At 44.1% G+C, this 144179-nt stretch overlaps 2 protein-coding genes across 4 annotated transcripts; one reads left to right on the forward strand and one right to left on the reverse strand.

The window, feature by feature from the left end:
* Positions 1–3938: 3938 nt before the first annotated feature.
* Positions 3939–49955, reverse strand: ska1 (spindle and kinetochore associated complex subunit 1). 3 transcript variants are annotated; one of them, XM_078552609.1, is made up of 7 exons: positions 49603–49955; positions 34581–34701; positions 26893–27017; positions 20173–20267; positions 14193–14327; positions 13072–13241; positions 3939–6210 (listed from the first exon to the last, which is right to left on the reverse strand). In XM_078552609.1, the coding sequence occupies exons 2-7, from the start codon at positions 34666–34668 to the stop codon at positions 6062–6064; spliced, it is 762 nt and encodes a 253-aa protein (XP_078408735.1). In that variant the 5' UTR covers positions 34669–34701; positions 49603–49955; the 3' UTR covers positions 3939–6061. The 3 variants fall into 3 exon arrangements, with proteins under 3 accessions (XP_078408735.1, XP_078408719.1, XP_078408729.1); XM_078552593.1 differs by having other exon boundaries at positions 26893–27013; positions 34577–34671; positions 49603–49737; XM_078552603.1 differs by having other exon boundaries at positions 26893–27013; positions 34577–34701; positions 49603–49737.
* cfap53 (cilia and flagella associated protein 53) lies at positions 49948–118191 on the forward strand. Its single transcript, XM_078552566.1, has 8 exons — positions 49948–50208; positions 53130–53356; positions 54608–54781; positions 62851–63154; positions 79600–79818; positions 84282–84498; positions 105110–105212; positions 117705–118191. The coding sequence occupies exons 1-8, from the start codon at positions 50137–50139 to the stop codon at positions 117943–117945; spliced, it is 1557 nt and encodes a 518-aa protein (XP_078408692.1). The 5' UTR covers positions 49948–50136; the 3' UTR covers positions 117946–118191.
* The last annotated feature ends 25988 nt before the right edge of the window (positions 118192–144179 follow it).

The raw sequence follows: 144179 nt of genomic DNA on the forward strand, positions 1-144179 counted from the left end.
TGAGATTTTTAAAATCAAGACTGGGAGCCAATGCAGGTCAGGCAACACACACAGGGGTGATAGGGGAACAGGACTTGCTCTGAGTGAAGACATGGATAGCAGAGCTTTTGAAGGCCTCAGATTTATGGAATTTTACAGAATAGCATCTAATACACAATAAACAAAAATATCAAAAGAAAAGACTTGCATTTGTGTAGCACTGGCACAATCTCAGGACATCCTGAAGTACTTTACAGTCAACAAAGTGCTTTTGAGGTGTAGTCACCGTTATGATGTAGGAAACATGACAGCCAATTTGAGCACAGCAAGATCCCACAAACAGCAATAATGACCAGATAATCTATTTTTTGTGATGTTGATTGGGATAAATCGTGGCCAAGATGCTGGGGATAATCCCTTGCTCTTCTTTGCAATTGCGTTAGTGCACTTTTACATCCACCTGAGTGTAGAGGATTTTGGTTTAACATGTCATATGAAAATCAGTGTTGCACTCCTTCAGGGCTGCACCAGACTGTCAGCCTAGACTTTTGTACATAAATGCTAGAGTGGGACTTGAACCCACAATCTTCTGTGGTGAGAGTGCTACCAACTAAGCTACAGCTTAAAAAATGCCAATAGTGTATATAGTGCAGTTGATACTGTTACAGTAAGGAAATTAATCTCAACACAATGCCTCCTATTCTGCAGGCTCAGTATTTAACCGCAACACATGATGTGGTACTGTGATATACCAGGAAGATGGCATGTTCAATCCCTGGTCTATTCTGAATTCTGATCTTAAATTGGTACTTATGGTGGAATATTAGCTTTGCTTGCAGTGTGCTGTGCTTTAAAAAGTGGTGGTTGTTGGAGGGGGGGAACGCGGTGGTAGTGGGAAGAAAAGGTAGTTATTGCTCCTAATTCAATCCAGTAATCCTTATTGAAAGTACATGTGAAGAATTATGTAAGGGTATGGATAGTATCAGACTTCGTGCCCCCTTCCACTCACCCTTTTGATCAGTTGGCCACTCACCATGTAGACTTTGATCAAAAACAGACAGGTAGATCTTCCATCACCTCCAGCATGATCCCACCATCAAGCCCATCTACCCCTCCCAGCATTCTGAAGGGACTGTTCCCTGAACGACAACTTGGTCCACTCCTCAATCACCTCGTCACCTTCCCATGCAATCGCAAGTGGTGTGATACCTTCCTTCTCTCTCCTCACCATCCAAGGCCCCACTCCTTTCAGGTGAAGCAGCATTTACTTTTAATTCTTTCAATTTAGTCTACTATATTCACTGCTCACAATGCGGTTGCCTCTATATTGGGGGGACCACTTTGTGGAACACCACTGCTCAATGCACAAGCATGATCTCGAGCTTCAGGTTGCTTTCCGTTTCAATTCACTATCTTTCTCTCTCATTCACCTTTTGGTCCTCTGAAGGTCAGTTTTCCAGTAAAGCTCAAGGAATAACACCCCTTCCAATTAGGTACTTACAACCTTCTGGACTCAATGAGTTCAACAGTTTCGTACCATGAACTCTGTCCCCCATTTTGATCGTTTTCTTTGCCATGTGCTGGTCTTAATCTTGTTTTTCATGTTTTTTCTTTCAGACAGCTATTCATTGTTGTGATTCTCTCACTCTGGAAAAATGCACTGTTCTTTACTACAACCATTACCACCTTTTGTTCCTTTTCTTTGTCATTTAATCTCTCCCACCCCCTACCCTATCCCAGACTTCCCCTTTTGGTCTTCCTCCCCATTTCAACAGCATAAAACCCATCATATTTCTACCTTCGCAATGTTAACTGTTTCTCCACAGGTGATACCAGACCTGCTGATTTCCAGCACTTCTGTTTTAATTCGAGAATGGAATCTTGGCAAGTTACCAAAACCCAAATTACTGTACTATACTCTAGCGTGAATCACTACCCCTCAAATTAAGCCATAGCATAATTGAATAAAAGCACTTAATGCATTCTCCTGAAATTCCTCTTTGCATAGTCGTCGGCATCCTTCCATATTCGCAAGATGAGGGACATGCAAAAAATCTATTTCAGATGGGGTGTCTTTATGTGGTGCACCTTTGCTGAAAATGGCCAATCCTTGAGAGGAAGGTTCTGCCATAAGTGCCACACACGAAGCTACCAGGTGTTGTTGTGGGTTGTTTTCAGTATTGGCATCTGCTGCCATGCTGCTGTAGCCACTGGTCATCATGGTGCACACCAGTCCATAGGAGGTGTCACTATTTACCTTAGGTGACTCCCAGGTACGATAATTGATATTTAGGGCCTTCATGTCACACTTGCAAGCATCCTTGAAGCAGACCTTTGGGTGCCCTACTGATCGTCTGGCTCCCGCTACCTCACCGAACAGAAAGTCCTCGGGTATACGTCTGCCTTCCATCCTGCAAACATGCCTGAGCCAATGAAGCTGCGTCTTAACAAAACTGGGAGTCTGCCTTTGAGGACAGACGCATTCGTGCTTTTGTCCTGCCAGGATATACTCAATAAACCGCAGACAGCGAAAATGGAAATCATTGAATTTTTTTTTAAAAGCTGTACATCATCTATGTTTCACAACCATACAACAAGGTGCTGAGAACAGCTTGATCCTAAGGATCAGCCAGATGTAATTCCATGTTCATTTCACGAGTTGACTAAAGGTGGTAGCTGCTTTCCCTTTGAGTGTATCAAGTTCCGCAGCAAGGGACAGATTATCTGTCACCATGGACCAGAGGTAGCAGAATCTGCAAATTACTTCCAGTGGGGTGCAATCAGGGATAGAGATGGAACACCTTGTCCCATGACCATGGTTTTCTTGATCCTTATAGTCAGGAAGAACAAGTTACAGGTACGGGAAAGACAATCCATGAGTCTTTGTAGCTGAGTTTCAGTGTGGGCAATTAGCATAGCGTCATCAGCATAAAGGAGTTCTCTGACAGGACATGGTGTGATTTTGTCTTTGCTTTCAATCCAAATAGATTGTTGAGCTTGCCATCTGACCTATTTTGCAGGTAGACTCCTTCCATATCTACAGGGAAGGCAAAGGTCAGGAGCATGGATAAGATGCCAGATTGGGAGTTAGGAAATGGAACCATCGAACTGTACAATGCAGTGCATGTTGTCATGGAAGGAGAAGATAAGACTTTAGACCTTTGGTGGAAAGCCAATTTTCTCTAAAATCTTGTAGAGTCCTCTTCTGATAGTGTTGAATGCCTTGGTGAGATCTATGCAAGTAAGGTAAGGGGTAAACCTTGTCCCTACACTTTTCTTGTACCTGGCATATGGAGAGGATCGTGCCTACTGTGGAATTGCCAGCATGGAAACTGCACTGCGCTTCAGAGTACACTTGGTGTTTAAGTAGATGGAGTCTTTCAAATACAACCATAACCAAAGGCTCCGTGACTCCAAGGAGCGAGATGCCCCTGTAGTTGTGGTCTCTTCTGTCGCCTTTGTTTTGGTATAGTGTGATGAACTTCTGATATGCAACCTACCTTCCAGCAGTGAAGAAAAGGTTATAAATGTGTGGCAACAGATGGGACTTTGTGTTTGAGTAGATTGGCTGGGACTCCATCCTTGCCATGTGACTTTTTGTTTGCTAAGTGATCTATAGCCTTCTCGAGCTCAAGTGATGAGAGTTCTTTGTCTACCCCCTTCATGACAGGAAGCTGCAGAAGATGTCCTTCTTGCAGGAGTACAGCTCACAGTAATATTCAGCCCAGTGGGCCATCTGTTTACTTCTGTTGGTGAATACTTCACCATCTGTCAACTTCAGGGGGCAACTTCGGTGATCATAGGACGAAGCGCCCTCCTAATCCCTTCATACATAGAACAGTATTAGCAGAGCTATTAACCCAGATTAGTACATCTACTAAAATAGCAGAAAGAGGAACTTCAGAAGAAATCAAGCCAGTTTGCCTTCAGGAGGGGATTGAAAATACAGGGTACTAATGTTAAATAATTCACACTGCAATTTTATTTATCTTTAATAAAATCTCAAGCCTCAGGTTATAAAATAAAAAAAGATGTGGAAAATACTTTAACAGATGGAGTTGCATTGCTGTTAGTTACCTGGCAAGCAGCAAAGCTGGAAAAATGTAAACGTTTGATTGACATCTACATATGGTATTAATCAAAATTTCAACACCTTGTTTATACATATACAACATGGTCTACCACCACAGTGCATTGGCACTACTCCATTTTGTCAAGAATTAAAAAAAAAATACACTAGTTGATCTCATTTTCAATGAGAAAATATGTAGGTACTATAACATAGTAGTAGTTACAAACTAATTTACAGAAATGTCATTATGAAGGGTAATTTATAAAATATATTCAGTAATGGATTTTTACTAACTAATGCTATGAATTATTGCATCCAAATAACTTATATTGGATTATAAACTGACAGTAATACTTGTAGATGGGAAAATTAATTTTAAATAAAGAGCATCATTAAAATTGCAAGTTTACAGTTTCTGCCTGCTGTAATTAGAGAGTTTCAAAATTAATTTTTACAAATGGTGACTTGAGAAATAAAATACTCAGTTGCAGTGATTGATATGCTGTATTAATATATATTGATCTACCCATTATTGTGGGTGGAAGCATTGGAATATCCAAATGCAGTACATAAAAGACAATTGACAGAGGATCTCACACCAGCAATAAAGCCCATCTGATTATCCATCCATTAAATTAACTGCAGAAAAATCAGCAGGATCTCTTAGAGGCATGCAATTCTCCCTCCCCAACCTTCCTCTATCCGCTGTGCCTAGGTAATCCAATGCACCAAAGGGCAGTTAACAGGAAAATCTTCCCATTAATTAAGATAAATTGTGGCTGATGGTTACAGATCACTATCCTGTACTAATGTGAAGACTCCAGCTGAGTGTGTGCACTGCTGCTTAGTCTCAGCTTCACTGGGTTAGACTTGCCTGCATCTTAACCTTTTGCATTGTCAGGGCCTGTGAAAGGAGATATGTCAGCTGTGAACTAGTCTCCCTATATTTCCAAACCCTGGCTTTTGGTCACCCTCCTAATCTCTCCCTTGTGGCCTAGCATCCGTCACTTGATATTTTTTTCCCTAACCCCTCTAAAGCACCTTGGGATATTATCTATGTCGAAGGTATTGAAATGGATTATATTGAAATGAAAGTTTCATTGTATTATAAAAAAGCTGCAGAAAGGTTGGCAGTAGGTTATTTTCAAAGATTAGAAATTATTTTCACAGGGGGAAAAAAAAGTACATTATGCACAGACATCAAAGTTTAAACAGAGCACAGCAGACTTAAAAATTTTCAGAGAGCCACACAATTTGAAAATAAAGCCAGGTACTACTGATTTTGCCAAAACCTCTGGGATCATATTGAAGAGCACAGAACAAAGTAAACAAAATAATATTTTAGCTAATTCAACAGCCTTCCTTCAATTGTCTAGCACACTGCTCATAGACCCCTGTCAAAACAAAAACAAAACATCCGATAACTCTAATATGTTGGTACTGAGAAAGTCACTTTCAACTTTGTGATATATATTTAAATTTAAATCCCTGCACAACAGTAGTATTTGGAGAGATTTCATTAGCACTTCAGATGGACATTTTCCTTTTGTCTCTCCTGTGTCTACCCACCCCAAAAGGAGGTTTAAGGTTTGCATCATTTGCAGTTTGTATCAAGTGGACTCAGAGCACTTTAAATAAGAGGGGAGTAAATGCAACACCGTTCAAAACAATGGTGCTGAGAAAACGTCACTTCAGTTTAGATATGTGGGTGGAGGCCTAGGCACAGCCTGTACAGAATGATGACGCAATATTGGGATATCACACAGGGAGAAAGGAAGTACATGTTTTTTAAAACTTAAATATTATATGATTCCTCACAAGGCAGCACTGGTAGGGTACTGGGAGTTAGCAGGCTATCATCGGTTCCTAGATGAAGACTCTCTTATAGTGATGGGGGAGGAGAAAATATTAAAGAATACATACTTTCCTTGCATAAAATAACTGGCACACTTTTTTTTTAAGAGTTTAGGATTCATGCAATCTAAGAATCTAAAGTATTTTACAATCTTCTTAAAGTAGTACATAACGTACAAGGTGACTCCCACGGACTTCCCGCAATCGGTGACAATGCCGCAGAATATTTAAGATTACATGAAATTTCTTATCGACTTTTAGGTGTGTGAAGTCCTTTATGTCAGCTTCCACAAAGAAATATTGACCTGCAAAAGACAATTGGAAGAAAGGACGTAAATTTTCAAACAACCCCTCCAGTTCCAGTGTTAGAATAGTAAGTGTTAACTGAAAAATTTATCTAGAAAAACAAAGCATGTCCATCAAGCTATTTTCCAGAACAGAATAGGGAATAGACTTGCATGGCTTGCTTTTGTATAGTCAGTTAAAAAGTCTAGCTCAGAAAAGCCTAAAAAAAGCAAACTATTTCGTGTGGCACAACAGCTTGGCTCAATTGTTCAAGTCAGATGATTGTGTGTTCAAGCTTCAGGATTTCAGCACATAATCTAGTGTGATATTCCAATGCAGTTACCGGTGTGCTGCATTATTGGATAAGATATTCATGCCCTGCCTCTTTTCCAGCAGTTTAAACGTTTGATGTGAGCACTTCAATTTTCAGAACTCTCAAAATGCAATCTTTGCATCAACACAAGTTAAAGGGTAGGGAAGTGAGTGTCTCAACATTGAGGATTTGAAAGCTACTTTGCTCTTTGCAAAGGACTTTGAAACAAATTACTTTGAATGAAAAGATCTGCCATTAGATTGACCAAAAGAACAATGAAAAATAGAGATAGCAGGTAGACTTAGCAATAATAGCAAGGTCATTTTTAAGCTATGTTAGGACTTGGTGCCATCAAAGACTGTATAAGGCCATTGAGGGATTCAGCAGGGGCAAGATACATAGCTGGTATTATGGCTCTGATTCAGTCTTCATACTGAAGCTGATGCTGAATTAGATGCAGAAATAATAATCGCTAGAATTAGAGTTCTTGAAGCAGATTGTTCTCACAATATTCACTTTACAAGGAATGGAGGCTGTTCAACACAAGTCACTAGCTCAGTGTTCAATTGTTTCCAGGAACTAAAAGAGGCTAAAAGAATCAGGACCAGAAAACTACATATCGATTAGATTATAGCCAAGTTGTTATAATATATTTAGAGATATGTTGTATAACCATTTGGAAATTATAGTTATTTGGACACCCCAGCATAACTTCTGGAAAAGCACCAAATTGGAGGAAGTGTTTGAAAGTTGTTGGAAATCTGGCAGATGTCATCCACCTTGATTTTCAAAAAGCCTTTATTAAGGTGAAGCTTAAAAGATGATTCACTTCTCAGCTTGCAGGCCTGTGATTTTCCTGTTCATTAAAATGATTTGGCGGAGCAGAGGGATTAGAGGTTGGTGAATACACACAAGGCAAACCCCAGCCATAGCTTGCATTTATGGTATATTTGTTTTGAAGTTAAAGTTTGATAAACTTTATATTTTTATTTTGTGCCACCTAGAACAGAAAAATAGAAATTTTACCATAATAGTAAGTTAAGAAACTGCTGTTTCCACAAATAATGCATAGTGCCATGGCCCATGTGCTTATGTTTTATATTGGGGTGATGGTCCCTTTAAGAACTAGGCTTCTCTGAAAGGGGATTTATGGTAAAGCACCTGGGTTCCAGTAACTGATCATGTGACCAGGTTGCCTTGGAGATAAGCAACAGAATAGCAATGTGTCAACCAAAAGTTAATTATCGGGGCAACTAGATTGTGGGTGTGGTTCTCGTTTCAAGCAGGAGTTTAGTTTCTAGTTTAGAACAAACTCAGTGGAGGAAGCATTCCTTTTAAGCAAGACTCAGTGAAATTCTGTGCATTGGCTCTTGTTAAGTGAAGAGCTCCCAACAGTGAGTTGAACTTCTGGGATAGCCAAGCTGAAAGAGAAAGAGCTTTAGATGCAAGACCCCAGAATTAGAACCTGGAGAGTTCTGACCAGAGATGGCTATGCTTAAGACACTAGCAACACCTGTATTGAACAGAGTCTACAACCATAGAATGTTAGAGGAAATTTGAAGGGACAACCTTGCTGGAAGTAAACAGAAGGTCCAAGAAATCTCAACCCTTTTAAGAATCTTTGAAACAGTCCTCAGGCAAAGTGGTTAAACTTCTGATTTCTGCTAAGCATCTGACTTGAGTTATTGGGGGTATTAAGTTAAATGGATGTCGAAGGAAATTTGATTAAAGAAGTTTGGTTTAGAAAAGTAACCGTGTTCATTGTATTTTTAATATCTTTAACGTAACTGAATGTTTAAGATAGAGTGTGGTTATTAGTATTCATGTTCTTTGATTTGGTGTAGTGAAATTCTTTTGCTTTAAACAGTGAACTTTGTGGCTTCATTCTTATAGTAAATACCTGGATTTGCAAATACTAAAAAAAACTAAACACTGGTCTCTACTGAGATCATCATAGTAGTTTACATTATTAAAAGGCCCTATTGTTTCTATTGCATCACCAGAAAGAAATTTCTGCACATCATTCCTAAAGGTATTTAAGCAAAACTCTCAAGTGTTTGTTATATTTACATTTTCAACTATAGCCCATTGCCAATTACCCCATGTCCTCGTAAACTACTATCCATAAGCCAACAAACCTCAGCATTTTAAAAAATTCATTCACGGGATGTGGGCTTCGCTGGCTGGGCCAGCATTTATTGCCCATACTTAGTTGCCCTTGAGAAGGTGGTGGGGAGCTGACTTCTTGAACCGCTGCAGTCCATGTGGTGTAGGTACACCCACAGTGCTGTTAGGGAGGGAGTTCCAAGGTTTTGACCCAGCAACATTGAAGGAACAGTGATATACTTAAGACATAGGCTAGGAGCAGAAATTAGGCCAATCGGCCCATCGAGTCTGCTCTGCCATTCAATCATGGCTGGTAAGTTTCTCAACCCCATTCTCCCGCCTTCTCCCCGTAACCTTTGATCCCCTTACCAATCAAGAACCTATCTATCTCAGTCTTAAATACACTCAATGACCTGGCCTCCACAGCCTTCTGTGGCAATGAATTCCATAGATTCACCACTCTCTGGCTAAAGAAGTTTCTCCTCATCGCTGTTCTAAAAGGTCTTCCCTTTACTCTGAGGCTGTGCCCTCGGGTCCTAGCCTCTCCTACTAATGGAAACATCTTCCCCACGTCCACTCTATCCAGGCCTTTCAGTATTCTGTAAGTTTCAATCAGATCCCCCCTCATCCTTCTAAACTCCATCGAGTATAGACCCAGAGTCATCAAACGTTCCTCATATGTTAAGACTTTCATTCCTGGGATCATTCTCGTGACCTCCTCTGGACCCTCTCCATGGCCAGCACATCATTCCTGAGATACGGGGCCCAAAATTGCTCACAATATTCTAAATGTGGTCTGACCAGAGCCTTATAAAGCCTCAGCAGCACATCCCTGCTTTTATATTCTAGTCCTCTTGAAATAAATGCCAACTTCCATGTCAGGATGGTGAGTGACTTAGATGGGAACACCACCGCCTGGAAGTTCCCCTCCATCTGCAGCCCTTTCCTTTTAGGTGGTAGTGGTCATGGGTTTGGAAGGTGCTGTCTAAAAAGCCTTGGTGAATTCCTGCAGTGCATCTTGTAGATGGTACACACTGCTACTACTGTGCGTCGGTGGTGGAGGGAGTGAGTGTTTGTGGATGTGGTGCCAATCAAATGGACTGCTTTGTCCTGGACGGTGTCCAGCTTCTTCAGTGTTGTAGGAGCTGCACTCATCCAGGCAAGTGGGGAGTTTTCCATCACACTCCTGACTTGTGCCTTGTAGATGGTGGACAGGCTTTGGGGAGTCAGGACGTAAGTTACTCATTGCATAATTCCTAGCCTCTGACCTGCTCTTGTAGCCACAGTATTTATATGGCTAGTCCAGTAGTTTCTGGTCAACGGTAACCCCCCAGGATGTTGATAGTGCGGGGATTCAGTGATAGTAATGCCATTGAACATCAAGAGGCGATGGTTGGATTCTCTCTTGTTGGAGATGGTCATTGCCTGACACTTGTGGCGTGAATGTTACTTGCCACTTGTCAACCCAAGCCTGGATATTGTCCAGGTCTTGCTGCATTTGGACACGGACTGCTTCAGTATCTGAGGAGTTGTTAATGGTGCTGAACATTGTGCAATCACCAGCGAACAACTTCACTTCTGGCCTTATGATGGAAGGAAGGTCATTGATGAGGCAGCTGAAGATAGTTGGGCTAAGGACGCTACCCTGAGGAACTCCTGCAGTGATGTCCTGGAGAAGAGATGACTGACTTCCAACAACCACAACCATCTTCCTTTGTGTAGGTATGACTCCAACCAGTGGCGAGTTTTCCCCAATTTCCATTGACTCCAGTTTTGCTTAGAGCTCCTGGATGCCACACTTGGTCAAATGCTGTCTTGATGTGAAGGGCAGTCACTCTCACCTTACCTCAGGAGTTCAGCTCTTTTGTCCATGTTTGAACTAAGGTTGTAATGAGATCAGGAGCTGAGTGGCAGAACCCAAACCGGGCATCAGTGAGCAGGTTATTGCTAAGCAAGTGCCGCTTGATAGCACTGTTGATGACCTCTTCTATTACTTTACTGATGATCAAGAGTAGACTGTCGGGGCGGAAATTGGCTGGGTTGGATTTGTCCTGCTTTTTGTGTACAGGACATACCTGGGCAATTTTCCACATAGCTGGGTAGATGCCAGTGTTGTAGCTGTACTGGAACAGCTTGGCTAGGGGTGCGGCAAGTTCTGGTGCACAAGTCTTCAGTGCTATTGCCGGAATGTTGTCCATAGCCTTTACAGTATCCAGTGCCTTCAGCCGTTTCTTGATGTCACGTAGAGTGAATCGAATTGGCTGAAGACTGGCATCTGTGATGCTGGGGACCTCCAGAGGAGGCAGGGATAGATCATCCACTCGGCACTTCTGGCTGAAGATTGTTGCGAATGCTTCAGCCTTATCTTTTGCACTGATGTGGTAGGCTCCTCCATCACCGAGGATGGGGATACTTGTGGAGCCACCTCCTCCAGAGAGTTGTTTAATTGTCCACTACCATTCACAACTGGATGTGGGAGGACTGCGGAGCTTAGATCTGATCCGTTGGTTATGGGGTCACTTAGCTCTATCACTTGCTGCTTTTGCTGTTTGGCACGCGAGTAGTCCTGTTTTATGGCTTTACCAGGTTGACACCTCACTTTTAGGTATGCCTGGTGCTGCTTCTGGCATGCCCTTCTGCACTCTTCATTGAACTAGGGTTGATCCCCTGGCTTGATGATAATGGTAGAGTGGGGGATATGCCAGGCCATGAGGTTACAGATTGTGTTTGAGTACAATTCTGCTGCTGCTGATGGCCCACAGCGCCTCATGGATGCCCAGTCTTAAGTTGCTAAATCTGTTCGAAATCCATTTAGCGCAATGGTAGTGCCACACAACATGATGGAGGGAATCCTCAATGTGAAGGTGGGACTTCGCCTCCACAATGACTGTGCAGTGGTCACTCCTACTGATACTGTCATGGACAGATGCATCTGCGGCAGGCAGGTTGGTGAGGATGAGGTCGAGTATGTTTTTCCCTCTTGTTGGATCCCTCACCACCTGCCACAGACCCAGTCTAGCAGCTACGTCATTTAGGACTCGGCCAGCAGTGGTGCTACCGAGCGACTCTTGGTGATGGACTTTGAAGTCCCCCACCCAGAGTACATTCTGTACCCTTGCCACCCTCAGTGCTTCCTCCAAGTGATATTCAACATGGAGGAGCACTGATTCATCAGCTGAGGGAGGGCAGTACATGGTAACCAGCAGGAGGTTTCCATGCCCGTTTGACCTGATGCCAGGAGACTTCACGGGGTCCAGAGTCGATGTTGAGAACTCCCAGGGTAACTCCCTTCCGACTGTATACCACTGTGCCGCCACTTCTGCTGGGTCTGTACTGCCGGTGGGACAGGATATATCCAAGGATGGTGATGGTAGAGTCTGGGACATTATCTGTAAGATGTGATTACGTGAGGATGACTATGTCAGGCTGTTGCTTGACTAGTCTGTGAGACAGCTCCCCCAATTTTGGCACTAACCCCCAGATGTTAGCAAGGAGGACTTTGCAGGGTCGACAGCGCTGCAATTGTCGTTGTCGTTTCAGGTCCCTAGGTCGATGCTGGGCGGTCCGTCCGGTTTCATTCCTTTTTTGTGTCTTTGTAGCAGCTTGCTAGGCCATTTCAGAGTCAACCACATTGCTGTGGGGTCTGAAGTCACATGTAGGCCAGACCAGGTAAGGACGACAGACTTCCTTCCCTAAAGGACATTAGTGAACCAGATCGGCTTTTACAACAATTGATAATGGTTTCATGGTCATTTAATAGATAATGTAATAAAAATTCCAGATTTTTATTGAATTCAAATTCCATCATCTGCTGTGGCAGGATTCGAACCCAGGTCCCCAATGCATTACCCTGGATCTCTGGATTACTAGTCGAGCAACAATACCACTACACCATCACCTCCCCACATAACAACAACTATATTGACTTGTGAAGTTATTTACCATCTCATTCCTACACATCCAGATGCCTTATTTCAGAAACTTAAAATGATTTCCAAAACCATTCCCTGGGTTTAATTATTCTGAACAATGACCAGTGTTGCATGTGATAACTAGGCCAAGATTGACTAATATGATGCTATGGATACCACTTTCTTCCTACTCAGCAAAAACAAAAAAACACTCCCATCTCTTGCTCACCAAATCCAAACGATCTAATGGGAAAACATTTCATCATAACTTGAGCAAGAAAAGGGGTGCTCTATGCATATGTTAGCACTTTAAGCACAACCCTTGTCACGATGGAGGAAGATAATATTTGGATTTCCCGAAGTGAATCTCTCTGAAAGTTATGCTAAATTGAAACTAACTCTCATTAACATTACATCTTCACCCAAACAGATGGTGCTCTTCCTTGCCACTTTTTTAGATGACAGAGGGAAACAAAAAAGGATGCACCATAAGTTGTTTAAAGAAGAGCATGTTGATTCATCTTGTTACTGCACATTATTCTTATTTATACCTTTGGTTTCCTTAGTTTCTTGTTCTTTAAAAGCATGGTACTGGTTCCGAATAGGGTTAGACATGGATTTCATTGGCTGATTTAGGATCTTGTACTTGGCTTTCACAGTGGCGTTAAGCTCCTTAATCACAGCATTGATCTGATCATAAGTCATACGACCTTTCATGTACCTAGAATACCAAAAAAAGTGAGTTGAATGAGAGAGTTAAGTGATAAAACATATGCATGTTTAAAACTGATTAGATGATCAATATACCCTAATAGTAATTTCTATCCAAGATTCCTAGATGGAAAAAAGTGAGACATTCTTGTGGAGTTGTGGGAGTAAAAGTAGAAATATACAAAACATGCTGCTCTGAATCTTTAAGTGATGTTCTAGCAAGAACCAATTTTTTCTCCTGTATTTTTCCAAAGTCCAAGAGAAAAAAGACCAGTAAATTGCTCCTCAGCCTCTACCAATGATACTCTGAACTTGCTTAGTAAGATAATAATTTTAACAGATCTTGAAAAAAAAGTATCTTGGTATGTAAAACTCAAAGAAATTAGAAAAGATAAACACATTAATAATGGTACAAAGTATGCCAAGTGTGCAGGTACTAATGTGTTTAATAACTAACTCTATTGCCAACTCTCAATAACTTAATACTTTATACTTACCTCCTGGTTGTCGCCGCTCCCGCTTGCCTCTTCCCTCCACCATCCTCCTGCTTGCCACTTCCCTCTCCTGAATCTTTGTCCTGAGGGAGGGCTCAGGAGAGGAGCGGTGAGAAAGCTTGTGAGTGGGAGGGTCGAGGAGGGAAGTGGCAAGAGGGAGAGTTGGTAAAGCAGGCTGCAGGAAAGACAAGTGTCCAAAGGGTGTCTAGTGAATATCGCTGACCAAGACATATTCATTAAGGAACTAGACTAGTACATAAAAGAAAAGGAAGGACAAAGATGTGCTAAAGAGGCAGAGATGAAGTAGATGGAATGGGAGGAGCCTCATGGATTATAAACACCAGCATGGACCAGTTGGGTATAATGTCCTGTTGTGTGCTGTATATCTTATGTAACCTTGAATTTAAAGTAATGTTGTACAAAACATCTTTAAATTTGTTTCAGGCTTGAATTGTTATGAAACTTACCCAGGAACATTGTTAAATTCCTCCAATAAGAGGTACTCCATTTCACGAACAAAATGTTTGTTCTTGGTAGAATTCTTATCAGGTTCAGGCTTAGCAGGACCCTCTTGGACCCTTGCATCTTTTGAATCTGCTGTGCTGAAAAATATGCATCAAAATAATTCTGTCAGTGCTAAGTTATAAATTGTACTGGAATAGACATTGATGCTAAGGTTTATAGCAAAGGTACCAATTTGCAAAGGCTTCTCTCAGACTTAATCTAGGTTAAATTGATCTCTTTATGTGATATAAATAAATTAGAACTTGAAAAGTATCAAATCATAGAAAATTTAAGTTAGCAAATACAATACTTTTTAATTATTTAGCTGAATTAGATGAATGTGTTCCCACAAACTAGTTTCCTAATACAGGTACAAGAGAAAGACTGCTGTCACAGAATCTTATTTCAGCTACAAAGAGCTCGGTATCATGCTCAGAGCCCAGAATGCAGGCGGCTGCATGGAGGTAGGTTCTGTTCTCTACAGTGAATGAGGTAAGCAGTCGAGGGAAGCTACTGAAGGCAGCAAGTTGCAGGTGGAGGAGATAAGGGAAGGAAAACATATTACAGGACCCATTTCTCCACCCCCAAAAAATTACATTACAAATGTTGCTTATTTTTCCTGGCAGTTTCCTTCAAACATGCTTCATATGACCTTTCTCCATTCAGTAAGAAAAGTACATTCATGCTTTTCTCAGCTGTATGTATGTATGTATGTACTGTCCTCTGCAAGTGTTTCATTCAGCAAACATACACAAAGTTTGAGAGGCCAATGCAAATGCCTAATAGAATGGTGATACTACTCTATTAATCAAATAGCTCGGGACATCATGGGTTGATCAAGGTCATTCCATTGGCCATATTTATAAGCCACCCACACAGTTACTCTTCATCAAAAAATAATAATAAAATCTAAATGCCAGAAAGGTGGAAATGGAATTTTCAGAAAATATGGTGATACAATCAAGTCAGAGGGAGTACAGCTGCATTAAGTTTCAAGGGAGTAAGGCAAGGCTGGATGGCCTCTACTTTAATGCCAGGAGTATTACAGGTAAAATGGATGAGTTAAGGGTCAGGATTAACAAGTGGAATTGTGATATAGTAGCCATCACTGAGACGTGGCTGAGGGAGGGGCAGGATTGGCAGCTCTACATTCCGGGATACAGAGTCTTCAGGCGAGACAGTGGAGGGGGTAAAAGAGGAGGAGGCATTGCATTATTAGTTAAGGAGTCAGTTACTGCAGTAAGGAGAGATGATATCTTGGAGGGGGCATCGAATGAAGCTTTGTGGGTAGAGCTTAGGAATAAGAAAGGGGCAGCCACATTGTTAGGTGTTTATTACAGACCCCCAGATAGTCAGCTGGAAATTGAGGAGCAAATATGTGCGCAATTTGCGGAGGTGTGTAAAAACAATAATAGGGTAATTATATTAGGTGATTTCAACTTTCCCAACATTAATTGAGATAGACATAGTGTTAAGGGCTTGGATGGAGTGGATTTCTTGAAATGTGTACAGGAGAACTTTTTTAGGTCAATATGTAGAGGGTCCAACAAGGCACGATGCAGTGCTGGACCTAGTTTTGGGGAATGAAGCCGGATAGGTGGCTGAGGTGGTGGTGGGGGAGCATTTTAGTGATAGCGACCACAACATGGTACACTTTAAGCTTGTTATGGACAAAGAAATAGACAAGTTGCAAAAAAATGTTTTGGATTAGGGAAGAGCGGGTTTTAGTAAAATAAGGCAGGATCTGGCCAAGGTAGACTGGGAACAGCTACTTGTGGGGAAATCTACAGAAGAGCAGTGGGGAGCGTTCAAAAAGGAAATGGGGAGGGTACAGTCTCAACATGTTCCCTCTAGGGTGATAGGAAGCAGTAACAAGCCCAGAGAGCCTGAATGACCAGAGATATTCAGGATGCGATGAGAAGAAAAAGAGAGGCTTTTATCCGGTACAAGGGAAGCAAATCAGCGGAGGCATTAGTGGAGTACAGAAAGTGCAGGGTGGAGCTTAAGAAAGCAATTAGGAGAGCAAAGAGGGGATATGAGAAAGCTCTGGCTGGTAAAAGTAGGGAAAATCCCAAGATATTCTAGAAGTATATCAATGGGAAGAGGATAACCAGGGAAAGAGTAGGGACCATTAGGGACCAAGGGGGCAATCTATGGGTGGAGCCAGAGGACATCGGTAGAATGTTAAACGAATACTCCACATCCGTCTTCACCCAAGAGAATGAGGATGAAGGTATGGAACTCAGGGAGAGAGACTGCGAGGTTCTTGAGCAAATTGATATGGGGAGTGACAAGGTATTGGCAGGCTTAAAAGTGGACAAATCTCCAGGTCCAGATGATTTGTGTCCCAGACTGCTGACGGAGGCAAGGGAGGAGATCACAGGGGCTCTGACCCAAATTTTTAATTCCTCTCTGGCCATGGGGGAGGTGCCAGAGGATTGGAGAGCAGCTAATGTGCTTCCGCTATTTAAGAAGGGTTGTAGAGAGAAGCCAGGGAACTACAGGCCAGTGAGTCTCACGTCAGTGGTAGGGAAACTATTGGAGAAAATGCTGAAAGAGAGAATCTATCTCCACTTGGAGAGGCATGGTTTGATCAGGGGTAGTCAGCATGGCTTTGTCAGAGGGAGGTCACGCCTAACAAATTTAATTGAATTTTTTGAGGAGGTGACCAGGTGTGTGGATGAGGGTAGTGCAGTTGATGTAGTTTATATGGATTTCAGCAAAGCCTTTGACAAGGTCCCACATGGGAGACTTATAAAGAAGGCAAATGCACATGGGATACAGGGTAATTTGATAAGGTGGATTCAAAATTGGCTTAGTTGTAGGAGACAGAGGGTGATAACAGAAGGATGCTTTAGTGACTAGAAACCAGTGTCCCGTGGCGTACCACAGGGATCTGTGCTTGGTCCCGTATTATTCATCATTTATATAAACGACATAGATGACTATGTGGGGAGTAGGATTAATAAGTTTGCGGATGACACAAAGATTGGTCGGGTGGTTAACAGTGAGGTTGAGTGTCTTGGGCTACAGGAAGATATAGACGGGATGGTCAAATGGGCAGATAAGTGGCAGATGGAATTTAACCCTGAAAAGTGTGAGGTGATACACTTTGGAAGGAGTAATTTGACAAGGAAGTATTCAATGAATGGCATGACACTTGGAAGTTCTGAGGAACAAAGGGACGTTAGTGTGTGTGTCCATAGATCTCTGAAGGTGGAGGGGCACGTTAGTGGGGTGGTGATAAAGGTATATGGGACACTTGCCTTTATCAATTGAGGCATAGGTTACAAAAGTAAGGAGATCATGTTGGAGTTGTATAGAACCTTGGTGAGGCCACAGCTGGAGTAGTGTGTGCAGTTCTGGTCGCCACATTATAGGAAGGATGTGATTGCACTGGAGGGGGTGCAGAGGAGATTCACCATGATGTTGCCTGGGATGAAACATTTAAGTTATGAAGAGAGGTTGGATAGACTTGGGTTGTTTTCGTTGGAGCAGAGAAGACTGAGGGGCGACCTGATCAAGGTGTACAAGATTATGAGAGGCATGGACAGGGTGGATAGGGAGCAGCTATTCCCCTTAGGGTTGAAGGGTCAGTCACGAGGGGACACAAGTTCAAGGTCAGGGGCAGGAGGTTTGGTGGGGGGGATGTGAAGAAAAACCTTTTTATCCAGAGGGTGGTGACGGTCTGGAATGCGCTGCCTGGGAGGGTGGTGGTAGCGCGTTGCCTCACATCCTTTAAAAAGTACCTGGATGAGCACTTGGCACGTCATAACATTCAAGGCTATGGGCCAAGTGCTGATAAATGGGATTAGGTATGCTGGTCCAGTTCGGCCTCTGGTCAATGGCGATCTTTTAAGGTGTGAATGCTGGGAAACTTGAGTTACAGTGGAGCGATTGAAGATCAAATGAAATGGCTGGGCTTTCATTTGCTTGACAAGATCTTAACATAACTGGTTTGAATGTTACCTGCCATTTATCAGCCCAAGCCTAAATATTGCTCAGATCCTGCTGTAGAGGCTGGCATGGCTGCCATCAGTTGCAGATAGATTACTCTGTATGCTAAAGAGCATTGACTTGGTTTTCAATTTCTATCACAGTATGTTACAATATGGACTGCCTAGCCACTAGAGATCTTGTTACCTTGCCCAATAATGAAGCACAAAATTTGGCCTGAGGAACAGTGCTTCATCTTTCAATTAGACATTTTGCAATGCCTTTTTGGATTCTATGCTGATTTCAACAACTTCAGATAATAACCGCTGGTCCCATTTTCTCAGACATCAGGTGCCAATATTGGTTCTGCTGTTACCATTTACAGTTCCTCAAGACTCATTTTTGCTCAATTGTCCCACAAACTCCTGAATGAGCATTGAGTGAAAGAAACTTGTAGGGTTACGGGGACAGAGCTCGGGAATGGGACTGACTAGATTGCTCTGCAGAGAACCCTATGGACTCGTGGGCCAAATGGTCCTTGTGTGCCGTAACGACTTTATAACACAACTTGTTACCTTGCAATTCATCATTACCTTCCATTTATCAAGTCCCTTTTGTTCTTTCTTACCCCAACCCTTCTTTTCCTTGCTTTGTACATGCTCATAAGCCGTTAAATTTATAACTTCTTCCAGATCTGACAAAAAGTCATTTGACCTGAAATGCTAGTTTTATTCCTTTCTCACAGATGCTGCCTGACTTGCTATGTATTTCTAGCATTTTTCATTTTCATAAGTCTGCACTTGGGGCTTCACAATTTCAACCAGTTAAAGAACAATGCACACAATATATATCTGCAAGTTTTAAAAAAAATTATGCTTGTCTACTTCCCACGGCATTGCCCATTGAGAGTCAAGGCATGTACAGTCTTCAGGTGCAGCAGGATTATAGAACAGAATAATTGCGTCATAGAATGCAGGTGCAATTCAGTTCCAATTTTATTGGATTTTCTTTTTATATTTAAATTGTAAATATGAATATAGAATATAAAAATATTCATGATTCCTTTCTTGGGATGCGAGTATCACTGCTGAGTTTCTCATTCCTAATTGCTCTTGAGGTGGTGGCGGAGAGATGCCTTCTTGAACTGCTGCAGCCCATCTGGTTGTAAGTACACCTGCACTGCTGTTAAGAAGGGAAATACTGAACTTGCCATACTGTAATTAGCTGTGATTGCAAACCCTCCACTCGTGTAATTACAGGATGGCAAATTACATATTGATGTTAATGAAAACTACCTATGTTTTGTTAATAAAAAATTAACCATAAAGGAACATTTTTAATATGTACTGCATCTTAAACTACAGCTGTAAGATAAATGCTTTAACATATTTTATCAATTAAAAAAGGTACAGAATATCCTTCCGTAGCTCATAATTCAACAATATCATGGGATATCATTCCTCCAAATTACAGGTTATCCAGACTTGGAAACATACCATAAATCGCTGAATCAAAATCTTGGAATTCCTCACCTAACAGCATGATAGCAGCAATTCAGAAGAGGGCCTACCACCATCTTCTCAGACCATAAGTGCAGTCTTGTTAGCATTGCCCATATCACATGAACAAAAGGTTGGAAAGAGAAGGAAAAAATCTATGCAAGCTAAGAATTTGTGGTTAGGTTGGCCTTAAAATCTGCAGGGTAATGAGAAAGACATGATGGGAAAAAGTGAGTTCCATATTTTTGGGATCCTGGAAAATTAAAACTGAAGACAGTGTGATGAAACTTGATTTCAACCCTGAGAATGAAAGACATTTAAGATGGTGCCATCTGGAACCTAAGAAGGGAACAGACAATGAAGCAATTTATATTTGAAGAGATGTTTAAATGTCCAAGCAAGCAGGGCCTGGTTGTTAAAAAGAAAACCATATTCCTGTTTGACGTTGGGGGAGGGCGCAGTGGTTGAAAAATTCAAACATTCCTTGGTTAAGGTCAGCTTCACCTACCTGGTTTCAGCAGCTTTCTTGGGCAGATGAATGGGAATATTTTCTAGTAAATGGTGTGCTGTTTGAGAATTTTTCAGCACTGCATTTCTCAGATCCTACGGATATAAATCGGGAGACAAAACTAAATTTAAAAAAGGATTGACAAAAATTGTACTGGCTTCTGGACATTAAGCATATCTAAACTTTCACAATACTGCAACAGTAGAAAATTTAGCAACAATTTCAGAAGATAAATCGTAACGACTAATCAGGCAAAAAAATGATGTTATACTGGCATTGAGCTTTCAGCAAACTAGTTTGATAATTAAAAATTTCATTTACAGGAGCATTGATTGATGCTACACAACATTTATGACTTCCAGGAATTTTACATAAATGGAAACAGCGTCAGTAGCTGCTTGGCAATTCTATGTTGAATCAATTATTCTTTTAGGTGCAGAAATTCTTTTAAGTTTGACAAAGATTATGAACTCAGTTTAGTACTGATTCAGGAGCATATAGGGGCATCTGCTATTTTAACCTGCAGATGTAGTTTTTTTTGAGCCCTTACAATGGAACACAAGAATTCCTCTGATCATTCAGCATACCTGTCATAGATTGTGCACCGAAGTCTGTGCTGAATTGGCCAATCTCTGCCCATGTGGTGCTAAGGGTTCAAAATTTGGTTGCAATTCCTCTGGGTTAAAGAGGAAAAAAGGCCAGATTTAATTTTCTTGATTGCTTTCCAGCTCCTTTCTACAATAGGGCAAAACAGGAATGAATGGCTTTGGCTGAGATAGGTTCTGCAACTGAATAATCAATCCACTTTACTGTAGAGTAACAGACCATATCCTGTCAGGAATGCAAATCTTCAGAAAAGATGGAGAACATCGGCAAGAGGGGGAAAAAATAGAAAGTCGAATAGGATCTCAGCCATGCCAACATAGGATAGCAAGAGGGTCCAGATGCAGCCCCACAAGGGGCGAATATTCTGAATGAGCATAGGGACATCTCAGACTGCTTTCTCTAATGTGCCAGGTAGCTATTATTGCCTCTTAGCTAGGGTAGGTGCATGGAGTACAAGGCTGGAAACAGGGGAAAGAGGGGTTTGAAGAAAAACCCAACATGTTAAAAGCACAGCTGTGCCTTGTTTAGTCAAGAGTTCATGAAAAACACTCTGCTAAACAAAAATAATTTTGCCATGACAAAACATGTAAGAGTTGGTTTATGTTCCTGCCCGGGCAGAGTTTTTAAAAATTCATTTACAGGGTGTGGGCATCCCTGGCTAGGCCAGCATTTAATGCCCATCCCTAATTGCCCTTGAGAAGGTGGTGGTGAGCTGCCTTCTTGAACCACTGCAGTTCCTGTGGTGTAGGTACACCCACAAGGAAGGGAGTTCCAAGATTTTAACCCAGTGAGTGAAGGAGCAGCGATATAATTCCAAGTCAGGATGGTGAGTGTCTTGGAGGGGAACTTCCAGGTAGTGGCAGTCCCATCTATCTGCTGCTCTTATCCTTCTAGATGGTAGTGGGTTTGGAAGGTGCTGCCTAAAGAGCCTTGATGAGTTTCTGCAGTGCATCTTGTAGATGGCACACACTACTGCTACTGTGCATCGGTGGTGGAGGGACTGAATGTTTGTGGAAGTGGTGCCAATCAAGTGGGCTATGTCCTGGGTGGTATCAAGCTTCTTGAGTGTTGTTGGAGCTGCACTCATCCATGCAAGCAGAGAGTATTCCATCATTCCTAGTAGATGGTGGAGAGGCTTTGGGAGAATCAGGTGGTGAGTTACTTGCCACAAGATTCCTAGCCTCTGACCTGCTCTTGTAGCCACAGTATCTTTATGGCTAGTCCAGTTCAGTTTCTGGTCAAAGGTAACCCCCAGGATGTTAATGGGGGATTCAGCGATGGAAATGCCATTGAATGTCAAGGATTGATGGTTGGATTCTCTCTTGTTGGAGATGGTCATTACCAGTGTGGCACAAATGTTACTTGCCACTTGTCAGCCCAAGTCTAGATATTGTCCAGGTCTTGCTGTATTTGGACATGGACTGCTTCAGTATCTGAGGAGTCATGAATGGTGCTGAACATTGTGCAATCATCAGTGAACATCCCCATCTGACCTTATGATGGAAGGCAGGTCATTGATGAAGCTGAAAATGGTTGTGCCTATAGGACACGACCCTGAGGAACACCTGCAGTGATGTCTTGGAACAGAGCTAATTGATCTCCAGCAACCACAACCATCTTCCTTTGTGCTATGTATGACTCACAACCAGTAGAGAGTTTTCCCTGATTTCCATTGACTTCAGTTTTGCTAGGGCTCCTTGACACCGCACTCAGATAAATGCTGCCTTGACATAAGGGCAGTCACCCTCACCACACCTCTGGAGTTCAGCTCTTTTGTCCATGTTTGAGTCAAGGCTGTAATGAGGTCAGAAGTTGAGTGACCCTGGCAGAACCCAAACTGAGCATCAGGTTATTGCTAAGCAAGTGCCCCCTGAGAGCACTGTTTGTGACCCCTTCCATCACTTTACTGATGATTGAGAGTAAACTGATGGGGCAGTAATTGGCTGGGTTGGATTTGTCCTGCTGTGTGTGTGTACAGGACACCTGGGCAATTTTCTACATTGCTGGGTAGATGCCTGTGTTGTAGCTCTACAGGAACAGAGTCACAAAATCTTAACAGCACAGGAGGCAGCCATTCAGCCCATCATGTCTGCACCAGCTCTCCAAATAAGCATTATGACCTAGTGCCATTGGCCTGCCTTTTCCCCATACCCATGCACATTTGAATAGAAACAATCAAGTAATGTCCTCTTGAATGCCTCGATTGAACCTGCCTCCACCGCACTTCCAGGCAGTGCATTCCAGACCCGAACCACTCGTTGTGGTTACACTTGCTTCTTTTGCAAATCACTTTAAATCTGTTCTTGATCCTTTCACGAGTGGGAACACCTTCTCTCTATCTACTCTGTCCAACCCCCTTATGATTTTGAACATCTCTAACAAATCTTTTCTCAGCCTTCTTCTCTCCAAGGAGAACAGTCCCAACCTCACCAATCTATCCTCATAGCTGAAGTTTCTCATCCCTGGAACTATTCTTGTAAACCTCTTCTGCACTCTCTCCAATGTGTTCACATCCTTCCTATAATATGATGCCCAGAACTGTACACAATATTCCAGCTGAAATCTAACAAGTGTCATATAAATCCAGCATAATCTCCCTGCTCTTGTACTCTATGCCCCTATTAATAAAGCCCTGGATACTATATGCTTTATCAACTGCTCTCTCTGCCTGTCCTGCCACCTTCAATGATCTATGCACATGTACATCCAAGTCTTTCTGCTCCTGCACCCACTTCAAAATTTCATCCCTTATTTTATATTGTCTGTCCACGTTCTTCCTACCAAAATGCATCACCTCACACTTCTCTGCATTGAACTTCATCTGGCACCTATCTGGCCACTCCACCAACTTGTCTATGTACTCTTAAAGTTCCACACCGTCGTCCTCAGTTTACAACAATCCCAAGCTTCATAGCATCCGCAAACTTTGAAATTGTCCCCTGCACACCAAGATCTAGATCATTAATACATATCAACAAAAGCAAGGGTCCCAAAAACGACCCCTGAGGAACTCCACTACTAACCTTCTCCCAGCCCAAAAAATATCCATTAACTATTATTCTCTGCTTCCTATTTTTCAGCTAATTTTGTATCCACATTGTTACTGCCCCTTTTATTCCAAGAGCAATAATTTTTCTCAGAAGTCGGTTGTGTGGCACTCCATGAAATGACTTTGCAAAGTCCATGTACACCACATCAACAGCATTACCCTCATCGACCTTTTCTGTTACCTCTTCAAAAGGTTCCAGCAAGTTAGTTAAACACTATTTCCCCTTTAGAAATCCAGGCTGGCTGTTCCTCATCAACCCATATTTTTCCATGTGACTACTAATTCTATTCCAAATAATTGTTTCTAGAATCTTGCCCACCACTGAAGTTAAACTGACTGGTCTATAATTGCTGGGCTTATCCTTACAATCTTTTTTGAACAAGGGCATAATGTTTGCAATTCTCTAATCCTCTGGCACCACCCGAGTCTAGGGAAGATCGAATTGTTATGGCTAGTGCCCCTGCAATTTCTACTTACACTTCCTTCAATATCCATGGATGCATCTCATCTGGTCCTGGTGCCTTGTCAACTTTAAGTACCAACAGTCAATTCAACACTTCCTCATCAATTTTGAGCTCTTCTAGTGAATTTCCTCATCTGTCACCATAGCTTGGGTGGCATCTACCTCCTTGGTAAAGATAGATGCAAAGTATTAATTTAATACCCCAGCCATGACCCCTTCGTCCAGGTATAAATTCCCTTTTACGTCCCTAATCCTCCTTTTACTACCTTTTTACTATTTATATGCCTATAGAAGACTTTAGGATTCCCCTTTATGTTGGCTACCAATCTTTTCTCATAATCCCTCTTAGCTGCTGGAATATGCTTTTTCACCTCTCCTCTGAATCTTCTGTATTCCTCTTGGTTCTCAACAGCTTGGCTAGGGCACAGCAAGTTCTGGAGCACAGGCATTCAGTACTCTTGCCAGAATATTGTCATGGCCTACAGCCTTTGCAGTATCCAGTGCCTTCAGACATTCTTGATATCACGTGGAGTGAATTGAATTGGCTGAAAACTGGCATCTATGGTGCTGGGGACCTCTGGAGGAGGCAGAGATGGATCAACCACTCAGCACTTCTGGCTGAAGATTGTTGCGAATGCTTCAGCCTTATCTTTTGCACGGATGTGCTGGGCTCCTCCATCATTGGAGGATGAGTTGTTTAATTGTCCACCACCATACACGACTGGATGTGGCAGGACTGCAGAGCTTAGAACTATTCCGTTGGTTGTGGGAGCACTTAGCTCTGTCTATTACTTGCTGCTTATGCTGTTTGGCACGCAAGTAGTCCTATGTTGTCGCTTCACCAGGTTGACACCTCATTTTTAGGTATGCCTGATGCTGCTCCTGGCATGCTCTCCTGCACTTTTCATTGAATCGGGATTGATCCCCTGGTTTAGTGGTAACGGTAGAGTCGGGGATATGCTGGGCCATGAGGTTACAGATTGTGGTTGAGTACAATTGTGCTGCTGCTGACGGCCCACATCGCCTCATGGTCGCCAGGCCTTGAGTTGCTAGATCTGTTCAAAGTCTATCCCACTTAGCACGTTGTGTGGCATTATCGCCACGATGGAGGGTATCCTGAATGTGAAGATGAGACTTCGTCTCCACAAGGACTGTGTGGTGGTCACTCCTACTGATAGTACCATGGACAGATACATCTGTGGCAGGCAGGTTGGTGAGGAATCTCTTGCAGATTCACTTACCACCTGCTGCAGACCCAGTCTAGCAGCTATGTCCTTTAGGACTTGGCCAGCTCAGTGTGTCATGGTGCTCCCAAGCCATTCTTGGTGATGGACATTGAAGTCCCCCACCCAGAATACATTTTGTGCCCTTGCCACTCTTAGTGCCTCCTCCAAGTGATGTCCAACATGGAGGTGTCTGGGAATTTTCTCTAAGGTCTGATTCTGTGAGTATGACATTGTCGGTCTGTTGCTTGACTGGTCTGTGAGACAGCTCTCCCAATTTTGATTCAAGCCCCCAGATGTTTGTAAGGAGGTCAACAGGCTTGCTGTTGTTGTTTCCGGTGCCTAGGTCGATGCCGGGTGGTCCATCCGGTTTTATTCCTTGTTATTGACACCCCAAGTACAACGGTAGAAGCAAGTGTGGCTGTTCATGCCAAACTCATTAGAAACACTTCAATTTTTCCCGAATAGTTTGAGGTAATAATTTAACAAAGTCAGAAAAATACGGGTGAAGAACAGAGGTATATCGCCAGTTTTATTTGGAAACTTGGGAAAAAGTCAAAAATTCTCATTTTCAAATCCTCCCAATGGCTCCACTCTGTCATCTCTGTAACCTCCTCCAGGCCTACAAACCTACAACTCTGGCCTCTTGTGCATCACCAATTTTAACTGCTCTACCATTAGCAGGCATGCTTTCAGTTGCCATGCCCTCAGCTCTAGAATTTCCTCCCTAAACCCATCTTCATCTGTCCTAACACAACTCTTTGTTAAATTTTGTTTGATAACACTCCTGTGAAGTGCTTTGGTAATGTTCTACAACATTAAAAAAGTGTTTATATAAATTCAAGTTGTTGAGTGGGGTTAAAATGCATGATCTTTTATTTAAAAGTGGGGTTGAATTACTAAATGGAGAGGGGTTCACAATTTCTAACATTTCGTTCATTGATTTTGTGCATTGAAACAATCTTTCTGGGAGAATTTTGAATTTGGGCTTGAAGCAGAGAATGAGGACCTGTTTTACAAAACTCAACAGGTCTAAATGAGACCATAAAAATTGATATACAAGGAAAACATAAGGGGTGCATTGCAATGCCACACTCTCCTCTGCTCACCTGCCCCACCGCACTGAGTTCCAACTGTACTTTTAGATCAGAAACTCAAAATATGCAGAATTACAGTTGTGAATCCACGTTCTCCACCACATGGTATTTAATTAAGAATTGATGTAAATAATTGCTTGGAATGCTTTTCATTTAACAGAAAATATTCAACTTTATTAAAATTTAACGACTGTTAATAAAAAGAGAGACTATACATATCTGAAGATATTCCTAATTGGCAATAGAATCCAATCCCTTTGCAAATGAATAGAATGGCTTCACCTGAAGAGATTTCAGTTCAGTTCGCTGCTGTAGTATCTGCATCTGAAAAATATCCAGGGTATCCCGAATGCTAGACAATTCTAGCCCAATCTTCTGCAGAACTTTTGTAAGTGAAGGGTCACTACCTAATGACAGAAACATTCACAACTTACATTAAAACTAGCGCGAGGAGAGGGAGCAATGAATAAAATAGCAGAAAAAAAGCATTTCCTCATCAGAAAAATTCACGATCGAACAAATAAAATTGCATTTATTAAGGCCATAGATGTAACAATAAAGCTGTAGGATCAGTAGTAAATGTGTCACTGCTCTGCAGTAAATGAAAAAAATACCAAAGTAGGCAACAAAAGTTGCATAAAAAGGTCAGGATACCGTGTGAGTGAGGTTTGGGCACTAAACCATCTGTGTCATATTTATTTATCTGCAGTGTGTTAAGAGACAGCCAACACGAAAGGGGATCTAAAAATCTTCTACCAGCATGTAAATAAGTAAGTGGGCCGTAAGAAGTAGAGTGGGTGCTACTAGGGCAAAGACAGTGATATATGCTTTGAGGCGCAGGGCAAGGCTAGAATACTTAAATGAGTAACTTGTATCTGTGTTTACTAAGGAAGAGGATGCTGACAAAACTTTGGTAGAAACGGAAATGGTAGAGGTACAGATAATGAATGGGAGTGATAATTGAGAGGCAGGAGATACCAGAAAGGTTGGCTATACTTTGAGTGGATAAGTCACCTGGTCCAGATGGACTAGACTCGGTAGTCTACAGCACAGGAGGAGGCCATTCGGCCCATTGTGTCCATGCAGGTCAAAGATCTGACTTCACTAAGCCCATTTTTCAGCGCTTTGCCCATAGCCCTGGAGGCTATGGCAACGCAAGTGAATATCTAAATATTTAAATATTACAAGTTTCTGATTCAACCACCATTTCAGGCAGAGAGTTCCAGACTCCCACCAACCTCTGGGTGAAAAAGATTTCTCCTCAACTCCCCTCTTAGCCTTCTACTTCTTACCTTAAATCTATGTCCCCTGGTTATTGACCCCTCTACTAATGGAAAAAGTGCCTTCCTATCCACCCTATCTATGCCCTTCATAATCTTATACACGTCTATCAGGTCCTCTCAACCTTTGTTGCTCCAAGGAAAACAACCCCAGCCTATTCAATCTTTCCTCATAGCTCAGACCCTCCAGCCCAGGCAGCATCCTAGTAAATCTCCTCTGCACCCTGTCCAGTGCAACCACATCCTTCCTATAGATAAAAGCAAAAAACTGCGGATGCTGGAAATCCAAAACAAAAACAAAAATACCTGGAAAAACTCAGCAGGTCTGACAGCATCTGCGGAGAGGAACACAGTTAACGTTTTGAGTCCTTATGACTCTTCAACAGAACTAAGGAAAAATAGAAGAGAAGTGAAATATAAGCTGGTTTAAGGGGGGGTGGGACAAGTAGAGCTGGATAGAGGGCCAGTGATAGGTGGAGATAACCAAAAGATGTCATAGACAAAAGGACAAAGAGGTGTTGAAGCTGGTGATATTATCTAAGGAATGTGATAATAAAGGTACAGATAGCCCTAGTGGGGATGGAGTGGGGGGGAAGGGATCGAAATAGGCTAAAAGGCAAAGATAAAACAATGGAAACAATTTAAAAATAATGGAAATAGGTGGGAGAAGAAAAATCTATATAAATTATTGGAAAAAAGGGGGATCGGAAAAGGGGTGGGGATGGAGGAGAGAGTTCATGATCTAAAATTGTTGAACTCAATATTCAGTCCGGAAGGCTGTAAAGTACCTAGTCGGAAGATGAGGTGCTTCCTTCCTATAATGTGGTGACCAGAACTGCACGCAGTACTCCAGTTGTGGCCTAACCAGCATTTTATACAGTTCCAGCATAACCTCCCTGCTCTTGTATTCTATGCCTCGGCTAATAAAGGCAGATTTCCCTTATGCCTTCTGAACCACCTTATCTACCTGCCCTGCTACCTTCAGGAATCTATGGATATGCACACCAAGGTCCCTCTGCTCTTCAGTACTTTCCAGGGTCCTACCATTCATATTGTAAGCCCTTGCTTTGATAGCCCTCCCCAAGTGCATTACCTCACTTTTCCAGGTTGAATTCCATTTGCCACTGCTCTGCCCACCTGGCCAGTCCAATGATATCCTCCTGCAGTTTATGACTATCCTCCTCCCTATTTACCACCCTACCAATTTTTGTGTCATCCGCAAACTTCCCTTAACAAATCCATGCTGACTATCCCTGATTAGTCTGTCTCTCTCCAAGTGCAGATATATTCTGTCCCTCAGAATTCGTTCTAGTACCTTCCCCACCACCGAGGTTAGACTGACTAGCCTGTAATTTCCTGGTCTATCCCCTTCTCCTTTTTTAATAACGGGACAACGTTTGCAGAGCCTCCAGTCCTATGGCACCTCACTTGTGGCCAGAGAGGATCTGAAAATTACTGCCAGGGCCCCCGATATCTCTTCCCTTGCCTCCCTCAACAGCCTGGGGTACACCTCATCCGGGCCTGCGGATTTATCCACTTTTAAGGTCACTAAACCCACTAGTACGTCCTCTCTCTCTATGTTAATTTCCTCTAATATTTCAGTCCCCAACCCTGATATCTATATGTGCGCCACCCTTTTCCATTGTGAAGGCCAACGCAATGTATTCATTGAGGACCGCACTCATGTTTTCCCGGTCCACACACACATTACCTCTATGGTCCCTAATTGGCCCTACTCTTCCCCTAGTTATTTTCTTGCTCTTTATATATTTAAAAAACCCCTTTGCGTTTTCCTTTATTCTACCCACCAACACTTTCTCATGTATTCTCTTAGCTTTCCTTTTCAAGTTCCCCTCTGCACTTTTTATACTCCTCTGAACAGTCTGCCATATTCTCGGTTTCTGCCATAAGCTTCTCTTTTTATCTTAATCCTAACCTTTATGTCCCTTTACATCCAGGGTTTTCCGGACTTGGTCTTCCTGCTTATCTTTACGGGAACATATTTGCCCTGTACTCTCGCCATTTCCTCCTTGAGTGCCTCCAATGCTCTGACACAGTTTTATCTGCATGTAGCTGCTCCCAGTCACTTGGGCCAAATCACATCTCATCTTAGTATAACTAGCCTTTCCCCAGTTTAGAATTTTTATTCCTGGCCTAATCTTATCCTTTTCCATAACTATCCTAAATCTAACTGAGTTATGGTCACTATCTCCAAAATGCTCCCCTACTGATACTGATATGCTTCCACTAGCCCGGGCTCATTTCCAAAGATTAAGTCCAGAACTGCCCCCTCCCTTGTTGGGCTTTCTATGTACTGGCTAAAAAGGTTCTCCTGGATGCAACTTAAGAATGTTGTTCCTTCCCTACCTTGCACACTAAAACTGCCCGTTAATATTTGGGTAGTTAAAATCCCCTACTATTACTGCCCTATTATTCTTACACTTCTCTGAAATTTGATTACATATTTGATCCTCTATCTCTCCCTGACTGCTTGGGGGGCTATAGTACACACCCAACAGCGTGTTTGCCCCTTTTGCGTTTTTTACTTCTACCCATATGGCTTCATTGGATGATCCTTCCAAGATATCATCCCTCCTCTCTGCTATAATTGATTCCTTGATCAATATTGCAACCCCCCTGCTCCTCTTCTATTCCCCCTCTCCTCCATCTGAATACCCTATAACCAGGAATGTCAAGCTGCAAATCCTGCCCTTCTTTTAGCCAAGTCTCGTCATAGCTATGACATCATACTCCCACGTGCCTATCTGTGCCCTCAGCTCATCTGTCTTATTCCTCCGGCTCTTTGCATTCAAATATATTCCATTTAGACTTGCTAAACTCACTTCTTTCTTATCCAGCCTATGTTTCCTCTGCCTTCCAGACTCAATTACAAGCATTTTAACTTCTAATTGCATTTCAGCTTTTCTCCCCTCTGAATTACTTTGCAGGATCCAACCTCCCTGCCAAATTAGTTTAAATCCGCCCCAACAGCATCAGCAAACCTCGCCACGAGGGTGTTGCTCCCGTCCCTGTTCAGGTGTATCCAGTCCAACTTGTACAGGTCCCACCACCCCAGAAACGGTCCCAATGCCCAAGGAATCTAAAGCCCTCTCTCCTGCACCATCTATCCAGCCATGCACGCATCTGCTCTATCCTTCTGTTCCTAGACTCACTACTACATGGCACTAGGAGTAATCTAGAGATTGCTACCTTTGAAGTCCTGCTTTTCAATTTCCTACCTAACTCCGTAAAGTCCTCATTTGTCTTTCTTCCTATGTCATTGGTCCCAACATGGACCACGACCTCTGGCTGTTCACCCTCCCCCTTCAGAATGTCCTGCAGCCATTCCGTAACATCCTTGACCCTGGCACCCGGGAGGCAACATACCATCCTGGAGGCACGTCTACAGCCGCAGAAGCACCTGTCTACTCCCCTCACTAACGAATCTCCCACCGCTATTGCCCTTCCACACTTCATCCTCCCACCCTGAGTAGCTGGACCACCCACAGTGCCATGACTTTTGCTCTGGTTGGCCTTCAGAGGAACCATCACTCTCTCCATTTTCCAAGGCCGATAAACGGTTTACGAGCAAGATGCAATCAGGGGATTCCCCCACTACCTGCCTGATCCCCTTCTTCTGTTTGGTGGTCACCCATTCTCTGTTTGCACTTTCTGAAGTTGCGGGGTGACCGTGTCCTGAAACGTGCTACCCATGAACCTCTCAGCCTCATGAATGCACCATAGTGCCCCCAGCTGCCACTCAAGATCCAAAGCCTGGAGCTCAAGTTGCTCCAGTTGGAGGCACCTCCTGCACACATGGTTATCCAGACCGCCAGGAGCGTCTAGGATTTCCCACATAGAGCAGGATGTGCAAATCATGGGACTGAGCTCCCCAGACATATCTTAACTAAATAGAATATGAGCCCTTGCTTTTATTTTACTCTTACTCCTACTTGAGTATAGACTAGATGCTAGATCCTCCTCTTGCACTCACCTCTAGGTGCTGCTGACTGCCTTACCTAGGGTCCTCCTCTCACACACTCCTTCCAGATTGCTGAGAGAAGTGGGAGTTGGGGGGGTGGGGAAGGAGGTGCCAGAGGATTGGACAATGGCAAACATGATATCCTTGTTCAAGAAAGGGTATAAGGACAGTCCAAGCAACTACAGGCCAGTTAGTTTAACATCAGTGGCGGGTAATGTTTAGGAACAATAATCTAGGGTAAAAAAAATCTCTCCAAATGCCTGTTGCTCGAGTTAATTAAGGATAGCCAGCATGGATTTGGAAAGGCAAATAATGATCAACTAATCTAACTTTTTGATTAAATAACAGAGAAGGTTGATGACTGGCCTTGCCAGTGAGGCCCACACCCCATGAGAGGATTAAAAAAAGGGAATGTTGTTAAAATGTTAAAAAGTGTTAAAAAACGATGTTGGCTATATGGATTTTAAGAAAATATTTGATAAAGTACTACATAAAGGCTAGTTAACAAAATTGCGTCTCATGGAATTGGAGGGTCAGTGACAACTTTGATTAAAAAATTGGCTTAAGGACAGCAAACAGAAGTCGTGGTAAATGGTTATTTTTCAGACCGGAGGATGGTAGACAGTGATGTTCTCCAGGGTTCAGGTCCAGAATCACCGCTTTTTATGCCATTTATAAATACAATATTTGCTGATATCTGTGAAGAAAGTATAATAATTTTCATAATAATTTTGTTTATTGTGAAGTAGGTTTATGCGGGTAAGTATAGTTGGGTCTCTGTGTGATTTAATTACATTTGGATTCAAGTAGACTGCAAGCTTGAAATCATTAAAAGCTAAATGCTTGATATGCTAATGAGTAAACATGGATGCTGGCTTAGCATGTAAGGTGTGACGGGAATTTGCATTTTTCAATTAAAAAAAGGTATTATTTGAATTTCAAAGGGGTCGTTATCTGTTTACAACTAGCCAGATAAGCAATGGCTAAGGAATGTGTTTATTTTTCCCCAAAGGTTACTGACAATATTGGCAATATGGAAGTTTTATATTATGAGGAAGATACAGTTTCAAAGACATATGGAACAATAGAATTTACATATTAAAAAGAGAAACATATGTAAAAGAAGAATGAAAGATGAAAGGCTGTGTGTTAGAAGGCCATGTAAGATCTAACAAGAGTGTGTATGAAAGAGCCTTAATGAAGCCTCCAGCATTTGTGCATAAGTCTTCTATATAACGAAACTGAAGTTTGGGAAAAGCCATTTGGAATTTCACTGTCAAGTGGGTATTGTGTTAACGTACTGGTTCTGTTTCAAATCTAAAATCTATTTTGGACCATTGCCTTAAAGGGAGTGTAACTGGGGTCAGGTTAATTAGGAATTTTACGAGTTATTATAGTAGTAAGTAGATGTAGTCTTATGTATGTACTTGAAATCTTTTGTATTTTGTTAATAAATATTTTAATTTAATTTTTAAAATCTCAAGATCTTGGTGGACTTATTACTTCTGAATTCAGTGTACATATCTCATAATAAATATTAATTGCAAAACAGTTGCGATAGTGTGACCAGGTTTCCCTTGTGGATTCGGTCCACCTGACACACATCATCTGCCACATTATAACATAGCAAACTTGGAGTAGTGGCAAACAACGAGGACTTTATGAATCAATTGCAACAGAGCATAAAATAGGCTAGCAGAATGAGCAGATAAGTGGCAGATGGAATACAGAGAAGTTAAGGTGATGCATTTTGGTAGAAGATATAGGGAAAGGCAATATAGAATTAGCGGCACAATTCTAAAGCGTATTCATGGATAGAGAGACTTTTGGATCCTTTGAAGGTGGCAAGGCATAGAGGGAGTGGCTAGCAAAGCATATAGGATCTTGGGCTTCATAAATTGAGGCATTCAGTACAGAAGCAGGGAAATCATTCTGAATCTTTATAAACCTCCGATTAGGCCCCAGCTAGAGTATCACTTCCAGTTCTGGTCATCACACCTTAGGAAGGATGCAAAGATCTTTTGAGAGGGTGAGAGGAGATTTACCAGAACGGTTCCAGGGATGAGAGGTTTTAAAGGTTAGGTTGGAGAAACCTGCGTTGTTCTCCTTGGAACAAAGGAGGTTGAGGGGAGATTTGATAACACTGTACACAAGATTATGACAGGCTTAGTAAAGGAGACAAAGAAAAACTAAGAAAAACTGTTTCCATTAACTAATGGTACATGGACTAGAGTCACAGATTTAAGATCTTTGGCAATAGATGAAAGTGGAATAAGGGTGAATGTTTTTTTTTAAAAAAACGCAGAGAATGGCAATGACGACCTGGAACTCTCTGCCCATGAGAGCAGTGGAAGCAGAGATGATCAATGATTTCAAACGGAAATTTGATGGGCACCTGAAGGAAATAAACTTGCAGGGTGGTGGAATGGAACTGGCTGGATTGTTCGATGGCTTGATTGGTTCCTTCTATGCTGTAAATAACTATATAACTCTACTCTATTCCCAACGTTTTGAGGCCTTATTCCAAAAATTTATTTACCCAACTTAAGACTACAGAGTGACATACAATTATGCACAATATTACCACTTTTTCAAAGCAATCCACATTTGAAGAGTTTTAAGGTAAACTCAATTTTCAAATTTTATTCGTTAAAGCTTAGCCAATTTTATAATTAAATATAGAGAGCTGAAAGTCACATTCAACCTACACATGTTCTTCAGCTGCATGGATCTTTTGATAGAAGATATCTTGTTGTTCAGCTGAACTGACACATCTTGCAAGTCCATAGATGTCATCCTCTACAAAATCAAGATGAAATCCAATATAACCTAACAATATAAAAAAGGAACTTACTCAACAGCTTTTGTCTTCAGCAGAACTTTTGCTCCCAACCCTGAATATATGATATGATCTTAAATTCACTAACGTCCAGCAACACTTTGCTAGAGCAGGTACTATTCCAAGTTTTTATTACTTGTTTAACATTAAGATATCAGTAACAAGCAATGGACAGGCTAACTCTGGCAAAGTTTCAGATCCAGAATCAAAAAGGGAAACTGTCGCAGGGAGAGAGAATTCTAGTTTACATAAACTGGTTGCTCAGCACCTTGTTGGGCAGCCTCATATCAGCATTTCCCCTTGGCAGAATTCATTATATGAGGTGCAATGACAAGTTTTGAAAATAATTGGGAACACAGCTTTTGACTTTTACAGCAACATCAGCATAATGACTGGGATTTTACAGGCTGTCTTGTATAGATCTTTCTTATTCCATACAGCAGGAGTCAATCATGGTAAAATTGGATTGCATAGCAAATTTAAGCACACTTAGTGCAAATTCGTCACTTTGTACCAGTCAATTATTTTACAAGGTGCATATTGCTCTCAAGTGGCCTAAATTCACACTGCAACAATCAGGTTGAAAAATACATAAGCCTATACACCAGAAGCCCTGTGCCGCAATCTGAAATAAGAGGCAAATTCTCTGTTCAGAGTAATAAGAGTAATAAGGGTATCCGAATACATTGCTGGCAAACCCCAATAAGGCCTCTACTTTAAAAAAAAATCAGTATGTATAAATTTGCACCCAGTGGGTGTCTGTTCAAACCATATGTGACTTATTTAAATATGGCCATGATGTAATATCACTTCAATCAGATCACAGGATTTGTAAACACAACACAGGACTTTGCAAACAGTACGTGTTGAAGTTCAATTGTGGAGAATAAATGCTTTTTGTAGTTCATGACACCGCATTAGAGGTGTGGAATAAGCATGATATGGATTAAGTATGATACCTGGATTGAGAGCATATATAGGGTATTTATAAAAACTAATAAAAGCCAGTGAAACCCTTATTCTCTTCCAAGCTGGTCATTCCCCATCTTCATTCCTTCCAATTCAAGGGGCAAAGAAAGGCTTGACCATACCTGGCACACAATTGTTTTAACAAGAGATGACTGGATCACATCAAGCACCACACGGCTTGCACTACTCTGCCGAAACGGCTTACTACTCCAAATATCATCCTTGAAAGAAAAAAGGTAATCCCTAGCTCCTTTTGTCTACTGTCAGCCATCTCCTTCACCCTCATCTCTAAAAATACAATTACCTCATGGATTTAAATGTCACTAAATTAAAATAATCCATTGTTTCGACCAAATCACTCATCTTTCTGTTTGACTGCAGAACCAAATCTGGCCCATGGTTCCTATTTGAGCTAACCTTAGAACCATAGAACACTACAGCACAGAAAAACAGGCCATTCGGCCCTTCTAGTCTGTGCCAAAATATTATTCTGCTAGTCCCATTGACCTGCACCCAGTCCATAACTCTCCAGACCTCTCCCATCCATGTATCTATCCAATTTATTCTTAAAACTTTAGAGTGAGCCCGCATTTACCACGTCAGATGGCAGCTTGTTCCACACTCCCACCACTCTGAGTGAAGAAGTTCCCCCTAAACCTTTCCCCCTAAAGCCATGTCCTCTCGTGTTTATCTCTCCTAATCTAAGTGGAAAGAGCCTACTCGCATTTACTCTGTCTATACCCCCCATAATTTTGTAAACTTCTATCAAATCTCCCCTCATTCTTCTACGCTCCAAGGAATAAAGTCCTAACCTGTTTAATCTTTCCCTGTAACTCAACTCCTGAAGACCCGGCAACAGCCTAGTAAATCTTCTCTGCACTCTCTCAATCTTACTGTATATCCTTCCTGTAGTTAGGCAACCAGAGCTGCGCACAATACTCCAAAGTTGGCCTCACCAATGTCTTATACAACCTCACCATAACATCCCAACTCCTATGCTCAATACTTTGATTTATGAAGGCCAGTATGCCAAAAGCTTTCTTTACAACCCTGTCTACCTGTGACGCCACTTTCAGGGAATTATGTATCTGAACTCCCACATCCCTTTGTTCCTCCGCACTCCTCAGTGCCCTACCATTTACTGTGTATGTCCTACCTTGGTTTGTCCTTCCAAAATGCAAGACCTCACACTTTTCTGCATTAAATTCCATCTGCCATTTTCTGGCCCATTTTTCCAGTTGGTCCAAATCCCTCTGCAAGCTTTGAAAGCCTTCCTCGCTGTCCACAACACCTCCAATCTTAGTGTCATCAGCAAACTTGCTGATCCAATTTACCACATTATCATCCAGATCATTGATATAGACAACAAACAACAATGGTCCCAGCACAGATCCCTGAGGCACACCACTAGTCACAGACCTCCAGTCTGAGAAGCAATCATCCACTACCACTCTGTCTTCTCCCACACAGCCAATTTCAAATCCAGTTTACAACCTCTCCATGGATACCAAGTGTCTGAACCTTCTGAACTAACCTCCCATGTGGGACCTTGTCAAAGGCCTTACTAAAGTCCATGTAGACAATATCCACAGCCTTTCCTTCATCTACTTTCTTGGTAACCTCCTCGGAAAACTCTACAAGGTTCGTTAAACACGACCTACCACGCACAAAGCCATGCTGACTATCCTTAATCAGCCTTTGGCTGTCCAAATAATTGTATATCCGATCTCTCAGAACACCTTCCAATAATTTACCTACTACTGACGTCAGGCTCACTGGCCTGTAATTACCTGGTTTACTTTTGGAGCCTTTTTTAAACAATGGAACATGAGCTACCCTCCAATCCTCCGGCACCTCACCCGTGGCTAAGGACATTTTAAGTATTTCTGCCAGGGCCCCTGCAATTTCTACACTAGTCTCCCTCAAGGTCCGAGGGAATATCATGTCAGGCCTGGGGGATTTATCTACCTTTATTGGCTGTAAGGCAGCCAGCACCTCCTCCTCTTTAATCTCTATATGTTTCATGACACTATTGCTTGTTTCCCTTCCTTCCTTATACACTATGCCAGTTTCCTGAGTAAATACTGATGCAAAAAAACTGTTTACGATCTCCCCCATCTCGTGAGGCTCCACACTTAGACGACCACTCTGATCTTCAAGGGGACCAATTGTGTCCCTTACTATCCTTTTACTCTTAATATACTTGTAGAAACCCTTCGGGTTTACCTTCACATTATCTGCCAAAGCAACCTCATGTCTTCTTATTGCCTTCCTGATTTCCTTCTTTACTATTTTCTTACATTTTCTATACTTTACAAGTACCTCATTTGCTCCTCGTTGCCTATACCTGCTATACACCTCTCTCTTCTTCTTAACCAGATCGCCAATATCCCTTGAAAACCAAGGTTCCCGATGCCTGTTAACTTTGCCTTTAATCCTGACAGGAACATGCAAACTCTGCACTCTCAAAATTTCGCCTTTGAATGCCTTCCACTTACTGAACACATCCTTGCCAGAAAACAACTTATCCCAATCCACTCTTCCTAGATCATTTCTCATTTCCACAAAATTGGCCTTTCTCCAATTTAGAATCTCAACTCGAGGACCAGACCTATCCTTATCCATAATTAACTTAAAACTAATGACATTGTAGTCACTGGACCCAAAATGTTCACCTACACATACTTCTGTCACCTGGCCTGTCTGGTTCCCTAATAGGAGATCAAGTATTGCATCCTCTCTCCTTCAACCCCAATTTCTTTCCTATCTTTCCCCATCACTCCTCAGAGGTCAACTTGTCCGTGAACCACCTTCTGCTCTTGATCCCATTCCCATTAAATCACTGACTTTCCTTTCTAGCCTCTTGCTGACATTATAAACGGCTTCCCATGCTTCAGGTACTATCCTTCACTATTTAAAAAGCACCATCCTCAAAAAGTCCACACCTGACAATTCTGGCCTTGCAAACTACTGCCCCATCACAAAGCTCCCTTTCTCTTTCAAAGTCCTTGAACATGCTATCATCTTCCAAATCTCTGCCTATCTTTGTTGCAACTCCATGGTTGAATCTCTCCAATCAAACGCTATTCCTGCCACAATAACAAAATGACCTCAATGAAAGTCACATCTGAAAGTCAGCTATGATCATATTGAATGCTGGAGCAGGATTTGCAAGGATTTAAGTATCGCCTGTGTCTTATGTTTCTTAACCTATTTGAATCCTAACTACAACTCTCCATGTTGAAATCATTCTAATAGCTATCGGAATCATTGTACAATTTCCCCAATAGCCTGGTTGTATATCAAAAGGTATTCAAAAGGGGATTGGATTGCTACCTGAAAAGAAATAATGTGCAAGATTACGGGGATAAGGCAGGAGAGTGGGACTAGGTGGAATGCTCTTTCAGAGAAAAAGTGTAGTCGTGATGGGCCGAATGGCCTCCTTCTGCACTGTAAAGATTCTGTGATTCATATGGATCTTCCTTGTCTTCATCACATTGTTAGTACTGGTAACTTCGGCATTTTCATTCCAAGAACAATCTCCCTTGGTAGTTCTGTTGAAGGGTCATGTGGACTCGAAACGTCGACTCTTTTCTTCTCCACCGATGCTGCCAGACCTGCTGAGTTTTTCCAGGTAATTCTGTTTTTGTTTTGGATTTCCAGCATCTGCAGTAATTTTTTGTTTTTTTCTCCCTTGGTACTGTTGTGTGCATTCAATATTCCACATTTTAAGAATTTTTTTTGACAATATGGGGGTCAAATGCACTCCACAGACCTACAACCCATTAGCACAATGTTGCTAGTGAGGGTGCTCACATGTTTCTTCTAATTGCATCTAATTGTGCCATATCTTTCAAATACTGTCCTTACATCCAAGGGCTGAACAACACACGTAAGACCACTAGTGCTGGGTAAGGTTTTGTAATCCTTAATCAGTGCAAAAAAGTCAACAGGCACTTGAAGAGTTTTAAGTTAATTAAGGAGAGCCAGCACTGATTTGTAAAAGGTCATGCTTGGCTAATTTAACAGAATTTTTTGATGAAGTAACAGAGAGGCAAGGAGGAAATGCGGTGGATGTTGTCTACATGGATTTGAAGGAAGCATTTAACAAGGTACCACATAAAAGGCTGTTCAACAAAATTGAGGCTAATGAATAGAATGACCATTGTGCAATTGGATAAAAAATTGGCATAAGGACAGAAAGCAGCAGTTGGTAGATGGTTGTTTTTCAGACTGGAGGGTTGTGCACAGTGGTGCTCCCCAAGTGTCAGTGCTAGGACCACTGCTCCTTTGCTATATAAATGACTTGGATCTTGGAATAGGGTAAAATTTCAATACTTGATGATACCAAACTTGGAGGAGTGGCAAACAGTGAAGATGATAATGAATTACCTGCAACAGGACATATATAAGCTAGCAGAATAGGTAGACAAATGGCAGATAGAAGTGAGAGGTGATGTTTTTTGGAAAAGGGGATGGGGGAAAGAGGCAATATAGACTTAATGACGCAATTCTAAAGTGTGTGCGGGAATATAGGGACGCAGAAGTGCAACGGTCTTTCAAGGCAGCAGGGCATATTTAGAGCACAGTTAGTAAAGCACATGGGATCTTGAGCTTCATAATTAGAGGGATTGCGTACAAAAGCAGGGAAGTTGTGCTGAACCTTTATAAAGCTCTGGTTAGGCCCCAACTAGAGTAACGGAATCCAGTTCTGGTCACCACACATTAGCAAGATGTGAAGGTCCTTGAGAGGGTGCAAAGCAGACGTACCAAAATAGTTCCAGGGATGAGGGTTTAGTTACAAGTTAAGGGTGGAAAGGCTGGCATTGTGCTCCTCGGAACAAAAGGTGAAGTAAGGGGAAGATTTGACAGAGATGTATAAGATTATGACAGGCTTAGATAAAGTAGATGGGGAAAAACCTCTTCCCATTAGCTGATGGTAGCTAGGGGACACATTTAAGATTTTGGGCAGGAGATGCAGGGGGACCAAAGGTAGAACTTTAAAAAAAAAAGTGGTAATGACTTGGAGCTCACTGCCCACAAGGGGAGCAGATGTGGAAATAAAGATTTCAAAAGAAACTTGGATGGAAAACTGAAGGAAATAAACTTGCAGGACTAAAGGGATAAGTCATGGCAGGAGCGCTGAAACCCATGGTGTGCTCCTCGTGGGAAGCCGGGGGCATTTCCAGTGCCCAGGACCAGCATGTGTGCAGGAAGTGTGTCCAGCTGCAGCTCCTGGAAGATCGGGTTTCAGAGCTGGAACGGCAGCTGGGGACACTGTGAAGCATCCGCGAGTCTGAGAGCATCGTGGATAGCACGTTTAGAGAGGTGGTCACACCGAAGATGAAGGGATTTGAGGAAGGAAGGGAATGGGTGACCACCAGGCAGTCCAAGAGGAACAGGCAGGTAGTTCAGGAGTCTCCGGGGTCCCGCTTGCAAATCGGTATTCCATTTTGGAGGCTGGTTCCTCCAGGGAGTGCAGAGCCGAGCTTCTGGCACCACAAGCAGCCTGCCTGTACAGGAGGGGAGGAAGAGCAATAGTAATAGGTGATTCTATAGTCAGGGGAACAGATAGGCGCTGCTGTGGCCGTCAACATGACTCCAGGATGGTATGTTGCCTCCCTGGTGCCAGGGTCTGGGATGTCACTGAACGGCTGCAGGGCAACCTGAAGGGGGAAGGTGATAAGGCAGAGGTCATGGTACATGTTGGTACCAATGACATAGGTAGAAAGAGGGATGAGGTCTTGCATCAAGAATTCAGGGAGTTAGGCAGTAGACTAAAAATCAAGACCTCTTGGGTTGTAATCTCTGGATTACTCCCAATGCCACGTGCTAGCAAGCTCAGAAATAGGAGAATAGCGCAGATGAATACGTGGTTTAAGAGTTGATGCAAGAGGGAGGGTTTTAGATTCCTGGATCACTGGGACCGTTTCCGGGGAAGGTGGCATCTGTACAAGCGGGACAGTCTACATCTGAACCAAAGCGGGACTAATATCCTTGCGGGTGGGTTTGCTAGTGCTGTTGGGAGAAGTTTAAACCAATTTGGCAGGGGGAGGGGACACAGACTGTTAGCAGAGTAGGGACACGTCATAATACAGTAAAACAATCAAGCCAAGGGGAGTACAGCTGCATTAAGCTTCAAGGGAGTAAGGCAAGGCTGGATGGCCTCTACTTTAATGCCAGGAGTATTACAGGTAAAACGGATGAGTTAAGGGTGAGGATTGACACGTGGAATTGTGATATAGTAGCCATCACTGAGACGTGATTGAGGGAAGGGCAGGATTGGCAGCTCAACATTCCGGGATATAGAATCTTCAGGCGAGACATGGGAGGGGGTAAAAGAGCATTATTAGTTAAGGAGTCAGTTACTGCAGTAAGGAGAGATGATATCTTGGAGGGGGCATCGAATGAAGCTTTGTGTGTAGAGCTTAGGAATAAAAAAGGGGCAGCCACATTGTTAGGTGTTTATTATAGACCCCCAGATAGTCAGCAGAGCAAATATGTGCACAATTTGCGGAGGTGTGTAAAAACAATAATAGGGTAATTATATTAAGTGATTTCAACTTTCCCAACATTAATTGGGATAGACATAGTGTTACGGGCTTGGATGGAGTGGATTTCTTGAAATGTGTACAGGAGAACTTTTTAGGTTAATATGTAGAGGGTCCAACAAGGGACGGCGTAGTGCTGGACCCAATTCTGGGGAATGAAGCCGGATAGGTGGCTGAGGTGGTGGTGGGCAAGCATTTTTAGCAATAGCAACCACAACATGGTAAAAATTTAAGTTTGTTATGGACAAAGAAATAGACAAGTTGCAAAAAAATGTTTTGGATTGGGGGAAGAATGGATTTTAGTAAAATAAGGCAGGATTTGGCCAAGGTAGATTAGGAACTTGTGGGGAAATCTACAGAGGAACAGTGAGCCGTGTTCAAAAAGGAAATGGGGAGGGTACAGGCTCAACATGTTCCCTCTAGGGTGATAGGAGTAACAAGCCCAGAGAACCATGGATGACCAGAGGTATTCAGGTTACAATGAGAAGGAAAAGAGAGGCTTTTAGCAGATATAAGGGAAGCAAATCAGCAGAGGCATTAGTGGAGTACAGAAAGTGCAGGGTGGAGCTTAAGAAAGCAATTAGGAGAGCAAAGAGGGGATATGAGAAAGTTCTGGCTGGTAAAAGTAGGGAAAATCCCAAGATATTCTATAAGTATATCAATGGGAAGAGGATAACCAGGGAAAGAGTAGGACCCATAAGGCTGCTGAGGGAGGCAAGGGAGATCACAGGGGCTCTGACCCAAATTTTTAATTCCTCTCTGGCCACGGGGGAGGTGCCAGAGGACTGGATAACAGCTAATGAGGTTCTGCTATTTAAGAAGGGTTGTAGAGAGAAGCCAAGGAACTCCAGGCCAGTGAGTCTCACGTCAGTGGTAGGGAAACTATTGGAGAAAGTTCTGAGGAGAGTATCTATCTCCACTTGGAGAGACGAGGTTTGATCGGGGATAGTCAGCATGGCTTTGTCAGAGGGAGGTCATGCCTAACAAATTTGATTGAATTTTTTGAGGAGGTGACCAGGTGTGTAGACGAGGGTAGTGTAGTTGATGTAGTTTATATGGATTTCAGCAAAGCCTTTGACAAGGTCCCACATGGGAGAGTTATAAAGAAGGCAAATGCACATGGGATACAGGGTAATTTGATAAGGTGGATTCAAAATTGGCTTAGTTGTAGGAGACAGAGGGTAATGACAGAAGGATGCTTTAGTGACTGGAAGCCAGTGTCCAGTGGCGTACCACAGGGATCTGTGCTCGGTCCCCTATTATTTGTCATTTATATAAAACGACATAGGTGGCTATGTGGGGGTAGGATTAGTAAGTTTGCGGATGACACAAAGATTGGCCGGGTGGTTAACAGTGAGGTTGAGTGTCTTGGGCTACAGGAAGATATAGACGGGATGGTCAAATGGGCAGATAAGTAGCAGATGGAATTTAACCCTGAAAAGTGTGAGGTGATACACTTTGGAAGGAGTAATTTGTCAAGGAAGTATTCAATGAAAGGCATGACACTAGGAAGTTCTGAGGAACAAAGGGACCTTGGCGTGTGTGTCCGTAGATCTCTGAAGGCAGAGGGGCATGTTAGTGGGGTGGTGAAAAAGGCATATGGGACACTTGCCTTTATCAATCGAGGCATAGATTACAAAAGTAGGGAGGTCATGTTGGAGTTGTATAGAACTTTGGTGAGGCCACAGCTGGAGTAGTGTGTGCAGTTCTGGTCACCACATTATAGGAAGGATGTGATTGCACTGGAGGGGGTGCAGAGGAGATTCACCATGATGTTGCCTGGGATGAAACATTTAAGTTATGAAGAGAGGTTGGATAGACTTGGGTTATTTTCGTTGGAGAAGAGAAGACTGAGGGATGACCTGATCGAGGTGTACAAGATTATGAGGGGCATGGACAGGGTGGATAGGGAGCAGCTGTTCCCCTCAGTTGAAGGGTCAGTCACAAGGGGGCATAAGTTCAAGGTGAGGGCCAGGAGGTTTGTTGGTGGGTGGGGGGGGGGGGGGTGGGGGGGAAGAGATGTGAGGAAAAACATTTTTACCCAGAGGGTGGTGACGGTCTGGAATGCACTGCCTGGGAGGGTGGTGGAGGTGGTTTGCCTCACATCCTTTAAAAAGTACCTGGGTGAGCACTTGGCACGTCATAACATTCAAGACTATGGGCCAAGTGCTGATAAATGGCATTAGGTAGGTAGGTGAAGTGTTTCTCACGTGTCGGTTCAGACTCGATGGGCCTCTTCCACACTGTGATTCGGAAACTGAGCAGGGGAGTAGGACTGACAGGGTTGCTCCCTGGGGAGCCAGCATGGACTTGATGGGCTAAATGGCCTCCTTGCCAACATATGAATCAGGAGCATTTGATAAGGCCATGACTGATCTGATTGTGGCCTCAACTCCACATTCCACCTACCTCCAACCGTAGATTTTTGACTAACAAGTGAGTCAATCTATCTCTGCCTTAAAAATATTCATTGACCTTGCCTCCAATGCTCTCTGGGGAAAGAGTTCCAAAGATTCACGACCCGCCTAGAAAAAAAATTCTTCTCATCTTTGTCTTAAACAAGAGACCCCTTTTTTTAAACAGTATCCCTTAATCCCTTCTGCCACTTATGTCTCCAGTTTAAAATTGAGCTGCGTACTGGTTATTCTTTCTCCAAGTCATCTTGATAGATCATGTGGTACACATTAGTCTTGTTGATTGACGGAATTTGCAGCTAGAATTAGCAATATATAATTAATAATCACCAGGCTGCTTAATTTCTGAAAAACTAGGGTTAACTTTTACACGAGGTACATGAAAAATTGCTTTTTTTAAAAAATGCCGAAAGTCATGGGGACAACTATTATGAGATCAACTCTTACACAAGTATATATAACAATGTAAAACTTGTGAAAATAGAATTATCCACAAGGGATCAGATTTGATCAAATCAAAGATCTCTTTAGTGCACATTGTATTTCTGATTAAGAAAGTGAAGCAGGGGCCAAAGATCAGCCATAAACATTTAGAAAATATTGTGTGTGTTAAGCAACACCTTTTTAAAAATAAAAGGAACCAAATATCCTAAGAAATAAAGAACAGGTGTAGGCCTTATGTTCCTACCACCCCCCCCCCCCCCCCCCCCCCCCAGCTTGCTCCAGCATTCGATTTGATCATGCCCTATCTTCAGCTTCAACTTCACTTCTTGCAAAAAGTCGATTGATCCCAGCTTGGAATGCACTCAATGAGGAAGCATCCATCACCTTCTGGGATAGAGAATCACGAAAATTTCACAACCCCCCCCAAGTGATGTTTCTCATCAGTCCTAAATGGCTGACCCTTTAGCCCAAGACTACACTATCTAATTCTAGGCTTTCTAGCTAGAGGGAACAGCTCCTCAGCACCTACCCTGCCAAGCCTGTCAGATTCTTAAGTTTCAGTTTTCATCTTGCAACCATCTTCATCTGCTTCACAATGGTCTTCCCTCCATCATAAGATCAGAAATGGGGATGTTCGCTGGAGATTGCACAATGTTCAGCACTATTCATGACTCCTCAGATAATGAAGCAGCTAGGATCCATATGCAGCAGGACCTGGGCAACCTTCAGACTAGGGCTGATAATCAGCAAGAAACATTTACGCCACACAAGTGCCAGGCAATGACAAATCTCCGAGAGAATCTAACCACCTTCCCTTGACATTAAATGGCATTCCCATCATCAAATCCTGTACTATCAGCATCCTGGGGGGGGGTTACAACTGACCAGAAACTGAACTGGACCAGCCATTTGAATATTGTGGCTACACAAGCAGTCCATGTCCAAATGCAGCAAGACCTGGACAATGTCCAGGCTTGGGCTGACAAGTGGCAAGTAACATTCACACCACACAAGTGCCAGGCAATGACCATCTCCAACCATCACCCCTTGACATTCAATGGCATTATCATCACTGAACTTCCCACTATCAACATCCTGGGGATTACCATTGACCAGCAACTGAACTGGACCAGCCATATTAAATAATGTGGGTACATGTGCAGGCGAGAGGCTAGGAATCCTGCGGCAAGTAACTCGCCTCCTGACTCCCTTAAACCACAAGGCATAAGTCAAGAGTGTGATGGAATACTCTCTGCTAGCCTGAATGAATGCAGCTCCAACAACACTCAAGAGGCTTGACCATCCAGGACAAAGCAGCCCGCTTGATTGGCATCCAATGCACAAACATTCACGACGGCAGCGGCAGGGGGGGTGGGGGGAGGCATAGTAGTATTGTCACCAGACTAGTATTCCAGAGACCCAGGGTAATGCTCCGGGGTTCAAATCCCACTACAACAGATGGTGAAATTTGAATTCAATTAAAAAAAGCTGGATTCTGGTGATGAAGCCATTGCTGATTGTCATTAAAAAAAACCATCACTAATGCCCTTTAGGGAAGGAAATCTGCCGTCCTTACCTGGCCTGGCCTACATGCGACTCCAGACCCACCGTAATGTTGTTGGCTCTTAAATGCCCTGTGAACAAGGACAATTAGGGATGGGCAATATTTGGTGGCCTAGCCAGAAACACCCACATCCCACGAATGAATAAAAAAATTCCCTCCACCACCAACGTGTACCATCTACAAGATGCACTGCAGAAACTCACCAAGGCTCCTTCGACAGCACCTTCCAAACCCGTGACCACTACCATCGAGAAGGACAAGGATACCACCACCTGGAAGTTCCCTTCCAAGCCACACATCATCCTGACTTGGAAATATATCACCGTTCCTTCACTATCACTGGGTTAAAATCCTGGAACTCCCTCCCTAACAGCACTGCTTGTGTACCTACACCACAGGAATTGCAATGGTACAAGGTAGCAGCTCACCACCACCTTCTCAAGGGCAATTAGGGGTGGGCAGTAAATGCTAGCCTAGCCAGCAACACCCACATCCATAAATGAATTTAAAAAAGCAGGATTGGGAATTCTGAGCCAAGTAACTCATCTTTTGACTCCGCAAAGCCTGTCCACCATCTACAAGTCAGGAGTGTGATGGAATACTCTCCATTTGCCTGGATGAGTGCAGTTCCAATAACACTCAAAAAGCTTGACACCATCCAGGACAGAGCAATCTGCTTGATAAGTACCCCTTCCACCAACTTAAACATTCATTCCTTCCACCACTGACATTCAATGGCAGCGGTATATAATATAGACGTTGCACTTAGCAACTCACCAAAGCTCCTTCAACAACACCTTCCAAACTTGTGACCTAGAAGGGCAAGAGAAGCAGACAAATAGCAACACCACCACCAGCAAGTTCCCTTCCAAGCCACACACCATCCTGACTTGGAACTATATTGCTGTTCCTTCACTGTCGTTGGGTCAAACTCGTGGAACTTACTTCCTAACAGCACTGTTGGTGTACCTGCAACAGATGGACTGCAGTAGTTCAAGCTTGTGGTTCACCATCACCGTCTCAAAGGCAATTAGGGATGGGCAACAAATGTTGACCTCACCAGCGACACCCACAACCCATGAAAGAATAAAAGATCTCCAGGCAATAAGCCCGTTCTTTTCAATTTCTACTTCAGTACCCTAGCTCATCACTTTGTAGTGTCAGCCTTGGCTCAGTTGATAGCACTCATTTCAGAGTCTGAAGTTCAGGTTAAAGTCCCACTTCAGTGCTTGAGCATAAAAATCAAGGCTAACACTCTAGTACTGAGGGACTGCAACATTGCCAGAGGTACAGTCTTTCGCATGAGATGTTAAAGGGACCATCTGCTTGCTTTGGTGGATGTAAAGGATCCCATGGAACTATTTCGAAGAAGAATAAGGAGCTATCCTCAATGCCCTGGCCACTATTTATCCATCATTCAACATCACAATCAGATTTTCTGGTGATCACATTACTGCTCGAGATTTTGCCTTGCGCAAATTGCTGTCACATTTTCTACATTGGAGCAATGACTTCACATCAAAAGTACTTCATTAGCTGTACAGCACTTTTAAGACATTTGATGGTCGTAAAAAGCACTATATAACTCATTTTATAGTCGAGTGTCCCTCCCATCTGATAAGTTCAGGGCTGCAATTGCTTTATACTTTAGCTGGCCTGTTATTTTAGAAATAGGTACAAATCTCTCCATTTCAGACATCGACCCCTAAAACGTAGGACACAACACAGAACATAACCAGAACATATGCTGTATTCATAACATCTTACAAAAGTCGAATACTGCAGATGCTGAAAATAAAACAAAAAGAAATGCTGCCAATACTTGGCAGGTCAAGCAGCACCCGTGGCGAGAAACCAAATTAATGTTTCAGGTGGATACAAAAGGTCACCCAACTGAAACATTAACCATTAATCTCCACAGATGCTGCCTGATCAGCATAACATCTTAATCGTTTTCTTTTCATTATAACAAATCTGTTTGCAAAGTATATATTGAAACCAAACGTTTTTTGGCGGGGTATTGCAGTAATCTTTCGGCTGCTTCCAGTATTACCTCAAAGTGTTAAAAGTCTTAATTCATCTTGATGATAACAAAGACACTGGATTCATTGTTTATGTTCAGGTGGATGTAAAAATGATCCCACGGCACTAATTTGAAGAGGAGCATGAGAGCTATCTCTGGTGTCCTGGCCAACAATTTATCCCTCAAATGGACACCACGAAAACAGGTGACCAGGTCATTATCACATTGCCCTTTGTGCAAATTCGCTGCTGCGTTTCCTACATTACACCAGTGACGGCTTCGAGAAAATACTTCATTGGTTTAAAAGTGCTTCGGAACATCCGATGGCCGTGAAAGGCGCTGTATAAAAGGCAAGTCGTTTGGAACAGCTCCCAGCAGTGATAGAAACAAAAATAAAAACAAAAAACTGCGGATGCTGGAAATCCAAAACAAAAACAGAATTACCTGGAAAAACTCAGCAGGTCTGGCAGCATCGGCGGAGAAGAAAAGAGTTGACGTTTCGAGTCCTCATGACCCTTCAACAGAACTGAGTAAGCTCCTAATATTACTTAGTTCTGTTGAAGGGTCATGAGGACTCGAAACGTCAACTCTTTTCTTCTCCGCCGATGCTGCCAGACCTGCTGAGTTTTTCCAGGTAATTCTGTTTTTGTCCCAGCAGTGATAGAGCTGAAATCACCAAAGCTGAATCCCGTGTAGCTGAAATCCTTTTATCCAGAAACCTCCACCCCACCCCCGACCGAATAAATACTATATATATATATCTCTATATACATACCGACACCCCCTAGACCAACCCACTAACAGCCTGAGGCCCAGGCCCCCACAGACCTAGGCCCTCGCTCACTTCAGGCTGCGGGGATCTGCGGCTCGGCCGACTCCCATAACCGATTTGAATCATGAGCCAAAAAGAACAACGTCAAAATTACCTATTCGTATAATTTTTAATCTTCTCGCTGATTCCTGCCTGAAGTCAGAAGCAATATCTGCTTGTTAAACACTTTTTTTAAAAGAAAAAAAAAGCAGGTCCGTTAACGGTTCCATCTATTTGAAATTCCCGCCCATCCGGGAGGCCTCTCGCGACGGTATGTTAATCAGGTCTCGCGTCACTGCAGAAACTGGTTTATTTTTTAAAAATTCAGTGCTTCACAGTCGAATTAATTACCAAGTGAAATATCAGAAACATGAATACCGGGTATTTTTCTTAAGCAAACAGTAATTCAAATGCAATAGGATCTGGTTCCATTGCTATGGTGACGCTGCGTCCTCTCCCTGGAAACGCGCGCGGCTCCGCCTGCGGTGGGCGGACGTTTGGGGGTTGCTATGGTGACCGGACCTGCAACTGTTGCTGGGCGGTCGGCTGGGGCTGGTGTTGGTGTTGGAGGTGCTGCTGTTTCTGACAACCCCTCAAATTGATCTCTCTCTGATAGAACAGAGGAGGCCCGAGTGGGAGAAAACTGGCGATGGCGCCTAAATGTCGAAATAAGAATTGCGGCAGGGAGGTGAAAGGCCCAACTCCCTGCTCTGTGGGTTTGGTAAGTGGCACATTGGGGTAACCCGGAGATAAACTAACGCATTCTGTCAATGAGTTACTTAGAAAATAAATAAATAAATGTTGATGGGGTTTGATGCAGGAGAGTAGGGGTAGGCTTGTGTTGGAGCATCAACCAGTTGAGCCTGTTTCTGTGCTGAACACTCCATGTAAATGGCATGTTCCGGACAAGAGAGTGAGGCAAACTGAACTCTTTTATCCTCTTGCCCTCTGTCTGTAAGCAAAGGTTTTCTTTTAATTGCTTTTAAAAATGGACAGAAGTGTGTTTTCCCAAAACCCCAGTTTGTGAGGTCCAACTTTTAAAGTTACTTGCAGCAGACTCTATTTTTATGTTTAAATCGGAAGGTTAGTTTATTCACACATTCAAACCCGGGGGTGTGATTGCAATTTCACACACACGTATACGTTAAGGGGGATAGAAAAGAGGAGATTTGCAACTATGAATAACTTAACAGTAAAAGAACCACAGAAACGAATATTAGTTCGCGTGATTTCCAGAATCTAGAATGTCAAAGTCCAGAGGGGGGATTCGTTCTCGGAGAGTTTCCAGCGAGTTCCTAGCTGAAGACAGCAGTGCAGAGTTTCTTTAAAATGGAAGGTGATGCAGCAAGATGAGATTGCTGTACATAGAATTGGTCTGCTGGGCAGGCGATGATCAGAGGCTTCCGGTTAAAAACTTCCAGTTTTGAGTAAGTTGTCCACATACACGGTGAAAGATTCCTTCACATTGTGAAGACCATACAGGACCTGTATATCGATAGCAATGCTGTGTCCATGTGCTCATTTGAAATTGCTAGCTATTCACCAATGTTCCATTTAAGAAAGTCATAGATATTTGCACTGCAGCACAATATCATGGTGATCTAGACCTGCCACCATTGTGTGAATCAATATTCATTGAACTTATGAACTCGGCAGCCTGCGCAGTTGAGTTCAGTTTTAACAACACCATGTATGCCCAAATAGATAGTGTTGCCATGGGATTCCCTCTAGGCCCGGCTCTGACAAACATTTTTGTTGGGTTCCGTGTATTCGATGGAATGACACCTAACCTCCTACCTCTCGCATATTTCCAATATGTGGATGATATGCTGGGTATGTGTACGACCCCACCCTCAGTGTTTCTTCCAAGTACTGTTCAACCTGAAGGAGCACTGATTCATCATCTAAGGGAGGATGGTAGGTGGTAATCAGAAGAAGGTTCCCTTGCCCATGTTTGACCTAATGCCAGGACACTTCATGGGTTCCAGAGTCAATATTGATGACTCCCAGGGCAACTCCCTCCTAGCTGTATATTACTGTGCCATCACCCCTGGTGGGTCTGTCCTGCCCGTGGATAGGCCATACCTAGGAATGGCGCTGAAGAATTCTGAAGGTATGGCCAAAAAGGTATGTTTCTTTGTGTATGAATAGTCTGTGGAGCAGCTTTTCCAATTTTGGCACAGGTCCCCATATGTTAGAGAGAAGGGGAAGGATTTTTCCACTGAGGGCGAGAAATGTCAGGCCTTTTCTGAGCCCCAAACCTGCCTCATGGGGAAATGGTCACCGGCCCAATTTTCATGTGTTTCCCTCTTAATTGGCCAAGACATGGGCTCGCCATCTAAATAAGGACAGGGCTTAGGCTTTCCAAGCTGGAGGTCAAATCAGAGGCCTTGTAGCTTGAACGGAGCAGCAGGCTGCAGTAGAGTGTACATAAGAGAGAAGACACTTCAAAATTGAAGCCATTCGAACCATTTTAAATATATTAGAAAATGGATATTGCAGCCAGACTACCATGGTGTTGTGTGTGGGAGGGGTGTCCCCTCTACAGGGTGACCTGCAACTGCTCCTGCATCAGGCAGGCTGGGAGGGCCTCTAGACCTGCCAGTAGTCCTGGCCTCATGGTCTGCTGCTGGGCGGCCACCTCCAGGCACCAAAATTGGCCCCTTCTGCCTGGGGGTTATTGGAGGCTGACTGGAAAATCCCATCAGATTCCGTTGTTTGGCCTCCAGTAGGCTTACCGAGTTGTGTCAGCTTCCTCCTGGGTGCAGGCGAGTAGCCTTGTTATGCCACCATCCCACTTTCTCCACAATGGCCTAAGGGCAGGATGGAGCTGGGGAACTGGCAGGCCAGCCAGCAGGGCTATTTTTTTGGTTCCTGCCCGCCTTCGTTCCCGGCCACTGTGAGTTCCAAAACTCTGCCTGAGGACTTTGCAGGGTATACTGCGCTCAGTGTGCTTTTGTCATGTCCGGTGTCTAGGTTGATTCTAGATCCGTCCAGTTTTACTATAGTTTTACTATAGTTTTGAATAGAATTTTGAAACAGCTGAATGCCTTGCTGGGTTATTTCAAAGGACACTAAAGAGTCGACAACATTGCTCAGGTTTGCAGTCATGATTAGGCCAAGCCGGGGTAAAGACAGCAGGTTTTCTTCCCTAAATTCCTCTAGTGAACCAAATGAGTTTTTAATGACAATCTGGTCGTTTCATGGGTACTGTTACTGAGACTAGCTTTTTATTTCATATTGATTTAATTAACTGAATTTAAATTACCCAGCTCCCTTGGTGGAATTAGAACTTGTCTCTAGGCCTTTGGATTACTGGGAACATAACCATTGTGCTGCTATACCAGTTGCCATCCTACGATTATGGATAGCAGAGTCAGATGGGATACAGAAAGCTACAGTCTGGAATGGCAAACAGTATGTTATATAAATTGATATAGCAGAAGTAGCTTCAAATTATGCCAGCATTATGCAGAGACAACCAAACAGGGCTGGATTCAAACCAAGACCTTTAATTTGTTCAACATTGTGCTACGAACCCCTCTAATCAGTTATTATTTGTCTTTTTTTAATGGTGGGGGTTAATGTAAGGTAACCCTGTGATAAATCTTTGAATGTTATTACAAATTTTGTCTTTGGCAGCTAGCGAAATCTTCAGGTAACATCGCAAATTTAGATATGATGAACGTGCTCAAACTGGATTTAATTGCTGAAGATTATGCAAACTTTGTAAAGGACCGAAAAGAGATTGAAAGCCAGAATCGTGTTACACTAGAAGAGGAACAAATGAAATTAAAGAACGACATTAGGTATATGGTCCAAAGGGCTATGGAATTTTACAAACAAGACATAGAACAAAGGAGAGAAAGGTAAATAAAATTATAGAAGTGCTGAATGGATTTTGAAGGTAAAATTAAACCATGGAATTACCAGTACAATTTTTATTTACATATGTAAGAGAGACAGATATGGTTAATGGATTCTGATGAAATGTCGCAGACCTGAAACTGTCTGTTTCCCCACAATGCTGCCAGACATACTGAGTATTTCCAGTATTTTCTGTTTTTATTTCAGGTTTCCAGCATCCATGGTATTTTGCTTTTGTATGAGTAATGGAAACCTATTTTATTTTGCAAAACTAATCTCTTTGAAAAATGAATATATTCTGTACCCATGACATTTTAAGGCAACACTTTATTGTGCCATGGCCATGTAAAAGGCATTTCCTCAAAGTCGTCCATGAGCTAAGAATTTGTGTGAATGTAGCCCTCTTTAATTTGTGAATTATCCAGTTTAAAAAATAAGCAGCAGCAAAGCTTTCGTCTTAAACAGGATAAAGGTTAGTTTATTACAAAAACACTGCTGTAAATTACCTAAGTAAAAGTAATAAAGTTGCTAATTAAATACATACAAAGATTAAATGCAGTTAAGAATAAAAGATACTTATAAAGATGAAATTTAGTTCAGTCCTTTAAGATATCGTTGCGGGCCTGTAGCTTGCAGGTGAATTGTTGGTTGTCTGATTTTTTTTCTTTTTTTTTATGGGATGTGGGTGTCACTGGCAAGGCCAGGATTTGTTGTCCATTCGTAATTGCCCTTGAACTGGGTGACTTGTTAGGCCATTTCAGGGGGCAGTTAAGAGTCAACCACATCTTGTTTTTAAATTCCTTCATGGCCTTGTTCTTCCCTGCCTTTGTAACCTCTCTATACTCTCGTCCCTCATCCCACCAGAACTCTCCATTTCTCCTACTCCAGTCTCTTGTACATCTCCCGTCCCTTTGCCTTCTAGCTGCCCATAATTCATACTTTGGAATTTTCTCCTTAAATGCCTCCATCAACTTACCACCTTTAAGAATCTCCTTTAGACCCATCATTTTCACCAGTCTTTGATCACCTTCTTTGGTTCAGCCAACTTAATCTTTACTTACTTAACTTTACTTATTTCAACTTGCATTTGTTTTTAGCACATAAAATGACTTTGAATTATCATTAGCATGCTGTACGTGGATGTGAAGCTCTCCCATAATGGATACAAATTTCTATGTGTGGAACTTCTTTTCAATAGCAATTGATATGGTCAACAATTGCTCTTAAATGCAATTTTGTTTCAATCTTTTGAGGCTGCGAGATCTTCTGGAAGCTGAAGAAAAGGAATACTTGAACCAACTGTCCCTTATGGGGGAAACGCCTTTAGAGCAACAAGCAAAAATCAGACAGCATATAAAAGACTTGAAGATAAAAAGGGAACGGGAACGACAAAAACTGGTTGCAGAAAAACTTGATCAGCAGTTCAGGTAATATTTTATATTGGACTAAACTCTGGGACTGAGGAATTTATCCTTGTTTTTTAAAGCAGGAAACCCAGCTTTTGTGCAACCTCAAAAACTCACTTAAAAAGTGGAGTGAAATGAAGAGAACAGGACAAATGAGAATGCTAAAATTCACGGAATTTATTCATGTTATTAATGCAGCCGAGTGCCTGCCTAGTGATGGGGACGCCGAGTGGCTCTGTGCTACCTGAACTCTGGGCATGTCTTGGGTTTTAAATCCACTTGTATGTTTTAAGTCATTTACCTGATGGATTGCATACTGAACTGTAATATGGGACGTGTCCCTTACACCAGAAACACAAGAATGCTGCCAGTGAAGGATGCTGGGTACTTTACTGGCCAGAGGATACAATGGACCGGATTTTCGCTCCCAATTCAGGTAGCGGGAGTTGGGAAATACTCCAGCTCGCAGTGCCTACCTTGGGAGAAACTCACCTGAATGGCGGAACTTCATTCGGGAGGGCAGGTGCAGAATGGTACGGGATGGAGATGTGCACGCCATCCCCGAATGCAGATTAGCGGCGGGGGCAGGGGCTGGTGAGTGCCAAGGCGGGCTGCTCAAAAGGCCCATCTCTGTTGTCTGGGACTTTGTCCTAGTTGTTTTGTTAAATATTTGGCTTTCTAAGCCTCACACCCTCTCACCACTCCTCATGCCCCCACCCAGTCCCACTGCCCTTTATGCCAACTTAATGCAGACTGATGCCAATCCATGGCCCCAACCACCCCCATGGTCCACTACAGACCCTATACAAAGTTAATGCCAACCCATGCTGCCTGACTTACCACCCTTTGTCTTTACACCTTACATTCCAACTTGCCCAGTATCCATTCTTGGGCAGACCTCAGGGGCCATCTTGAGAGGTGAAACAAAATAAAGTTCTAAATACCTATTACAGCCTTTACAATATAAAAAAAGCTCTCATTCATTAAAGCTCATTCAACACATTTAAGTCCCCTCAAGAACTTAATCCCTTCAATATATAAATAACTGTATTTATGACCCCATATCAAGGATAGTTAATTCTTCAATAAACTCTTTGAGCTGTCAGTCAAACTGTGAACTTGGAATCCCCTACTGAGATAATGGTAGGTTGTGGAAAGCAGCCAAGCATTAATAATGATATAATGACCGGCCTTAGGATAATGTCAACAAACAGCTATTGTAACAGCCAGAACTCTCTTTTTTAACCTCTCACTGACACACCATCCAAAAACAGTTGGCGTGGGCAGGTGGGTGGGAGTGGGCAGGCATTTTTGAAAAAAATTTTTGGAATGGTGGCAAGGGGGCCACAGCATTTGAGTGGTGGGGGTTGCCCTTTACTAGGCTGACCAGAGTTTGGCTGGCTTTTCCCTAAGCGTCCTGGTGTCCTGACAGTTGTCACCAGATTGCTGAAATGCCTGGGTTTTCAGCTCTGCTGAGGCCCCTCCACTTTAACTTACACCTCTCATTCAATTAAACCCTTGTGTTGCGCTGCACCCTGGGAATCAGGGCCAGCCTGATCGACATCTGCTTCCTCTGGGGAAACTTCCCAGGTACTGATTTTAAAAATAAAATAATATTTAATGATTTTGGATTGTTCAATCAACCAGTGTTTGAAAGCTCCACCTCCCCCTCCCCCGCCGCAGTAACCTTTATTTCTGCTGGAATCCGCCTCCACTCAACAGCCGGGTAGGCAGCCACTCTGGCTGTGAGTTAGTGAGTGACAGGAGGCTTCAGCCAATCAGGAGTGTGCTCATGGGGACCACTGCAAGCCGCCACAAAAGATGTAACTTTGCCAAAATTTCTTCACTATATGTGGAGCCAAGAGATGTAGGTATGCACCAGGAGCGACTGCTGGTCACTGTGGGATTGGAGTAAGATATGAGTCTTATCAGGTAAGGATAACAGGTTTCCTTTCATTGTTTGAATAAATGACATTGCAGCCAACCAATCATATTATTCAACACAAACACAAAAATTGCTGGAAAAACTCAGCAGGTCTGACAGCATCTGTGGAGGGGAAGACAGAGTTAATATTTTGAGTCCGTATGACTCTTCATTAGAACTAAAGAAAAATAGAAATGTGGTGAAATATAAGCTGTTTAAGGGGGGTGAGACAGGTGGGGCTGGATGGAGGGCCAGTGATAGGTGGAGGTAAAGAGATTGCAAAAGATGCCATAAACAAAAGGTCAAAGGGGTGTAGACGGTGGTGATATTAGCTAAAGGATGTGCCAATTGTGACATTAAGGGTAGAAAGCAGGATGAGCAAGTGACAGATGGCCCTAGTGGGGGTGGGGTGGGGGGAAGGGATCGAAATAGGCTAAAAGATGGAATAAATATTAAAAATAATAATAGAAATAGGTCGGAAAAGAAAAAAAAAATATAATAATTATTAGAAAAAAGGGGACCAAAAAGGGGGTGAGGATGGAGGAGAGAGTTCATGGTCTGAAGTTGTTAAACTCAATGTTAAGCCCGGAAGGCTGTAAAACGCCTAATCGGAAGATGAGGTGCTGTTCCTCCAGTTTGCGTTGAGCTTCCCTGGAACATTGCAGCAGGCCAAGGACAGACATGCGGGCATGGGAGCAGGGCGGTGTGTTGAAATGGCAAGCGACAGGAAGGTCTGGGTCATGCTTGTGGACAGACCGAAGGTGTTCTGCAAAGCGGTCACCCAGTCTGCGTTTGGTCTGTCGAATGTAGAGGAGACCGCATTGGGAGCAGCGAATGCAGTAGACTAAATTGAGGGATGTGCAAGTGAAGTGCTGCTTCACTTGAAAGGAGTGTTTGGGTCCTTGGACGGTGAGGAGTGGGGAAGCAAAGGGGCAGGTGTTGCACCTTCTGCGGTTGCATGGGAAGGTGCCGTGGGAGGGGGTTGAGGTGTAGGGGGTGATGGAGGAGTGGACCAGGGTGTCCCGGAGGGAACAGTCTCTACAGAATGCCGAAAGATGGGGTGAAGGGAAGATGTGTTTGGTGGTGGCATCATGCTGGAGTTGGCGGAAATAGAGGAGGATGATCCTTTGAATGCAGAGGCTGGTGGGGTGATAAGTGAGGACAAGGGGGACCCTATCATGGTTCTAGGAGGGAGAGGAAGGTGTGAGGGCGGATGCCTGGAAGATGGGCCGGACACGGTTGAGGGCCCTGTCAACACCGTGGGTGGAAAACCTCAGTTAAGGAAGAAGGCATGTCAGAAGAACTGTTTTTGAAAGTGGCATCATTGGAACAGGTACGACGGAGGCAAAGGAACTGGGAGAATGGGATGGAGTCCTTACAGGAAGCAGGGTGTGAGGAGCTGTAGTTGAGGTAACTGTGGGAGTTGGTGGGCTTGTAATGAATATTGGTGGATAGTCTATCACCAGAAATTGAGACAGAGAGGTCAAGGAAGGGAAGGGAAGTGTCAGTGATGGACCATGTGAAAATGATGGAGGGGTGGAAATTGGAAGCAAAATTAATAAATTTTTCCGGGTCCAGACGGGAGCATGAAGCGGCACTGACACAGTCATCGATGTACCGGAGAAAAAGTTATGGGAGGGGGCCTGATTAGGACTGGAACAGAATCATATTATTCAGTTGGGATAATTCTCGCCGATAGCGAACATCTGTCGGGCGTTCTCGTCCTGTCTCCCCCCACCCCGCCCTCCAATAGGAAGCCCTGTGTGGCTTGAATTTGTGGTGTAGTGTGTGGTGGATTTGAATTGTCACCGGTGAGAGTGAGGGAACTGGAGGAAATTGTGAGTGAAAATTAGCCTCAGGATCGCTAAGGTTGTCATTGACAGGACAGTGATTTTGTGTCATTTTTTAGCTGCCATGCTGCTCATGCAGCCATGAACACATTGTATCAGACTGGCAGTAGAACAGGAGTTCATAGACCTGATACTAATTGACATTCATTCAATGTCAAAGAAAAAAAACCTTTGCACCGTTTTAATGCAGAAGTAAAGTGGATAATTTAAAGCAGCAAAGAATGAACTGAAAATCTTGGAGACACTCAGACAGCATCTTGCATTGAATGCCTCCAGAGTTTCTGTATTGCAGCATCAGCAATATTTTTCTTGTCTCTTTTGGTGAAATGTTAATGATGGCTCTTTGGCAAATATTTAGTATAATTAAAACATGAGGAGGGGGAGAGTGCAGCTATTATTTGGTACCTGTGCTGTTTGAACATTGTTGTGGAAATGTAATTATTGAATCATTTTTCTGCCATTCATCTGTAGTTATAACACATTAAAAAAACTTAAGATGTTAAGACCTGCATAAATTTCCTGCCAACAAAACCCATGTTTTTTGCACAGCAGAGTGATGTTCAGTGTGCATGTGCAGACGGTCATGTTGCATTGGCAGGAGTCAGTGATTTTGTTTATATATACTATCTGATGGGAAGTGTCAAATAAATTGAATTATGTTTTAGATAAACTCCCTTAAATTATGTGCCATCAAAACACACCACAATATTGATCCATATGTGTGGAGGAAAAAATACAAATTAAGCAGATTCTAAATAGAGTTTTGGGCCTAGAAATTTGAAGGTACTCTGCACTAAATCAACTTATAAGCCAGAAGTGTGCTATATTTGAATGGATCAGCTGAAAAGCATCCAGGGTCCACACACAAAACAGGCAAAAACAAGGGACCTAATACCTGTTTGAGGCACCCTGTGCAAAATTAGGTTGCCCTTAAAACGAGGATTACCCAAAGCCCACCCAAGCAGTCCTTAAGTGGACCACTGCAGGCTGCTAGAAAAGACATAACTTTGTCAAAATTTCTTCACTATTTTTGCAGCCAAGAGATGTAGGAATGCACCAGTAGCGACTACTGGTCACCACTGGTGTGGGATTGGAGTAAGATATGGATCATATCAAGTAAGGATAACAGGTTTCCTTTCATTGTTTGTCTTGTAAGGCAGTGCAAAAAGGGTGATATTGCAGCTTCCACCTTGTTGACTTAAATGGACCTGAATATCAAAATCAAAATTCTACCCCATTAGTTCTTCGGAAATACAGCAGCTTCATGATCAATCTTACTGATACCTTTCTAGATTTTTAAAACTGAATTTAAATTCTCAGACTGGCATGGAGGTATTTGAAATCATAGGGCAGAATTTTTCAGACAGTGTCTTGCCACGAAGCCGTTGGCCAGGGACGCATCCCTGCTGTTTAGCAGCAGCCCAGCAACCATTTAACGCTCTGTGGAGGAAGCCCTGCCTCAGAAGTCTGGTTTACTGGCAGTTTTGTTGTCCCAGCAACGCCACCAGGCCCTGAAAAATGCCTAGTCTACCTCAGATTACCCTGAAAGGGCAATGTATCTCAAAAATTTGAGCAACAGGTAAAGCTAGATGTTTCACGCTTTTACTGTGCAGTAGCAACACGAGTGGTACTCACCACTAACAGGATGCTGCCATCAAGCGAAAAAGACGTTTTGCCTATAAAACAAATGAATAATGTGTATATCAGTTTCAGTGTCAGCGTGATGCTAGGCATGTAAGCCCAAAAGACTGGTGGATCATATCAAGCAGCATGTCCCAGCCACTGTTTGCAATGGGCAGTGAACAAACCGTACCCAACCACCCCGTGCTTGCAAAACTCAAAACGTGTCCAACATTAGATGTGATTCCGCAATTGGACAGCATTTGCTAAATAATCCTCAGTTTGCTAAGAACTACGCTGACAACCAAGTTAAGATTGTCGGTCAGGCTCGCAGTGTGGTGCATTTGTGTGTACTGGAAGCTACATACTGCACAGCGTCCTGTTCTTTGCAGACAGAAAGAACATGTACACACATTGCGTCTGTTTCAGCTAAACAAAATAAGTGACAGCCATTCGCTGACTCTATTGCAAGCCTACCTTCATTCGCTGACTCATTCCTCAGGGTAATACCTTGACCAGTCAGGGTCAAGCTGCCTTGTTTAAATTTCAAACAATGCTTGGCAGTTAACTGTCAGTTAACATCACTGGTGCATTCTCCATGGCAAAGCCACTTGCCAACCCATCAGCACTCTCTTCACATCCAGTATAAATTGTTGTTTTCCCCTTATATTAGTATTCTTGTGACGTGCCCTAGTGAGTGCAAGACAAAAAGCTTAGACATGTCTCTTTTTTCAGAAATACTACAATCTAGGGAGCTTTGGATAATTAAAACCAATGCATCTACTATCTCAGCATCCATTGCTTTTAAGACTCCAGGATGAAATCCATGAGTATCTGGGAACTTGTCAGTCTTTAGTTCTAATAATTTTCTCAGTACCGTCCCCTAGTGACCGTAATTGCTTTTAGTTCCTTCCTCCCTTTCACTTTTTGATTTAGTTATTTCTGGGGTGTTATTTGTATCTTCTACAGTGAAGACTGATGTAAAATATCTGTTCAATTCACCCACCAGTTCTTTATTTTCCATTATTAATTCCCTTGACTCACTCTCTAGAGGACCAATGCTCACTTTACTTACTCCTTTCCATTTTAAATAACTGTAGAAACACTTACCATCTGTTTTTATATTTCTAGCTAGCTTCTCTCATTCTCTAATTTCTCCCTCCGAATAATTTTAGTCATTCATTGTCTTTTTTTATATTCTGTTCAACCTTCTGACCTGCCACCCATCTTTGCACTTTTTTTAAGCTCTTCCTTTCAATTTGAAACTATCTTTAACTTCCTTAGTTAGCCACAGATGATACGTCCTTCCTCTGGACTATTTATTTCTCGCTGGAATGTATCTTTGCTGAGTGTTTTGAAATAACTCCTTAAATGCCTGTCACTGCATTTCTACTGACCTATCTCTCAACCTAATTTCCCAGTTCAGTTTAGCCAGTTCTGTCTTCATACCCTCATAATTGCCAAAATTTACCTTTAAAATAAAAGTCTCAGACCTGCTCTTCTCTCCCACAAACTGGATGCGAAATTCAATTGTGTTATGATCACTGCTATGCAGGGGCGCCTTTACTATGAAGTCATTAATTAATCCTGTCTTATTGCACATTACCAGACCTAGAATAACCTGCTGTCTGGTTGGCTCTAGAATGTGCCTCTCTAAGAAACTGTCCCTGAAGCATTCTATGAACTCCTCTTCCAAGCTACCTTTGCCAGTCTGATTCGTCCAATCTATATATAGATTAAAATTATCCATGATTATTGCAGTATCTTTCTCACAAGCTCCTGTTATTTTTTCCTGTATACCCCAATCGACAGTGTGGTTAATGTTAGGGGGCCTACAAAATACTCCCACAAATTACTTCTTACCTTATGCTATTTCTTATTACTACCCAAACTGATTCTACATCTTGATCTTTAGAATTATATCTCCCTCTATTATACTAATATCATCCTTATTTACAGAGCCAGCGAACCACCTTTTCCTAGCTTCCTGTCCTTCTGAAATGTTATGTCCTGTTGAATATTCCGTCCTAGCCTTTGTCATCTTGGAGCCATGCAAATAAAGTTGTAGCTTTTCAGACAACATTTTCCTAGTGAGTGCAACTGAAGTCAAATAATTCTTTGAGTTTGTTCTTGTGGGAATAAGAAGGTTTTTTTCCTATGCTGCCTTGTCTTGATATTGCATGTGATGCTCTTGAAAACACTTGTGGAATGTGCTGTTCTCTATATTTTTCTTTCCAAAATCTGCTGTATGATCATCACACTAAATATGTGTTGTTTTGGAACTCAGAACATTAAAGAATTTCTTATTAGATCTGTAGGCCTTACTTCATTATCTCTGCAACTGTTAGCAATGTTTCTTCTTACTAAAGTCAGTCTTGCCGACACATCCTGTCTGTTGACTTAACATAACTGTCAATATTGTAGTAAACACATACATGATCCTTGGTAGGCCATGTCAAATAGCTCATTTTGCAAAATTCGGACTTTTCTTATGTTGACAATACTAACTAATCAAGGGTTTCAAGTCCATTCTTTATAGTCATTATTAATGCTTGTTTTTAAAGATCTTTATTGAAAATTCAAGTAACATAACCACTATGTTACCATATTCAAGCCATTTATATCAGAAAGTTTAGATTGTATCAGTATAGCATTTCAGCCACTCCACCTGTGTCTGATTTCTGTATATATTTTAGGGAGCAGTGTGAGGAGCTGCAGACAAAGCTATCTCATCAGCGAGAGCTAGAGCTGGTCAAGGGTAGGAAGGTGCAAATAGAGTTCAACAAGAAACTGCAGAATCAACAGAAGGAAGAGGAGCAGATGTATGAAGAGCTGTGGGAGAAGGACCGGCTTGCCAAAGAGGAGAGGATGGAAAAAGAAATGAGAGAGCAAAATGAGAAACAGCAAGAAGTCCTGGCTGGTCTACAGGAACAAATGGCAGAAGCTAATGCTAAACGCATGGATCAGAAACGGCTGATACAAGAAGAGGCAAAAGCTATGGTAAGAAAAGAATATAAAATGACTGAGCAGGGTTGCATGTTATTTCACCTCTTTATTGGTCGTCTTCTCAGCTCAGCCAGCTGAGGTGCCAATTCCCTCATTTACATTTTTTTGTTCTCCATGTCAATTTTTTTTCTCCACTTGTCCCAAAGATGGTGGCCTAGAAATTCGGTATAGGCCAAGGGGGATTGCAGGGTACAATTTTTACAGCTGAATGTCGAGCCCCATCATTTTGAAGGCCTTTGCTGCCAGATTCCTAGGCCAGTAACTCCTTGCTGGATACAGTCATGGATGTTGGGTGAACTTTGTTGCTTCACCTTGGTAGCCATTGTTCAAGTGTGAATTTTTGATAGATTATTTGGTTGTTGCAAATGTCATCCAGTCCACATGTATGGACTTCCAGCATGATAGCAAACAGAAGTGGGAACCATGACCATTCTTCCCTTCCTTAACCCAAACATGATGAAGATAAATCCACCACCACCACAGTCAGCTAATTCAGTGTAGATCAGGAATTGAACTTGGGACATTCTGGATCTATTTGACTTTGCTATTCAGGGTAAACTTCACAGAATTGCAGAATCACAGTGCAGAAGAGGCCCTTCGGCCCATCGAGTCTGCACCGACACGTGAGAAACACCTGACCTACCTACCTAATCCTATTTACCAGCACTTGGCCCATAGCCTTGAATGTTATGACGTGCCAAGTGCTCATCCAGGTACTTTTTAAAGGATGTGAGGCAACCCGCCTCCACCACCCTTCCAGGCAGTGCATTCCAGACTGTCACCACCCTCTGGGTAAAAAAGTTTTTCCTCACATCCCCCCTAATCCCCCTGCCCCTCACCTTGAACTTATGCCCCCCTTGTGACTGACCCTTCAACTAAGGGGAACAGCTGCTCCCTATCCACCCTGTCCATGCCCCTCATAATCTTGTACGCCTCAATCAGGTTGCCCCTCAGTCTTCTCTGCTCTAACAAAAACAACCCAAGTCTATCCAACCTCTCTTCATAACTTAAATGTTTCATCCCAGGCAACATCCTGGTGAATCTCCTCTGCACCCACTCCAGTGCAATCACATCCTTCCTATAATGTGGTGACCAGAACTGCACACAGTGCTCCAGCTGTGGCCTCACCAAGGTTCTATACAACTCCAACATGACCTCCCTACTTTTGTAATCTATGCCTCGATTAATAAAGACAAGTGTCCCATATGCCTTTTTCACCACCCCACTAACATGCCTCTCTACCTTCAGAGATCTGCGGACACACACGCCAAGGTCCCTTTGTTCCTCAGAACTTCCTAGTGTCATGCTGTTCATTGAATACTTCCTTGTCAAATAACTCCTTCCAAAGTGTATCACCTCACACTTTTCAGGGTTAAATTCCATCTGCCACTTATCTGCCCATTTGACCATCCCGTCTATATCTTCCTGTAGCCCAAGACACTCAACCTCACTGTTAACCACCCGGCCAATCTTTGTGTCATTCGTAAACGTACTAACCCTACCCCCCACATAGTCATCTATGTCGTTTATATAAATGACAAATAATAGGGGACCGAGCACAGATCCCTGTGGTACGCCACTGGACACTGGCTTCCAGTCACTAAAGCATCCTTCTGTCATCACCCTCTGCCTCCTACAACTAAGCCAATTTTGAATCCACCTTATCAAATTACCCTGTATCCCATGTGCCTTTGCCTTCTTTATAAGTCTCCCATGTGGGACCTTGTCTTACTGATCCTTTGGAGGAGAATCTTTTTTTAATGTCCTGTGCCCGGAAGATTTTTATTCACTCTTGCTTTTTATTTTTGGAACCTCTTTCCTGCCATCCATTTAAGTCTTTTGAGTATAGGAAATACATTGCCACCAACAAGAAATATTTTGACTCACAATGTAATCATGTAGAATTGTAAACAATTTACAGCACAGAAACAAACTGCTCTGTACTGATGCTTATGCTCCCCATGAACCTCCTCACATTTTAATCCTTGGTCAATCATTTGGAGGTCCGAGCAGCTGTTGTGAGAAAGAGGTGCACCTTAGTACTGAAAAGAGACTGCTTGCAGGAGATTTTGATCTCCTTCCAACTGCAGGGCAGCTAAAATGAAAGCAAAGTACTGTGGATGCTGGAGATCTGAAATAAAAACAGAAGTGCTTGAGTTCCGAAGAAGAGTCACATTGGACTCGAAATGTTAACTCTGTTTCCATTTCTACAGATTGTGCCAGACCTGCTGAGTTTTTCGAGCACTTTGTTTCATTGCAGGGCAGGTAAATTCTGACTGCCAGAGAGGCATGATTGTGAATGTCAGTTAAAAGTGGGATTTGAAATGTTGGTTTCCTGCAACTGTAGTCCAAACTGTATATTTTCTAACATTGGTGCAGTCTAGATTGGAATAATTAATGTCAAATTTTAGATAGAAATACATTTATTTCTGGCCACTTATCTGAGATTGGCTCATTTGCTTAACTTCTGATGCAGATTTTGTTGACGCATGGAGCACTTTTTAAATTCATTTTACAGGATGTGGGCATCTCTGACTAGGCCAACATTTACTGCCCATCCTTAATTGCCCTTGGGAAGGTGGTGAACTGCTTTCTTGAACTGCTGCAGTCCCTGTGGTGCAGGTACACCCACGTGTTGTAAGGGAGGGAGTTCGAGGCTTTTGAGCCAGCGACAGTGAAGGAACAGCGATATATTTCCAAGTTAGGATGGTGGGTCGCTTGGAGGGGAACTTCCAGATGGTGGTGTTCCCATGTATCTGCTGCCCTTGTCCTTCTAGATGGTAGCAATCGTGGGTTTGGAAGGTGCTGCCTAAGGAGCCTTGGTGAGTTTCTGCAGTACAACTTGTAGATGGTACACAATGCTGCCACTGTTCTTCAATGGTGGAGTGTTATGACACAGCAGTTTTTAAAGGTTGAGTTATTTAAAATCCCAGAGGGAACTTTAAACAATTGTCATAACCTATATTTTCAATTGGTATGTTTTGAGTTGCAGCTCTAAAATTCAGGAATATGACCACCAGTTTGCGAGAGTTTTTTAATATCAAACTAAATGAGACATTTATTAATTTATGACAAGGTATTAAACACATACACATGGCTACTAATTACTACTATCATAACTTTTTAACAAATTCCCAAACTAATCTCCACTAAGGCAACAATAACCCATAGACTTTAAGCAGACGTCAGGCAAAGCATTTTCGCCTTACAAATTCAAAATGAGGTTCCTTTCAATTCCTTTGCGGACAGTTGTAGGGTTACAGCTGCTTTGATGCTACATGCCTCTGCTCTGCACACACAAAACTGCTTTATGTTATACCCAGCAATTCTCTTTGAATGTAAATTCTCATTGTATCACCAGGCCCTTTGAACTCCTTTCATAGTACCAATTTTATTAATAATATAAACATATTGCTTGGTCTCTCCTAGCTAGGTGCAAGATTTCACTCCTCTTCTTGAATGCTCTTTTCAACAAAATGCAAATGTACCTCTACTTGTGTTTTCATCTCAAAACTACTATACATCAAAGCACCCAAGCTAGCTGGCTTTAACCCAATTAACACGCACAGATCAAACCTCTATTTAACAAAAAGTAATTTCCAATAACCTTATATACATTAATAGCTTCATGACAGGAGGGAGTGAATCTTGTGAAAGGGGTGCCAATCAAGCAGGCTGCTTTGTCCTGGATTGTGTCAAGCTTCTTGTGTTGTTGGATCTGCACTCATCCAGGCAAGTGGAGAGTATACCATCACACTCCTGACTTGTGCCTTGTAGATGGTGGACAGGGTTTGGGGAGTCAGGTGAGTTACTTGCTGCAGAATTCCTAGCCTCTTACCTGCTCTTGTAGCCACAGTATTTATAGGGCTAGTCCAGTTCAGTTTTTGGTCAATGGTAAACCCCAGGATGTTGATAGTGGGCAATTCAGCGATGGTGATGCCATTGAATGTCAAGGGGCGATGGTTCGATTCTCTCTTGTTGGAGATGTTCATTGCTTGGCACTTGTGTGGTGCGAATATTATTTGCCACTTGTCAGACGAAGCCTGGATATTGTCCAGCTCATTTGGACATGGACCACTTCAGTATCTCAGGAGTTGTGAATGGTGCTGAACATTGTGCAATCATCGGCGAACATCCCCACTTCTGACCTTATGATGGAAGGAAGGTCATTGATGAAGCAGCGGAAAATGGTTGGGCCTCGGGCACTACCCTGAGGAACTCCTTCAGTGATGTCCTGGAACTGAGATGACTAACCTCCAACCATTTTCCTTTGTGCTAGGTATGATTCCAACCAGCGGAGAGTTTGCCCCCTGATTCCCGTTGTCTCCAGTTTTACTAGGGCTCTTTGATGCCACACTCCGTCAAATGCTGCCTCACCTCACCTCTGGAATTAAGCTCTTTTGTCCATGTTTGAACCAAGGCTGCAATGAAGTCAGAAGCTGAGTCACCCTGGCGGAACCCAAACTGAGCGTCAGTGAGCAGGTTATTGCTAAGCAAGTGTTGCTTGATAGCACTGTTGATGACCCCTTCCATCGCTTTACTGATGATCGAAAGTAGACTGATGGGGCAGTAATTGACCGGGTTGGATCCGTCTTGCTTTTTGTCGACATGCCATACCTGGGCAATTTTCCACATAGCCGGGTAGATGCCAGCGTTGTAGCTGTACTGGACAGCTTGGCTAGGGGTGTTGCAAGTTCTGGAGCACAAGTCTTTAGTACTATTGTTGGAATATTGTCGGGGCCTATATCTTTTGCAAGATTTCAGTTGTTTCTTGATATCAGATGGAATGAATCGAACTGGCTGAAGATTGGCATCTGTGATGCTGGAGACCTCCGGAGAAGGCCGAGATGGATCATCCACGCTGCACTTCTGGCTGAGGATTGTTGCGAATGCTTCGGCCTTACCTTTTGCACCGATATGCTGGGCTCCTCCATCATTGAGGACAGGGATATTTGTGGAGCCTCCTCCTCCAGTGAGTTGTTTAATTGTCCACCACCATTCATGATGCCATGATGTGGCAGGGCTGCAGAGCTTAGGTGTGATCCGTTGGTTGTGGAATCACTTAGCTCTCCATCTACCACTTGCTGCTTATGCTGTTTGGCACACAAGTAGCCTTGTGTTGTAGCTTCACCAGGTTGACACATCAATTTTAGGTATGCCTGGTGTGTTAATCAGAAGAAGAGGTTGTGGTGGAAGCATTAAATCCAGGCTGGTCTTTTGCTTTAAGCTGGTTTATTTTCAAGACAATGCCTCAGTGCTACTGACTTCCAAGTAGCTTCCACACAAAGTGTTCCAGCTCTATCTTTTTCTTCTATTTGGATGGGATAATCAATGCCCATCACCTGTTTAACTAGCAATTGGTTTTAACAAGGTGATTTCCATATTAACATGGTGCTGCTCCTGGCATGCCCTCCTACACTTTTCATTGAATCAGGGTTGATCCCCTGACTTGGTGGTAATGGCAGAGTGGGGGATATGCCAGGCCACGAGGTTACAGTTGTGGTTGAGTACAGTTCTGCTGCTGCTCCTGATGGTCCATATCGCCTCATCGATGCCCAGTCTTGAGTTGCTAAATCTCTTTGAAATCTATCCCATTTAGCAAGGTGGTAGTGCCACACAAGACGATGGAGGGCATCCTCAATGTGAAGACGGGACTTCGCCTCCACAAGGAGTGTGTGGTGGTCACTCCTGCCAATATTATCATGGACAGAGGCATCTGCGATGGGTAGGATGGTGAGGATGAGGTCAAGTATGTTTTTCCCCATTGTTGGTTCCCTCAACAACTGCCGCAGACCCAGTCTAGCAGCTATGTCCTTTAGGACTCTGCCGGCTTGGTCTGTGGTGATACTACCGAGCCACCTTTGGTGATGGACATTGAATTCCCCCACCAGAGTATGTTCTGTGCCCTTGCCACCCTCAGTGCTTACTCCAAGTGATGCTCAATATGGAGGGGTGCTAATTCATCAGCTGAAGAGGGACAGTAAGTGGTAATCAGCAGGAAGTTTCCTTGCCCATGTTTGACTTGATTCCATGAGACTTCATGCGGGCCAGAGTCAATGTTGAGGATTCCCCAGGGCAACTCCCTCCGGACTGTATATCACAGTGCTGCCACATCATCTGGGTCTGTCCTGCCAGTGGACAAGACATAGACAGGGATGGTGATGTTAGAGTCTGGGACATGATTCTGTTTCACTCATCTGGCCCTTGAGGCCTTGATCAGAGGAGTGCGAGTGAACAGGCATTTCCTGTATCCCAGGGATGGCTCCAGGAAGCACACCAGCTTCACCTCTCTGGCCTCGGAGGCCATAGCAGAGTAGATAAGCATGGCTGGCAACCGTGCCCGAAACTCCATCCAGTGCAGGAAGAAGATGAATGATCTCATCCACTCTGCCAGGGTAAGCTATCCTTCTACTCCCTCCAATATCAAACTCTCATCATGGCGTCATGAACTCAAAGGCCTACTCTCGTCAGGGATCCCACAAAACCATTAGAGGGGAACACATATCACCACTGATTGTCTCATGGAAACTTTCACATCATCACCATCTCATCTATCAGGCTGCTCGCACTCCATCCTCAGCCCCTTCTGGGAGGGCTCACCACATACAGCTAGCATGCATCTTTCCCAACTTCAGCTCCATCCCTGCTCAACACGTTTCTTTCTTTTGTTTTCAACCAGGGCAAGCTTGCCCAGAACAGAAGGGAAACAGCGCAGACTGGAGGAGACATGGCCGACATCAGTGTCCTCAGTGAATTCGAGGAGGCTGCAGCTGAGATTGCTGGGGAGGACAGGGATCGTTACTGTGGGAAAGGGGAGATCAAATTGTCTCAGCAATCTAGTATGGATCACACCCCCATCAGTTCATCACATCCTGGAAATCACAGTGAGTGACAGGCAATCTTATAATCCTCTTGGTCACCAACTGTAACCCTATTTTCTATCTTACAGGCACCAGCAGATCGAGATCCACATGATTGCCCACCATAAGTCCGAGCCCCAGACCATGTCAGAAGAGGAAGCTGAGGAAGAACCGTCACTGTGCTCACCCGCACCCTCCAGAGACACACACCTCGGTTGGGTATAGCTCTAGATTAGGCTCTGACTCACCTACTGGAGAACACCTCACTGACAGATCCCCGCAGCATTCAGAGGCAGGGACAGCCCAGGTATCTGGCACTTGGAGGGCTGCTGGAGACCAGCCATTTGCTCACTCCAAGTCAGATGATGAGCCTCTGCGAACGGCCGCCAACTCAATGCTGGAGATGCAACAACATGCGGTGGAACATCAGGTAGAGATTTGGCAGTCACTCAGCAGACTAGAGCGAAGGATGGAGGAGTCCATCTGTGTTCTCCCTGTAGTGGTGCCGATATGTGAACACCTCGTGGTACAGATGACATCTTAGAAGGCCCCTCAAATGCAGCCATATGGGTAGAACTGAAAAACAAAACGGGAGCAATCATATTGCTGGGAGTGTACCATAAGCCCCCAAACAGTCAGGGAGAAATAGAAGGGCAGATATGTAGGCAAATTTCAGAAGTGTAAAAATAATAGGGTAGTAATAGTGCGGGATTGCAACTACCCCAACATTAACTGGGCTAGTCATAGTGTGATAGGCTTAGAGGGAACGGAATTCTTAAAATGCATCCAGGAGAGCTTTTTAAGGCAATACGTAGAAGGTCCTATAAGAGGGGCAGTCCTGGACTTAATTTTAGGGAATGAAGCCGGGCAAGTGGTAGAGGTATCAGTGGGGGAGCATTTTGCAGATAGTGATCATAACTCTGTTAGATTCAAGGTTGTTATGGAAAAGGACAAGGATGGGCCAGAAATCAGAGTTCTAAATTGGGGGAAGGCCGATTTTAATAAGAGCAGATACGATTTGGCCAGAGTGGACTGGGAGCAGCTACTTTTAGGTAAATCTGCAGCAGAGCAGTGGGACGCATTCAAGAAGGAAATAGGGAGAGTACAAGGCCAACATATTCCAGTAAAGACAAAGGGTGGGACCAACAAATCCAGGGAATCCTGAATGTTGAGGGATATACCGGATTGGATGAAAAGAAAAAGGGAGGCTTATGGCAGATACCGAGGACTCAAAACAGTGGAAGCCCTAGAGGAGTCTGGAATGTGTAGGGGGGAACTTTAAAAAGGAAATTAAGAGAGCAAAAAGGGGGCATGAAAATACATTGGCAGGTAAAATAAAGGAAAATCCAAAGTTATTTTACAAGTACATTAAGAGTAAGAGGATAACTAGGGAAAGAGTAGGGCCTATTAAGGACCATAGTGGTAATTTGTGTGTGGAGCCAGAAGATGTAGGTAGGTTTCTAAATGAATACTTTGTGTCGGTGTTCACAAGTGAGAGAGATAACGTGGATATGGAAATCCGGCAGAAGGACTGTGTTATAATGAAAGAGGCAAGTGAGGCAAGGGAGGAGATACCAGGGGCGCTGGCAATAATTTTCAATAGCTCTCTGGCCACAGGAGAGGTGCCAGAGGACTGGAGGACAGCCAATGTAGTACTGTTATTCAGGAAGGGAGGAAGGGATAAACCAGGGAACTGCAGGCCAGTCAGTCTAACCTCAGTGGTGGGCAAACTATTGGAAGCAATTCTGAGGGACAGAATTAATCTACATTTGGAGAGTCAGGGATTAATCAAGGACAGTCAGCATGGTTTTGTTAAGGGGAGGTCATGTCTGACCAATTTGATTGAATTTTTCGAAGAGATGACCAGGTGTGTAGATGAGGGCAATGCATTTGACGTAGTCTACTTGGACTTCAGCAAGGCTTTTGACAAGGTCCCGCATGGGAGACTGATGACAAAGGTAAGAGCTCATGGGATCCAAGGCAATTTGGCAAATTGGATCCAGAATTGGCTGAGTGGCAGGAAGCAGAAGGTGATGGTCGAGGGGTATTTTTGTGACTGGATGCCTGTTTCCAGTGGGGTTCCACAGGGATCAGTGTTGGGTCCCTTGCTGTTTGTGGTATATATGAATGATTTAGACTTGAATGTAGGAGGGTTGATCACTAAGTTTGCAGATGACACGAAAATTGGTGGGGTGATAAATAGTGAGTAGGATAGCCTTAGATTACAGGAGGATATAGACGGGCTGATCAGTGGCAAATGGAATTTAATCCAGATAAGTGTGAGGTGATGCACTTGGGCAGGACAAACAAGGCACGGGAATACACGATGAATGGGAGGACCTTGGGAAGTACCAAGGATTAGCGGGGCCTTGATGTGCATGTCCACTGGCCCCTTAAGGTAGCGAGACAGGTAGGTAAGGTGGTCAAGAAGGCATATGGGATACTTGGCTTTATTAGCCGAGGCATAGAATATAAGAGCAGGGAGGCTATGCTGGAACTGTATAAAACACTAGTTAAGCCACAGATAGAGTATTGTGTGCAGTGCTGGAATCCGCATTATAGGAAGGATGTGATTGCACTGGAGAGAGTGCAGAGGAGATTTAGCAGGATGTTGCCTGGACTGGAGAGTTTTAGTTATGAGGAGAGATTGGATAAACTGGGATTATTTTCCCTGGAGCAGAGGAAATTGAGGGGGGATATGATTGAGGTGTATAAAATTATGAGGGACACAGATAGGGTAGGCAGGAAGGAACTTTTCCCTTTGGTGGAGGGGTCAATAACCAGGGGGCATAGATTTAAGGTAAGGGGCAGGAGGTTTAGAGGGGATGTGAGGAAGAATTCTTTCACCCAGAAGGTGATGGGAATCTGGAACTCACTGCCTGAAAGAGTGGTAGAGGCAGATACTCTCATAACGTTTAAGAAGTATTTGGATGTGCACTTGTGATCCCATGGCATACAAGGCTATGGGCCTAGTGCTGCAAAATAAAATTAGAATAGTTAGGTACTTGTTTGACTGGCGCAGACTCGATGGGCCGAAGGTCCTTTTTCTGTGCTTTGGACCTCTACGACTCTATGACCATGGGAAAGTTGGCGATCACTACATTGGTCCAGCAGATTTTGCCAGATTTGCGCTCGGCCCTGGGCTCCATGTCCACTCATCCTGGTGGACACCATGAATGGGTAAGCGACAGGGGAATGAGGCAATTTGACCTCCCTCCAGGCAAACCATCTCCTTAAGGAGCCAGGGTGGGGCCCTTGGGCACCCACAGGGAGGATGAACATCAGCTGTGCACCCCCGGGGCGGCCTCCACTCCTGATTCTCCAAGGGTGTCCTGCTGCTCAGAGTCCCCTCAGCCTGTGACTCCATCTATTCCAGCAGCTCAGGCTGAGGAGAGTGCATCTGCCCTTGAGCAGGAGACCCTTATCAGGCTAGGACTCTGCAGGCCTTTGGCCACCAGAGGAGGTCTACCAAGGTCATTGCAGACATCAGGACATAGCAGTCAGCAGGCTGCCTCCACCTCTGCTGCAGATGTTGGGGCTGCACCCAGGCATCGTGTTAAGGTTGGGAAAATTAAGTGATATTGAATTCACTTTTGGGTCACAGGTGTGCCACCTGTTATGACCTGGCAGATGATTTGTGCCAGGCAGATCAAATTCACGAGGGAAACTTCACCACACGGTCACAACTGTTTTGGAATTTGTATTTTATTTCGAGATGCATGCCTTGAATTCAGAAGTAATAAGACTACCGCAACCTCCTGAGGTTTTTAGAAAACTAAATTAAATATTTATTAACAAAAGAAAATATTTCAAACACATACATAAGTCTACAAATTACTGTTATAATAACTCCTAAAACCTCTAATTAACCTGGTTTCCAGTTACACCCCTGTTAAGGCAACAGTGAAAACAACTAGATTTAAACAGACCCAGGCAAAGCGACACAATACCCTGGACAGTCACATTCAAAATTAGTTTTCTCATTTTCGGTTCCTACAGATAGCAACTTGATGCACAGAGGCTGGAGGCTTTTCACACTTGTGTTAGATCTTAGAATGCCTTTTTCTATTACACATAGCCTCATCTCCTTTATATATGTTTCTCCTTTTTTATTGCAAATTCCATTGTTCCAATACGTCTTTGAAACATTACCTTTCTCATAATATAAATCTTTTCATAGTGCTAATTTTATCAGTAACCTTTGTGAAAAATAAACACACTGTTTGGCTTGGCTTCTTCTGGCTAGATGTAACATCTTACCATCTCTTTGAAATTCAAACTACTCTGGTTTATCTAACAATGCAAATGTTCCTCACACCTCACATTCTAAAATTTCAGCCATGTTTATGTATTTAGTATTTCAAACCTAGCTTCTTTTGATAACTCAACCTCCAGACCAGCTGTCTCCAATTCAATTAAATCTTCCCCCCCTCCACACACACACACACACACACACACATACATACACACACACACACACACACACACTAGCACACACACATACACACAGAGAAAGTAATCCAAACCTCTCTATTACCCACTTTTACAATAAATCACAATATTATGAAAATTATTATATTTTCATGACACACCACACTGAAAATTTTGCACTTTTGTAAATGCATTTTATGTTTATGTGAATGGCTTGGTTGACTGAAGGCATTGTAATTATGTGGCCTGAATTTCACGCCTGTCGGGTACGTGAGTTCGGTGGGCCTGGAAGTAAATGTGGAATCCACTCCCGGACGACATCATGTTGGGAATGCGATTTCAGGCTGGCTGGCCAATTAAGAACTGCCCAGCGTGGAACCCGTCTTTTGAGATGGCTGCTGTTCTGGGCAGGGGCAGGAGCTTGTTGGGTGCCAGGTCCAATGGGGACCCAGTGGTGGTTTTAAAAAGTCGGTAGCTCCCTGAATGCTGCCAGGTGTTAGGGAGGAGCCCAAAATGTAATCAGTTCTAACTGTTCTGTTGTAATGGCCTCAGGACCTGGTGGGCCTGCCAGATGGGAGGGAAAGTCTGGTGGGCACTTTGACCCCCATTTCTCTGAGTGCCAGAGCACCCTAATGGAGGAAGTAAATGCCAGGCGGTACATTTTGATGCCACGGGATAGCAAGAAGAGGCCACCGCACCTCACAAAGAAGGCCTAGCCAGAGGTGGCAGCCAAGGTGAGTGGGCATGACGTGGTGTGGATCACATGGGTCCAGTGCCACAAAAGGTTTAATGATCTGCGCTCGGCAAGGGTGAGTACCGAGTTGGCATGGTACTGTTTGGGGGTGCGTTGACAGGTGGCCATTTCTCTTGGCGCTCAGGGTTGTAAGTGTGTGTGTGTGTGCCAACTTGCACTGAAGGCTGCACCGGCTAAGGCTGGGAGGTCTGCCTGCTTGGCCTGAGTGCATTAGAAGGGTGAGGTGTGCTACTCTGATGCGTCCCACAACCTGGTTCTCAGTGGGGCTAGATCAGGCTGGGATGTTGCTGCAGGGATAGGGAGCAGTAATGAATTCTCATCTGCCCTTTCAGGAGAAGAGAAGTCATAACTCCACTGAGTGGACAAGAATGGTGGTGGGGTGCCCAATACACTCACCCTCACAAGCTACAAGATGGATGCCCTAGAACTGGAATGCCACTGCGGATCTTGGTCCACCAGTCATGGAAAGGCAAGGGTCTCGGAGGAAGTTAAGTGCATTGGACAGATGCGAGAGTGGCGCAGAGTGCAAACAATGTAGGGTCGTCTCATCTGAAGTGAAAAGTTCAAAGCAAGAGTGCCCATTGATCCTCCAATCACGATGACACTATGATGCAGTTTTTCATTGTTACGCCAGCCCGCCTAGCATGCACATTTACTATGTGGCGATTGATACTACTGACATGTTGTCTTCCTCCCTCAGATGCGCCATCCTCCAGAGGCTTCCAGGACCCCAAGGACCCTTCCTTGACAGCCAAGATGCACCTGCGCCACACCCTCTCTCTGAACCAGGGATTAGCACAGATACATGCATGTCAGTGGGCATTAGTTCATTGGCTCCTATGTTAATGCACAGTGGAGAGGGCACAGTACACTTACATGAGGAGCTGGCGGAGGCATAGAGTGCCCAGCGTGCCAGTAGTTGGAGGATTGCTGGAGATCAGGATGATGCTGAATTGGAGACAGATGATGAGCCTCTGGAGTCGCCAATCAGGTGGCAGATGCTGGATGTCCAGTGAGATGCGCGGGAAGATCTAGTGGAGATCCCTGAGAGTCTCCGTGGCATGGTGTCTGTCATGGAGGAATCCATGTGGAGCATGAGCACTGCTTGACCTGAGCACTAAGCACACAGCCACCTCCATTGAGAGAGTGCCAACTCTCATAGAGAAGCAGCTCCAGGAACAGAATCAGGGGTTCCTGGGGTTGCACTCAGATCTGCAAGCCCTCACATTGTGAGAGATGGATGAGGCACGTAGTCTCTTTGCTAGGTGCCCATCCATCATTGGCAATCAGGGAGGTCCAAACCAACCTAATGCTGGCGAAAGATCTTCCTGTTGTCTCTGCAGGCTCCTCACAGGATTATGGCAGGAGCTCCTCTGCCCCTCTGCCAGTGACCGTGGCATCTGATGAGGCCGCAAGGACTGAGGAGTGCCCAGCCATGGTGGTGGCTACTCAGGCTCCTTCAGCCAGAGGACGACCATCAAGGTCATCTGGGCCAACAGGACAGCAGTGTCAGCAGGCTGCCTCCATTGCCACTGCCAGCGATTAGTGGGGGCACCAAGACGCAGCTCTCACAAATGTAAGTTTAAGGCACTGTGAGCACAAGAGGATTTTTCATTTCATCAGTGTTATGTATTTTCTGGTGTGAATATTAAGATTAAGCATTATTCCTACTGAGCACACAGCGCTTCCCCCTTCCTGGAGTGGGAGTACACTGTGCTCCTGCAGCTTGGCCCGCTGCACTTGTCTGACTGTTGACTGTGAGGTTCTCACAGCCTACTCTCTGACTGCTTTCCACTGAGCCCCAGGATTGTCTCGACTCTCTGACTCCTGACTGGAAGCCCCAGACCAAGGACGTTTACTTTCACATCGCTGTCATTGCCCTGATACACTGCCTGCCTTCAAAATTAACCCCCAAGTACTTTCCTATTCTTGAATCTGTGTCTATCCCCTCCCATTCTTACATGTGGTATCCCTTCCACCCACTTGTTGGGCTCCAGCTTCCCACCCCTCGGTCTACTCCTTGCCTCCCCCTCCTCCTCCACCACCTTGCGAAGTCTTCCTCCCCCCACCTTCCATCATGCCCCCTTCACCCCCAACCCCTTGCAAAGCCTTCCTTCTCATTGCCCCTCGTTTGTTCACCCTTCCCCGTCCCCAACCCCTTGTATGGCCTTTCTTTCCCATTGCCCCCTGTATATTCACCCTTTCCCAACCCTGTCCCTAGTCGAAGTGCTGGTTTCTGAATGCTCAGCCCTGCCTGAATACTACTGCACAGTGGTGTCCTTCTGGACAACGGTGGCACCTATTGGGAGCATACCACCCCTGTACCCGCCCCCGGTCGCAATACTGGTCAGTATCTGAAAGTTGAGCTCTGCCTGAGAGCCATTGCACAGTGGTGCCCTTGGCCAGAATTCTCCAGCCCCTCACGCCGGTGGGATCTTCTGGTCCTGCCAATTGTGAATGGAGCTTTCAATGGCTCCCCGGCCCAGCCGCGAGGGTGCTGGAAAATTCCGGTCCTTGTGACTGGAGGCAACTACCAAGAGCAGACCAGCCCTACAGCTCCAGCAGTGTGGCATTCCACTTGCATCGCAATGAGAGCAGCGCAGCGCTATGGAAAGTAGGCTGTTTATGTTGCACTCACCTCTAAGTTGTGAGTGAAGTGAGGTCCGTGTGCACGCCACCCTTTTTTTTCAAATGAGATTCAGACCAATGTAATTTCCCACTGGCTTGATGTAAGATTGAAAGGTGGCATGTGAGCTGGCAAGAAGCTGTTTTAATGAGCATTCATGAGATGGTAATGAATGCAAATGGCATTCTCGCCGCTAAGCAGCTGGATACTCGACCTGCCATTAACCCGCCATTGGGAGAATTGTAAATTATTTTTACGCCAGCGGGCTTCTGATTTTTGGCCTCCCACTAAATTCTCCGCTTCCGCCCGCCACAGTCAGTACAGGAAAATTCCACCCAATATTACTGCTAATCAGGCATTTTATGGTATAATTGGAACTACTGGTCCAGCTTACATAGGAAGAGAAGCTGCATTATGCAGTAATCACCTGCCAAAACAAAGAAGACTCTCTCTGCCTTTACATGCAAATGCGAAGATATCAGAGGGTGGGCAGAGACATCTTTGTACAGCATATATGCCTAGCAACTCTTCGTTGTTCATTCCCTTTTTCCAAACATAGGGCAATTCCCATTAGTGACAATAATAGTGTGGGGACAACTGTGAGCAATAAGTTATAACAGTTGGCACAAGGATTCATGAGAACGTAAGAAACAGCAGAAGAAAATAAGAAATATCTAAAATACACAATAGCACTGTGCCCTTTTCAAAACATTCCAAATACTTATCAATTCTGACTGTTCATTTCACATGGTCTTAATTCATATTTGATACCCTGCATGTCAGGGCAATGGGGAATAACATGCAGGTGTCTCTAACCCCAAATTAAAACATAAATGAAGTGCCCACATTTTTACTTCACTGATCCACTGGAAATAAAGTGCAGTACAAAACAATTATAGTTGCAGCAAAATAGACTCCTGTCTGTCTGTGCTCTGAGCTGCCTGATTTTCACTGGTTGAATATGAGGTGGGCCTGGGCTCACCGATCTAGTGAGAGATCAACCAGACAACTTTCGTAGAGTGCAATTCACATTATTTTATTTGTTTCTTCAAGATATCATTGTGGAATAAACACTGGTAATGATTTTCATCCAGAAGAATAAACAAGCAAGGATGATTTCTAAAATAATGTCCCTGAAACTATGTGGGCTGCAGTTGCAGCATTAAAGCCTGCATTGTGACTACTGGTGCCCGCCAGCTGGTGTTGTCAGCTTAATATGCAAATATCCCACCCCAAAGACACATGAATTCGTTCCACCCACCCATACAATCCAAAAAATTACCTTAAAAGGTACATCTGATAGTCCAGGATGCTCCCCCAGTCTTTGATGGCCACTTCCGCTCTGGCCTCCAATCTTATGTTGGGTTTCTTATGGGCCAGGGAAATGGGAACTCCTGGTGTAGGAAATCCTTGCTCCAGCCCCAATCACCCTGATATGGCTGGCCTAGTAATGGGAAGGCTGAGGCTCCGGATCTTGCAAGGCTGACTAGAACTTCCAAAAAAATATGGGCAGAGAATGCTGCAAGTAAGTACTCAGCAGGTCAGACAGCATCTAAAGAAGGGAAACAGAGTTAACTTTTCAGGTTAATGAACATTCATTATTCTGATGAGGTTTGTCTAAGTTATAGTGGAAACCTACTGGACCAGATGAGAGAATTTGCTATCAATGTCTTTTAAGTTTTTTCGAAGGATCCTAAACATATCCAGAAGCAAAGAAATTGTTAAGAGCTTAGTCATCTCTCTTATTGGAGCTGTATACTTGTCACAGAAAGAAAAACAACGTCTTTCAAAGTTGGAAGATGAAAGGCTGGCAAGGGAGAAAGCTCAGAAACAGAAGGAATTCCGTGTTGGTTTGAACAGAACAATGGCGCTGAAGACAAAACGATTAGCAAAAGAGAAGGAAGAGGAGCAGGCACTTGATACAAAGATAAAGGAACAAACACTGAAGGAAAGTTCTGATGATGCCAAGGAGCAATTGCAGAAAAAGGTAACAGCTGCTTTATATTGTACCATAATATATAAAAAGAAAAGATTTGCATGTCTATCGTACTTTATTACGTGTTGTGTTATCTCAGTACCCCTTTAATTTCTCCTATTCATTATTTTCTTATTTAATATTTATAAGGACTTGATACTTAATAGATACAATTTTGGGTCCCTTTGGGGTTAGTGTCTACCTGATTTATTTCATCCCCTTACACACTTATCCTAAATACTTCTCTGTAATTCCTCAGGCTCCACCCTCCGCACTGGTTGTGAGGCCTCTAATTCAGTTGTTCTCTGTGGTTGTTTTGGAAAGTTCCCTGTCACTCCAACTGCACCTACATTGTATTTCTGCTTCTTGGGCCTCTAGAGGAGAGTGCAAGAGGAGGATCCTGGGACAGACAGTAAGCAGCACCTAGAGGAGAGTGCGAGAGGAGGTCCCTGGAACAGGCGGTCAGCAGCACGAGAGGATCTAGTCTATCTAGAGGATCTAACGTCTAGTCTATACTCAAGTAGCAGTAAGGGTAAAATAAAAGCAAGGGTCCATATTCTGTTTGGCCAAGATATGCCTGGGGAGCTCAGCCCCATGATTTGAACATCCTGCACTTTGTGTGGAATCCTATTCGCTCTTGGCAGTCTGGATGACCATGTGTGCAGGAGGTGCCTCCAACTGGAGCAACTCGAGCTCCGGGTTTTGGAATTTGTGCGGCAGCTGGGGGCACTACGGTACATTCACGAGGCTGAGGGGTTCATGGATAGCAAGTTCCAGGACGTGGTCACCCCACAGCTTAAGGAAGTGCAAGCAGAGAGGGAGTGGGTGACCGTGAAACAGAGGAGGGGGACCAGGCAGGTAGTGAGGGAATCCCCCGAGTGCATCTAGCTAGCAAACCATTTTCTGGCCTTGGAAAACGGTGAGAGTGATGGTTCCTCTGTGGAGTTCAGCCAGAGCCAAGGCTATGGCACTGTGGGTGGTCCAGCTGCTCAGGGAGGGAGGAACAAGTGTGGAAGGGCAATAGCAGTAGGGGATTCGTTAGTGAAGGGAGTAGACAGGCGCTTCTGCAGCCGTAGACATGCCTCCAAGATGCCTCCCGGGTGCCAGGGTCAAGGATGTCACGGAACGGCTGCAGGACATTCTGAAGGGGAATGGTGAACAACCAGAGGTCGTGGTCCATGTTGGGACCAATGACATAGGAAGAAAGAGAAATGAGGTGCTGCAAGCAACTTTAGGGAGTTAGGTAGGAAATTGAAAAGCAGATCTTCAAAGGTAGTAATCTCCAGATTACTCCAGGTGCCACGCAGTAGTGAGTATAGGAACAGAAGGAGAGAGCAGATGAATGCGTGGCTGGAGAGATGGTGCAGGAGGGAGGGCTTTAGATTCCTTGGGCATTGGGACCGTTTCTGGAGGAGGTGGGACTTGTACAAGTTGAACGGGTTACATCTGAACAGGAACAGGACCAACATCCTTGTGGGGAGGTTTGCTAATGCTGTTGGGGTGGATTTAAACTAAATTGGCAGAGTGAGAGGAGGATAGAAGAGGAGGGGGAGTATCAATATTGATCAAGGAATCAATTATAGCAGTGAGGAGGGATGATACCTTGGAAGGATCATCAAATGAGGCCATATGGGTAGAAGTAAAAAACGCAAAAGAGGCAAATGTGCTGTTAGGTGTGTACTATAGGCCTCTGGACAGCCAGGGAGAGATAGAGGATCAAATGTGTAATTAAATTTCAGAGAAGTGTAAGAACAAAAAGGCAGTAATAGTAAGGGATTTTAACTACCCAAATATTAACTGGGATAGTTTTCGTGTGCAGGGTAGGGAGGGAGAAAAATTCTTAAGTTGCATCCAGGAGAACTTTTTTAGCCAGTACACAGCCCAACGAGGGAGGGGGCAGTTCTGGATTTAATATTCGGAAATGAGCCCGGGCAGGTGGAAGGTGTATCAGTAGGGGAGCATTTTGGAGATAGTGACCATAACTCAGTTAGATTTAGGATAGTTATGGAAAAGGATAAGTTTGGGCCAGGAATATAAGTTCTAAACTGAGGAAAGACTAATTTTACTAAGACGAGATACGATTTGGCCCAAGTGGACTGTGAGTAGCTACTTGCAGATAAAACTGTGTCAGAGCAGTGGGAGACATTCGAGAAGGAAATGGTGAGAATACAGGGCAAATATGTTCCTGTAAAGACAAAGGGGGGGGACCAAGTCTGGGCAACCCTGGATGTCAAGGGACATAAAGGTTAGGATTAAGAAAAAAAGAGAAGCTTATGGCAGACACCAAGGGCTCAATACAGAGAGCCCCTGGAGGAGTATAAAAAGTGCAGGGGGGATCTTAAAAAGGAAATTAGGATAGTTAAGAGAGTGCATGAAAAAGCATTTGTGGATAGAATAAAGGAAAACCCAAAGGATTTTTAAAAAATATATAAAGAGCAAGAGAATAACTAGGGAAAGAGTAGAGCCAATTGGAGACCATAGTGGCAATCTGTGTGGACCCGGAAGAAGTGGATACAGTCCTCAATGAATAATTTGCATCGGTCTTCACAATGGAAAAGGACGACGCAGATATAGACCCCAAGGCGGAGGACTGTGACATATTAAAGGAAATTAACATAGAGAGAGAGGAGGTACAAGCGGGTTTAGTGGCCTTAAAAGTGGATAAATCCACAGGCCCGGATAAGATGTATCCCAGGTTGCTGAGGGAGGCAAGGGAAGAGATATCAGGGGCCCTGGCAGCAATTTTCAAATCCTCTCTGGTCACAGATGAGGTGCCAGAGCACTGGAGGATGGCTAATGTTGCCCCATTATTAAAAAAGGGAGGAAGGGATAGACCAGGAAATTACAGACCAGTCAGTCTAACCTCGGTGGTGGGAAAGTTACTAGAAAGAATTCTGAGGCACAGAATATATCTGTACTTGGAGAGACAGGGATTAATTGAGGATAGTCAGCATGGATTTGTTAAGGGAAAGTTGTGTTTGAAAAATTTGATCAAATTTTTTGAGGAAGCATCCAGGAGTGTTGATGAGGGTAATGCATTTGATGTGGTCTACATGGACGTCAGCAAGGCTTTTGATAAGATCCCTCATGGCAGACTGGTCAAAAAAGTAAGAGTCCATGGGATCCTAGGCAAAGTGACACGTTGGATCCAAAATTGGCTGAGAGACAGGAAGCAGATGGTGATGGTAGAGAGATGTTTCTGTGGCTGGAAGTCTGTTTCCAGTGGAGTTCCGCAAGGCTTGGTGCTGGGCCCTGGCTGTTTGTGGTGTACATAAATGATTTGGACTTAAATGTAAGGGGTATGATCAAGAAGTTTGTAGATGACACGAAAATTGATAGGGTGGTAAATAGTGGGGAGGATAGCCATAAACTGCAGGAGGATATCAATGGACTGGTCAGGTGGGCAGAGCAGTGACAAATGGAATTCGACCCAGAAAAGTGTGAGGTAATGCACTTGGGGAGGGCTAACAAGACAAGGGATTACAATATGAATGGTGGGATGGAAAGTACTGAAGATCAGAGGGACCTTGTTGTGCATATCCACAGATCCCTGAAGGTAACAAGGCAAGTAGATAAGTTGGTTAAGAAGGCATATGGGATACTTGCCTTTATTAGCTGAGGCATAGAATACAAGAGCAGGGAGGTTATACTGGAACTGTATAAAACGCTGTTTAGGCCACACCTGGAGTACTGCGTGCAGTTCTGGTCACCACATAATAGGAAGGATGTGATTGCACTGGAGAGAGCGCAGAGGAGATTTACCAGGATGCTGCCTCGGCTGGAGGGTCTGAGCTATGAGAAAAGATTGGTTAGGCTGGGGTTGTTTTCCTTGGATCAGTGAAGGTTGAGAGGGGACCTGATAGAGGTGTATAAGATTATGAGGGACACGGATAGGTTGGATAGGAAGGCACTTTATCCATTAGTAGAGGAGGGAGGCCATAGATTTCAGGTAAGATGTAGAAGGCTAAGAGAGGGGCTCAGGAGAAATCTTTTCACCCAGAAGGTGGTGGGAATCTGGAACTCATTGCCTGAAAGGGTGGTTGAGTCAGAAACTCCTGTAACATTTAAGTATTTAGATATTCACTTGCATTGCCATAGCCTCCAGGGTTATGGACAAACGTTGGAAAATGGGATTAGTGTAGTCAGATCTTTGTTGACCAGTGTGGACACGATGGGCTGAATAGCTTCCTGTGCTGTAAATGTCTATGAGCCTATAACAATGCTGCCTGCTGCTCTAGTTGCTCAGGTGCTGTAGTTCTGTTCCTTGGGCTGGCCACAATGTTATCTGATGTTATGTTTTATGTAAGAAAGATATCTCACACAGTCATAGTTGGATTCTATCTATATCTTATGACAATAAGTGCACATATATGCCACAAGTGCTTATATCAGTTGTTTTGTAGCCCATTGGAGAGCAAGGGGAGAAATCTAATTTTGCTCTTAACTCTCCTAATTTAAAAACAATTCTTTTTTAGCTGGACCTCCAGAGAGAACTGCAGACTTATCGAAAATATTTGGCTCAGAAAGCAGATGACGATAAGCGTAACGAAGAGGAAGCAAACCGACTGATTGAAGCGGATATGGAGAAAACTTGGGCCAAACGCAGTGAACAGATGCGTCTAAAGAAAGAGGCTCAAGATCGCCACAAGAAGGAAGTGATGGAAACACGCAAGCTTCAAGTTCAGGAACTTTGTAAGTAATTTGTTTAGCCTTTCCCCAACCACTTATTCTTCTGTCAAATTATATGCTTTCTTCTGTTACCAGGAAGATGGGCTAGGCAATCTAAAACTCCCACCCCACCCAACACTTCACAAATTCCTGTCCAGGGTAAACTTAAATCACCCTTCATTCCCTGACACCTGCTTCCATGCCAGAAGATCACTGGAGTCCTATGTGAAGGATTGATAGCTGCGCTTGGAGTGGTGGAGATGTTAGCTACCAATTGTGGCACGAAAAGGACAAGGAGGGCAGGGTGGTATACAGTAAATTGCACTGACCTTGTAAGGCTGGCAGTTCCCACCTTCCTTCCACTGGCAGATTTCTTGAACACTGCGAAACCAGCATGGCAACTGTTAAATATGTATCAGGCCCACAGTTCCACTGTGGGAGCCCAATTTACCGATATGAATAAAGTGTTCCATCTCCGGTAAATGCATGGCTCAAAGATTTGTGTGGGAGAAATGGGTTTCGATTCATTGGCACTGGCACCAGTACTGGGGAAAGTGGGGGCTGTACCAGTATGTTCTCCACCTGAACCGTGCTGGGACCAGTGTTCTGGCAGTTCATATAACTAGGGCAGTAGAGAGGGCTTTAAACTAAATATTGGGTGCGAGGGATCAAGTTTGTGATAAAATAAGTACAGAAGACAAGAGAGCAAGGGAAATGATGATCAGAGTGTGGCAGGAAGGGACAGAGTGTACAAACCTAAGTGTGCACCTGTAGATAAGGCTAGAAGTTACAAAAATAGTAAAAATACAGAACTAAAGGCTCGGTATCTGAATGGAAGTAGCATTCGTCACAAAACAGATGAATTGTTCGCGCAAAGAGAAATAAATATGTATGATCTGTTAGCCATTACACAGACATGGCTGCAAGATGACAAAGACTGGGACCTGAATTTTCAAGGATACATGACATTTAGGAAGGACAGGAAGCTAGTAAAAGGTGGAGAGGTAGCTCTGTTAATTAGTGATGACATTGGTACAATAGGGAGAGGTGAAATTAGTGCTGGAGATCAAGATGTAGAATCAGTTTGGATGGAGATGAGAAATAGTCAGGGTAAGAAGTCACTTGTCGGAGTGTTTTTTAGGCATCCAGCAGTAACCACACTGTAGGACGGGAAGAAATAATGGGAGCTTATGGGAAAGGCACAGCAATAATCATGTGTGATTTCAATCTACATATAGATTGGACAAATCAGATTGGCAAAAGTAGCCTGGATGATGAGTTTGGGACAGTCTCTGAGAGGAGCGCATTCTAGAATCTTAAATTTAAGTAAAGCAAATTATGAGGGCATGAAGACAGAGCTGGCTAAAGTGAACTGGGAAATTAGATTAAGGGATGGGTCAGTAGAGATGCAATGAAGGACTTGAGATATTTCAGAATATTCAGAAAAGATGAAGTGAGAAGAAAAGACTCTTAAGGGAAGGACGCACCATCCGTGGCTAACTAAGGAAGTTAAAGATGGTGTGAAATTGAAAGAAAAGGCATATAATACTGCCAAGATGAGTGGCAGGTCAGAAGATTGACAGTGTATAAAGAACAGCAAAGAATGACTAAAAGATTAATAAGGAGGGAGAAATTACAATACGAGAGAATGCTAGCTAGAAATATAAAAACAGATAGTAAGAGTTTCTACAGTTATTTAAAATGGAAAAGATAAGTAAATTGAGCTTTGGCCCTCTAGAGAGTGAGAATGGGGAATTAATAATGGAAAATAAGGAAATGGCAGATGAACTGAACAGATATTTTACATCTGTCTTCACTGTAGAGGATACAATAACATCCCAGAAATAATTGTGAATCAGGAGGTGAATGGGAGGGAGGAAGTTAGAACAATTACTATGACCAGGAAAAGGGTACTGAGAAAATTATTAGAACTAAAAGTTGACAAGTTCCCGATGAGCTTCATCCTATGCTCTTAAAAGAAGTAGCTGCTGAAATAGTAGATGCATTGGTTTAATTTTCCAAAACTTCCTAGATTCTGGAAAGGTCCCATCAGATTTGAAAATAGTGAATGTGACTCCTCCATTCAAGAAAGGAGGAAAGACAGAAAGCAGGAAACTATAAGCTAAAAACAAAAAACTACTGCGGGTGCTGGAAATCCAAAACAAAAACAGAATTACCTGGAAAAACTCAGCAGGTCTGGCAGCATGGCGGAGAAGAAAAGAGTTGACGTTTCGAGTCCTCATGACCCTTCAGCAGAACTGAGTAAAGTTAGGAGAGGGGTGAAATATAAGCTGGTTTAAGGTGGTGGAGGGGGGTGGGTGGGGGGGGGGGAGAGAAGTTGGGGTGGGGGTGGTTGTAGGGACAAGCAAGCAGTGTTAGAGTGTTAGGAGCAGATAATCAAAAGATGTCACAGACAAAGGAACAAAGACATGTAAAAGGTGGTGATATTATCTAAGAGGATGTGCTAATTAAGAATGGATGGCAGGACACTCAAGGTACAGCTCTAGTGGGGGTGGGGTGGAAAGACTGACAGGGCATTACAGTTATAGATTTAAAAATAATGGAAATAGGTGGGAAAAGAAAAATCTATATAAATTATTGGAAAAAACAAAAGGGAGGGGGAAGAAACGGAAAGGGGGTGGGGATGGGGGAGGGAGTTCAAGATCTAAAGTTGTTGAATTCAATATTCAGTCCGGAAGGCTATAAAGTGCCTAGTCGGAAGATGAGGTATAAGAAGATGAACAATAAGCTAGTTAGCTTAACATCTGTCTGAGAAAATGCTGGAATCTATTATTAAGGAGATCATAGCGGGGAAATTAGAAAATCTCAATGCAATCAGGTAGAATCAATGTGGTTTTCTGAAAGGGAAACCATGTTTGGTTAATTTATTGGAGTTCTTTGAGGAAGTAACAAACAATGTGGATGAAGGGAAACCCATGGATGCACTGCAGTTAGATTTCCCGAAGACATTTGACAAGGTGCCACATCGAATGTTACTACACAAAATAAGTGTTCAAGGCTAACATATCAGCATGGATAGAGGATTAGGTAGCAAACTGGAAACAGAGAGTAGACATAAATGGGTCGTTTTCGGGTTAGCAAGATGGTGAGTGCCATAGGGATTAGTGCTGAGTCCTCAACTATTTACAATTTATATCAATGACCTGGATGAAGGGATGGTGTATATATAGTTGCTAAATTTGCTGATGACACAAAGCTAGGTAGGAAAGTAAGCTGTGAAGAGGACATGAGGATCCTGCAGAGGGATTATAAATCGGTTAAGTGAATGGCCAAGAATTTGGCAGATTGAATATAATTTGGAAAAATGTGAACTTGACCACTTTGGCAGGGAAAATAGAAAAACAGCATATTACTTAAATGGAGAGAGATTGAAGAACTCAGTAGTACAAAGGGGTCAGGGTGTCCTGGTACATGAGGCACAAAAAGTTAGCATGGAGGTACATTAAATGATTAGGAAGACAAATGGAATGCTGTCGTTTATTGCAAGGGGAATGAAATATAAAAGTAAAAATGTTTTGCTACAGTTGTACAAGGAATTGGTGAGACCACATCTCAAGTGACTTGTGACTTTGGTCTCCCTATTTAAGAAAGAATATAAATGCATTGGAGGTAGTTCAGAGAAGGTTCACTCGACTGATACCTAAGATGGAGGGGTTATAAAATGAGGAAAGTTAGGACAGATTGGGCCTGTATCCATTGGTGATGCATCTGCCTATGACAATATTAGTAGGAGTGACCACCGCACAGTCGTTATGGAGACATAGTCCCACCTTCACATTGAGGATACCCTTCATTGTGTTGTGTGGCACTGCCTCCGTGCAAAATGAGATAGATTTCGAACAGACCTAGCAACTCAAGACTGGGCATCCATGAGGCACTATGGGACATCAGCAGCAGCAGAACTGTACTTGAATACAATCTGTAACCTCATGGCCTGGCATATCCCCCACTCTATCATTACCATCAAGCCAGGGGATGAACCCTGGCTCAATGAAGAGTGCAGGAGGGCATGCCAGGAGCAGCACCAGGCATAAAAATGAGGTGTCAACCTGGTGAAGCTGCAGTACAGGACTACTTGCAAACAGCATAAGCAACAACTGATAGACAGAGCTAAACAATCCCACAAGCAATGGATCAGATCTAAGTTCTGCAGTCCTGCCACATGCAGTCGTGAATGGTGGTGGACAATTAAACAACTCACTAGAGGAGGAGGCTTTATAAATATCCCTTTCCTCAATGATGGAGGAGCCCATGCGCTCCTAGCCAAGCTGTTCAAGTACAGCTACAACACTGCCATCTACCTGACAATATGGAAAATTGCCCAGGTATGTCCTGTCCAGAAAAAACAGGACAATTCCAACCCAAGCAATCACCGCCGCATCATTTTACGCTCAATCATCAGCAAAATTATGGAAGGTGTGATCGGCAGTGCTATCAAGTGGCATTTACTCAGCAATAACCTACTAAATAATGATCAATTTCGGTTCTGCCAGGGCCACTCAGCTCCTGACCTCATTACAGCCTCGGTCCAAATATGGATAAAAGAGCTGAACTCCAGTGGTGAGGTGAGAGAGACTGCCCTTGACATCAAGGCAGCATTTGACTGAGTGTGGGATCAAGGAGCCCTAGCAAAACTGGAGTCAATGGGAATAAGGGGGAAAACTCTCCACTGGTTTGAGTCATACCTAGCACAAAGGAAGATGGTTGTGGTTGTTGGAGGTCAATCATCTCGGCTCCAAGGCATCACTGTAGGCGTTCCTCAGGGTAAGCGTCCTCGGCCCAACCATCTTCAGCTGCTTCGTCAATGACCTTCCTTCCATCGTAAGCTGTTCGCTGATGATTGCACAATGTTCAGCACCATTTGTGACTCCTCAGACCTGAAGCATCCATGACCAAATGCAGCAAGACCTGGACAATATCCAGGCTCGGGCTGATAAGTGGCAGGTAACATTCATGCCACACAAGTGCCAGGCAATGACCAGCTCCAACAAGAGAGAATCCAACCATCGCCCCTTGACGTTCATTGGCATTACTGTCACTGAAATTCCCACTATCAACATCCTGAGGGTTACCATTGACCAGAAACTGAACTGGACTAGCCGTATAAATATTGTGGCTACAAGAGCAGGTCAGAGGCTAGGAATTGTGCGATGAGTAACTCGCCTCCTGACTCCCCACCTATAAGGCACAAGTCAGGAGTGTGATGGAATACTCTCCACTTGCTTGGATGAGTGCAGCTCACACAGCACTCAAGAAGCTTGACACCATCCAGGATAAAGCAGCCTGCTTGATTAGCACCACGTCCACAAACATTCACTCCCTCCACCACTGACGCACCGTAGTAGCAGTATGTACCATCTACAAGATACACTGCAGGAATTCACGAAGGCTGCTTAGACAGCACCTTCCAAACCCACATTCACCACCACCTAGAAAGACGGGTAGCAGATAGATGGGAACACCTGGAAGTTCCCATCCAAGTCACTCACCATCTTGACTTGGAACTATATTTTCGTTCCTTAGCTGTCACTGGGCCAAAATCCTGGAACTCCGTTCCTAACAGCACTGTGGGTGTACCTACACCACATGGACTGCAGCGGTTCAAGAAGGCAACTCACCACCAACTTCTCAAGGACAGTTAGGGATGGGCAATAAATGCTACCCCAGCCAGCGAAGCCCACATCCCGTGAATGAATTTAAAAAAAAGAAATATGAGAGGTGAGCTTATTGAAGCATATAAGATCCTGAGGAGACTTGACCAGGTGGATACTGAAAGCATTTTTTCCCTTGTGGGAGAGACTAGCAACATCTTGGAGATTACCGTTGACCAGAAACTGAACTGCACTGGTCATATATATACTGTGGCTACAAGAGTAGGTCAGAGGCTAGGAATCCTGCAACAAGGAACTCACCTCCGAACTTCACAAAACCTGTCCACCATCTACAAGGTACAAATCAGGAGTGTGATGGAATACCTTCTACTTGCTTGGATGAGTGCAGTTCCAACAACAATCAAGAAGCTTGATAACGTCCAGGACAAAGCAGCCTTTTTGATTGGCATTCCCTCCATCGCTGACACACAGTGGCAGCAGTGTGTACCATCTACAAGATGCGCTGCAGGAATTCACCAAGGTTCCTTAGGCAGCACCTTTCAAACCTATAGCTGCTACTGTCTAGAAGGACAAGGGCAACAGATAGATGGGAACACCAGCACCTGGAAGTTCCTTCCAAGCCACACACCATCCTGACTTGGAAATATATCACCCTTCCTTCACTGTCGCTGGGCCAAAATCCCTAACAGCACTGTAGATATACCTACACCACATGGACTGCAGTGGTTCAAGAAGGCAGCTCACCACCAGCTTCTCAAGGGAAATTAGGGATGGGCAATAAATGCTAGTTTAGCCAGGAGAGTTCCAGGATTTTGAATTCCTGCAGTGCATCTTGCAGATGGTACACACTGCTGCTACTGTGCATCGGTGGTGGAGAGAGTGAATGTTTGTGGATGTGGTACATAGATTTTTGACTAACAAGGAACTCATAGGATATCGGGGGTAGGCAGGAGTGTGAAGTTGAGTCCACATCAGCCTTGATCTTATTGAATGGCGGAGCAGGCTTGAGGGGCCGCATGGCCTATACCTGCTAATTCATATGTTTGTATATCCAGTTTGGGATACTCGCATAGGTTGGGGTCACATTGTCCATCTTTTCACTTTTAACCCCCAATCCACTTCTGCCATGAAGGTTAATATCGAGGTCATTAGACCATTACGTGACATTTTTGAGAATGGGCTCTTTTTCTAAAATGAGGAGCATTCCCCTCACTGGGCTCCTGCACCATTCCAATCAAAGCAATAACAATTCTGCTGCTTTTGACCTAAAAATTAACCCTGTCCTGTTTTCAACCCAGATTCAACACTGCTTGAATCGAGAAGAGATGGAAATTGGTTACAAATTACATGTTTAAAGAGTCATAACGCCAATTTTAAGAATGTACCTAGAACACCTAAAAATAATGTAACAGTGGGGCAAGACTTGCGTAGACTGTACACTGGCAATAGTATACATTGCACCCATTTTACGTCTGAGAAATGGGTTTTTAACGCATATCAATTTCTATCCCAAGCTTTTTGAAAAGACAGCGGCAAAATGTTGAGGTTTTAATGTTGAGGTTTTATTCATTAAACCCCAATATTTTCATTGTGCCTTAGGTTTTGATATCTATAGTGTGTTGTTTGTAAACATGTTTACAGGTCAGTTAAAACTGATGCCAGCAAAAATTTTCAGGCTTGCAATGGGCAACCACTTTATTGTAGTTCCCTGAGTATAGTACTCAGCTATTTTCAAATTTTTAATCATGTTTTTCTTCTATTCTGTGCAAATGTGAATAAATTTTAGTATATATTCAAAAATATCTTTTTCTGGAGTGTACAATGTGTAGTTGTGAGATCTAAGGGTAACAATGGACTGGAAACTCTTGCGAGTTATCAACAGTCACAGATTGCAACTCTTCCAAGTACAATCACAGTTCTTGGTTTCCGGGAGTGGGACATGAACCCACAACCCTCTGATTCAAAGGCGAGGGTGCTATGGACTGAGCCACAGCTGACACCTCAAATATTTGATACTCTTTCGAGTTATCAACAGTCACAGATTGCAACTCTTTTGAGTACAATCACAGTTCTTGGTTTCCGGGAGTGGGACATGAACCCACAACCCTCTGATTCAAAGGCGAGGGTGCTATGAACTGAGCCACAAGGTGCTTCTAAGATTACTATATGATAATTACCTAGCCTATGGAAGCTAAGACAGCTTCAGGCTTCAGAAGACTGTCTGACCCAACTTCTTGATCTGAAATCCTTCCCTTTGTAATTGTTCATATGTGCATTTTGGGTGTCCATTACTTCTATTTCCCATTTATTGTTCTCTTGGGCTCTTAGCTCCTACTTTTTCCCCTTCCCGTTACCAAGGTGTGCCACCTTTAATTTCTCCCTCTCAGATACTTTACCTCCCCATATTCCTATTCGATAACCAATCATGATTCTCCTATCTTCTTATTGCCACTATCCCAGCTTTGAATCACACTTGGATAAGCCTACAGCCACCCTCTATTCAATACAACCAAGAACCAGGAAGTTCAGAGGGGTAGTGATAAAGCAAATAAGAGAAGCAAAGGGAGAGTACAGAAGAACACATGAACAAAAGAAATAGAAGTAGGAGTAGACCATATGCCCCATTGAACTTGCTGTGCCATTCAATACAATCATGGCTGATCTTGGGCTTCAGCTCCATTTTTTCACCTGCTCCCCATATCCCTTAATCCCCTGAGAGACCAAAAATCTGTCTATCCCAGCCTTGAATGTATTCAACAGTGGAGCTTTCACAACCCTCTGGGGTAGAGAATTCTAAATTTCTCCTCGTCTCAGTCCTAAATGATCGACCCCCTAGCCTGAGACTGACAAGAGACTAGCAGCTAACATAAAAGAAATCCCAAAGTCTTCAATAGGTATATAAATAGTAAAAGGGTGGTAAAAGGAGGAGTGGGGCTGATTAGGGACTAAAAAGGGGATTTATGCATGGAAGAAGGGAGCATAATTTAGGTATTAAATGAATACTTTTCACAGAATTGTTACGGTATTGAAGGTAGCCATTTGTCTCATCATTCTGCACTCGCTCTCCAAATGAGCAATTCACCTAGTGCCATTACCCCGTCTTCTCCCTGTAACCCTGCACATTCTTCCTTTGCAGATAACAGTTTATTTCCCTTTGAATGTTTCAATTGAACCTGCCTGCACCACACTCTCAGGCAGTCCATTCCAAACCCTAACCACTTGCTGCGTGAAAAACCTTTTCCTCATATCACTATTACTTCTTTTAGCAATTACTTTAAATCTGTGCCCTGTCGTTCTCGACCCTGTCACAAGTGGGAACAATTTCTCTCTATCTACTTTGTCCAAACTCCTCATGATATTGAATACCTCAATGAAATATCCTCTTAGCCTTCTTTTCTCTGAGGAAAACAGTCCTAACTTCTCCAATCTATCTTCATAACTGGTTCTAGGGATGAGGAACTTCATTCTCGTAAATCTTTTCTGCACCCTTTCGAATGGCTCCACATCCTTCCTAAAGAGTCGTGCCCAGAACTGGATGCAATACTTTAACAGGCCAAACTAGTGACTTATACAAGTTCAAGATAACTTGCTCTTTTAATAAAGCCCAGGATACTGTATGCTTTATTAACCGCTCTATCAACCAGTCCTGTCTTCACCATTGATTTATGCGCATATACACCCAGGTCCCTCTGCTCCTGCACTCCCTTTAGTTTCAGTTTGTATTGTCTCTCCATGTTCTTCCTACCAAAATGAATCACTTCATACTTCTCTGCATTGAATTTCATCTCTTTACCAAGGAAGATGATGCTGTGCAGGTCATAGTGAAGGAGGAGGTAATTCAAACACTTGAAGAGTTAGAATTGATAAGGAGGAGGTATTGGATAGACTGTATTTAAAGTTGATAAGGCACCATGACTGAATGAGATGCATCCAATGATACTTAGGGAAGTGAGTAGAAATTGCAGAGGCACTGACCATAATTTTTCAGTCTTCCTTAGACTCTGGGGTAATGCCAGAGGCCTGGAGAATTGCAAATTTTCACACCCTTGTTCAAAAGAGAGTGTAAGCCCAGCAACTACAGGCCAGTCAGTTTAACTTCAGTGGTGGGAAGCTTCTAGAAACAATAATTTGGGACAAAATTAATAGTCACATGGACAAATGCAGGTTGATTAAAGAAAGCCAGCATAGATTTGTTAAGGGCAAATCATGTACAACTAACTTGATGGAGTTTTTTGAAGAGGTAACAGAGAGGGTTAATGAAAGCAATGCTGTTGATGTGGTGTACATGGACTTCCAGAAGGCACTTGATACAGTGCTGCACAACAGACTTGTGAGCAAAGTTAGAGTTCACGGAAAAAAGGGGACAGAAGCAACATGGATATGAAATTGGCAGAAACCAGTGAATAGTATTTATTGGGTGTTTTTTGGACTGGAGGAAGGTTTATAGTGGAGTACACCAGCAGTCAGTGTTGGGACCCTTGCCCTTCCTGATGTATATTAATGACCTAGACATTGATGTTCAGGGCACAATTTCAAAGTTTTTGGATTATACAAAACTTAGAAGCATAGTGAACTGTGAGGAGGATAACAGGAGGACATAGACAAGCTGGTGGAATGGGCAGGCAAGTGGCAGACAAAATTCAATGCAGAGAAGTGTGAAGTGATTCATTTTGGTTTGAAGAACATGGGGAGACAATATAAACATATGAACATATGAATTAGGAGCAGGATTTGGCCACTCGGTCCCTTGAGCCTGTTCCGCCATTCAATAAGATCATGGCTGATCTGATTGTAACTTCAACCCCACATTTCTGCCTACGCCCGATAATGTTTAACCCCCTTGTTAATCAAGAATCTATCTAGCTGTGCCTTAAAAATATTCAAAGACTCTGCTTCCACCACCTTTTCAGGAAGAGAGTTCCAAAGACTCACCGCCCTCTGAGAGAAAAAATTTCTCCTTATCTCTACCTTAAATGAGCGATCCCTTATTTTTAAACCGTAACCCCTAGTTCTAGATTCTCCAAGAGGAAACATCTTCGCCACTTCCACCCTGTCAAGACCCCTCAGGATCTTAAAGGTTTCAATCAAGCCACCTCTTACTCTTCTAAAATCCAGCAGATACAAGCCTAACCTGTCCAACCTTCCCTCATAAGACAACCCGCTCATCCCTGATATTAGTCTAGTAAATCTTCTCTGAAACTGCTTCTAATGCATTTACACCTTTCGTTAAATATGGAGACCAGTACTGTACACAATACTCCAGACGTGGTCTTACCATTGCCCTGTACAACTGAAGCATAACCTCCCTACTTTTGTATTCAATTTCCCTCACAAAAATGATAACATTCTATTAGCTTTCCTAATTACTTGTTGTACCTGCATACTAGACTTTTGTGATTCGTGCACTAGGGCACCCAAATCCCTCTGAGTCTCAGAGCTCGGCAATATCTCACCATAAACTTCTTTTTTATTCTTCCTGCCAAAATGGACAATTTCACATTTGCCCACATTATGCTCCATTTGCCAAATCTTTGCCCGCTCACTTAGCCTATCTATGTCCCTTTGTAGCCTCCTTATGTCCTCTTCACAGTTTACTTTCCTACCTACCTTTGTGTTGTCCGCAAATTTAGCAACTATTCCTTCGGTCCCTTCATCCAAGTCATTTTCATAAATTGTAAAAAGTTGAGGCCCCAGCACTGATTCCTGTGGCACACCACTCGTCACATCCTGTCAACTAGAAAAAGACCCATTTATGCCAAATCTCTGCTTCCTGTTAGCTAGTCAATCTTCTATCCATGCCAATATGTTACCACTTTTGCCATGAATATAATTAGTCAAGAGTTCCTAACATAAATAAGGCCCCGAGCTAGCGTATTTTTTAAGAGAGTAACTAGCTTAATCGAGAGGGACGTCATGGCAGGAGAACTCAGACCCGTAATATGCTCCAGGATGTGGGAAATGAGGGACTCTTCCAGCATCCCCGGTGACCATGTGTGAGGAAGGTTTTTCCAAATGCAGCTTCTAGCTAACCGGATTTCGGAGCTGGAGCTGTGGGTGGACTCATTGTGAAGCATCCGCGATGCTGAGCAAGTCGTGGATACTACGTTTAGTGAGGTGGTCACACCGCAGGTGAAGATTACACAGGCAGAAAGGGAATGGGTGACCATCAGGAACAGTAAAAGACTCAGGAAGGTAGTGTAGGTGCCCCCTGTGGTCATGTCCCTCTCTAACAGATATACTGCTTTGGATACTGTTGGGGGGGATGGCCTCTCAGGGGAAAGCAGTAACAGCCAAGTTCATGGCACCGTGAGTGGCTCTGCTGCTCAGAGGGGTGGGAGGAAAACAAGTGGCAGGGCCATAGTGATAGGGGATTCAATTGTTAGGGGCACAGACAGATGCTTCTGTGGCCGCAAGCGTGAATCAAGGATGGTATGTTGCCTCCCTGGTGCCGGGGTCCAGGATGTCACAGAGCAGCTGCAGGATATTCTGGGGAGGGAAGATAAACAGCCAGTGGTCGTGGTACACAATGGTACCAACAACATGGGTAAACTAAGCTCAGTACAGGAAGTTAGGAGATAAATTAAAATGCAGGATCTCAAATGTAGTAATCTTAGGATTACTCCCAGTTCCACAAGCTAGCGAGAGCAGGAATAAGAGGATAGACCAAACGAACACGTGGCTGGAGAGATGTTGTAGCCGGGAGGGATTCAGATTGTTGAGGCACTGGGACCGGTTCTGGGGAAGGTGGGACCTGTACAAACTGGATGGGCTGCAACCAGGCAGAGCTGGGACCAGTGTCCTTGCGGGGGCTTTTGCTAGTTCTGTTGGGGAGTATTTAAACTAGTGTGGCAGGGGGATGGGATCCCAGGAGTAGGATCAGATAGGTCATATTCGGATCAGAAAAATGGAGGTAGAACATTAGCAAGGGACGTTGTGATAGACATGGAGTTACAGGAGAAGCAAAGTTTAAAAAGTGTCCAGCAAGGGAAATTGACGGGGTTAAACTGTTTATACTTCAATGCAAGGAGTATTACAAACAAGGCAGATGAGTTGAGGGCACAGGTAGACACATGGCAGCAGGATGTCATTGCTATAATGGAGACCTGGCTAAAGGAGGGACAAAACTGGCAGCTTAATATCCCTGGTTAGAGAGTCTTCAGATACGGTAGAGTAGGAGATAAAAGAGGAGGGTTGTGGGGGGGGGGGGGTAGCACAAATGGTTAAAGAATCAATTCCAGTTGTGAGAAGGGATGATATACTAAATAGGTCAATAAACGAGGCTTTATGGATTGAGTTTAGGAATAAAAAAGGGGCAGTCACTTTACGGAGAGTATACTACAGACCCCCAAATAGTGAAAGGGAGATAGAAGAACAAATATGTAGGCAAATTTCTGCTTGTAAGAACAAGAGGGCAATAATAGTAGGAGACTTCAACTATCCTAATATCAACTGGGATTCAAACAATATAAGGGGCACTGAGGGAGAAAAATTCATGCAGTGTGTCCAGGAAAATTTTTTCAACCAATTAGTGACAAACCCAACAAGAGGAGATGCAATTCTAGACCTAGTCTTGGGGAACGAAGAAGGGCAAATGGGTGAAATGACAGTTGGCGACCATATCGGGGATAGTGATCACAATTCAGTTAGATTTAGCATTACCATGGAAAAAGACAGAGACAAGGCAGGAGTATAAGTCTTGAACTGGGGGAAGGCAAATTTTGCAGAATTGAGAAGGGACTTGGCTGAGGTGGACTAGACAATCCTGCTGGAGGATAAAACAATGGAAAACCAGAGGGAAGCACTAAAAAGCGAGATCCAATTGTACAAAGTAGACATGTCCCCTACAAAAACAAGAGTGGTACTGCCAAATCTAGACTCCCCCCGGTTGTCTAGAGGAATACAGGGGAAGATCAAACAGAAAAAGAAAGCGTACGATAGGCACAAAGAACTAAGCACTGCAGCTAGCCTAGACGAGTGCAGGGACGAAGTAAAAAAGGAAATAAGGAAATCAAAGAGAGGGCATGAAAAAAGATTAGCAAGTAAAGTTAAAGATAACCCAAATATGTTTTACCAATACATTAATGCTAAAAGGTTAGTTAAGGAAAAAGTGGGACCTATCAGAGATGAAGATGGAAACTTGTGTGTAGATGCGGAGGCTGTGGGAAGGGTCACCAGGGCCAGATGGATTGTTTCCAAGGCTGCTGAAGGAAGTTAGGGAGGAGATAGCAGATGCTCTGAGGATGATTTTCCAATCTTCACTAGATACAGTGGAGGTACTGGAGGACTGGAGAAATGCAAACGTAGTTCCATTGTTTAAAAAGGGATCAAAGGAAATGCCAAACAATTGTAGGCCAGTTAGTCTTACATCGGTGGTGAGCAAATTAGTAGAATCAATCCTGAGAGATAGGATTAACTGTCATGTGGAAAGGCATGGACTAGTCTGGGATGGATTTGTTAAAGGAAGGTCTTGCCTCACAAATTTGATTGAAATCTTTGAAGAAGTGACAAGAAGGGTTGATGAAGGTAGTGCAGTGGATGTTGTGTACATGGATTTAAGCAAGGCATTTGACAAGGTCTACACAGCGGATTGGTCATGAAGGTAAAAGCCCATGGGATTCAGGGTAATGTGGCAAACTGGATAAAAGGTTGGCTTTGTAACAGGAAACAAAGGGTAATGGTCGATGGATGCCCTTGCGAATGGAAAGTTGTCTCAAGTGGTGTTCCACAGGGCTCGGTGTTGGGACCCTTGCTGTTTGTGTTATATATTAACGATTTGGACGTGAACGTGCGGGGCACGATTGGGAAATTTGCAGATGACACAAAGATTGGCCGAGTAGTGGATAGTGTAGAGGATAGCCATAATCTCCAAAACGATATAGATGGGTTGGTGGAGTGGGCGGTAAAGTGGTAGATGGATTTTAACATAGAGAAGTTTAGGGAGGTTAAACAGTTACAGGGATTACACAATAAATGGGAATATACTAAGAGGGGTAGATGAAGTGAGAGACCTTGGCGTACAAGTACACAGGTCCCTGAAGGCAGCAGTTCAAGTAGACAAGGTTGTAAAGAAGGCATATGGAATGCTCTCCTTCATTGGCAGAGGTATAGAATATAAAAGTAAGGATATAATGTTGGAATTGTATAAAACACTGGTGAGGCCACAACTGGAGTGTTGTGTGCAGTTCTGGTCACCACATTACATGAAGGATGTAATAGCTCTGGAGAGAGTGCAGAGGAGGTTTACAAGAATGTTGCCAGTGTTAGAAAGGTGTAGCTATGAGGAGAGATTGGATAGGTTGGGGTTTTCCTTAGAACAAAGAAGGCTGAGAGGTGACTTGATTGAGGTGTACAAAATTATGAAGGGAATAGATAGAGTGGACGGGATAAAATTGTTTCCCTTGGTGGAGAATTCTAGAACCAGGGGACATAGTTTCAAGATAAGTGGCAGAAGGTGTAGGGGGGACATGAGGAAGAACTTTTTTACGCAGAGGGTAGTGGGTGTCTGGAATTTGCTGCCCAAGTTGATGGTAGAGGCAGAAACTCTAAACTCTTTTAAAAAGTACCTGGATCTGCACCTGAAGTGCTGTAAGCTGCAGAGCTATGGGCTGGCAGCAGGAAGGTGGGAATAGAAAGGTCACCTGGGTGTCCTCGGGCTGGCATGGACAAGATGGGCCGAACGGCCTCCTTCTGTGCTGTTCTTTTGGTTTTCTTTTCTATTGTTCTATGAGCTTTTATTTTCCTCAATAACCTTTGATGTGGCACTTAATCAAATACCTTCTGGAAATCTAAGTACAGTATATCCACCGGTTCCCCTTTATCCACAGCATATGTTACTCCTTCAAAGAACTCCAATAATTTGGTTAACCATGATTTAACTTTCATGAAACCATGTTGACTCTGCCTGATTGCCTTGAATTTTTCTGCTGTAACATAATTTAATAACAGCTTCTAACATTTTCCCTGTGACAGATGTTAGGTTAACTGGCCTGTAATTTCCTGCTTTCTGTCTCCCTCCTTTTTGAGTAAAGGAGTTACATTTGCTATTTTCCAATCCAATGGAACCTTCCCCAAATCTAGGGATTTTGGAAAATTAAAACCAATGCATTAACTACCTCACTAGCCATCCAAACTTGGGGATTTGTCAGCCCAGAACCCCACCAAATTGCTCAATACCACTTCCCTGGTGATTGCATACTTCCTGAATTCCTCCCTCCCTTCCATTTGCTGATGATATTACCATCTCTGAATCCCCCACTATCAACTTCCTGGGGGTTACCATTGACCAGAAACTGAACTGGACTAGCCATATAAATACTGTGGCTACAAGAGCAGGTCAGAGGCTGGGAATCCTCCGAAGAGCACTAGAGAGAGTGCAGAGATTTACCAGGATGTTCCGTGGGCTGGAGACTTTTAGTTATGAGGAGAGATTGGATAGACTGGGGTTATTTTCCCTGGAGCAGAGGAAATTGAGGGGGGACATGATTAAAGTGTATAAAATTATGAGGGGCATAGATAGGGTAGACAGGAAGGAACTTTTCCCCTTGGTGGGGGGATCAATAACCAGGGGGCATAGATTTAAGGTAAGGGGCAGGAGGTTTAGAGGGGATGTGAGGAAGAATTTATTCATCCAGAGGGTGGTGAGAATCTGGAACTCACTGCCTGATAGGGTGGTAGAGGCAGATACCCTCATAGTATTTGGATGTGCACTTGTGATGCCATAGCATACAAGACTATGGGCCTAGTGCTGGAAACTGGGGTTAGAATGGTTAGGCACTTGTTTGACCAGTGCAGACTCGATGGGCCAAAGGACCTTTTTCTGTGCTGTAGACCTCTATGACTCTATGACTCTGAGTAACCCACCTCCTGACTCCCCAGAGCCTGTCCACCATCTACAAGGCACAAGTCAGGTGCGATGGAATATTCCCCACTTGCCTAGATGAGTGCAGCTCCCAAAACATCCAAGAAGCTCGACACCAACCAGGACAAAGCAGCCCACTTGTTTGGCAACCCATCCACAAACATTCATTCCTTCCACCACCGATGCACAGTAGCAGCAGTGTGTACCATTTATAAGAGGCACTGCAGGAATTCACCAAGGGTCCTTCAACAGCACCTTCCAAACCCACGACCACTACCATCTATAAGGACAAGGGCTGCAGACCACCTGGAAGTTCTCCTCTAAGTCACTCACCATCCTGACTCGGAAATATATCACCATCCCTTCACTGTCGCTGGGTCAAAATCCTGGAACTCCCTCCCTAACAGCATTGTGGGTGTACCTACACCACATGGACTGCAGCGGTTCAAGAAGGCAGCTCACCACCCCTTCTCAAGGGCAACTAGGGATGGGCAATAAATGCTGGCCCAGCCAGTGAAGCCCACATCCCCTGAATAAAAAAAAAATAGATTTACAGCTATTTCTGGGATGTTGTTTGTATCCTCTATAGTGAAGACCGAAGCAATATACCTGTTTAATTCATCCGCCATCTCCCTACTTTTCATTATCTATTCCACGGACATACTTTTAAAGGACCAACGCTCACTTGGTTAACTCTTTTATTATTTAAATATCTATAGAAACTCTTACTATTCATCTTTATATTACTTGCTAGCTTTCTCTTGTATCCTAATTTTTCCCTCCATATTAATCTTTTTGTCATTTTGTTCTTCATATTCTGTCCAATCTTCTGACCTGCCATCCAATTTTGTGTAATTAAATTTTTTTTTTAAGTTTCATACTGTCTTTAACTTTTATCAATTAACAATGGATGGTGGTCCCTCCTCTTGGAATTTTTCTTTCTCATTGGTATGTATCTATTCTGTGTATTCTGAAATATCCCTTTAAATGTCTGCCACTGAACCTCTGCTGACCTATCCCTTAACCTCATTTGCTGCTTTTATGCCCTCATAATTGCGCTTATTTAAGTTTAAAATACTAACCTTGGGCGCACTCTTTCTCCCTCTAAATGAATGTAAAAACCCTATTGCACTGCTCAGTACCAGGGCCATGATTTTCTGTTTGGCGTGTGGGTGCGGGCCCCTCAAGTCGACGTGTAAAATGATGCGCGGTGACGTCGGGCATGCATCCCGACATCACCGTGCGTCATTCCAATCTTTGGTTCTGCGGGAGCGCACTGGAGTGGGCTGCGTGCCGGCCGAACTGTCAAAGACCTGTTAACGTAGAAACATAGAAAATAGGAGCAGGAGTAGGCCATTCGGCCCTTCTAGCCTGCTACGCCATTCATTATGATCATGGCTGATCATCCAACTCAATAGCCTGCTCCCACTTTCTCCCCATATCCTTTGATCCCTTTTCCCCCAAGAGCTATATCTAGCTCCTTCTTGAAAACATACAATGTTTTGGCCTTAACTACTTCCTGTGGTAGCGAATTTCACAGGCTCACCACTCTCTGGGTGAAGAAATTTCTCCTCATCTCAGCCTTAAATGGTCTACCCCATATCCTCAGACTGTGACCCCTGGTTCTGGACTCCCTCACCATCGGGAACATCCTTCCTGCATCCACCCTGTCTAATCCTGTTAAAATTTTATATGTTTCTATGAGATCCCCCCTCATTCTTCTGAACTCCAGCGAATATAATCCTAGCCGACTCAATCTCTCCTCATATGTCAGTCCCGCCATCCCAGGAATTAGTCTGATAAACCTTCGCTGCACTCCCTCTATAGCAAGAGCATCCTTCCTCAGATAAGGAGACCAAAACTGCACACAATATTCCAGGTGTGGTCTCACCAAGGCCCTGTATAATTGCAGCAAGACATCCCTGCTCCTGTACTCGAATCCTCTCACTATGAAGGCCAACAAACCATTTGCCTTCTTTCCCGCCTGCTGCACCTGCATCCTTACCTCCAGCGACTGGTGTACGAGGACACCCAGGTCTCGTTGCACATTCCCCTCTCTCAATTTATAGCCATTCAGATAATAATCTGCCTTCCTGTTTTTGCTACCAAAATGGATAACCTCACATTTATCCACATTATACTGCAACTGCCATGCATTTGCCCACTCACCCAGCTTGTCCAAATCACACTGAAGCATCTCTGCATCCTCCTCACCCTCCCACCCAGCTTTGTGTCATCTGCAAATTTGGAGATATTACATTTAGGTTCCCTCATCTAAATCATCAATATATATTGTGAATAGCTGGGGCCCCGATCCCTGCGGTACCCCACTAGTCACTGCCTGGCATTCGGAAAAAGACCTGTTTATTCCTACTCTTTGTTTCCTGTCTGCCAACCAGTTTTCTATCCATCTCAATACACTACCCCCAATCCCATGCGCTTTAATTTTACACGCTAATCTCTTTTGTGGGACTGTCGAAAGCCTTCCGAAAGTCCAAATAAACCACGTCCACTGGCTCCCCCTCATCAACTCTACTAGTTACATTCTTGAAAAATTCCAGTAGATTTGTCAAGCATGATTTCCCTTTCGTAAATCCATGCTGACTCTGTCCAATTCTGCCACTGTTTTCCAAGTGCTCAGCTATTAAATCTTTTACAATGGACTCTAGAATTTTCCCCACTACCACTAATGGTTAAGGCCATTGATAAACTAATTAAGCAATTTGACAGGTCTGTCCGTCCAACCTTAAGGTTGACGGGCAGGCGAAGAGCCCAGGCAGCCTTTGCATTTTTCATGAAACCTCATCCACGGGCGGGATGAGGTTTCATGAAGGGTTTATTAAATTAATAAATATTTTTTAAACATTTGATAAACATATCCCAGCTCATGTGACGCTGTCACATAAGGGGACATGTATAAATGATTTTTACCTTTTTTTATTTTAAGTTTTGAAACTGAACTTAATCTCCCTGAGGCAGCTCCGTGCCTCAGGGAGATATCCGTGCTCTTTCGCGCGCAGGCCCTGACTTTCCTTCCTCCTCCCGCCCGCACAGGTAGCGCTGAGCGCTACCGGGCGCACGTCACACTGGGCAGGCCTTAATGGGCTGCAAGCAGCTGATCGCAGGTGGCGGTCGGCTCCGCACCCGTTCCCAACCAACCCACCTGATGGGGAGAAAATTTTCCCCCAGGTCTAGTATAGCCCGCTCTCTGGTTGGCTCCAGAACGTGCTGTTCTAAGAAACTATCTGGAAAGCATTCTATGAACTCTTCACCTACACTACCTTTGCCCATCTGATTTTTCCAGTCTATGTGTAGATTAAAATTCTCCATGATAATCCCCAATTATCTCTCCTCTTATACTCTGTCCTACTGTATAGTTACAATTAAGGGCCCTGTACACCACTCCCACAAGTGACTTCTTGCCTTTATTATTGCTCATCTCCACCCAAACCACTTCTACATCCTGGTTTCCTAAACTTAGGTCATCCCTCTCTAATGTGCTAATACCATCATTAATTAACAGAGCTGCACCCCCACCTTTTCCCAACTTCCTGCCCTTTCTAAATGTAAAGGGTACGATTCTAAAGTGGATGCAGGCGCAGAGGGGTGTATATGTGCAAAAGCCATTGAAAATGGCAGGACCTTTTGAAAGGGCTATTTAATAAAGCACACAGTATCCTAGGCTTTATTAATAAGGGCATAGAGTACAAAAGGAAGGTATTTATGTTAAACTTGTATAAAACACTAGTTCGGCCTCAACTGGAGTATTCCGCCCAGTTCTGGGCGCCACAGTTTAGGAAAGATGTGAAAGCCTTGTAGAGAGTGTAAAAAAGTTTGATGAGAATGGTTCTAGGGATGAGGAACTTCAGATGTGTAGAGGTTTTGGAGAAGTTTTGGACTGATTTCCTTGGAGGAGAAGTTTAGTGGAGATATAGGTGTTCAAAATCATGAGGGAACTGGACAGAGTAGACAGGGGAAAAACTGCTCCAATTGGTGGAAGGATCGAGACCATGTGCTTGATGGATGCTAATGTTATCTCCCTAGCCTTCCTCCTGTCCCACTCAGCCAACCCATCACTGTCCATTGAACGTAATTTCAAGGTGATGGATGATGTACAGAAAAAATATTTGCTTTCTGTTTTTAGTGGAGAAAAATATGAAGAACCCACAGAAGGTGGCAGAGGAACGAGCGAAAATGATTCAATCCATTGAAGAACAGAAAAAGGTGGAAGACGAGAGATTGGCCAGGTATATGGTTGTGGGATATATTGTGTAGATTACCAGGAGATTATAAGAATCATCTGTTTGTCAATGTTACAAGGCCATAAGATCTGAAAGTGAAATGCACTATATAGTGACCCTAATGCTTGTTGGTGGGTGGTGGGCTCAGAAATGGGTGAAGTCCACAAAGGCTCTAATCTAATATCAATTTAAAGTTAATTAAACATGGCTTCATCTGACTTTTGAAACTTATGTGCAAAAAATAACTTTCTCCTTTTCTCTCCTCCCAATTGAATGGCATCCTTTACCATGGTGTCATGATCAATCTGCTCATCCACCCTGCAGTTCTCCTCATCCATGCAGGTAGCAAGCACCTTGTACCTCTTAAAGTCAGGGCTGAGGCTCCTTCATCACTGCATGCTGGTCCCCCTTAGCTGCCTGACTCGCAGTCATGACCTCCTGTCCCTGATCACTGACCAACTCAAAGTTCTCCCTAACCTAAGGGGAGTGACTGCTTCCTGGAGCAAAGTGTCCAGGTAACTCCCCCACTCCCTGATGCCTGCAACGTCTGTAACTCAGACTCCAGCTCAGCAACTCGGAGCTGAAGTTGCCCAAGCTGCAGACACTTTCTGCAAATATGGTTGTCCAGGATTGCAGTGCATTGCACAGATTCCCCCCATGCCGCAGTCGTGGCACACTACCAGCCCTGCCATTTCTGTCCAACCTTATTTATTTAATTAGTCAATTAGTAAATAATTTTCACAGAGAAAGTAATAGAAAGTTGCACTCGCCTAGCTTGGAGACAAGGAAAGAAACTCACTAACCACTGGAGGCTGATTTAAAAAAAATAGAAAAAGGAGCACCTCTTTCCCCCTCTGCCCCTAATTCCTACTTGAACCAAATTCCCAACTCCTCACTCAATCTATGTCTCACTTAGATGTAGTTCTGGAGTCCGCGTGCCCCTTTCAGCGTGGACTGGATGGACTCAAAGCAATATTGGAGAGTTTAAAGAAGGTGGAGTTAGACATGATCCAGAACAATGGAGATAAAGCAAACGTTAGATAGGCTGCTAACCAGAGAGAATGGAAGGTTTGAGGATTTTCTTTAGCCATTTTGCTGGGGGAGGTCTTGTGGCACAGTGGGCAGCGTTCCTGCCTCTGAGCCAAAAGCTCTGGGGTTGAGTCCCACTCCAGGGCCGGGATTTTCCATGCCCACTGGTATTGGGCATGTTTGGTGGCTTGAGCGGACAATATGGTGAGAAGGCCAAAAGTCGGTTTCACGACACCATGAAACCAGTTTGCCCTCTCTGCTCACCAATGGCGGGCCGCATTTCCCACCATCAGATGTTGGGAACTTCATTGTAATACATTTGTATATCATTATAAGCCCAGCGTGCCTGGATCGCTGGCGCATGTCAATGTAATTGCACGCCAATGTGTTTTACAACAGCATGTAAAAGACATGCACTTGGCGGGCTGCACTTTAAGGGGAACTCAAAGGTGAGTACACAGTAACATTGCAGAGTGCTCGCCCAGGTGGTCTTTTGGACACAAAGGTTGGGGCGCGTTGGGATTGTTGGGGGTCAAGGGCTGCTCTGCGGCTGAGGCGACTTTGGTGGGGGGGTGGCAAGTGCTGCCATGCGGTTGAAGGTAGCGCACAAACACGCATGGGGTGGGGGTGTGGTGGGCGAGGGAAGGGGCCACGCATTAGGGAAACTTTGTATAAAGTGACCATTCCTCTGCGGCTGAGACAGTTCAGACACAGCCACGTTGATATGATTGGAGTTGGGCCTCTAGCTTCTCTTCCCACTCAATCAATGCAGAGGCATCAAAGTGCCACCAAATGCTCCTGAACCTTTCAACCCTTGGGCACAGACTGCAAAGTAATGAGCGTTTTAGTGGACTGCAGAACAGTTGGACGAATGGGCACGGTGTACAATCTCCTTGCTAAAACTGGCCTTGGAGCGGTCACTGGTGGAGGCACTCACAGTTCCCCTCACGTTGTGAGGTGAGGCTATGGTGTGGTGGTATTGTCGCTGAGCTAGTAATCCACAGATCCAAGGGCAGTTGGTGGAATCTGAATTCAGTAAAGATCTGGAATTAAAAGTCTAATGATGACCATGAAACCATAGTCGATTGGTTCACTAATGTTCTTTAGGTAAGGAAATCTGCTGTCCTTACCTGGTCTGGCCTACATGTGACTCAAGATCCGGTTGACTCTTAAGTGCCCTCTGAAATGGCCTAGCAAGCCACTCGGTTGTATGAATCCGCTACAAAGCCTCAAAAAAGGAATCAAACCGGACGGACCACCCAGCATCGATCTAGGCACTGGAAACGACAATGGCAAACTTAGCCCTGTTGACCCTGCAAAGTCCTCCTTACTAACATCTGGGGGCTTGTGCCAAAATTGGGAGAGCTGTGTCACAGACAAGCCAAGCAACAGCCTGACATAGTCATCCTCACGGAATCCTATCTAACAGATAATGTCCCAGACACCACCTTCACCACCCCTGGGCATGCCCTGCCCCACCAGCAGGACAGACCCAGCAGAGGTGGCAGCACAGTGGTATGCAGTCGGGAGGGAGTTGTCCTGGGAGTCTCAACATCGACTCCAGACCTCATAAAGCCTCCTGCTGATTACCACGTACCGCCCTCCCTCAGCTGATGAATCAGTGCCCCTCCATGTTGAACACCACTTGGAGGAAGCACTGAGGGTGGTAAGAGCGCAGAATGTACTCTGGGTGGGGCACTTCAAATGCCCATCACCAAGAGTGGCTCAGTAGCATCACTACTGACTGAGCTGGCCATGTCCTAAAGGACGTAGCTTCTAGTCTAGATCTGCAGCAGGTGGTGAGGGAACCAACAAGAGGGAAAAGCACACGACCTCTCCTCACCAACCTACCTGCCGCAGATGCATCAGTCCTTGACAGTATCAGTAGGACCACCACACAGTTGTGTTGATGAAGTCCCGCCTTCACATTGAGGATACCCTCCATCATGTTGTGTGGCACTACTGCCGTGCTAAATGGGATAGATTTTGAACAGATCTAGCATCTCAAGACTGGGCATCCATAAGGAGCTGTGGGCCATCAGCAGCAGCAGAATTGTACTCAAACACAATCTGTAACCTCATGGCCCGGCATATCTCCCACTCTACCATTACCATCAAGCACCAGGCATACCTAAAAATGAGGTGTCAACCTGGTGAATCTATAACAGGACTACCTGCATGCAAAACAGCATAAGCAGCAAGTGATAGACAGAGCTAAGTGATCCCACATCCAACAGATCAGAGCTAATCTCTGCAGTCCTGCCACACCCAATTGTGAATGGTGGTGAACAATTAAAAAACTCACTGGAGGAGGAGGCTCCACAAATATCCCCATCCTCAGTGATGGGGGAGTCCACCATGTCAGCGCAAAAGATAGGGCTGAAACATTTGCTACAATCTTCAGCCAGAAGTGCCGAGTGGATGATCCATCTCGCCCTCCTCCGGAGGTCCCCAGCATCATAGATGCCAGCCTTCAGACAATTTGATTCACTCCACGTGATGTCAAGAAACGGCAGAAGGCACTGGATACTGCAAAGACTATGGGCCCTGACAATGTTCCGACGATAGTACTGAAGACTTGTGCTCCAGAACTTGCTGTGCCTGTAGCCAAGCTGTCCCAGTACAGCTACAACACTGGCATGTACCCGGCTATGTGGAAAATTGCCCAGGTATGTCTTGTAAACAAAAAGCAGGACAAATCTAACCCAGCAAATTACTGCCCCATCAGTCTACTATCGATCATCAGTAAAGTAATGGAAGGGGTCATCAACTGTGCGAGCAAGCGGCACTTACTTAGCGATAACCTGCTCACTGATGCCCAGTTTGGGTTCCACCAGGGCCACTCAGCTCCTGACATCATTACACCCTTTGATTGAGTGTGGCATCAAGGAGCCCCAGCAAAACTGGAGTCAATGCGAATCAAGGGAAAACTCTCCATTGGCTGGAGTCATACCTTGCACAAAGGAAGATGGTTGTGCTTGTTGGAGGTCAATCATCTCAGCTCCAGGACATCACTGCAGGTGTTCCTCAGGGTAGTGTCCTTGACCCAACCATCTTCAGCTGCTTCATCAAAGACCTTCCTCCCATCAAAAGCTCAGAAGTGGGGATGTTTGCTGATGATTGCATAATGTTTAGCACTACTCGCGACTCCTCAGATATTGAAGCAGTCCATGTCCAAATGCAGCAAGACCTGGACAATATCCAGGCTTGGGCTGACAAGTGGCAAGTAACATTCGTGACACACAAGTGCCAGGTAATAACCATCTCCAACAAAAGAGAATCTAACTATCACCCCTTGACATTCTATGGCATTACCATCACTGAATCCCCCACTATCAACATCCTGAGGGTTACCATTGACCAGAAACTGAACTGGACCAGCCATGTAAACACTGTGGCTACAAGAGCAGGTCAGAGGCTGGGACACCTGCGACGAATAACTCACCTCCTGACTCCCCAAAGCCTGTCCACCATCTACAAGGCACAAGTTGGGAGTGTGATGGAATACTCTCCAATTGCCTGGATAAGTGCAGCTCCCACAACACTCAAGAAGCTTGACACCATCCAGGACAAAGCAACTCGCTTGATTGGCACCACATCCACAAACATTCATCCCCTCCACCACCGGCACACAGTAGCAGCAGCGTGTACCATCTTACAAGATACACTGCAGGAATTCAACAAGGCTCCTTAGACAGCACCTTCCAAACCCATGACCACTACCATCTATAAGGACAAAGGCAGCAGCTAGATGGGAACACCACCACCTGGACGTTCCCCTCCAAGTCACTCACCATCTTGACTTGGAAATATATCGTCGTTCCTTCACTGCCAATGGGTCAAAATCCTGGAACTCCCGTCCTAACAGCACTGTGGGTGTACCTACACCACATGGACTGCAGTGGTTCAAGAAGGCAGCTCACCACCACCTTCTCAAGGGCAACTAGGGATGGGCAATAAATGCTGGCCCAGCCAGTGAAGCCTACATCCCGTGAATGAATAAAAAAAAAAGCCCCTTGCAATGTCATCATCCTGGTTTGGACCAGTCTCCCCCATGGTTCAAGCTAACAGTGCAGCCTTGTAGCACGGGGTTAGGAGAATGCCTGCGCCTGAGCTGGAAGCGCAGCATGCAGCCTAATGGGCAAAGCTGCCGCCAACAGGTCGAGTGGTGTGGGATGGAGGTGGGTGGGGTTTTGGGCAGCTGTGCAGCGCACTAATCTCTGGCCATCCAAGCCGTTGGCAGCACTCTCCAGTTTGCGTTAAAGGGCCTTCAGACTTAACCAAGAAAGGCTCTTAGTACACACATGCTAACCCACGCGTCTCTCTTTCATCCTGCAGGATGAGTATATCAGGAGCATGGAGCCTGGTGACCTAGCTGTATGCCTCATGCCTTACAGAGAGCAAATACGATGAAGAAGAGAGCAACTGAGGCATCTGGCTGTGCAATGGGTGGAGCAGCACCCTAAGAAGGGGCGGCTGGGGCTCCTGCACATGGCACCGAGGAGCCACACCGAGCTGTCGCTGTTCAGCGCCTAGCTAGACCCAGGGTCTGTAGATGCTGCCTTTCATTCCTTCAGATGACTGAGAACCAGTATCGCCGAAGACTGTGCATGTCTAGGGAACTATTCGGTCACATCTGCCACCTGCTGCAGGATTTGGCGCCACAGGGACATGCAGGGCATCCACTGCCAGTGGCCATGAAAGTGACTGCGGCGTTCAATTGCTACGCCAGTGGCTCCTTTCAGGGCTCCCCAGGTGACCTCTGTGGGATATCACAAACCTTCACCCACCAATGCATCCATGCGGTCATGGATGACATTTTCGCGAGAGCACACAATTTGATGCATTTCGCTCAGGACCAGGACAGCCAGGATGCAAGAGTGATTGGATTTGCCCAGATCTCAGGTTTCTCACAGGTGCAGTGTGCCATTGACTGCACTCACATGGTGCTCAGATCTCCATCACAACACGTGGTCAACTATGTCAAACTCAGGGGATTCCATTTGCTGAATGTGCAGCTGGTGTGTGACCACCACAAACGCATCCTGCAGTCTGTGCACGGTTTCTAGGGAGTTTGCTTGACTCCTACATTCTCAGTCGGTCACAGATCCTTGAAATCTTTCAGGGCCCACAGAAGCTGCAGGGATGGCTCTTTGGGGACAAGGGCTACCTGCAGAGGATGTGGCTGATGACACCCGTACGGCGGCCTCAGACTGCAGCAGAGCGACGGTATAATGAGGCTCATGCTGCAACTCGCAACTTGTTGGAGCAAACCATCGGGATGCTGAAAATGAGGTTCCAGTGCCTGGACCAGTGTGGTGGAGCCGTGCAATATAGGCCACAGAGGGTGTCATGCATCATCGTCGTCTGCTGCACCCTTTACAACCTGGCGCTGCAATGCAAAGACGAGCTGGCTAAGGAGGAGATGGAGGAGCTGGTGCTCTCTGATGAGGAGGACGCCAACAGTGATGAGGGTGAGGAGGTCCTCGAAGGCAACCATGACGGGGATGAGGCCCTCGCACTGACCAGATGAGGCAGGTGCGCTCGGGAGGCCCTCATAGCTGCTAGATTTGTGGAGGATGATGACGATATGCATTGAGGAGACACCATAGATTCTCACATTGCATCTATGAACATTTGACTCCAGTCTGGCTTATGGCAACACACATACCCTCTGTACTAATGCTTTTGCCATGGAGATACAGTGGAGGCCCTAATAGTCACTCAATTGCAGGAGGATGATGATGACGACATGCAGTGAGGACACTCCATAGATCTTCACATAGTCTCTGAGAATGTTTGACTCCTGTCTGGCTGAGGTCAGCTCGCTTACACTCTCTGATCTGTTTGTAGACCTGAGAGGCCTTCGTGGCTCCTCGCAGGCGTTGCTCATCTTTTACCAGGACCTGATCAAAGTCTGAAACATGGTCACCCCGCGATGAGGCTGTCTGCTATTAGGAGTAGCGGCTATCATCAGAGAGCCGCTGCTCAGGAATCCGCACCTCCGCCACTTATGGTGGCTGGCAGAGAGAAGGGTTGTGGCTGCCAGGGTGACCAGGATCGGGGAGGTGCTGGGTGGTCTGGATGCTTCCACAGGCGTTGGCGCACTCTGCGTTGGTGGACATCCGGCTTGCGGCCAATGCCATTCAAGACCTTAGGACGGTCGTGCTCGGCCCCGACGTCATGATGGGACTCAAGGTGGCTCAGGTGCATGGTGGTCTTCCGTCTGAGTGTACCCCTGCCCCAAGCCCCGAACCCTCCCTTGGGAGCTGGAGCCCCGCAATCTGAGTTGCCTTTCAGAAATGCCCTCCATGCCCATTAGCGCAGCGCAGAGCGGAGGGGTTTCGTGTATGGGCTGCTGCTGCACATCCTTCACTTTCTTGCCCTCGCCCGCTGCCTGGACATGCCCTGGCATACCTTGTTGCCATCCGGCGGCGGAGGTCCCCAGTGGGGGGCTCTCCACACGGGAGTCCACCCCCTTTCCATCAGGGACCTGGGGTGGTGGGTTTTGCACACAGCAGTCCCATACAACCATAGGGTGTGTTGGTTCATGGTCTCCCAAGATGCCTGCATCTTTTGCGGCATTGTGGAGTCCGTGGACCACACCTATATAGGTTGCTGTAGGCTGCACCCCCTTTTTAGTCATTTGAGGAACCTTTTGCTATTGTTTAGTTTATCTACAGGTAGGGGAGGGAGGAGGACCTCCTCGTGAACCAAGCACCTGGGCCTGGCCAAGTTGGCCATTAACAGGCCCAGGCAGCGGGCAGTCGAGGGGGTCATCCAACCTGATTGTCTGCCTCCCTTCCGTGGCTACGTTCCCGGCCGGGTGTCCCTAGAGAGGGAGCACACGGTGTCTGCCAGCACCGTCGAGGCCTTCCGTGCTCACTTGGCGCTGAGGGGGCTGGGGTGCTTTATCGACCCTTTTGATCACATTTTGATTTAATGTTGGCAAGTTTCCTTTGAATTTTGTCTTTTGTTTTTGTAGTTTTCCTTTAAGGGGCTGCCTTTTACTTTGTCCCTGATTTTGTTAATTTAGTTTATTTGATTGTGACCCAAAAGAGTTATGTGCTATGATCAGGGTCATATCATAGAGATGCAGCCATGAAACTTTAAAAGTACCTGATCTTTTTTCCACCTTCAGCACCTGACCCCTTCAGGAGCACAGCGTTGCTGGTCACAGATGCTGAAGTGATGGGTGCCAGCCCCACCTTAAAGGTGCTGAGAGCACACAGAGAGAACGACAGAACTCTGTGATGCCTGCCCATGACATTCTGGCAGCAATGACAAGCACCGTCGACGTGCAGGCATCAGTAATGTGTCCAGGGAGTGTGAGGCCGGACCATCACTTTGGCCTGAAGGCTGCACAAAGCACAGGGAAGAGCCCTTGGACTGAGACACCTGCCTTCATCTTGTGCAGAAAGGTTTCACATCTGAGTGCTCATCAGAACAAGGAGCCATAGGCAGGGAGACATTCTTGGGAGTTTATTGACAATAGTGAACATTATGTACAAGCGATTAACACCCATGCCCAGGCTGTGCCACTAGATCTTCTTAACCTTCCTAACCCTGCTGCTACATTTTGGTGCTCCCTGGCCATCCACAGCAGAGATGGAAGCAGCCTACTGACTGCTACACCCTGTGATGAACTTGGCGGGTGTCCTCTGGAGGGTTGAGACTTGGACGGCCCCGGCCAGCTTTCGGGGTCCTGCTGTGTGGCAGTGGCACCCTATTCTGTCTGTGGAGCTGGAGCTGCTGAGGTCACGGGAAGAGGGAGTTCAGATGGGTTGGACACTCCTGGTGTCACCTGGACGGATACCCCCGGGGGCTACACCTGTTGATCCTCCTCCCTATGGACGCCCAAGGGTCTCTGGCTGACTCCTTAAGGAGAAGGGATGGCTGAAGTGAGACCAAGCTGCCCCACGCCCCTCTCGCGTACACACTGTTGGAGGCCAACTATGACTTCAGTGATGGAGTTGAGCCTGCGCAGCAGTGCAGGAGCGACATCCTGGACCAAGGTCTCCATGGCGGTCGCCATCCTACTAGTGTTGTCCTCGGTGTGTTGGCATGCCAGCGCTATCACCTCAGCCTGAAGACGTTAAGACTCCTTCATCATGCCTTGCAACTGAGGAATGCAGCAGACATCCCTTCCTGATGTTCCTAAGCTTGCCTTTGCAGCCCTAGCAACTGTAACATGACCGAGTCCAGAGGCTCATCATCTGACACGGACTCAGCAGATTTCTGGCCTCCAGCAGTCCTCAGAGTGCTGAGGACCTGGGAAGTTACTGCCGCTGCCTGCGGATCAGACAGTGCTTTGTGCTCACCAGATTGTGATCCCAAGGCTACTATAAAGCTAGGTCCCACTGAGGTGTGTCTCTCTGCGCTGGTGGAGGGTGTGGGTGAGCACTGCGATGGGACTTCAAGGAGGGTGCCTCCAGATTCCTCTTTAGAGATTTCTTCGGAGCTTGGTTGGAGACCGAGTTGTGGATTCTGTCAGCTGTATCCCAGATATGCCTGCGGACACAAAGGAATTAATTAGTGCATGGCAGTGGCCTGTGAAACAGGGCACATCACTCACGGCCATGGTTGTCTGATGGATGTTGCACTGCTGGACCCTCACTTGGTAGAACACCACCGACCTCACAGTCAGCACAGGTGTATTTAAGACCGAGACAGATAGGTTCTTGATTGGTAAGGGGATCAAAGGTTACAGGGAGAAGGCGGGAGAATGGGGTTGCGAAACTTATCAGCCATGATTGAATGGCGGAGCAGATTCGATGGGCTGAAAGGCCTAATTTCTGCTCCTATGTCTTATGGTCTATAGATCGTCACCGGCCAGCTGGATGGCTCTGTTTTCAAAGTCCGCGAGGACCTTGATCTCAGGCATTCCTCCACCGGTCTGTGACCTCTTGCTCTTGTCAGCCAGCTTGTCCTGCATGAATAGTGATGGAGTGTGTGTAAGCAGGACACCTGCCAGGCCAGATGATAAGTATGCCTGCCATGTGTGGGTGGTGAGTGGTCCCATGGACGGAATGAGGACAATGACGGCATGTGTGAGAGAATGAATGGTGATGTCCCTTGAACCAGCAGTGAGTGAAGGCCCTGTAGATGTGTGATGGGTTTGTGAGGGTGTGAGTTGAGAGTGATGGGAAGAGTGACTTACCCTGGTGAAATGGAGATAATTTATCCTCTTGCGGCACTGGATGGCTGCCCTCTTTTGAAGGGCGTTGGCACTGACCACCGCTGTCACCATCTTCCAAGCTGGATTAGTGATGTTGCTACCCATCCTGTGGCGAGAGTGGGGTTAGAGGACATCACAGCGAGCCTTCACTGCATCCAAAATGCACTCGAGGGACATGCCGTTGAACCTGGGGGCTTCCGTCTTTTTGCCTTTTAGGGCCATATCTTCTTTGCAGCAGTCATGGGCTGGAAGTACTGAGATGTGTGCGTGCGGGTGGACTTTATGGTGCCTGGCGTGATGAGGTGGCGTGGTGATGGCACGGCGGGTGAAAGAGAGCCCACCCGCCATGGAAACGTGATTCCCGGGAATGCATAACTAATGTGGCGAGTTTGGGATGATATGGCGTGAAAAGCCGCCATTGCGGCTGGCGGGTAAAACATAATTTTACTTAGTGCAAATCTGGGACGATTCCGCCCCAGGACTAGATGGCCTAGGAAGGTACGTTCTTAATGTGGCCAAACAGGTTGACTATCAACCTTCTGATACACCCTTGGCAGGTGGTATGAGTGGGAGAGTCTCCTTGTCAGCCATGCTTCATGTGGAGTGACGTCCCTCAAGCTACAGGCTCTGGTGACAGGCCAGCAATCTGGTCCAGAAAAACTAGCCATGGAAGCAGACTTAAGCACGTGCTTTGTCTGCCTGATACACCACTAGGCACGGGAAGAAAAAAGAGTGATCTTTTACTGTTACAAATAGAAATAATGTAATACGTCTGAATAGTCAGCAGATGGTGCCAAATGACTATTAGTAAGGTGAAATCTCACCCACCTAGTTGACAAAAAGACTCCTTAAAGTGATGTTTCAGTTTGCAAGATGTGGCCCCAAGTCTGCTTAGGGGTTCTAGCTGTAGTTCCAGCGGGACCATAGGGGAACTCACTATGTTGCACAAGGTCCCAATCAATTCTGGTTGTTCTCAGTTGGCATTGTTAGGGTACAGAATTTTCACCAGACTTTAAAAAGTGACCTTAGAAGATGGCCCCAGGATAGAAAGTGGTTGAATATATACTGGGAAGTTACAACTTCTCTGGCTCATTTACCTCACTCAGTGCACCAGTATCCAGATGGGCCCCATTGAGGAGGTACCGAAGACAGAGTGTTATTATTAGATAGTAAGATATTATTAGATCAGCTCCCTTGCACAGCTGAGCTTTCAAGGTGCTACTTGGACAAGTCTTCTGCACTACCCTCCCCAACCTTGAGGCAATCAAGCACTGAATGTTCTGGCTGCCTGGTATTATCAAGTACCTACTGACCCCATGCAAAATAAATGCTTACTTACAGATCCTGCCAGCTCTAGTTGGGGGGTGGAAACGGACATATGTGGGCCAGACTTTTGTGGGTGCAATCCTACTGTAGCCACCAGGATTTTCTGAGTTTATTTTCCCAGAAGGCTGATGTGAGAGTACATGAAGATTAATGGCAACAACCTCCAGCTGCCTTTGGCTCTTACTTTTCCAAATGTTTTTGACCCCATCCTTCTTGCTGCTGAAACTGGGAGTTCATGTGAAAGTCTAGTTCCATGGTCGTGGAATTATTTGAATATTGAGCTAAGCACACAGGCCATGCCAGCATGCCACTTGTGGCGGACAGTGCAGCCAGGCCTGATTTTGTCCTTTTCATAATGTACTCACTATCCGGCTGGACACAGCATATTGACAGAAGAAGGAACTCTGCATGATTTTCATTTTTCTCCTCCTCATTTCTAGCTCAGATGTGTTGTGGCTGAGTGTAGCATCCCTGCTACTAACTCAGCTGGTTTTGGCTAATTGTGAAGAGCAACACACAATATTTGTTGAACATCTCGGCCATTTCCTTATCCCCCAGTATAATTTCTCCTTTCTCTGACTCTAATAACTCACATTAACTTCCTCTTCCTTTTTTGCATATAATCTTGACACCATAGTTTGCTCACATATTTTACTTTCTCCCTCTTTAACAATAAGGCCCAAATAAGGGTTCCCCCTCTCCCAGAGGTAACATTTAAGCACTTCTTACCAACTTAAAAGGGTGAGAAGTAATTTTTTCTGGCCAGACCTTCAGTCATTCAGGACACAAAGTTAACCTGAACCCATCTCCTGGTGCACCACACATTTGCCCCTCGGTTGGCTGTATAACTAGTTTTGCCAGCTATTTCTAATAAGGACAATATGTCCACACTGTCACTATAGAACTAAACGATTAATGAAGGGTTTTGCATTGGTAACGCACATGAATCCTTTTCTTGATCATAGAGAGAAGCAACAAAAAAAGGCACATCAGCAGGACCTCCTGGCTCAGATGAGGTACCAAAAGCAACAGGCTGAGATAAAGAAGGCAGAAGAACAGCGAGAGGTGGAGGCAGGAAAGCTGGAAGAGGCAGCTTACCAGAAAAAAATTCAGGACGCCCTTTCTCAACCTTATACAGGCAGTGACAAAATTCATCCCTGGAGGAAGGAAAATTGCATCAATCCGAAGCTCAATGAAGTGTGTTAGAATTATTATTGTTACTCTATGAACATATGCTGTAGTTTGTTTGATTTGCAATGACAATTCAAGTAGTATTTAAGCTCAGTAGAAATAGTATTTTATGAAGAAGCCTTGAACTTATTGTATGTTATTCTACGACACAACCAGTTGTTATTATAATTTTAGGCAATTAAAATGTTGAGCCAGAAAGATGTATGTTTTTTGGGTTTGATCTGACTCCTCCCACACAATAAAGGTGGGGCATAACATGGTAACACCTTGGTCAAAGTCACTAATGTTACCCTTGGTAACTATGACTATTTCATTTTATCTCTCCTTTTTCCTCCTTAATCTCTCAAACTTGTTCAACACAAGCAATCACTTCAACCTCTTCCATCCTCCATGGCTTACTTCTGTGATACTGACCTCACTTAGTTACTATGTTCCAACATAGCCAGAAAAATTCCAGCTCTCTTACCCAGCAGGCTCACCTTAGAAGCACACTAGAGTTCTGCCATTAGGTCCTTTTGCTTCCTCACTAATTGCTGCTCTCAAACATCAAAGGTCGTGGAATCAGTTTCCCTCCAGGGCTGGCTGATATTATAAATGGTTTGCTCACGTAAAATACTGTCCCCTCCCTTTGAAAACCTTTGTCATCTTACAATCGCTCCATCTCTAGCTTTTCATTCTTCCCAAAGGTACGTTAAATCTCTGGTCAACTTTCTCTCTGTTTGAATTTCTCCAGGGATTTGTAAGACAGCCCTAATCAATGTTACAAATGACATTTTCTGTGACTGATCATGTTGAAATTCAACGTCATCATGGAAAGAGCAGTTCACTTGTCTCAATTTCCAACTCCCTCCTCCTCCACCAGTGCCCTGTGATTGCAGTGTATACAATTTACAGGAATGGATACAAAAAGGTTTACAACAATGGTTCAGTGAATAGGATCTTTCTGTTACCTGGATAGATTGGCAAAGCTGGAATTGCTCTCTGGAAAGAGAAGGTTGAGAGGAGATTTGATGAACACAAGAAATAGGAACAAGAGTAAACCATCTGGCCCATGGAGCCTGCTTCATCATTCAATACGATCATGGCTGATCTTGGGCTTCATCTCCATTTTCCCACCCGCTTCCTTTATTCCCTGAGAGACCAAAAATCTGTCTATCCCAGCCTTAAATGTATTCAGTGATGGACCAGGTCAGAGGCTAGGAATCGTACGATGAGTAACTCACCTCCTGACTCCCCAAAGCCTATCCACTACATACAAGGCACAAGTCAGGAGTGTGATGGAATACTCCCCACTTGCCTGGATGAGTGCAGCTCCAACAACAATGAAGAAGCTTGACACCGTCCAGGACAAAGCCCGCTTGATTGGCACCACACCCACATACATTCACTCCCTCCACCACTGATGCACAGTAGCAGCAGTGTGTACCATCTACAAGATGCACTGCAGGAATTCACCAAGGTTCCTTCGACAGCACCTTCCAAACCTACAGCTACCATCTAGAAGAACAAGGGCAACATAGATGGGAATACCATCACCTGGAAGTTCCCCTCCAAGTCACTCTCCATCCTGACTTGGAAATATATCGCCGTTCCTTCACTATTGCTGGATCAAAATCCTGGAATTCCCTTCCTAACAGCACTGTGGGTGTACCTACACCACATAGACTGCAGCGGTTCAAGAAGGCAGCTCACCACCACTTTCTCAAGGGCAACTAGGGATGGGTAATAAATGCTGGCCCGGCCAGCGAAGCCCACATCCCATGAATTAATGAAAAAAAGATCCATAACCCTCTGGGGCACAGAATGCCAAACATTCACATCCCTTTGAAGTAATCTCTCCTCATTTCAGTCCTAAATGATCGGTCTCTTATCCTGAAATTGTGCCTCCATGTTTTAGACTGTTTCCGCTAGTTAGGCAGTCTATCAGCATCTACCCTATTGACCCTTTCAGGATTTTGTAGGTTTCAGAAAGATCACCTCTTTTTCTTCTAAATTCCACAGAATATAAGCCCAATTTACTTAGCTTCTCATTATAGGACAACCCCCTCATCCCAATGATCGATCTAGTGAACCTTTGCTGTACCACCTCCAATGCAAGTACGTCCTTTCTTAAATGTGGAGACCAAAACTGCACACAGTATCCAGATGTGCTCTTACCAAAACCCTGTACAAGAATTTTTTATTCTTGTACTCTAATCCCCTTGCAATAAAGGCTAACATGCCATTTGCCTTCCTAATTGCTTGCTGCATCTGCATGCTAACTTCCTGCATTCCTTGTACAAGCACACCCAAGTCTCTTTGAACATCAACACTTACAAATTTCTCACCTTTTAAAAAATATTCTGCTTTTCTATTCTTACAACTAAATGAATAACTTCACACTTCCCTATCTTATCCTCCATCTGCCATTTTGCTGCCCATTACCTTAACCTGTCTATATCTCTTTGCAGCCTACCTTCCCACTTAGCTTGGCATCATCAGCAAACTTTGGTACATTACTCTTTGTCTCCTCATCCAAGTCGTTCATATAGACTGTAAATAACTGAGGCCCCAGCACTGATGCTTGTGGCACTCCAATATTCATTGCCTGCCAACTTGAAAAAGCCTTTTTATGCCCACTTTCTGCTTTCTATTCATTAACCAATCCTCTACCCATGCTAGAATAATGCAACTCCATGAGCCGTTATCTTGCCTATTAACCTTTGTGTGGCACCTTATTGAATGCCTTTGGGAAATCCAGGTATACTATATCTACTATTTCCCATTTACTCTGCGAGCTACATTCTCAAAAAACTTAACAAATTTGCCAAACAGCATTTCCCTTTAGTAAAACCACATCGACTTGTTCTAATCATACAATGCCTTTCCAAGTGTAATATTAAGACTTCCTTAATAATAGATTCCAGCATTTTCCTAACAACAGATGTTAGGCTAACTGGATTGTATTTGTTCATGGGATGTGGGTGTTACTGGTGAGGCCAGCATTTATTCTCCATCCCTAATTGCCCTTGAGAAGGTGGCGGTGAGCTGCCTTCTTGAACTGCTGCAGTCCATGTGTTGTAGGAACACCCACAGTGCTATTAGGAAAGAAGTTCCAGGATTTTGACCCAGTGACAGTAAAGGAACAGAGATATATTTCCAAGTCAGGATCGTGTGTGACTTGGAGGGGAACTTGCAGGATGTGGTGTTCCCATGCATCTGTTGTCTTTGTCTTTCAAGGTTGTGGGTTTGGAAGGTGCTGTCGAAGGAGCCTTGGTGAATTTTTGCAGTGCATCTTGTACATGGTACACACTGCTGCTAATGTGTACCAGGTGGTGGAGGGAATGAATGTTGAAGATGATGGATCGGGTGCCATTCAAACAGGCTGCTTGTCCTGGATGGTGTCGAGCTTCTTGAGTGTTGTTGGAGCTGCACTCATCCAGACAAGTGGAGAGTATTTCATCACACTCCAGATTTGGGCCTTGTAGGTGGACAGGCTTCAGGGAGTTCGGAGGTGACTTACTGACTGCAGAATTCCCAGTCTCAGACCTTTTAGACACAGTTGCGGAGCAGATCAATTTCTGCTCCTATGTCTTATGGTCTTATTTATAGGTTTGGCCCAGTTCAATTTCTGGTCAATGGTGATCCCCAGGATATTGATAGAGGGGCACTCAGCAATGGTAATGCCATTGAATGTCAAGGGGAGGTGGTTACATTCTCTCTTATTGGAGATGGTCATTGCCTGGCACATGTGTGGCGCGATTGTTACTTGCCACTTACCAGCCCAAGCCTAAATATTGTCCATGTCTTGCTGCATTTGGACATGGACTGCTTTAGTATCTGAAGAGTTGTGAATGGTGCTGAACATTGTGCAATCATCTGCAAACATCCCCACTTCTGACCTGATGATGGAGGGAAGGTCATTGATGAAGCAGCTGAAGATGGTTGGGCCTAGGACATGACCCTAAGGAACTCCTGCAGTGATATCCTGGAACTGGGATCATTGACCTCCAACAACCACAACCATTTCCTTTGTGCTAGGTATGACTCAAACCAGTGGAGAGTTTTCCCCCTTATTCCCATTGACTCCAGTTTTGCTAGGGCTCCTTGATGCCACACTCGGTCAAATGCTGCCTTGATGTCAAGGGCAGGCACTCTCACCTCACCTCTGGAGTTCAGCTCTTTTATCTATATTTGGACAGAAGCTGTAATGAGGTCAGGAGCTGAGTGGCTCTGGCAGAACCCAAACTGATCATTATTGATCAGTTATTGCTGAGTAAATGCCACTTGATGGCACTGCCGATGACACTTTCCATCACTTTGCTGATGATTGAGTGTAAAATGATGCAGTGGTAATTGCTTGGGTTGGAATTGTCCTGCTTTTTCTGAACAGGACATACCTGGGCAAGTTTCCATATTGTCAGGTAGATGGCAGAGTTGTAGCTGTACTGGAACAGCTTGGCTAGGGACGCAGCTAGTTTTGGAGCACATGTCTTCAATATTGTTGATAGAATGTTTTCAGGGCCCATAGCCTTTGCTGTATCCAGTTCCTTCAGCGTTTATTGCTATCACGTGAATCGTATTGGCTGAGGGCTGGCATCTGTGATGCTGGAGACCTCAGAAGGTGATCAAGGTGGATGATCCACTCGGCACTTCAAGATGGCTGCAAGTGCTTCAACCTTGTCTTTTGCACTGATGTGCTGGGATCCCCCATCATTGAAGATGAAGATATTTGTGGAGCCTCCTCCTCCAGTGAATTGTTTAATTGTCCACCACCATTCACAACTGGGTGTGGCAGGACTGCAGACCTTAGGTCTGATCCGTTGGTTGTGGGGTTGCTTAGCTCTTTCTATTGCATGCTGCTTTCACTGTTTCACATGCATGCAATCCTGTGTTGTAGCTTCACCAGGTTGACACCTCATTTTTAGGTATGCCTGGTGCTGCTCCTTTGTTGAACCAGGGTTGATCCCCCAGCTTGATGGTAATGGTAGAGTGGGGCAAATGCTGGGTACAATTCTGCTGCTGCTGATGGCCCACAGCACCTCATAGTTGCCCAGTTTTGAGCTGCTAGATCCGTTCAAAATCTATCCCATTTAGCACGTTGATAGTGCCACACAACACAATGGAGGGTCGGTTGGAAGGACGGAGAGGTCTGGTCACCCTGACTCAGGCTTACATTCTACACCAGACAGACCAGTGTGTTAGGGATTGTAAGTGTTTTCAGCCATATTGTGGTGATATTGGCCTGAAGGTTTTGGGCTGCAGTTGGAAGAAGGGTCGAGTTTGGTCACCTTGACTCAGGCCTACAGCTAACACCAGACAGATGAGCCGTGTTGGGTATTGAAAGTTTCAGCCAAATCGTAGCGATATTGGTCTGAGGGTTTTATGAAGTTTTGGGGCGAAAACTTGGTGTTTCTGCTGGTGCCTTGTAACTTATTCCAGCCATATCTTGGTGATATTGGCCTGAGGGTTTTTTCTTAAGGTTTCAGGACAAGACATGATGTTTTGCCGGTGTTTTTGTAAGTTTAAACTGAGTCATGGGTACTTTGTGTGGAGTTAGTATTTTTGTAAGTTTAAGCCTGAGTAGTGGTGACTTCGTGTTGAGTACTGGGAACAGACTGTTTTAAATTTTGGGGTTTGTACCGTGGGGTTGTAGGTGATTCAATAAAGCAATTGTGAATTATCAGAAGAAACTTGTCTCACTGGCCATTCTGTTCAAGCCATAAACGTGAATCTGGTGTCACGGACTTGAGTGTGGGGAGAGTCCCTGAGGGAAGAGGGGAACCCCTACACAATTGGCGACCACGGCAAGACACCAGTAGGCGATATGGCCGAAAAGACGGCACCGTGGACAAAGTTGGGGAAGAAAATGATCCTCCCATGCTAATGCAAATGAGGCTACAGAAGTATATCAGTGAGAAGCGAAAGCCAATTGAGGCTTGGTTAAGGGAAATAGCTAATTCAGAGAATCCGTTAGGACGGGTCGAAGGGTGGACTGAGTTATCCCAAAGGTGAAAGATGGCAGAAAAGGCAGTGTGGTTGTACGGATATGACCATCAGCACTGTAAAGATCAGTGTGAACATATTAAACTCAGACAAGAAGTAGAGACCCTGAGGAAACAAGCCTCAGACTGGTAGTTAACCGTTTGATGAAGGAACTTGAGGAGCTAATGACACAAAGGGCCACTGAACAGTCAGGGCATGAACAGACCATGAGCTATTATCGGGGCCAGGTCTGTAAGGTAGAGGAAGAGAGAAACGAGTATTGGAGGTTATATTATGAGGTCAAGGCACAGGCTTAGGACTTGAAGACTAAGTGTGAGGATATGAAGGTGACTTATCATTTGGTAAAGGAACAGAACAAGGACAATATGCCTTTTGAAATAGAGAAGTTGTCTAATAAACAGGTCCAGACACTGCTCACTGAGTGCCTGGAGGAGGTGGACAGGGTCCCTTTTGCAGAAGTTGTGTTCATTCAAGAATGGATGGAGGAGAAAAATCTAAGAGCTGAAAAGGTAACAGACTTTTTGGTTAGAACAGTTTATTGTACTGAGAAATGTGGCAAGGTTTTTCAGGAGTCAGAGAATGTAAGATGCAGGGCATGCAAGGGAATTTGGAACTTAAAACGGAAAATGGGTAGGCAACAGGTACTGGTCCCTACTGAGATGAGAAGAGATGAGTTCCACTGTCAGCGAGGCTATGGTCCAGCTGTTTGCGTAAGGTTGAGATATAAGAGAAACTTTGGGATCATGGAAATGGTTAGGGGAAAGTAAGAAATTCAGTTAACATGCCCACAGTATAGTTAAAATGCTGTGTGAACAGTAAAAGGAACCTTTTACTGTTCACACAGCATTTCTGATGAAGAGTCATTCGGACTCGAAACGTTAGCTGTATTCCTCTGCGCAGATGCTGTCAGACCTGCTGAGTTTTTCCAGCTATTTTTGTTTTTGTAAAAAGGAACCTTGTGTGTTGGTGAGTGGATTCAATTTCTATCTGTGTGTTTTAATAGAGTGTCTTGTCTGAATTTGTGTGTCTGTGCTCCAGTGTTCAGTGTCTGTTACTGAGTGGATGTTGGAAGTGTTAAATCCAATTGTGTTGTACGCTTGCGCTGAGTGAAAGGGAGAGTGGGTCTTTGTCTCTTTGATTTCTCTGTGTGCCTACAAGCCAGTGTCTGTTCACTTAAAAGTTGCTTAACCCCTTGTGGTCTGTTTTCGTATGTGGTTTTCAAACAGCTGATTGTCTAATGTGTTTTCAAAGATATAATATTGTGAGAGAATGTGTGTGTGATAAAGAGTTTGCGTGGATGAGTATGTTTTAAAATTTCTCCTGAAACTGTGATACCTATCTTAAAAGGGAAGTGTAATTAGTGAAGTAAAATCTTCAAGGTTTGAACCTGGAGTCATGATTACTGGCCAGAGTCATGATTCCAGGGCATTTTGATAAACATGTGGGAATTTTAATCTGGATACGAATTCACACATGTGAGAGCAAGGTAGTTTTAATGTTTGGTAGGTTTGATTGGGATCTGGAATATTTGAAGTGATCATGGCTAACCCTAATTGGATTGGTCTTGGGTTAGAAATTTGCTGCAGATTTTGAAGGTTTGGGAATTTTGACCCTAGAAAAGGCAAAATTCTGAGATTGAATACTACTAATTGGAACTTAAGTTCCGACTGCCAAAAGTAGGGCAAATAAAAAAGAGAGCTTGATATTTTAAACAATTGGAAGGGTGATTTAAAACACTGTCTGAGGAGAGCGTAAAGGTATCTGAGGAAGTGTGTAAAAGACATGAGACTTCAAAACTTGGATACAGTTTCTGGTTTTTTGTATTTATTTGTATTGGGCATTACAAAATTTTTAAGTTTCTCAATTGTCACATATGTTTGGACAAATTAGCCCATTTTACCCCAAGCAAAATGGATCTTTTGTGTTTTACTTACAGGTAAACTGCAAGGAACAAGATCTGCAGTAGCTTCAACAATTTGAGAATTTATCTGCAGATTTTCAACATCACAGAAATAGTCATGGACTAAAGACTTCCTTTTTTGAAAAAAAAGAAAACTAAGAGGAATTTGGCCTTAACCCATTCAGGCCATTGGTTATTCCCCAAAACAAAGTGCTTGAGTATGAGAAATCTGAAGTAAACGCATTGACCAATGAGTATCAGACTTTTCAAAACCAGTAAGTCTGGGCACAAGAAATTGGAATTCATGAATTAATTTTAATTCATACGGGTTGATACTCTAAACATTTTGAAGGAAAATTATCTGAAATTCAAAGGGATTCTAGGAAAACAAAAAGGCATACATCGACAGTCTAGGTAGTTTCTACGGATATTAAAAAAAGGGAGTTTCTTTTGAGGAAGAAGTGAATTAAATATTACAAGAATTCTGTCTGCCCAATGACACTGTTATTTGGATTTAGGACAATTTTGAGACATGAAAAGCATGGGAATTGTAAGGCCCCAGAGTGTGGAACCACAAGATGGATACAGATGAAGGGAAAGCTGGAGAATCTTTTAAGTTCATGGCATGATGTAATTTTAATGATATTGAATGAGGTGATCTGCAGGCTGGGAGTGTCATCCCAAAAGGGGTATCAATCTAAACTGATATTATTCAGAGATCACATTCAAGTTACAATGGATAAGCTGTTTTACCACAGAGAGATCAGTTATACTGGGGATGGATTTTGGCGCTGATATTCAGATCCATCCCTGGATCCGTATTGCCCCTTAATTTTTATTATTGTGCAATTCATTATTGTATTAGATTTACTGTGTGAAGACGTAGGTGTTAGAAAGCCAGATGTTTGTATGATTATATGCAATCGCAATAGTAAGAGAAGGCATGTTGTAAAATGGGTAAGTGCTTAGATCAATATATATGTAACTTAGTTAGTTAAGGGGGAGGAAACACTTACAGTCAGCCATGGTTGGCAAAAGACATGTGACCGAGCAGTAATATCTCATTTTGGGTATCCCGCCATTACCTGAGCATTTAACAAAACTGGTAAAAGATGTGGAGCTTTCACAAAAACATTATTAAACTCTCCAACAGAAGAATAGTAAAACAAGAGACGAGATCAAGGAGGTAACTACCCCACCTTGGTGGGATATTGGTCTCAATATCGAAGCCCCCCCTTGGATTTGAATTGTATCACATATATTAGTAATTACAGTTAATTATGGTGTTACATCTATCTATACTATCATGTAAATTAAAACATGAGGCAAAACGGGTGATATTGGAAGGGTTATTTAAAGGTGGATTTGGGTTGATGGATTTAAATGTATAGATTCTGTAAGAAGTATAGGGTTTGGCTGGGATCTGCAATACCTCATCATGGTGGAAGATTCATCAGCAGTAATATCTTATTTAAGGTAAAAAAGAGATATTAAAGGGGGGAGATGTAGGATTGGAATCCCCTCCAACTGGGAAATTTATGGAACATAATTTCAGACCCACGGACATGTTTTGACCTCATGATTGGAAATTTAATTACAAAAAAGATAAGCTGCAGTCAGCAGTACAGGGCTGGACAGCAAGGGGTTTATTTGGATATTTAGTGAAAAAACAGTGACTCATCAAAAGGGTTTGGACATTGACTGACTGCTATCAGGGAACAATGGTACCAGGGAAATGCCATTACCTGCCATCAACTAATGCAACCTGAAGTCTGATTATCCAATACAGTGGCACAAAGGACATATCATCAATGAAATACACTCAAGGAATTATGCAACTAAGGTCTTCATCACAGACAATAGGACTGGAATAGGGTCATTCAAACCCTCTTTAACTTTGGAACAAGGTGCTGTTACTGTGCCACCTCAAACAGCAGGAGAATTGCTCATACAATGAGAACTGATAATATTTGTCTGGATACGTCTTCCATAGAAGACCCAGTATTGTTTCAACCAGCAGCAGCTGATGACAGTTGTGTGGACTTTGCATGGAATCAAGTAAATGGACATTGTAACAACAGGAAATATGTTTTGTCTGACATGTCTGAGTTAAATTATTGTAAAAGAAGTGCAGATCTGAGTATCTGGGCTGCAGTTGGAAGGAGGGTCAGGGCTGGTCACCTTGACTCAGACCTACAGTTAACACTGGACAGACCAGCCGTGCTGGGGACTTTAAGTGTTTTCAGCTATTTGTGGTGATATTGGCCTGAACGCTGCAGTTAGGAGAAGGGTCAAGCTTGGTCACCTTGACTCAGGCCTACACTGGACAGTCCAGCCATGTTGGGGCTCGTAAGTTTCAGCCAAATCGTAGTGATATTGGTCTGAGGGTTTTGTGAAGGTTTGGAGCGAAAACTTGGTATTTTTTGCTGGTACCTTGTAAATTGTTTCAGCCATATCTTGGTGATATTGATCTGAGGGTTTGTTCTTAACGTTTCAGGACAAGACTGTGTTTTTGTAAGTTTAAACTGAGTTGTGGGGACTTTGGGTACTTGGAACGGGTTGTTTTAAATTTTGGGGTTTTGTACTGTGGGGTTGTGGGTGATTCGATAAAGCAATTGTGAATGATCAGAAGAAATTTGTCTCGCTGGTCATTCCATTCAAGCCACATACGTGAATCTGGTGTCATGAACTTGAGTTTGGGGAGGGTCTCTGAGGGAAAAGAGGAACCCCTACAGCCTCCTCAATATGAAGACGGGAATTTTTCTCCACAAGGACTGTCCGATTGTCACTTCTAACATTACTGGACAGATGCATCTGCTAGTGGTAGATTGGTGAGGACGAGGTCAAATAGGTTTGTCCCTCTTGTTGGTTCTCTCACCACCTGCTGTTGACCCAGTCTGCCCTCCATGCCCTTTAGGACTTGGCCAGCTGTGCTTGTGGTGGTACTATTAAGCCACCTCTAGTGATGGACATTGAAGTCCTCCACCCAGACTACATTCTGTGCCCTTGCCATCCTCAGTGCTTCCTCCATGTGGTGTTCAACATAGAGGAGTACTGTTTCATCAGCTGACGAGGGGACGTTAGGTGATAAAAAGCAGGAGGTTTCCTTGCCCATGTTTGACCTGATGCCATGAGACTTCATGGGGTCCAGAGTTGACGTTAAGGACTCCCAGGGCAACTCCCTCCCAACTGCCTACACTGTGCTGCCACCTCTGGTAGGTCTGTCCTGTCAGTGGGACAGAACATAACCAGGCATGCTGATGGTGTCTGGGACATTACTTATAAGGTATGATTCCGTGAGTATGACTGTGTCAGACTGTTGCTTGACTAGTCATTCGGGCAGCTCCCCCACAAGCCCTGAGATGTTAATAAGGAAGACTTTTCAGGGTTGGGTGTGCCCTTTTCATTTCCAGTGCCTAGGCCGATGCTGGCTGGTCTGTCCAGTATCATTCCTTTTAGACTTTGTAGTGGTTTGATACAACTGAGTGGCTTGCTAGGCCATTTCAGAGGGCAGTTAAGAGTCAACCACATTGCTGTGGGTCTGGAGTCACATGAAGTCCAGACCAGGTAATGACAGCAGATTTCCTTCCCTAAAGGACAAAAGTGAACCAGATGGGTATTTATGACAATTGACAATGGTTTTGTGATTACCATTACTGAGATTAGCTTTTCAATTCCAGATTTTATTAATTGAATTTAAATTCCACAAGCTGCCATGTCAGATTTGAATCTGTGCCCACAGAGCATTAGCCTGAGCTTTTGGATTGCTAGTCCAGTGATAGTACCACTACACCACCACCTCACCCGCTCCTGTAGTTCATTGTTTTCTGTCTCCTTCCTTTCTTGAAAAGTGGTGTAACATTTGCCAATTTAATGGAACTGTTCCCGAATCTAAGGAAATTTGGAAAATCATACCCAGGGCGTAGGCCACTAGGTCCTGGGTAATTGTCAGATTTTAGTTCCTTAAGTTTCGCCAATACTTTTTCTCTGCTGATATTAATTTCCTTAATTTCCTCATTCTTTTTAGCCCCTAGGTTACCATCTATTACTCGTGTCTTCTACTATGAAGACAGACACAAACTTTTTGTTCTAAACCTCTGCCATTTCCTCATTCCCCATGATAGTTTCTCCTGCCTCTTCTTCTAAGGGGACAACATTTACTTTAGCTATGCTCTTCCTCTTTATATACTTATAAAAGCTCTCACAATCTGTTTTTTATCTTTCTGGCTAGTTTACTCTCTATTCTATTCTATATTCTATTTTTTTCCCTTTTTATCAACTTTTTGGTGGCCCTTTGCTGGTTTCTAAAACACTCCCAATCCTAAAACTTGTTACTGTTTTTTTTGCAACATTGTAAGCCTCTTGTTTTAACCCAATACTATCCTTAACTCTCTGAGTGACCCATAGATGGGTTTTTCTTGCTGAGATTTTGCTTTTCAATGGAATGCAATTTTGTTGAAGATTTTGAATCGTTTCTTTAAATGTTTCCCACTGTACATTTAACTCCATACTTTTTGGTCTATTTACCCATTTAACCTTAGCCATTCTCCCCTCATTCCTATGTAATGGCTTTATTTTAGTTTAAGTTTTTTGTTTGCGATTGGTCACTTTCAAATTTAACATGGATTTCAATGGTATTATGATCACTATTTCCCAGATGATCTTTTATTACATCATTATTAATTAACCCTGCTTCATTACACAATACTGGATCTAAGATAGCTTTGTACCTAATCAGTTCCACCACGTATGGCTCCAAGATTGAGGTGTTCAAAATCATGAGGGATCTGGAAAGAGAGAAACTGCTCCTGTTGTTGTAAGGGTCAAGAACCAGAAGAAATGGATTTAGAGCGATTGCAAAAGAAACAAAGGTGACATGAAGAAAAACCTTTTTACGCAGCATGTGGTTGAGGTCTGGAAACCACTGCCTGACAGTCTGGTGGTGGCAGGTACAATCATGGCTTTCAAAACAGAATTGAATAATTGCCCGTAGAGAAAATATTTACAAGGCTTTGGGGAAAAGGCGGGGCAGTTGGAGTAGCTGAGTTGCTCTTGCAGACAGCCGGCATGGACACGATCAACTAAATTACATCTTACTGTGCTGTAACCATTCTATGTTTCTATGACGCTAAGAAATTCATACATACAATCATCTCAGTCCCAGGATGTTGCTGCAGGAGCTCCTCAGGCCTAACCATCTTCAGCCATTTCATCAATGACCTTTCCTCTATCATAAGGTCAGAAGTGGGAATGTTCGCTGATGATTGCACAATGTTCAGCATCATTCATGAATTGTCAGATACTGAAGCAGTCTGAGTCCATACACAACAACACCTGGACAACATTCAGGCTTGGGCTCTCAAGTGGCAAGTAACATTTGCACCCCAAAAGTGCCAGGCAATGACAATCTCCAACAAGAAAGAATCTAACCATCTCCCCATGACATTCAATGGCATTACTATCACTGAATCCCCCACCATCAACATCCTGGTGGGGGTTAACATTGACCCGAAACTGAACTGGACCACCATATAAATACTGTGGGTACATGAGCAGTCCAGAGGCTGTGAATTCTGTGACAATTAACTTACCTCTTGGCTCCCCAGTTCGATGGAATACTCTGCACTTGCTTGGGTGAGTGCAGCTCTGTAGCATAAGGGGATTAACACAGAGAGGAGAGCCGGGAGTTCAGTTTAAAACAGCGAGGAGAGCCGAGAGTTCAGCACATGGAGAGTGGACCTGTTTGAAAAGGGCAGCAGCAGCGGGAGATAAAAACTGGCAGCAGAGAGATCCCTCAACATGTTTCTACCTGTCAGAGCTGAAGTGTGATGTCAAAGAAAAACAGGTAGGTGGTTGGCCAGTATCTCTTCCGTGTCTCTTTTGATTGGCCAAGTGGTTTCAATTAGGGGATGTTATTACAGTTGAAGAGTACAGTTAAGAAATTCACGTTTAAAATATTTAACATCCAAATTAATGAATTAAATAGAATAGAGATGGCTGGGCAGGTGATGTGTTGCAGCTGTAGTATGTGGGAGCTGGTGGACACCGGTGCGATCCATGGTGACCATATCTGCAGCAAGTGTTGGCTGCTCAAGGAACTTCGGCTCAGAGTTGATGAGCTGGAATCTGAACTGCGGACACTGTGACACATCAGGGAGGGGAAGAGTTACCTAGACACTGTGTTTCAGGAGACAGTCACACCCCTTAGATTAATTACATCAAATTTGGACTGTGGTCAGGGCCAGGAGGGTGTGAATGCGAGTAAGGCAGGTATGGGGATCCAGAATTTAGCTTTGGAGGAGCATCAGCCAGTGCCCTTGTCCAATAGGCATGAGGTTCTTGCTCCCTTTGTGGACGAGGGCACAGACAGCGGGGAGGATGAGCGAACTGACCACAGCACCGTGGTACAGAGCGCCATTCAAGCTGGGGGAGAAAAGAGAAATGTAGTAGTAATAGGGGATAGTATAGTTAGGGGAATAGACACTGTTCTCTGCAGCAAAGACAGCGGGCCCCAATGGCTGTGTTGCCTACCTGGTGCCAAGGTTAAGGATATCTGTCCTAGGCTGGAGAGGAACTTGGAGTGAGAGGGGAAGGATCCAGTTTTTGTTGTCCTCGTCGGTACCAACAACATAGGTAGGGCTAGGAAAGAGGTTCTGCTGAAGGGCCACAAGCAGCTCTGGGCTAAATTAAAAAGCAGAACCACAAAGGTAATAATCTCAGGATTACTACCTGAGCCACGTGTAAATTGGCTTAGGATAAATAAAATTAGAGAGGTAAATGCGTAGCTCAAAGGTTGCTATGGGAGAAATGGGTTCCGATTCATGAGGCACTGGCACCAGGACTGGGGAAGGAGAGAGCTGTTCCATTGGGATGGGCTTCACTTAAAAATGCTGGGACCAGTGTCCTGGCGAATCATATAACTAGGGTTGTAGGTAGGACTTCAAACTAATTAGTGGGAGGGAGGGCTCAATTGAAGGGAAGTTTAAAAAATCAAAAAGAAACAAGAGTGCAGAAGTGCAGGATAGTGAAGAGGTGAACGATAATCGAAGTGTTACAGGAAGGGGCAGAAAATATAAGCTGAAGAGTGCAGCAGAAATTAGTTAAAACAGCGAGGCTTTGGGACGGAGAGGTTAGAACAGCAAGGCTTTGGGACGGAGAGGTTAAAACAGTGAGACTCAAGTAGGAGTAAGGGTAAAATAAAAGCAAGTGTCCATATTCTAATTAGTTAAGGTATGTCTGGGGAGCTCATTCCAATGATTTGCACATCCTGCGCTATGTGGGAAATCCTAGATGCTCCTGGTGGTCTGGATGACCATGTGTGCAGGAGGTGCCTCCGACTGGAGCAACTCGAGCTCTGGGCTTTGGAGCTTGAGCGGCAGCTGGGGGTACTACGGTGCATTCACGAGACTGAGAGGTTCATGGATAACACGCTTCAGGACGTGGTCACACTGCTGCATAAGAAAGTGCAAGTAGAGAGGGAATGGATGACCACCAGACAGAAGAAGGGGACCAGGCAGGTAGTGAGGGAATTCCTCGAGTGCCTCTCACTCGCAAACTGTTTCATGGCCTTGGAAAACGGCGAGAGTGACGGTTCCTCTGTGGAGGCCAACCAGAGCCAAGGCCATGGCACTATGGGTGGTCCAGCCGTTCAGTGGGGGAGGAGGAAGTATGGAAGGGCAATAGTGGTAGGGAATTTGTTAGTGAGGGGAGTTGACAGGCACTTCAGCGGCTGTAGACTTAACTCCAGGATGGTATGTTGCTTCCCGGGTGCCAGGGTCAAGGATGTCATGGAATGGCTGCAGGGCATTCCGAAGGGGGAGGGTGAACAGCCAGAGGTCGTGGCCCATGATGGGACCAAACACATAGGAAGAAAGAGAAATGAGGTCCTGCAAGCAGTCTTTAGGGAGTTAGGTAGGAAATTGAAAAGCAGGACTTCAAAGGTAGCAACCTCTGGATTACTCTCGGTGATGCTGTAGGAGTATAGGAACAGAAGGATAGAGCAGATGAATGCGTGGCTGGAGAGATGGTGCAGGAAGGAGGGCTTTAGATTCCTGGGGCATGGGGAGCATTTCTGGTGGAGGTGGGACCTGTACAAGTTGGACGGATTGCATCCAAACAGGAACGGGACTAACATCCTCACGGGGAAGTTTGCTAATGCTGTTGGGGCGGATTTAAACTAAATTGGCAGTGGGGTGGGATCCTGAAAAGTAGTTCAAAGGGGAAAGAAGCTGAGATGGAATTAGAAGTTAAAATGCTGGTGAGCCTGGAAGGCAGAGGAAACATAGGCTAGATGAGAAAGAAGTGAGTTTAGCAAGGCTAAATGGAATATATTTTAATGCAAGGAGCCTGGGGAAGAAGACAGATGAGCTGAGGGCACAGACAGGCACGTGGGAGTATGACATCATAGACCGAGACTTGGCTAAAAGAAGAGCAGGATTGGCAGCTCAACATTCCTGGTTATAGGGTATTCAGATGAGATAGAGAGGGGGAATAGAAGAGGAGCGGGGGGTTGCAATATTGATCAAGGAGTCAAATATAGCAGTGAGGAGGGATGATATCTTGGAAGGATCATCAAATGGGGCCATATGGATAGAAGTTAAAAACACAAAAGGGACAAACACGCTGTTAGGTTTATACTATAGGCCCCCAAACAGTCAGGGAGAGATAGAGGATCAAATATATAATCAAATTTCAGAGAAGTGTAAGAATAATAAGGCAGTAATAGTAGGGGATTTTAACTACCCAAATATTAACTGGGATAGTTTTAGTGTACAGGGTCAGGAGGGAGCAAAATTCTAAAGTTGCATCCAGGAGAACCTTTTTAGCCAGTATGTAGAAAGCCCAACAAGGGAGGGGGCAGTTCTGGACCTAATATTCAGAAATGAGCCTGGGCAGGTGGAAGGCGTATTAGTAGGGGAGCATTTTTGGAGATAGTGACCATAAGACCATAAGACCATAAGACATAGGAGCAGAAATTAGGCCATTCAGCCCATCGAGTCTGCTCTGCCATTCAATCATGGCTGATAAGTTTCTCAACACCATTCTTCTGCCTTCTCCCCGTAACCTTTGATTCCCTTACCAATCAAGAACCTATCTATCTCGGTCTTAAATACACTCAATGACCTGGCCTCCACAGCCTTCTGTGGCAATGAATTCCATAGATTCACCACTCTCTGGCTAAAGAAGTTTCTCCTCATCTCTGTTCTAAAAGGTCTTCCCTTTACTCTGAGGCTGTGCCCTTGGGTCCTAGTCTCTCCTACTAATGGAAACATCTTCCCTACGTCCACTCTATCCAGGCCTTTCAGTATTCTGTAAGTTTCAATCAGATCTCCCCTCATCCTTCTAAACTCCATCGAGTATAGACCCAGAGTCCTCAAACGTTCCTCATGTGTTAAGCCTTTCATTCCTGGGATCGTTCTCGTGAACCTCCTCTGGACCCTCTCCAGGGTCAGCACATCCTTCCTGAGAAACGGGGCCCAAAATTGCTCACAATATTCTAAATGTGGTCTGACCAGAGCCTTATAAAGCCTCAGCAGCACATCCCTGCTTTTATATTCTAGTTCTCTTGAAATAAATGCCAACATTGCATTTGCCTTCCTAACTACAGACTCAACCTGCAAGTTAACATTAAGAGAATCCTGGACTAGGACTCCCAAGTCCCTTTGCACTCCAGATTTCTGAATTCTCTCCCCATATAGAAAATAGGCTATGCCTCTATTCTTCCTACCAAAGTGCATGACCTCACACTTCCCCATGTTGTATTCCATCTGCCACTTCTTTTCCCATTCTCCTAATCTGTCTAAATCCTTCTGCAGCCTCGCCACCTCCTCAATACTACCAGTCCCTCCACCTATCTAACTCAGTTAGATTTAAGATAGTTATGGAAAAGGATAAGGTTGGGCCGGGAATAAAAGTTCAAAACTGGGGAAAGGCTAATTTTGCTAAGATGAGATACAATTTGGCCCAAGTGGACTGGGAGCAGCTATTTGGGGATAAAACTGTCAGAGCAGTGGGAGCCATTCAAGGAGGAAATAGCAAGAGTATAGTGCAAATATGTTCCCGTAAAGACAAGTCCAGGGAATCCTGCATGTCAGGGGACATAAAGGTTAGGATTAAGAAAAAAAGAGAAGCTTATGGCAGATACCGAGGGCTCAATACAGCAGAGTCCCTAGAGGAGTAGAAAAAGAGCAGGGGGGTATCTTAAAAAGGAAATTAGGAAAGCTAAGAGAGTGCATGAGAAAGCATTTGTGGATAGAATAAAGGAAAACCTAAAGGTGTTTTGTAAATGTATAAAGAGCAAGAAAATAGCTAGGGGTTCCCGTATGGTGTGGTGCTGGGGTCCTTACTGTTTGTGGTGTACATAAATAATTTGGACTTAAACGTAGGGCGTATGATCAAGAAGTTCACGGATGACACAAAAATTGGTAGGGTGGCAAATAATGAACAGGATAGCCGTAATCGGCAGGAGTATATCAATGGACTGGTCAGAGCAATGGCAAATGGAATTCAACCTGGAAAAGTGTGAGGTAATGCACTTGGGGAGGGCTAACAAGGCAAGGGATTACACTATGAATGGTGGGACCCTGGAAAGTACTGAATATCAAAGGGACCTTGTTGTGCATATCCGCTGATCCTTGAAGTAGCAGGGTAGGTAGTTAAGGTGGTTAAGAAGACATATGGGATATTTGCCTTTATTAGCCGAGGCATAGAATAAAAGAGCAGGGAGGTTATGCTGCAACTGTCAAAAATGCTGGTTAGGCTACAACTGGAGTACTGCATGCAGTTCTGGTCACCACATTATAGGAAGGATGTGATTGCACTGGAGAGGATGCAAAGGAGATTTACCAGGATGCTGCCTGGGCTCGAGGCTCTGAGCTATGAGGAAAGATTGGATAGGCTGGGGTTGTTTTTCTTGGAGCAGTGAAGGTTGAAAGGGGGTCTGATAGAGGTGTGTAAGATTATGAGGAGCATAGATTTGGTGGATAGGAAGGCACATTTTCCATTTGTGGAGGGGGCGTAGATGTAAGGTAAAAGGCTAAGAGGGGAGTTGAGGAGAAGTTTTTTCACCCAGAGAGTCATGGGAGCCTGGAACATACTGCCTGAAAAGGTGGTTGAGACAGAAACTCTCATAACATTTAAGAAACATTTAGATATTCACTTGTGTTGCCATAGCCTCCAGGGCTATGGGCCAAGTGCTGGAAAATGGGATTAGTGTAGTCTGATGCTTGTTGATCAGCGCAGACACACTGGGCTGAATGGCCTCCTTTTGTGCTGTAAACACCAATGAGTCTTTGAGTCAAGAACCAGAATGAGTAATAATGGTAAAGAGTCAAAGCTTAAGGCTCTTTATCTGAATGCATGCAGGATTTGTAACAAGATAGATGAGTTGATGGCACAAATAGAAATAAGTGAAAGTGACTTGATAGCTATTACAGAGACGTGGTTACAGGGTGACAAAGACTGAGAACTCAATATTCAAAAGTATTCGAGGTTGCAGAAAAATTGGGAAAAAAGGAAAACGAGGTGGGGTAGCTTTGTTAACAAAGGGAGGTATCAGTGCGATGGTGAGTAGTGATATAGGTGCAATAGAGCATCATGTGGAATCATTTTGGGTGGAAATAAGGAACAGCAAAGGGAAGAAGTCACAGGTGGAAGTTTTCTACTGTCCTCCGAAAAGTTGCCTCACTGTAGGACAAAGTATAAATCGGGAAATAATGGAGGTGTCTAGGAAGGGTTATACAATTGTCATGGGTGATTTTAACCTGCATATTGACTGGACAAATCAGATTGGCAGGGGTAACATGGAAGATGAATTTGTAGAGTGCAGCAGGGATTGTTTTTTAGAGCAATACATTGCAGAACCTACCCGGGAACAGGCTATTTTAGATTTAGTAATGTGTAATGAGGTAGGATTAATAAGAGATTTCATGGTTAAGGATCCTCTAAGGGGTAGCAATCACAACAAGGTAGAATTTCAAATTCAGTTTGAGGGCGAGCAACTCAGACCAATGTCCTCAACTTAAATAAAGGCAATTACAGAGATATGAAGAAAGAGTTGTCTAAAGCGGGCTGGGCAAATATACTAAGGAGAAGGTCAGTGGACGAGCAGTGGCAGACACTTAAGCAGATATTTCATAACACTCAGCAAAATTTATCCCAGTCAAACAGAAGGACTCAATGAGAAGGATGAATCCCCCATGGTTAGGAAAGGTGGTCAAGGAGAGTATCCAATTAAAAACTAAGGCATACAAAGCGGCAAAAACTAGTGGTAGGCCAGAGGATTAGGAATTTTTTTAGGAACCAGGAGTGGACGACTAAAAAGCTAATGAAGAGGGAGAAAATTGATTATGAAAATAAATTGGCAAGAAACGTAAAAACATACAGCAAGATTTTCCACGGCTATATAAACAGAGAGTGGCTAAAGTGAGTGTGGGACCTTGGAGGATGCAACTAGAAAATTGAGAATGAGGAATAGGAAAATGGCAGATAATTTCAACCAATATTTTGCATCGGTCTTCACAGTGGAGGATACGATAAACATCCCAAAGATATCAGATAAGCAAGGAGTTAACGGGAGGAAAGATCTTGTAACAGTCTCTATCACAAGGGACAAAGTATTTGACAAACTAATGGGACTAAAGGCAGGCAAGTCACCAGGACCTGATGGCCTGCATCCAAGGGTTTTGGAAGGAAGTGGCTGCAGAGATAGTGGAGACATTGGTCAAAATATTCCAGAGCTCACTGGATTCCCGGATGGTCAAAGCAGATTGGAAAACCGCTAATGTGACGCCCCTATTGAAGAAGGGAGGGAAACAAAAAGCAGGAAACTATAGGCCAGTCAGCCTAATATCTGTTGTTTGGAAAATGCTAGAGTACATTATTAAGAAAGAAATAGCAGGACATTTAGAAAAGCTTAATGCAGTCAGAGTCAACATGGTTTTGTGAAAGGGAAATCATGTTTGACAAATTTGCTAGAGTTTTTTGAGGATATAACAGCAGAGTTGATAAAGGGGAACTGGTTGATGTAGTGTATTTGGATTTCCAGAAGGCACTCGATAAGGTGCCACATAAAAGATTATTGCACAAGATAGGAGCTCACGGTATTGGGGGTAATGCATTAGCTTGGATTGAGATTGGTTAACACACAGAAGACAGAGAGTCAGGATTAATGGGTCTTTTTCAGGTTGGAAGGACGGAACTAATGGAGTTCCACAAGGATCAGTTCTAGGGCCTCAATTATTTACTATCTATATTAATGACTTGGAGGAGGGGGCAGAGTGTAATGTATCCAAATTTGCTGACAATACAAAAATAGGTGGGAGGGCATATTGAGATGAGGACATAAGGAATCTGCAAGGGGATATAGATAGGTTGAGTGAATGGGCAAAAACTTGGAAGATGGAGGTTAATGTAAGAAAGTGTGAAGTCATGCACTTTGGTAGGAAGAATCAAAAAGCAGATTATTATTTAAATGGGGAGAGACTCCAAAAGAGTGCAGCACAGAGGGGTCTGGCTGTTCTTGCGCATGAAACACAAAAAGTTAGCATGCAGGTGCAGCAAGTAATTAAGAAAGCAAATGGAATTTTGGCCTGTACTGCTAGGGGGTTGGAGTTTAAAAATAGGGAAGTCTTGTTACAACTATACAGAGTGTTGGTGAGGCTGCACCTGTAGTACTGCATACAGTTTTGGTCCCCGTATTTAAGAAAGGATATACTGGCATTGGAGGCAGTTCAAAAGAGATTCACTTGGCTGATTCCCAGGATGAAGGGGGTTGACTTATCAAGAACGGCTAAACAGGTTAGGCCTTTATTCATTAGAGTTTAGAAGAATGAGGGGTGATCTTATTGAAACGTACAAGATTCTGAGGGGCTTGACAGGGTAGATGTTGAGAAGATGTTTCCACAAGTGGGGAGATCTTGAACTAGGGGACATAGTTACAGAATAAGCGGACACTCATTTAAAACTGAGATGCAAAGGAATTTCTTGTCTCAGGGGGTAGTGAATGCCTGGAATTCTCTACTCCAGAGAGTTGTGGAGGCTAGATCACTGAAAGTATTTAAAGAGGAAGTAGATAGATTTTTGAAATATTGGGGAGTTGAGGGTTATGAGGCGCTGGCATGAAAGAGGAATTGAGGCCTGGGCAGATCAGCCATGATCTTATTGAATGGCAGGGCAGGCTAGAGGGGCAAAATGGCCTACTCCTGCTCCTATTTCTTACATTATGTTATGATCCATTGGTTGTGGGATTGCTTAGCTCTGTCTATCACTTGCTGCTTATGCTGTTTGTCACGCAAGTAGTTCTGTGTTATAGCTTCACCAGGTTGACACCTCATTTTTAGGTATTCCTGATGCTGCTCCTGGCATGCTCTCTTGCACTGTTAATTGAACCAGGGTTGATCCCATCTTGAAGGTAGAGTGGGGGATATGCCGGGCCATGAGCTTACAGATTGTGCTCATGTACAATTCTGCTGCTGTTGGTGGCCCTTATGTTCTTATGTTCTATCAACCATCCACGAGAATTCAGCCTGCTTGGTTGGCACCCCATCCACCACCTTAAACAGTCACTCCCTCCACAACTCATGCACAGTAGCAGCAGTGTGTACCATCTACAAGATACATTGCAGCAATTCATCAAGGCTCCTTCGACAGCACCTTCCAAACCCACAACCTCTACCCCTTTGGTGGACAAAGACAGCATATGCACGGGAACACCACCACCTGCAAGTTCCTCTCCAAGCCACACACATCCTGACTTAGAACTATATTGCCATTCCTTCATTGTTGCTGGGTCAAAATCCTGGAACTCCCTTCTAACAGCATTAGGTGGACCCAAACTACATGGTCTGCAGCGGTTCAAAAAGGTGGCTCACCACCATCACCTCAAGGGCCATTAAGAAGGAAATGGTGGCGTAGTGTTAATATCACCACCAGCAATCTGGAGGCTCAGGCTAATGGTCTGCGTCCATGGGTTCAAATCCAAACATAGCAGTTTGTGTTTGAATTTTAATTCAATTTATACATCTGGTCCAGAATTTTACATTGATCGAGTGGGGGCGCGCCCGACCCGAACGCATGTGAAATGATGTTGGACGTGTGTCCTGACATCATCATGCATGTGAGCACTGTTGAGGTCAGCGGGCACGCCCAGGGAACAGAGCCACGCCTGCCGACTATTAAAGGGCCAGTTAAGGCCATTAAAAACGCTGTTGTCCGTGATTTTACGTTGCCCGTGCCATTTTGCACGCGTCGTACAGGCAAAACGGGTGGATGGGCAGCCTGATTTTAATGAACCCTCATCCAAGGGTGTGATGAAATGTCCGAGGTGAAATATAATAAATAAAGATCTCCGGAGACTGATGTTTTTCGAGTTCTGCTGTCAAGTGCTTGAATGAATAGAAACAGTTTGGTGCATTTTTTTTCTTGTCATTTAATCTGTCCAAGTCTGCAGCTCCCTGAGGCAACTCCTCACCAGCTGTCTGTCTTCAGGGAGCTCGCTAGAAGCGCCCTCCCCCACCCTCACTTTTGTTGGTGCCCGGCCTCTTCCCGCCCCCATCGGCAGTGCTGAGGCTTTCTCAGCGCACGTTTCATACTGGCTGGTCGTTAAATGGCCAGCCAGCGTGAAATTGTGTTCGGGGGCTGATTGCAAGTGGAAGTGCATCTCGCGTCCGCTTCCGGGCCTGCCGACTTGGCGTGCACGCCAAGTGTGAAATTCAGGCCCTGGACTTTTAAGCTAGTCTCAGTAATGGTGACCATGTAACTATCACTGATTGTTGTAAAAACCCATCTGGCACATTAATGCCTTTTATTGAAGGAAATCTGCCATCCTTACCTGGTCTGACCTACATGTGACTCCAGCCCCAGAGCAATGTGGTTGACTCTTAACTACCCTCTGAAATGGCCCAGCAAGCCATTCAATTCAAGGGCAATTAGGGATGGGCAACAGATGCCGGCCTAGCCGGCAACGCCCACACCCTGTGAAAAATAAAAAACAACTTTGTTTTGCACCATATATTTTCTACAAACGCAAGGAGCTGGTTAAGGTTAACAATTACTGCAAAATGTTATTTTGTGTTATAGTTGTTATTGATTTGATAATTTACTTTTCAGCAAATTTACTTAAAGCCCAAGTCAAGGTCCAGCCATTTTTTTCCCCCAACCTTCCTAAAGCGAGGTAGGTCATGTGATAAAACTAAAACTTTTGCTTTGTTCCCTGGGCACTTCCTGAATATTCCTAGATATTGGGCTAAGCTAGGACACTTTCCCTGAGATGTAGGAAACTAAAACTCATCTAACTCTTGTGATATTGAATGGCAGAGCAGGCTCGAGGGGCTGAATGACCTACTTCTTCTATTTTCTATGTTTCTATAGCTGTGATTCAGTTGGTAGCATTCTTGCTTCTGAATCATAAAGTTCCAGGTTCAAGTCCTGCTCCTGAACTTGAACACACTAAAAATCAAAGCTGATGGTCCAATGCAGTACCAAGGGAGCATTACACTGTTGGAGGCACCGTCTTTCGGATGAGACATTAAACTGAGGGCACATTGGCCTACTCAGATGGATGTAAAAGATCCCATAGTGCTATTTCAAGTAAGAGCAGGCAAGTTATCCCCAGTGTCCTGACCAATAGTTATCCCTCAGTGAACATCACAAAAAAATAGATTACCAGGTCATTAACACATTGCTGTTTGCTGAATGCAAATGGGCTGCCATGTTTCCTACACTTCAAAAAAGACTTCATTATCTAAAAATACTTTGAGGTGTCTGGTGCTCATGAAAAGCACTATGTAAATGCAAGTCTTTCTTTCTTTAACCCAAGTGGCCTAAAACAGAGAAGTCAAATATATATCTAGAGGTAACAAGAGCAAGAAGCCCAAATATATAGCTTCTAATTTACCCAGAGATGAGATAAATCAAGAAGGAATAATTTAGTAATGTTAAGTTTGACTTATAAAGGTCTTTTGACTGTAAGAAGAAAAAAGTAATGAGGTGAGTAAAGAGCTTTAATGTCTGAGTGGTTTGGGTGGGGGAATATTCTCAGAGTCGTCATGATCTGATGAGCCTAGATTTCAACACACAAAAAAATCAGATATGCTTGAGAGTGATTTCAAGTCAATTGTGTGATCTTGCAGAATCAGATGACTGCTGTAAACTGAGCTTCATCCTCAGGCTTTATAGCTGTCATCGAGTCCATTGACCAGATTACTGTCCTTGAATCACTCCCACAATTCCATTATCCTCCAGGGAGATGCCTGATGAGACAGAAGATCAAATTTGTGTTGTATAACAGGCGGGTGAAATATAAAACCTCAACAATTTACAGTATAACATAGCTCCCTCCACAGCTCCCATAAGGATTTACAGCATAGTTAATAGATAAGGTGTACCTAGTGAAAGAACTACTATTGAATACAATCCATGTACATGTGACTTCTGCAGAAAAAAAAGTTTTGTTTAATCTTGGATATCTTAGAGGACCAAACAACATGAAATTCCTAAGTTTCTTGAGAGACCTTAATTTCTGCTCCAGTGCACTTAATTATATCATTTATGGCCCTGTCTCTGAATTCAGTGGGTTTTTTTCCAACTATTGTTTTTACATATAAATGTAAATGCAAATGTTTTTACAGATATTGAAATACAATATTTCAGGATGCATTACTACAGTTTTATGTGTGTACATGTACTTCACCTGCCTCAATTCAGTGGTGGCACTCTTGTCTCTTAGTCAGAAATCTTTGGGTCCAAGCCTCATACCAGAAAACTGAATGCATAATCAAGGCTGATACCACAATAGAGTGCCAACAAAGTGTGAAATTTGCCCTATTTCATATGAGCCATTAAACCAAAACTGCATCTGCCCTCTCCGATGCATGTAAACAAACCCAGGACACTCTTCTCAAAACTCTTCTTATGGCTGCTGCGTTTCCCTACATTTCAAACCTACTTCATTTGGCTGAAGTGCATTGAGATGCCCAGAATATTATTTACAAGAAAAGGGGAGAATAATTAATTTGGTTGTGCTTACTTCCTGATTGTCACATATTTTCAATGTCATGAATTGGTCAGACCTTGTCTCCCAATCTCTGACAATTTTCACACTAAAGATAATGTCTGGTGAGTAACATCACACAAGTGCCAGGCACTGACTATTTCCAAGAAATGAGCAGCTAACCACCACCCCTTGACATTCAATGGCATTACCATTGCTGAATTTGTTTTTTATTCGTTCATGGGGCATGGTCGTCACTGGCTAGGCCAGCATTTATTGCTCATCCCTAATGTTGTTCATAGTGTAATTAAGGGTCAACCACATTGCTGTGGATCTGGAGTCACATGTAGGCCAGACCAGGTAAGGATGACAGAT

The sequence above is a fragment of the Cetorhinus maximus genome, chromosome 1, assembly GCF_964194155.1.
Source record: "Cetorhinus maximus chromosome 1, sCetMax3.hap1.1, whole genome shotgun sequence".
Classification (NCBI taxonomy): domain Eukaryota; kingdom Metazoa; phylum Chordata; class Chondrichthyes; order Lamniformes; family Cetorhinidae; genus Cetorhinus; species Cetorhinus maximus.

Coding starts and splice junctions, on each gene's coding strand:
- ska1 (XM_078552609.1), bottom strand. CDS start 34,668: ATGACATCTATGGACTTGCAAGATGTGTCAGTTCAGCTGAACAACAAG. Junction 27,018..34,580: donor CATGCAGCTGAAGAACATGT/GTAGGTTGAATG, acceptor TTCTGTCATTAG/GTAGTGACCCTTCACTTACA. Junction 6,211..13,071: donor AGAAACTAAGGAAACCAAAG/GTATAAATAAGA, acceptor TGTCTTTTGCAG/GTCAATATTTCTTTGTGGAA.
- cfap53 (XM_078552566.1), top strand. CDS start 50,137: ATGGCGCCTAAATGTCGAAATAAGAATTGCGGCAGGGAGGTGAAAGGC. Junction 54,782..62,850: donor AAACTTGATCAGCAGTTCAG/GTAATATTTTAT, acceptor TATATATTTTAG/GGAGCAGTGTGAGGAGCTGC. Junction 105,213..117,704: donor GAAGACGAGAGATTGGCCAG/GTATATGGTTGT, acceptor TCTTGATCATAG/AGAGAAGCAACAAAAAAAGG.